The sequence below is a fragment of the Dunckerocampus dactyliophorus genome, chromosome 2, assembly GCF_027744805.1.
Source record: "Dunckerocampus dactyliophorus isolate RoL2022-P2 chromosome 2, RoL_Ddac_1.1, whole genome shotgun sequence".
In the NCBI taxonomy this organism is placed as follows: domain Eukaryota; kingdom Metazoa; phylum Chordata; class Actinopteri; order Syngnathiformes; family Syngnathidae; genus Dunckerocampus; species Dunckerocampus dactyliophorus.
Genome location: NC_072820.1, coordinates 20,811,244 through 20,955,422, shown reverse-complemented (window position 1 = coordinate 20,955,422; position 144,179 = coordinate 20,811,244). Strand labels below are relative to the sequence as shown.

Sequence of the window (144,179 nt, the reverse complement as noted above, 5' to 3'; positions counted from 1 at the left end):
TGTATAAAAGTGTTTTGTGTTAACATTTTTGAGCATATATTAACCTATAGTACATTGGATTTTAGTATCTTTCATGTACAAACTGTATTAAAGAACCCCCCCCCCCCACACACACACACACACATACATCCTTCAAAGTTTCTGTATGCAACACCCCTGATTTAGAGTTTGTATTGAAAAACACATTTTTTTATCTGACACCTGAAAAAAGCAAATATTTAATAGAAATCATCATGTTTGGTTGTTGTGATTTTAATTAAAAGCACACACAATGAGATGCTCAGGGTGACCTTGGCTTGGTAGTGTTTTCTCTGCTTTGTCTTTTGTCAAGGATTCATGGAAAAGAAGAAGAGGAGAGAGCCAAGCTTGCATTCACGCTGGAATCGTCCTGTCCATGTCTGACAGAACCTCCTTTAATCCTCTTGGCTTCTCTACGGCAGGAGAACTTCTGATGTTGTAAAACTACTGGATCAGACCTGTAGTGCCTTCCTGAGGCTTCACACGCTTCTCTGTGCACAAGCTGGCCCTACTAAAATGTAGTAGTACTAAACATAAAACTAAAACAATGAAAACCTGAACCTACATACTGATGTTAGATTAAACAAAATGTTAACTGAAGTGACTGAGCTCACAGCTGGTTCCAAATCTTGACCCAGTTCTGAGCAGTTCTGCAACCAAAGGGGGTCCAAAAAAATGTTGTAAGTGGGTTGGTGTCTAACTACATTGACCTCAAATTTGGTAATCAAAATTGTCTGTATATGTAAAAACTCCCATTAATAATAAGAATAATGATACATGAAAACGCAGAGGAGTCGCCCCCGTTGGCCATCAGACAGAAAGCAGTTATTTAAAGGTAAAGTATTTTTGAAAAACACCAAAACAATATTTCACATGAAAATCCATTCAGACAGGCTGTCAAGTGCTTGCCACAGCAACTGGTGACACTCTAACACAGGGGTAGGGAACCTATAGCTCGGGAGCCAGATGTGGCTCTTTTGATGCCTGCATCTGGCTCTCAAACATGTCTTAAAACGATAAAAATGTATTTTTGTTTTTTTGTTCGCTGACCTTTTAATGTACATTACAGAAATCACAGTGTTAAAAATAACACTCAAAATATAAAACTTTGTTATGCATTTTAGTCCATCCATCCATTTTCTACCACAATGCGGGTGGCCAGAGCCAGTGCCAGCTGTCCTTCCAATATTTTCCGGGTCAAACACCAAAATTCGATTATCACTGGATAATGCGGTAGCCTATTCGCGGTAGCCTATTCGCATGAACTTCCCTTCCTTAAATCAAATAGTCAGATCGCTAATTCTGGAAAAAGAAAAAGATACGGAGTACGGTGCAAAAGCACGCAGCACCAGAAGTCGCATTAATGGTAAGAAGTAATTTATTTATTATTGGATTGCTTCAGTGTAACAATGTTAATAAAAAGAATAACTTTAGAGGTCCTCCTTAAAAATGCCCACATTTACTTGTACTCAATGTTAAAAAATATTATATGGCTCTCAAGGAAATCCATTTTAAAATATGTGGCTTTTATGGCTCTCTTAGCCAAAAAGGTTCCCGACCCCTGCTCTAACACCTAACCGTCATACCATTTTAGCCAATAAAAGGCCTGAAGAAAGTCAAGTCCGGAAAAAACAACGTTGGATGGTGGACAAAACGAATCATACGTGTGCTTTATTCTTTTTTTTATGGCATATTTCACCTCGGCTGAAGTTTTTTGTGACCTAAAACACAATTTTTGGACAAAATGTGGAAAACTATGTTCAACGAAAACCCACACCGACCATCCATCAATCCAGCCATTCATCCATCTTCTATGGCGCTTATCCTCACTAGGGTCGCGGGTATGCTGGAGCCTATCCCAGCTGACTTCAGGCGAGAGGCGGGGTACACCCTGGACTGGTTGCCAGCCAATCGCAAATCACATATAGACAAACATTCACACTCACACATACCTATGGCCACACTGACTGGACACCCCTAAATATGAACAAAAATACATTTTATAGAGAATAATTATAATTGTACATGGAGAAAACAATGCAAAATAATTATATAGGAGGAATGCATGGAAATGATTGTTGATTCAGACTTCCCGTACATCCTGGTGAGATTGGATTCAATAGAGTTTCTCACCTTCTTCATCCAATTGCTGGCACTCTCAACTTTCCTTGGCCCCATGGCGAGTTATTTAGCAGTTACGCTAGACAAACAATGCATAAACAGACAGTCAGCAACACTGATAGCATGGCAATGGACACGGGACACAATGAATGGACAGACTACTAGATGGAGGAGAACTGAATCAGACAGCTTTATATTGGTCTTGGATCATCACATTGCAGAATTGTTACAGTTTGGACGAGCAATGCATGATGAAAATTCTGATTTGCAAACAGCAGCTAAATACTTTCCTTGAACAGGTCAACCTGACTGACAGCCTACTATATGTGGCGTGGGGAAACATACACGTGCAAGACTTTAACCATATATGGCAAGGCATATCTGTTCATTTTGAGAGCTGTACATTTACTCAGATTTCAGTCTGCAGAGAGCATTCTGTGTAAAACTTCCCTGGTACAGAGAAATTCATGATGTCAAACGCATAGGGTACTTTGATTTCACAAAACAATACAGTGCAGGGCCAAGACTACTTTTTAATGTGCAAAACTGTACGAAAATCGAGGCAAACATTTCCGGAACAATTTTCAACGAGAACTGAGTTATTAAAAATTGGGGTATACAAAAACCGAGGTTTGACCGTATACTGCAGGTTTTTAAAAAATAGCCTGTTAGCCCAGTCAGTTTGCATTGTCTGCAGAAAGTGACTGAGTGAGCTTCTATTATTCATACATGTATGAGAACACATTGATGCACACAGTAAGACAAGATGCTTCCTGCTTGTCCATTGATCAGAATTGATGGAGAACTTACTGGAAAACACACACACAGCATCATTTAAAGCATGTGATGACATTCGTCACACATTATCTAAATGTGGAAAAGATGCAGCTGATAAGCTAATATCTGCTTTTAAATCAAAACTAGGTTGCCTTAGCATCAAAAACCTGGTGTCTGAAGACACCCCGCCCCAAAAAAAAGCACCTTGATTGTGCCTATTTTTACCCATTAATGACTTCATCCAGGGGAACTAGCTTTTCATTCAACTTGAAAATAGCATTCCACCTCCTTCATTAACAATGTCGTCCAAAGGAACATTTTTCACCAGCATCCGATCCATCCGTTCTTGGGGAGCAGCAGCTTAATTAGGAGGAAAAAAATGGTAATTACTATCAGGCTGAGTAGGAATTTCCACTTTGCTATTCTGGACCCAGTAGAATAAAGAATTCCAGTTTTGCATTCAGAAGACATGATATAAAGTGTAATACAGTATCTGTGACTAGTGGTAGCAGCAGGTTAGCAGTGTAGAGAGTGGCCGACAGCAGCTCCTGTGTGAATGTTCACTGCATGTGTTCTCTGCTTGTTAATAAAGCGATTGAAGTGAATTGTGAGTCTCTCCTTAGTATTCTACAGTCGTCTCGAGTTGTAGCAATACAATAATGAGACAAGAGCCACCGCAGGAGCTGTCAATGCTAACGTGTGAGTCTATCTTATATTATTTTTGTCTAAAATAGCTTATTTTTAGATAGGCTCCAGCATACCCTGGCGACCTTAATGAGGATTAGGCAGCATAGAAAATGAATGAATAAATGCACAGGTGTAAAAGTTGAGCAAAATGTCAGTAAAAAGGAAAACTGCACTTTTTTGGAGTTTTGCCCATCATCCACAATCCTTAGGTAAGACATGAACATACTGTACATCTTTCTCTTTTCTGTGCAGCTCATTACTGGACGTAACGGGACACACCTATGCCATTATTAAAACACCTCCAAAAACCTCCAACAAGGTTTTATAGTTCTATATATTGTAAATGCTGGGACCATGTAGTAACAGGTACATTCATGATAACATGTAATAATGACCGTATTTTGCTGTATTTGGTCCTTTTAAGCATTACCAGAACTTCCTGGGCGCATTGATTTCACATAGCAACATAGAAACGATCGCCTACACCTAGCAGCAGCAGCAGTAGCAGCAGTAGCAGCAACTCCAATATGTAGCGCTACCTTTTGGTGGCCTGAGGCATTGAGAACGCAGCGCTAACACGCTGTGGGTGAGCGTGTGGTGTAGTCGCTAGCCGATTAGCCGTAGCATTGTTACAAAACTCATATTTTAGCAGTGCAAAGATCGATTTGGAGAGTCTGGGGGGAAATGCAATTTTTTCATCGGATATCGGGTGTATTTTCATTCGTATACATGTTTGTTAGGTAGATTACTTCTTCCTCCTTAATTTTGTATCAGATTTATACTGAGTGTTGGACCACAACGACTCAAATGAATGCTTTGAATGTTAAGTTCAACTTTAAGCCTTTCAAACTCATGAATCGGAGCTTCAGGACAAGATAAAAGATATATAGGTTATTAATTCACTTTAATATCTATCTCAGATTAAATTTAATTAAAATCTGAAATCTGTTTTTTTTTTTTACCCGGAATTACTACATGCCACATTTGTATTGTCCTATTTTCAATATGGATGCATTGATTGTAAATACAAAAACAAATAAAATATGGATAATTCAAGATTCAAGAGTTTTATTGTCATATGCACAGTAAGACAGGCAGTTATACAATGCAATTAAATTTTTATTCTGTTCATTCTCCCAAGAAAAGAAAGAAAACACAAGAAAATGAATAAGAGCAGAAGAAACATTAATACCAATAAAAGAAGAAACATTAATAACAATAAATTAAGTAACAACAGATGAGACATTAATACAAATAAATAAATAAATAGTATTATGAGTGTGTGCGTGTGTTGCGTGCGGCGTGTGTGAGTGCTTCGTTGAGAAGCCTGATGGCCTGTGGGTAAAAGCTGTTTGCCAGCCTTGTGGTCCTGGACTTCAAATTCCTGTAGCGTCTGCCTGACGGTAGGAGTGTGAATAATGAGTGTTGTGGATGTGTGCTGTCCTTGATGAGGTTGTGTGTTCTTCGTAGGACTCTAGATTTATAAATGTCTTGCAGTGAGGGGAGGGCTGCCCCAACAATGTTCTGTGAGGTCTTGATCACCCGCTGGAGTGCCTTCCTATCACGTGTTGTACAGTTACCGTACCAAACAGTGATGGAGGCGGTAAGGACACTTTCGATGGTGCATCTGTAGAAGCAACTAAGGATTTTGGTGGACATGCCAAATTTCCTCAGTCTTCTCAGGAAGTACAGTCTCCTTTGGGACTTCTTCAGAATTTGTTGGGTGTTGTGAGACCAGGTGAGGTCCTCGCTGATGTGTGTGCCAAGGAACTTGAAGGTTTTCACCCTCTCCACCTCAGTCTCATCAATAACCAGGGGTCTATGCGGCTCCTTTTCCCTTGTTCTTGGGTCGATGATCATCTCTTTAGTCTTATCTGTATTGGGATGGAGATTGTTATCTTGACACCAAGCTATGAGGTCCGCCACATATCTTCTGTATGATGTTTCAACACCACCAGTGATCAGTCCGATGACTGTAGTGTCATCCGCAAATTTAATGATGCTGGTGTTGTTCTGGGAGGCTACGCAATCTTGCATTGAAGTGAAGAGCGTGGAGAGGAGCGGACTCAGCACACAACCCTGTGGGGTCCCAGTGCTCACAATTCTTGACGACCGGTTCTGGCGATATGCAAACTGTAGAGGGTCCACAGTGGCCGGGATGCTCTTTTTGATGTGGATCATGACTATCCTTTCATTACAATAGGAGTGAGTGCTATAGGGCGATAGTCATTCAAGCAGGTCACGTTGCTCTTCTTGGGTACGGGCACTATGGTGGTGGACTTAAAGCAGGTCGGTACAGATGCTTGTGCAAGCGACAGGTTAAATAATTTAGATATCATTAACAAAATCTTGCTTAAAAAGCATTGATTTTCTCAAATATGGAGTGGATGGTGGATTTTATACATTGCTGTCGCTTTTTTAAGGTTTTTTTGAAGGCTTTATAGGCGGAATAAGTGTTTCCCATTACATGCATTCTTAGTTGCGTCTTTTAAGCTGTTTTTATATTATAAGAACGCACAGAAAAGAGAAAGACGTATGTGTTTATGTCTCACATAAGGATTGTGGATGTTGGACAAACCTTTTTTAAAAAAGTGCAGTTTTCCTTTAGGTTCAGTAGCACTCGGCTCAGCAACGAGCTAAAAGCCAGCGCTGTCTACTCGTTCAAGGCTCTGAAGGCGTCAGTGAGTGAGGTTTATATTTGCTCACAGCCACACCAGCTAGCACCTGTTACATACAGTATGTACATTCTATGTATTTTATCTACATTTTATGTACATTTTACTATCACATATTTCTAAGTTATTATCAACTTAAGATGAACGAGAAAATGGGGAAAAAATGTTTTTTGACCCAAAACCCACACATGTTCTGGGTCTGAATTTTGCTGAATCACGAACGTGTGGGCAGCCACTGTACTTGAATGTAACTTAAGCATATTTAAATTAAGCATATTTGGAATGAACCATGACCATGACCATTACACAGGCAGTGTCCCTCGTCCCTCTGAAAGCACTTCCAAAAAGCAAACATTGTAGTGTGTTGTTGAGTTACTACACAAAAGACAAATGTTTGTGGGACTGCTTTTTAGCTTCTTTACTGTCTGATTTTGGGAGGGGGCGGGGATTAGATATCCCATCACTGGGGTGAGATCCACACCCACTCAGCCAGACTACAAATATCCCCAAGGCTCAATGAAGATGCGTGGGGTTTATCTGGCCCGACACATCCGCAGCCTCCAAAGTGGACCCATCTGGTCTGAGATAAGCCGGCGATGCTTTTACTGTTTTATCTGCGATCAGATGCTGCCGCTAAGACGGTTTGTCCTTTCCAAAAGGCTCATCCCTCAGTGTGCATATTCCTTTTTGTGTCCACATAAGAACCTTAGAATAGATGTTTTACTTCTTCCAAAGATTCACAGGATGAGTCAGCCAACTACAAGCAACTGGCTTGTTTACGTGACAAGAGAAGAATCTTGACCACCTTGGTCAGATTATCCATCGCCGTGGTCTCAGTTTATGCATCCAACTTTACACGTCCACTAAATTCATCAATCCTCAGACCCACTCTACACTCTCAAACTGCTTTTCTGATATTAGTTTCTGGATGAAAACAAATTTCGTTAAACTCAACTGTACCAAATCCGACATCCTCACAATAGGTCCCAACTCCCTCTCCTCTCCAGCCAAAGACATCTCCTGCCAAAGACAAACCAACTGACTGTCCCTAGGACAAAGCGCCGAACCTGGGGGGACAGAGCCTTCTCTGTTGCCGCCCCCCTCCCCCATTGGAACTCACTTCCGCCACATATGCGTTACACTGCTGACCTTGCCACTTTCAAGACTAACTTAAAAACACACTTGTTCCGCACTGCTTTGAACAGATAATCTCTTTAAAACGTATACTGTACATTTAGTAATTACATCACATTGCAATCTCTTAATCTGGTCTTTTGTATGCACTTTTAGCTGTTTGTTCCGAACTGTGCTTTTTGGTTTTCACTTTCTACTGTTACTTTATTTTGTTTTTAGTTATTTAGTACACTCGTGTTTGTTTGCTTTTACCATGGAAAGCATCTTTGAGTTTTTGAAAAATGCTCTATAAATAAAATGTTCAACGAAAACCCACACCGACCATCCAGCCATCCAGCCATCCATCCATTTTCTATGCCGCTTATCCTCACTAGGATCGCGGGTATGCTGGAGCCTATCCCAGCTGACTTCGGGCGAGAGGCGGGGTACACCCTGGACTGGTCGCCAGCCAATCACAGGGCACATATAGACAAACAACCATTCACGCTCACATTCATACCTATGGACAATTTAGAGTCTCCAATTAACCTAACATGCATGTTTTTGGAATGTGGGAGGAAACCGGAGTACCTGGAGAAAACTCACGCATGCACGTGTTATTATTATTATTGTTATTATTATTATTATTATTGTTATTAATGAATTCTGCATAACAACAGGTGGCTACAAACATGTCACGTGACCAGTAAGCACGTCTTACTACTATGTTATGTCTGCTGGCTAGCTAACATTTTATTTTAGTTCTGAGCTATTTCTAAGTGTATAAACATGCCACAGCGGTCTGTGCGTTTATCTGTCTGTCTGTGTCCGTCGCTCATCAGCTTCGCCCTTTGCTCCCGTCAGCATTGGATGCTTTCCTCTGCGGGGTTACTTCCTGTCACAGCTGACACCCAACTCGCCTTCGCCATCTGAGGCAGTTTGTAGACATCCATCAGCGAGGAAGAGGAGGATGAAGGGTGGGGATGCTCAGATACCACAAGGTGTTTGCCGCTTCCTCGGCTGATGTGTTTCAGACGGTAGCAACAAAGCAAACCGCGTGAGAGCGCTGACCTCAATCTCAGCAGCAGTCCGGAACATTCCGCTTCCATTACAAACACAACGCAACATCAGCAGGCGGGACACAAAAAAAGACATCACAACAAGAAAATCATCTCATGTGTGGACTGCTGAGTTCGGCTTTATGAGGGGCTGCAGGTTTGCTACCTCCACCAGGGAAGGTATGTTTCATCTTTTTTCGTTTGATTGTTAGTTTGCAGAATTTTGTAAAAAGTATAAACAATTTCTACAAAACCTTGTAGAGGGGTGCTGCATAGACCATGCAAGAACATATACAATTTTGGTGCAGATACAATCAGTTTTACCTCAACCGAGCAGAAAAAACATGAGGCGGAATTACCTTGTAAACTTGCTGGCTTACTGCCACCTGCAGGCCTGGGGTGGAGCATGTCATGATTTTTCAATGAAACAAGTCAGTTGGACTCGTTTTGGTCAAGGTGAAGTCCACCCAGATTCTTTTTTCTACCAGCTCTGAATGCTGAGAGTCTCATGTAAGGTTTAGACATAAACCTAAATAAGGAGTAGAATTGCAAGCAATTGCAATGCCAGCGCTGGAGAGAACGGTCAGCCCTACAGCCAAAGTCTAGCGAGGTCCAAGTGATCTCTGAATGGAAACTGAGTTCCTCTTCCTCATAAGCCTGCTGTAAAGGCGGTCCCAATGATTAGGAAACATCCCATTAACTGTTTCGTGGTGTATTGGTCTGATCTGGTTTCAATACGTTTTTGGCAAAGTGGCTGGGCATCTCAGCCAGGAGACATTAAGGGTATGATCGCTCTGTTGTAGATAAACACATACTGTATAGTACTTGCAGTACCCATCTAGGACAGTGGAAAATATTAAAGTCCTAACATTCCCTATACAGTGGTACCTTGGTTTTTGTTATTAATTTGTTCAAAAAGGTCAGACAAATACCAAAATGTACAAAAGCCAAAGCAATAATGCAAATTAAACTATTACATTTCAGACACCCAAAAGAATTAACAAAAAATAAATTTTATAGAGAATAAAGTGAATCCTCAGTTAGCATATTTTTTTGTTTACGTGGAAAAATAACGCAAAAATGTTACCTGGGTTCACGTGCATTTCCCTGTTTGCGCACAATATGTTGTTGTCGTATTATTAATACACTGCATGAATGCAACAGTGTTCTTAATGTATTTCTTATGTTAGCATGAAAACCGGAACAGGGAGTCATTGTCCCCCAGCTCCATCACTCATCTATGGCATCGTCAGCGGTTCACTCTGTAATTCTTTGCTAACTATCACAGTTACGCCACAAGTCTCTGCTTTTCTTCCTGATCACAATGGAGCCGAAGAAAGTTGCAAGTGCCAGCATTTTGATAAAGGTGAAAAACGCTATTGAATTCTAGAAATAACTCATAGCAAAACACACAGGTGGTGTTCGTGTTGATGTTGCTGCCTCATAGCCTTTCATTCATGATTTATATGATTTCATAATTGTTTTCTGCATGTGTAACCCACCTGCTTCACACTGTCCGCTCCGGGGCTCAAAAACAGGACCAATGGGAGACGAGAGCGCTGTCCACACAGTCAAAAGCCCGGTCTATCGACTGCACGTTCAGCACAGCTCTTAAGGTAGAGGGAGTGAGGTTTTACCAACGTACACTTGCGCAGCCTCACAGGGTGTTTTGGGTTAACTTTACTTGTACGGATGGACCCCACATCCGCAAACTTTAACTTTGTGGGTGTCTACAACAGACACAGTAAAGGCCAAACGTTTGGATACACATTCTCATTCAATGCATTTTCTTTATTTTCATGACTAACATTGTAGATTCTCAAAACTTTGAATGAACATGTGGAATTATGTACTTAACAAAGGACTGTGAAATAACTCTAACTAAAATAACTAAATAACTCATCTAAAATAATAACTAACTAAAATAACTAAATGTCTTATATTTTAGACATATTTTATGTCTTTGAATTTTTTTTTTTTTTGACTTGGTGTTCTCTCAATGAGCTTCATGAGGTAGTCACCTGAAATGGTTTTCACTTCACAGGTGTGCCTTGTCAGCGTTACTTAGTGGAATTTCTTGCCTCATTAATGGGGTTGGGGCCACGGGGTTGTGTTGTGTGCGTCCAAACTTGTGGCCTGTACTGTACATTGGATTTACATGATTTCTTTCTACGGGAAAATTTTGATTTCGGTCTGAGTCTGACCTTCTGAAACGGACTAATGACGCAAACCAAGGTTCCACTGTAATTATAGTTTTACATGTGAAATCATCTGGAATGACTAATGAAATAGATGAATAAATATTTAACATCACTTTTCCCTTTATTGAAGACTTGTCGGTGGAGAGGGAGGAGAGTTCTTTCTTGAATTCAATGGTGTTTTTCACCTTCTTTATCAAATTGCTGGCACTTGCAACTTTCTTTGGCCCCATGGATGGTTATTTAGCAGTCACATGAACAATGAGTCACCAAAGCGTAGGGTGCTTTGTTTGGGCACTCGATTCCGTGGAATGAAACAGACTGGGATGTTATGCGCAATATGATATACGCGTAATATTAGATAACTGAAAGTGTACGAAAAATGTACGAAAAACGTTTCATTGGTGAAAATCTTTGCAAAAACCAAATCATACAAAAACTGGGGATCAAAAACAGAGGTTTATATTTCCATAAAAACAGCCAGGTCATGTAAAATAATTCAGCCCGATGTGCGGGCACTTTCTCAAGTTCATTTTCAGGAGCAACCATTTGGTGGATTATTTCTTTCTTATTGCACTCATTTGTTATCTAACCAACTGCCTCTGTGTGACTGTTAACTCATTAATACCAGAGCACACCAGAGAGATTAAAAAAAACATCTCACGCCGTGTTGTCGTGATTGTTCAAATGTAGGAATTAGATCTTCATTCATCACTTGGTGCCGTGCACTTGTGAGTCTACGACACCGCTGCTTACCTCAGCATCCCATTTCATTCAAAATCAATAGCGCTCTGTGAAGAAGATGCTGTGTGAAGAGCTGGGCTGCAATCTTTTCCCATTGGATACAGTGTGTGTGCGTGTGTGTGTGTGTGTGTGTGTGTGTGTGCGTGTGTGAGTGTGAATGTGAATGAAAACAAAAATGTTATCACAGCCAACCTGAAGCAATTATGCACACTGCCGGCATCCCCGCCAACTCACAATGATGTGATTGGTGGACACCTTTATCTTCATCATGATCCTTTACTTCCATGTGAGGAACATCCCTGATCTCCTTTAAATCCTCTTCTGCTTTGTTCAGCATTTAACAGTAGCATCATTGTCTTTGTCCATGTGTGTGGTGTTTAGTGATGCAGCTCACTAGAGCTCAATGATGAGTCTATGCTTTTAATGTTTTCTTGAATGCTTTTCCTCCTGGGAAAGTGTTTATACAACACGGAGGTCATCAAATCCTACTTACTGGCTCTTTTTTAAATGAAATCTAAGCGGAAAGGAAGCCTCTCCAAAGCCTTGACCCTCCTCTAATATGCTAATGTGACACACACAAAGACGTGCTTGTGGGGTCCATCCGTACACACCCTCCTTGAGTGACGTGAGTTTGAGGTTTAAGGATGACTGTGTTGGTATTTTCCAGGAAGTGTTAGAGAAGACTTAGCATCACTGGATTTAAATACCTCCTGGAGATGTGTTTATCAACTTTTCACTTCCTCTTTCTGTGATGCTTTGTTGGCGCCTCACCTAGCAACTCTAGCAACTCATATTGACTCACAATTGACTGGTTTTTGTTATTTAACATTTTCATAGTGAAATAAAATACAGTTGACACTCTTAGCCTGCGGTGTATTCAATATTATACAATATTAAGAATGACATTTGTTTTATTTTTAAGCCGTTTTTGTTGTAATTAACCTGAGGGCTCAGGCAAAAAAGGAAAATTTAAAAAATGAGAATGTTGTCATTCAGCTCCTTGTTAGAGAAGAGAAGTTGTGTAAAAAGTACTGAAGTAACAGTTTAGAAAAGTTCACCTGTAAAGGTTATATAGTCGTCCCTCGCCACATCACCGTTTTTCAAAAATATATTAATTTATAAATCATGCTGTCTTATTTTTGAATACAATTAGTCAAAAAATTATATATTTAAGCAAATTTTAGGGTTTCTTTGTGTGTAAATTAACAACAGGGTTTTTGGGTTAAAAGATCAATGATGAGTGAATACAAATAAGCATTCTCATGTCTCACCACAACATTTATATCACACTAATCAGCCACAGAATGTGTGTGATGTGTAGGTGGGTTGGGGGGGGAGCATCACCAATACAGATAATACACTGGAGGTCAGTGTTCATCTGGAAAATGGAGCTCCACTGGGAGGCTTTTTTCTCATCCCTTCTCCCACGTTTATCAGCTGCATGCAATGAATAGCCAACAGCCATTGCGTCCAAGAGGCCAATATGTGACCCACATTGTGCTTGCAATCACCTCCCACGAGACGCCATTTATTCTCTCTGAATGAACAACAAAGATGGAAGACAGTGTTCCAACAAAGGCGGATCGTCAGACTGATGGATACTGAACCACAACAACAGCAACAAAGTGTGGTCCAGCATTTTCCTGCAGCGGACGTTTAAAAAAACTACAGCCTTCACAAAGCTGTGGTTATTTTCAGACGTTTGAAGATTAGAGGGGAAGCAAATGGCCTCTGACACAAAAGTTAATTGCGTCTCATCCTATCATGAACAATGTTGTGAAGGAATATATTAGTTCTATACTGTTCATTATATATTTGTTACCAAGTATTTATGCCCATATTTCTACATGCTAACTCTTACATAACTACAGTCAAACCTCGGTTTTCATATGCCCCAGTTTTTGCATGATCAAAAATTAGCCTCAGTTTTCATACACTGTCTTGGTTTTGTACAATATTGCACGAAACAAAATCGTCAGTTTGCCCAAACAAAGCACGGCATTGCTGACTCACTATTTGTGAATTTTTTATTGAGTGTGACTGCTAAATAACCCACCATTGGGCGGAAAAAAGTTGCAAGTGCCAACAATTTGATAAAGAAGGTGACAAACAGTATTGAATTTGAACTTGTCAGGATCAACGCAAAGTCTTCATCAACATTAAGTTCCATCCATCCGTCACTTATAATTATTCCATATTGTTTTCTGCATGTACCACTATAATTATTCTCAATAAAATGTTTTTTTGTTCATATTTTTGGGAGTCTGTAACTAATTAATTGGATTTACATTATTTCCTATGAGAAAAATTGCCTCAGGTTTTGTACATTTTGGTTTTCGTCTCACCTTTTGGAGCGAATTCATAACAAAAATCGAGGTACCGCTGTATTTTATTATATCCTAAAATACAATTGGTCAGGTTTAAAATTTCTGCAATTGGACCGGTCGAGGATGTGCCCTTCCTCATGCCCAAAGTCAGCTGAGATAGGCTCCAGCATACACCCGCAACCCTTGTGATACCCTAGGATGGAGGTTTAACGTTTCACACACAATCTCACACAGCATAACGCTAGACTGTTCAGAGGTATTTATGAGCTAAAAACCCTTGATCGAACCAGGACAAACCAGAACAGGTTTTCAACAAAACCCAAGCAATATGGGAGCTCAAAGAAGACCCTACAAAACAACACACAAACACCTACATACTGTAACTGTTTTGGTCACTGTTTTCACCTTTTGGTACCCAGCCATTGTGGTACAAAGCACAGTGGTAGGGTACCTAAAGGTCCTCCTTTCTTTACTCTGTGGCTTTCCTCTTCGTTTTCAACAAAAATAGGCTTCTGTTTGTCAGGAAGAAGAACCCCATTCAGCGTACAGAAGTCAGAAAGTCAAGCTGTGACTGCAGCGTAACGCTGCCTTCCACTCTTGACGCACCTTGTGGGAGTGCGTGCGGTGGCGGTGCTTTAATTAATGAGCTGATAGCTATGGAGGCATTAAAGGGGAACAGATGAGTTCCCACAAATGATGAACGAGGGTGGGAATGTTATGGCCTTGTTATGGTTATGTTATGGCTGGCGAAACGTGACTCACTGGGACGTTTTTAGCTCTGTGCTAAAGAGCTTCTACTATTCTGGGAAAATGTTTTCACAAGATTTAATAGTGTGTCTTTGTGGATTTTAGTCAATTTGTGGCATCAGAGTTCATTGATGTTGGTCCTTTTTTGGCTGCTCCTCACCAAACTCTTCCAAGTATGCTTTGAGATCAGGGTGTTCAAAGTTGGAAGCATGTCAATGTATTGCTAAGATTATAAAATATCACAGGCTCTTTATTGTCACTTTTTAACAAGCAGCTCTTTCTCTAAATAAAAACGCTGTATATACTGTATACAATGGCTGACAAATTTTGTATTTATGCACAAATGGAGAAAATTGTCCTATTTCACAATGTCAAAGAATCCTTTAAAAAAATTATTGCGTCCAGACAGTGATCCGACAATTTCCGACAATTCCTGCAAATTTCATCCAAATCCATTCAGAACTTTTTAAGTTATTTTGAACAAAAACGGAAAAACATAACATCCGGCGGAGGTAAAAATGGTCAGAAATATGCACTCAACAAAAATACACTTTTGTTTTCGCTTTCATCTTTCATGAACTGAATTAACTCAGTGATGTAAAACGTTTTCTATGTACACAACAGACATATTCCTCTCAAATATTCTTCACAAATCTGTCTAAACTTCACAGGTGTAGCAAATCAAGATACAGTCAAACTTGTCTATAGCGGCCACTAGAGGGAGTCTGCAAAAGTGGCCGCTATAGACAGGTGGCCTCTATAGACAGGTTGGCGTCCAGTTTGAATGTTGACCAGTAGAGGAAAAAAAAGAAAAAAAAAGGGAAAAAATAATAATAATAATGCTGACCAATAGAGGGCACTGCGGACTGCGGATAAAAGTTGTACAGCACTACTAGGCTTGTTATTATCCATGACCCACAGAACAAAGCTGTGCTAGTAATGTCTTACGCTTGTTTTTAATATTTTACTTTTTACAGCTTCAGTTCATCAGGAAGTGACGGGAAGTGACGGTGGGCGTCCCGAGCAGGAGAGCTAGGCTCAGTGCTAGCTGTGAGTTTGGAGAGAGTTGGGAAGTGTGTTTATGTTGGCGTGGATGTAAAGTCCTGCAGTGTTCTCCGCTGTTAATAAAGCCATTAAAGTGCATCGGCGACGTGAGTCTCTCCTTCCCCACAACAAGCGGCATTACAGTATTGACCAGTGCACACCAGGAAATAAACGATGTCATTTCTTACAGGCATTGCCGGGACAGCTATGTAGTGGGGCTTGTTTAACCTTTGCCTTGTGGGCAAGCAGGAAGGAGAGACGATGCTGAGAGATGTGTGTGTGTTCTGAGCTGCTGTCTGGTGGCCGCGTTCAATAAATAAAGTTGGCAGAAGCAACAGGAGAAGTTTCCTTCTTTGCTTCGGAGCTGAATAACACTGACAAGTTAACAGACTAGTAGCGAACGGAAAAGAGGACGGCTTTGTTTGTGTCGAATACAGAAGATGAGGACTTTGATGGATTTGTGGATGAGGATTGATCAAAAATAACGTGAGTACATTCTAAAATACATTAATTAAGTACAACCAAACTCAGTTTTGCTCCCGCTGCCGCATGCATGCTAGCGTATGGCTTTTTTTATTGTAGCGTCGCTGGGAGCACGTCCTGTTCCCAGCCTACTTTGCGGTAATGTTTTGGTGCAAATGCTCTTAAAGTTACATGTTTGACCAGGAAATAGCAAGCTCAAAAGAAGACGGCTTTTTTGTGTGGAACAACTGACAGCTTGTGTTGATCTTGTGAATGATTGTGACTGAGCTAGGACTCAGTAATTAAAGTCTACACACGACGGCTTCATTGATTGAAAAACAAAACTTTTTCGTGCATGAAGCTTCTACTTGAGTTGGTAATTTGGCCGCTATATGCGGTCAGATATTGACCAAGGGAGACAAAATGGGTGGCCGCTGGCCGCGTTGGACAGGTGACTGCTATACACAGGGTCTATAACATGTAAATTTGCTTTTTCAGTTTTTTCTATAAAGGCTAAGGCTAAGACAGGTTTGACTGTACATGATTATTGCGGTGCGATTATCGCTCCCTCACCATATCTTGTTTTTTCAGAAATCAATTAATTAATAAATGATCGCTGTTTCGTGTTTGACTATGATTTATTATTAGTCAAAACATATTGAAATACAAGTGATATGTAGTATTCTGGTCACTAGGCTGCAGTAATAACAGAAAATATTGATACATTACCTTACATTACATTACCTTAACACTGAGTGAAGTCATGAAGTCAGTCATGGCATGTCCGACATGATAGAGTGAAAAAAAAATTGTCCTCCCATCCCGTGTGGTAGTGGTACGTTTTTGTCTTTTTAAGTTTAGTAGAAGAAATAAATTTGAGACTAACTAGTTAGCTCACTAGCTTATCAGCCTTATTAGCCTAGCTAGCGGCCATCTCGAGTCCCTACAGCATAAGAGTTGCAATGTGGTGTGAACTATTAATAATAGGAGTGTAAAGATGACTATAGTCAAAACTGTATTAAACTAAAAAAACATTGAATCCTATATTGCGGAAATTCATTAAACATGGCCTGGTCTGGAACCAATTAACAGCTATAAACGAGGGATGGCATTTACTATACAGCTCATGAACGATTGGAGGAAAAACAAACATGACGCATTTATATTTTTATTGAATATATATATATATATATATATATATATATATATATATATATATATATATATATATATATATATATATATATATATATATATGTAAATAAGACAGTAGTTGTAAACATTAAAGTTAGCAGTGCAGGTCAAGTAGATAGGGGGAGAGGGGGATCATGAGGGGAGTTTTAGGTTGTCCAGAACTGTCCAATTCAACAGTGTTTTCCCGTTTGTTAAAAGTTGTTTTAGAATCACATTTGAATTATTTTCTTGTCTGTACTTTCTTATTTTGGGGCATTAAAGTGTTGCTTTCATGGCCTCTGCTGAAGGACAAAAGTGAAAAAAAGCAAGAAGAACAAAAAATGTGGAAGGTGAGCACGCAATGTTTTCTCATTGCAAAGATCATTAGTGTGCAATTAGGTCAGAATACTTCTTGACTGTGTGAGCGTCAACTGTAGCTTGGAGAGAAACAGTCATCAGAGAATGCAACGTTACATTTTTAAAGATATCAAAGCAGTAATGTTTGCAGAAAAATGCTCTGAGCTCATTCCTGACTCTCCTATCTGCATTCCCGTCAAGTCCAAGTCACAACAGCTTGATCATTTATTCACTCGCACATTTTCCTCTCATCTAATTTCACCGAGCTGGCGCCTCGCTCTCATTTGGCGGGACACCTGGCTGAGTTTAAATTTTCATTTCTGCTCTCTGGCAGTATGTGTCGTGAGCGTAATTGTCCCTTTTCTTCAACAGGACGACTCCGCCTAGAGTGGTGTCGACATTGATGGCGTACAATTCCTGAGTCATCTGCCAGGCGGGATCTGCTCGCCCACCGTGTTGTCCTGAGACATTCACAGTATGAAACCTGCATGGCCTCCAGTGGGAGACATTTCGGAGGATATCTCCCACCTCAACCTATGTCACAGTAATCATAGGGATTATGTCACAGCAGCTCCAGGAACACGAGGCTTTGATAGAAAGCAGAGTGGGTGGGGGTCTGTGTACACAGCAGTTCAAACCCTTGTGACGGAGTCAGATGAGCAAGCTTTTCTAAAACAAAGTTCTGCAGAATAGTGATATTTATTTTCTATGTGCTTTTTTACTGTTTTTGTGTTTCGCCTGTGTTTTTTGTCAATTTTTTGCTGTATTTTGCTTGACTGCAAAACATGTCAAGGGGGTTGTCTAGGAAGTAAACAAGTCGAAGTTTAGAGCGCTAGCCATCGAGCTAAATGACATACATTACATCTGCACAGCCACACTGGCTGGCACCCGTTATACATATACTTGGAGTTTAATGTTTTATAGTTCATAGTTCATATTGTAAATCCTTTATTCATCTACATTCCTGGTCTTTTATTCAGTAAAAACCTGTAAAATTGAAATTCCCTTTTTTAGAGGTGGTCTATTATTATAACATTTTTAGCATGCAGTAATGCAAAACAACCTCCAGGTGTGCTCTTGAAAAACACTTTTACAACTATCCATCCATGCATCCATCCATCCATTTTCTATGCCGCTTCTCCTTACTAGGGTTGCGGGGCTTTGCTGGAGCCTATCCCAGCTAACTTTGAGCAAGAGGCAGGGTATACTCTGGACTGGTCGCCAGCCAATCGCGGGGCAGTTTTATAACTAAAACAAGACAAATAATTCAATGTGGACTGTTACATATATATATATATAGCTACTAAATTATAAATTAATTTGTATAGCTCGATCCCCTGCAAAATGTTTTAACCTAATGTGGCCCGCGAGTTAAAAAGATTGTTCACCCCTGATCTATACCAATTGCACTGCGCGGGATGCTACCAAATTTAGCTTGCTTTAATGAGTTCCTAATTGACGCCACATGAAACAGATGAGAAGACTTTAAAGCCTTCAAAGAAAAATCCAAATGTGGGTGATTTAAATCCTCCTGGAGGCTGAAGATGTAAATAGAAACATGTCTAAAGCCCACACACACACAGAGTGAGAGAGAGGAGTGTTTGAATGGAAGATGAAATGATGAGCGAGCATGCAGCCTTCTGCTGGGACCCTCAAAGAACAATAACACAAGAAGAAGAGGAGGAGGAGGAGGCCACGTCCCCTCTGGTCATGCTCACAGTTTCAATGGAAACAGAGCTCAATAGTGAATCCCACTGAAACACACCATGGTGAGCAACCCTGCCAGCGTCTCCCAGCGGGAAAGATGTAAACATCACCTATCGCTGTCAGGAAAGTGGATTGTACCGAAACGTGACGGGCTGATGATGATGTCCTGCAGACAGGAGAATCACTGTGCTGTGAGTCACAATTCCCACTCCCATTCTGAAAATCAAATCTACGCTTGAAGATGAGCTTCCCAGGAGACTTAGGCCATGTCCACACATACATGGAAAGTTTGAAAAATGCACATTTTTCTGTGCTTTTTGGCCTGGTTTTGTCAATAAAAACTGAGCTTTGTGTGAAGACATTCCACAACTTGGCTTGCGTCATTAGAAATGTGGGCTCTGTATAGACAAGCACTGATTTTAAAACATAATGTTAAGATTTGGTGTTCAGCCAGTGGTCAGACCCCAAAGCAGAGACGACAAAAAAGGTCAAGGAAAAAGGTTTAATGACAAAAAGCGCACTCAAAAGGAGAGGAAAAATAAAAAAATTGGAAAATAATGTATAAAACAAAAACCTGGGCGAAGCGTCACGGAAAAACTACAACAAAGGGAGCTGCTGTAAACGTTTAGGAGAACTTGCAAAAGTACTCATAAAATGCAACAGATAGTAATGGCTAAAGAGCAAGATATACACAGGGAAGCACAACATGAAGAGAACTTTGAGCAGGAATGTGAGCATAGACGTTGCAACAATCTGGCAGCATGTAAGTGTCCAAGCATGGCTTATAAAGGGCCTGACTGTAATTGCTCCGGGCCGCACGGTGGTCTAGTGGTTTTAAGATATGTTATATTCTAGTGGTTAGCATGTTGGCCAACACAGTAACAGTCTGGAGATTGGGAAGACCTGGGTTCGATTCTCCCTTGGGCATTTCTATGTGTTTGTGCGTGTGTGGGTTTTCTCCGGGTACTCCGGTTTCCTCCCACATTCCAAAAACATGCATGTTAGGTTAATTGGCGACTCTAAATTGTCCATAGGTATGAATGTGAGTGTGAATGGTTGTTTGTCTATATGTGCCCTGCCATTGGCTGGCGACCAGTCCAGGGTGTACCCCGCCTGTCGCCCGAAGTCAGCTGGGATAGGCTCCAGCATGCCACCGCGGCCCTAAAGGAGAAGGAGGAGAAGCGGTATAGAAAATGGATGGATGGATGCAATTGCTCCCAGGTAAGTGCAGGTGGCTCCGCCCCAGCAGGACCAGCAGTGCACTGCAACAAAGAGTGGAAAGGCGGCAGCAGAGCAGCTCCAGCAGCACTGCAAAAACAGCCATACTTGAAAGAAGCCCAAATGATCTTACAATGAGACAAATGTTCTTATTTCAAGCAGTAAATTTATTGCTGTATTTGTATGTCTTCTCGGTTGTTTTGTGTTAATTTTTTTCTTTGTAACTGTTGTAAAGCTGGAATTCGGTTGAGGTTGATGTTGTTTTCTTTCCTTTGTTAATTACATACATTTAAAAAAATGTTTGCGTTTATAGGTGGTAAACCAAGAGAACAGCTACGAGAATTCTCTGGAATCCCCATCATGCAGGTGTGCTTGTTCCTCCATGTTTTTAAATAGCTGGCCCAGATTTGTCCACAGACAAAATGTGCTGTTTTAATCAGATTTAGATTCCGACTACAGCAGCAGTTTTATTGATGGTCCAATTATGAGAGAATACTCACTTAGTCTATGAGGCCCACAGCTTCCTTGAGGCAAGTACCATCGTCCTTCTGTTCCTCTGCTAAACTCACAAAAGACACCCTTTGGCTCAAAATGCAGTGACAGCAGGACGAGACGGAGGCGATGGAGCGGCCATTTCGACAACTTGGGAGTTGTCATGTTCACCGGCCTGCACCGATCCACATGCTCTCATGGTACTGTTGTCTTAAACTAGTGCTGTGTCTCAATTACTTACACTCTGTGATTTGTGTTCCACAGGAACTTGTCGACACCAAACGTCAGAAGAAGTGGAACCTGTCACAAAGTAATCAGGCGAGACCGCAACACTGGCGGTGGACACGGTGAGCGAGGTCAACCAAGCATGTAAAGCCACAAGTGGCCAGCGGAGGAGGAGGATAAAGCAAGGAAGAAGGTTCTGTCACCTTGTTTGTTGCTGTTATTTTAAAAAACACAATAAGCGCTCACCCTTGACGCGTCATATTCAGGAGGCGGTGTGCAGCATGCATGAATCTTGGCACTTTATGCTAATACATTCTGTTATTTGTTTCTTTTTGCCCTTGGAGACAGCTGCACCCTCAACGTCCATACAACAATCAGGTTCTCTGCTTCCTGTTGTCTAAAATGTCTTATGTAAGATGTTCTCAGTGATTGTTTTTGTGGAGGAGCATGTTTGAATTCTACTTACATTTCATACTAGGCCATTCCTTTGAAACATCTTCTGCCAGGACAACCACAATAACATGTTGGCATTGGATGTTTATGCATGTAAGACTCATGGAAATGTGACTGGTAGTGCTGTAACCAAAAAACACAATTTGATCATCTGTTCTGCAGACGACGTCTTCCTCAAGTGAACAGTGCGGGCAAACACTGAGACAACGCTGAGACTGTTGATCAGCTTATTTCACGGTAATGTAAGTTCATTTAGCGAGAGGAAACCATGATACAAGCCATGACGATAAATTTGCATGTATTAAAATGAGAGGTGTTCATTCCTAAGGCTCAGGGTCATGTTAGCCTCCATGAATGGAGAAGCAGAAAAAGACTTGTGCTGTGTTTAAGTGCCTGTAGCATGACATGGCCTGAAGCGCTACAAGCAAGCCGCCATTGCTGCGAGGCATTCATTCCATTCCTGCAATTAGACATGAATGCCCATCTGAAGTGTAAGTACGGTACAACACGACCCAAAAAGACCACTTGTACGTGCGCTCAGTCCATTTAATGGACTCTCTATCACCAGCATTCAACTTCTTTCCTCATGGAAATTCAGTAGTCAGGGCAAAATTTTTGTTTTTTCCTCGAGACGTATTCTGTTTTCATCAAATGCCTTCAAGTAAATTCCCAAACTCCAACCTTCAATCAAACTTTTCAACTGTTTAAATGTATGAAACAAAACATTCTTTACCTTGAAATTCATCCTTTCCACTATTCTTATTCTATTACTACTGCCGTTCACTTACACACTGTAAAATCTGCCTATGCTTTCTACATATACAGTACATAAAATATAATAATTTCAATGAATGTCCATTCATACACACACACACACATAAACACTGTAAGCCCTATTATAATCATGTAATGTAAACATTTGTTTCTCCACTCACATACATACACAAATTGTCAACATCTGTCCAGTCGCATACACACTAAAATAATGCAAACATTCACATCCACACATAATGCAAATATTAGGGCTGTCAATCGATTAAAATATTTAATTGCATTTTGTCCATAGTTAACTCATAATTAATCACAATCATAGATAGAAATAAGTTTTTATCTATAATAAGTAGGGATGTAAATCTCTTTGGAGTAAACAATTTGATATGCATCTAGTTGCACTGGTTAAGATACAATTCAAAATAATATGTCAAACAGAACGATTTGATACAATTCGATACAGTGTATAAACGATACGATTCGATACAATTCGATACAGTGTATAAACAATACGATTTGATACGATAAGACACAAATCTTACATTCTAAAATAAGAAGACAATTCTATAAAAGTGGCATTTCATTCCATGGGAGGATTCTACCAAAGAGGCCTACGAACGAAAGAAACTGCGCTACACAGATCTCGCAGCAGATGCACAACAACAAGGGTGGAAGGCCAAGGTCTAGCTGAAGTATGATGCAGGGTTTTGTGGCTTCCTTTACCATCAGGCTCATGAAAGACCTTGGCATTCACGGACATGCTGTGCGACAGACAATAAGATCAGTCTCTGAAGTGGTCGAAAGAAGCAGCCAGCAGTGGCTAGGGATCAAGTGCAAGGACCCTTGCTGGGCTCAAAGCAGAGAGGGGCACACCTGGGACGCCAGGTGTTGCAGATGATCTGGAGGTGTCATGGGCCTATCAGTGGGCCTATCATCGAAACACCAATGAAGGAGAATGCCTACCTGACGACCCCAGTTTGAAACCCACCCCCCTTCCTTCCTGCCCTTACCCAAGGGCAAGGCGTGGGGGAAAGGGAGTAGGCTGAGCGACGACCCCGTTGGTGGGGCAGTTTTTGGTCCCAGGTCGGGATCTCACTGCCTAGTTCACTGCCCCCCAACTTTCTCTCTACCTTCCAGGCACTACTTTACTCATGATTGGGCATGGGACACAGGCTCAGTCTTGATCACCCTGTCGTTGGCCGCCTTTGATGAGGGTGTTTAGTGTTGAAAGGCCAAATCACCCACAGATTCAAAGGTACTGATGATGTGTCCCAAAATTTACATCCTTCCCATGGCTGATGTAAATTTCCCACACCACTCTCACCATCCACACCTCATGTGATTACCATCTATTGCCACAAAGTACAGTTTCCATCAAGTCCTGTGTATTTACGAACTCCATGAGAAAAAATGTTACCTTGATGGTCCTGATGGCTTCCAACGTTACTGGCATGACAAGGACAGCCCACCTGAGATGTTTTCCACACGGCACAGTGGAGGGGGTGGCATCATGATTTGGGTTGCTTTTTCCTTCAATGGAACAATGGAGCTTCAAGTTGTGCAGGGGCGTCAAACGGCAAATGGCTATGTGGAGATGTTACAGGGGGCATACCTCATGACTGAAGGCCTACATCTGTGTGGTAATGGCTGGCTTTTTCAGCAGGACAACGCTGCAGTTCATAATGCCCACTTGACAAAGGACTTCTTCCAGAGGAATAACATAACTCTTTTGGAACATACTGCATGTTCCCCTGATTGAAATCCAATTGAGAACATTTGGGGATGGATGGCAAGGGAAGTGTACAAAAATGGGCATCAGTTCTAGACAGTGGATGCCCTCTGTGAATCCATCTTCACCACCTGGAGCAACGTTTCCACTAGCCTCCTGGAAATACTGGCATCAAGCATGCCCAAACCAATTTTCGAGGTAATTACTGCCTCCTTTTTTGAAAATTGTATTTCTATTTTAGGAGGGTTTTGGTCTTAAACTCTTGACCAGATGATGAACAGCCTATTTGAGTTAATAGTTGTTTGCAAAAAATTGCTGACTCAATTTTTTTTTCTCATTCGCACTTCATCTTGCATTTTGAAGCTCTACTTAGGTTAAGATTCAACAGTGCAAAATGTAAATTCTTCAATTTTTCAGCTGTTCTTAAAATTTTGATCACGAGTGTACGCGTGTCTTTTTACATACAATCACATACTCTAACCACGTATGCACTGTATGTCAACTCATATACATACAATGTAAAAATTCAAACACACGCAATGTAAACATTTACATACACACATCAATTTAAACATCTGTCTGTCACGTACACACACATAACATATAAACTGTGCTTTCTGTGCTTTCACATGCACACATCATGTAGATGTTAATTCACATATAAACGTATGTCTGTCCTTTCACATACACATGTGATGTAAACATCTGTCTGTCCATTGACATACACACACAACATAAACATGTGTCTAGCCATTTACATACACATATAAACGTATGTCTGTTCTTTCACATAATATAAGTCAGCCAGTCCACTCCTATGCACGCATATTTATAACACGTTCATCCTTTCACATTAAGTAATTAGGTAACTGGCAGCTATCAAAACATAACCTCTTGTCTTTTGTGTTTTGTGCTTGGTGGAAGTGATTACTGAGATCCAGATCTTGGGGCACTCAAAGTCATTAAATGAATGTAATGAGTCTTCAGTTATGTTGTCGCGAGATCTTGTAAGATTAAAATGTGATGGGATTCTGGTTTGGAGAAAAGCCAGAACAGTGCAGCCAGAAGCCAATCCAGACTGTGAACTATGGCATCGCTACTATGAATGATAATACAGTAATATGGAAGTGGCAGTGTGCAAGGCATTATTTGAAGTGCACATTAAGTGGTTTAGGCACACCTGGCAATCCAACGACGTGCTAACACCGTGAACAAAGCAAAGCAGAGCGGGGGTGCTGGGCATGCCCATATAAGAAAGTCCGGGGTTGCGTTGGTGTCAGTAAAAACTCTGTGTTAAAAAAACACAGCATGCAGAGCCATCCAAAACTGCTTTCAGGGCTCACTTCCAAATGCGCAAACCTCATTATCTGACGCGTTGGCATTGTTTAACACGGGAACACAATAATGTAACAACATTTATAGGTCAGAAAAGAGGAAAGGCATAATAAGTCTCCTTTAAAATTCATGTTAAAATCTTGTCTCAGCTCGTTCTTGTGGACCCAATCTCCTGCATCGTCTCGTCATGTGAGTTGGGTTGGTCTCGCGATACCCCTAGCCTTCAGTGTCCATCATTACCTGGTAGTTGTGGAGAAACAAAGGGCATGTCCCGCAATGTGTTGCAGCCTCAAAGTGCTCCTACATAGAATAATCTTTGCTTCATGCCATCAAGTGTCTAATAGAGGACAGTGCACACTGTTGATTTGCATCTCACTGTGTGAGGAAACGTCATCATCATTCATGCAGCATCGAATGGTCTACGTGTGCGTGCATGTGTGTGTGTATTTTAATGATGCACTAGATTTTAGACTAGCATACAGAGACAGAGTGGGCGTTCCTGCATGGACACACATGTGCTGGAAAGAGCGCCTTCCCTGTCAGTGTTCACCATAAAGATAATCAATTCTCCTCTCATGGTGCCTGCTTAATGAGACCTAAATACACCTTTAAATATGTCACATGTTACATTCAAAGCAGTCACTATGATTGGAAAACAATGTGTTGCGCTCACCTCCTGCTCGGTTGGCGAGTTACCGAAAAAAGGACAACTGTTGTCTTAATAATTCCTATTCCTCACAACTATCTCATGACGTGTTCAGGCTTTTCAGGCGCAAACATTTGCTCGTATCCTTTGAAAGCAACTCATCATCTTAAATATTCATCTTGTTTTGTCTCCTCTGCGTCAAATCTGCAATCATACTGAAAGCTACCCCTGCATTTGGAGCTATGATAAAACTTGCTGAATTCTTTTGATGTTGAACTTTTCTTCCTGGGAGCACTTTTGGAGGATTTCCATTTAATTCCAAATAATTTCACCTCCATGAAGGCCTGTTTACAGCAATGAGATTTATAGATCTGCATCATCCAGAGATTCATTTTTAAGCGGGGCTACTGGCCTTGGCTGAGGGGTGTGCATGCAAGCATATGCACGGCCTTCTATTTTCATGTATGCCTGCTTACATGAGAGCGGCGCAAGGAGGTGCGTTGAATGTGGAATACGGATTTAAGGAGATGTTTTGCCTTCGGATCTGTGCCTGTTTGCAAGGCTTGAACCCTCAAACTAATCAGCATGTTGATTTGAGGGATTCCCGCAGCCAAGTAGAGGAAGAATGTGCCTCTGAATTGCATCTGTGGGCAGAATGAGAGATATTTAATGCATTCATTATGCATGTCTTGGAGGCAGATACCTGTTCTGTGTACCACCAATGTTGTTATCAGAGGTAGGGAGATTGTAAATGTTGACACATACGCCAGCATTGCATTTAAATGTACAGCATCACACGCATCTTACTTGCAGCTAGGATATTACTGCCTTCGACCAACAAATGTCCCACAGTGGAAACCGTCACAGAGGCTTAAAAGTGAGCTAACATCAGAAGCAATCATCATACACTATGATCATAAAATAATTATCAGTATCTGTTTTAAAACCAAGCGTATCCAATGTCGAAATGTAGGAGGTCCTCGATCCAGAACACATGAACGACATATAGGTAAAATACACTAATAAAAAGATTAAATAAAACAATAATAAAAAAGAGGATATCTCCACTTTCATTCCTGCACCTTGTCTTGCAGGGAGGGAGAGGCAGCTTTATTAGGAAGAGGAAGTCTCAATAATCATAATAACCACGACACTGCTTAATTATTGTGGTTCATTTCATAGGAGCAGATCACGTGACATGTTCAAAGATACCACCTTTAACAAAGACTGCAAGTGGGCAGTCAAAACTGGGAGGTATAAAAAACTAGCTAACTCTGGTCTGTCAAAAAGAACTGTCTAAAATGTATTAATGATAGACTAAATGAACCATCTTTATCCTTCATGATGGTGGCAACACACTGATGTGTTGAAAATCTTTTGCGGTGATTAGCTAGGCGGTTAGTAGTATAGCGGTAGTGGTAAATAGTTTGTTCGAGCTGAGCTAGCTAGCGGCTAGCTAGTGGCCGAACTAGCGGCCGGCTAACAGCTAGTTAGCTAGCGCGCCTGCTACTATTTACACCCATTCTCGTCTTCAGCCATGGCAAGCTATGGAGCAAGCGTGACAATCCTTTCACCAGCAGCCCAGGCTCTGGCGTTGTTTATGAGACACTGTGAAACAATTCCTTCTCTCACGATACCACAATCTATTAATCTAAGGATTTGTGGCTGGTTATTATTGATACAGGAAGCTTCCACCAGCTAATCGGAATTGTTCCTCCAACACACCGGCTACCCGGTCGGTTTATTGTTAACAACCCTAGTCAGTACATGTGTCCACTTGAGCAGGGTTATCAGGGTGTAGCATGTCAATCCATGACACCAGTGTGTTACTAATGCTTTTATTGCTGACAGTGTTCCCAGCTCCATTGACATCATTAACCAGCTCCTCCCTTGTCATTCTGCACTGGTTCCTCACCTTTTTCACAATCATGCTTACCCCAACAGGTGAAATCTTGCATGGAGATGGAGGGAGATTGACTGTTATCTGTATTTTTTCCCTTTGTCAGTCTTTGTACCTTTGTAGTGGTCTCTTTCTAGTTGTCATGATCCTGTTTTGTGCCCTGTGCTGCTGCTCACTTTTTTTCTGCTCTGCACATGGCCTTTTTTGGACTTCCTGGGCGGATCCACTTGTTGCAGCTTACTGCATACCTGCATGGCATTTCCAGTTAGGACTTTATAAGCTCTCACCTGACTGCACTGGACTGTCTTCCTCTTACGTTCATTTCTCTTGGAGATGAATAATGTATCTATCTATTTGTCTACTGTATCTGTCTTTGCCAAGCCACACTCCTTGTTCTTGTATTTTTGCCTGTTGCCTTTTTTTTCTGGTGCCTTGTACTTTTGTTTTTGTGTTTTGTGTCTGTGCCAAGTTTTTAGTTGAACTTTGTTTTTTTTTGCAGGGACGTTATGTTACTGTCTCTTTTTGTTTTTGCCTTCTGTTACCTACTTTCATCCATTGCTGCAGTGCACTTTTTGTTAATGTATTTTTACGTCCCTCATTCCAGTCACTCACTGTTCCTGGTGCGGCTGCCATGGACTTGCCTTTAGGGTCTAGGGCATGTGCCTCTACTGCGGCAACCAAGATCACCACCTCGCCAGTTGTCCAGTCAGGCCTGCGTGGCATCAGGGCACTAGCTCCAGTTCTCCTGCCCTTTGTGAAGGATCATCATCTGGGATCATCATCTGTCTCCAATCCTTCCTGTTCCTAAGTTGTTGTGACACCATCACCGTAGATGCTGGACCTCCTCTCTGTAGGCTGATTTGTTGTCGCTGATCAGGCCTATGATGGTGGTGTCGTCTACAAACTTGATGATGGTGTTGGTGAGGTGAACAGGAGAACAGTCATGAGTGAAGAGAGAGTAGAGGAGGGGGCTGAGGACACACCCCTGTGGATTACCGGTGTTCAGAATGAGGGTGTGGGAGATGTGGTCCTAAATCCTGACATCCTGGGGTCTGTTGCCGAGGAAGTCCAGGATCCAGGAGAGCAGTGAGCCACTGAGCCCGACGCTGCTCAACTTCGTCACCAATCCGTGGGGAAGAACAGTATTAAAGGCAGAGCTGAAATCCACAAACAATATTCTCACATAGTTGTTCCCTCCTTCCAGGTGTGTGAGGGCTGTGTGCAGAGGTGTGATGGTGGTGTCTTTTGTTGACTTGTTTGCTCTGTCGGCAGGGATGGCCGCCTTAATATATACGGCCAGGCAGGTCACAGTGTTCTTTTTGGGCACAAGAGCGATGGTGGCGGACTTCATGCAGGTGGCGACCGCAGACTGTTGTCGTGAGAGGTTGATGATGGTGGTGAAAACCGGAATGCTTGGTCATTGGTAAGGGTTCAAATGTTTATTTCAGTCTAATACAAATTAATTTCAAATTTTTATTCAATGTTATTTTTTAACAATCTGCTTATCTGTTCAAATAAACCTACCATATAAATGATGAACTGTCCACATCTTTGTAAGGGGGTAAACTTACACAAGGAGCAGGGACTCAAATACTTATTTTCCTCGTTGTCCATGCTTTTACATGGCACAGTGCACTGTTCATCATGTGCGAAGAAACACATTGTCTTCTTCTCTTCTCAATGGGGTCAACATGCAAAATGCATCACTTTTTTCTCTTTCAGTACAAACAGTTCTGATGGACTGTATTGTTGGGAGCCATTACGGGTCCCACATATTGATTTGTTCACACTCCAGAGAGCCATGTGAGCAGAGGTCATGTTATTAACCAAGCCACAAATGGCGCTAACACACCCTCCCAACCCAATACAATCCCCGCCAAACCTGTAAGACGCGAAGCAGACTGCAAAGCAATCGATATTGCCTGTTGATATCCTGCAAGTTAAAAGTTCATTGCATTTTTGAAGGTACAAAGAAGTGGCTTGTCTATATTGTGAAAGGCCACCTTCTTTGCAAACAAAGATGTCCGCAACACTTTGACACTAATGAACACGACCATGAACGTGACCTCTGACTTTTACTGGCCACTATGTGACATTGAACCTGCTCATTAATGGCTTCCATTAAAAACAAAAAGGCAACATGAGTGTTTGCGTCTGTGAGAAGATACATCAAACTAACGAGTAACACACGAGCATCTTCATCGCCTCTGCTTGTAAAGAGCCTCATCCCGCGCAAACAAACGATGACGCATCCACCGGCCATTTATAAGCAAAGGGTACGATTGATGATGGCACTTTCGTCTGTTTTGAATATATTTGTGGTTAATTGGAATGCAGACTTTAATATTGACTATGGTTAAGTGCGTTAATAACGGCCACTGATCTTTCGCCTTCAGGACTTTTTTGTACATTATTACATCTGCGGCGTGCCCGCTCCTCATTTCCTCCGAAATCAGTTCATATATTATTTCATTTATATAGCCTGGAAGTCCGCCGGTTTCTCTCAATACGAGTGCTTTCAAAAGGATCACAGCAATTCCAAATGAATAAGTAATGAACATTAACAACTGGCTGTGGAAAGTCAAAACATTTCCCCTTGCCTTTTTCCTCTACCTGGAAAAAAAGGAATAATTTCAAGGTCCACACACCTTGTTAATATGCTTCCATAATGCACGTGTATTTGGATGGCTGACTGCATGGTAATCAGTAGCATATCCAATTTACAGCCACACCAAATGGAATTAGCACTTTAAGTGTGTTGCATCAATATGGGTGTAAAATGCTGGAAATTGTTTCACTGTAATTCTGCAGTAAGCAGCCTTGATGAGATTCAAACTTTTGACAAATGGGTTTTTTGCATGCAGCAGAAAAACGCTAAATGGTCCAGAAAATGCTCATCTTCTTGTTCAGCATGTGCGTGATTCACATGCGGAATGATGAACCGTCAAGCTCATGCTGGAAATGATGACGCTGCAGCTGCACTGAATGCCTTTAAATCAGGAAACAATAACCATTTGTCACCTTTTTATTGCGTAATCGGCACATGCTAAATTAAATGAGATTGGGTTTTTTTTATAAATTAAATAAATTATCTGAGATGTTGAATTGTGTAAGTTGAAACATGCGATGTACTGCTTTGTAAATTGTTTTGCATATTCGAAAAAAAACAATCCATTACGATTACCATAGAATGAAAACAAGCATTTAAGAATTGTTATTAGTTGTTCGTATTAATTATTCGTTAAAACTGACAAAATGTAAAGTTTACTTAGTTCGTTATTACAGTTTTTATTGTATACGTATTGCGTTACAGTGTCCATCCATCCATTTTGTCTGTCGCTTATCCTCACTATGCCGGAGCCTATCCCAGCGGACTTCGGTACACTCTGGAATGGTCGCCAACAAAATCGCAGGCATTACAATGTATTGAATTTAAAGAAACAATGAGTTGAGAGTGTAGCTGCAATGATGCAAAAGAGACGTTGCACTAAACTCAACAAGCTTTAGGGGGCAGCACTCAGAGGAAACCTGCCCACGTAACCCTCGCACCGGAAGTAAATAATCTGGCTTCCCGCGCTGCTACGTTCTTTCAAAAAAAGGCACTTATGCGATTATTTAACGGCATGGACGAGCTTTATTTGGACAACATCGACGAATTTGTCAATGACCACGATACGATCGTAAGGACGGTTTTATTGGCTTTGGTGTCACGTTTAGAGTGAGCTTTTTAACCAACATCTGAGGCACGTTTGCGTCGCCGTGTTTATCTGCCGACACACATTTTAAAACCTGCCTTTTTATAGCATATGCCCACACAGTTCCATTCTTACATGAAAAAATGTTGTTTTTTTACTTAAAAGTGGTTCCATGTGGTATTTTGATGAATTCGTCTTTTGTTGTATGTTTTAAATGGCATTGAAATACTAAGAAAACGATCTTCCACGTCAACCATGCATCAGTTACTGCCCAGCAACCGCTGTTTTGTTCTGAATAAAACTGTTGTTGGACCCGGATACTTTCGTTTAGTGGGACCGAACGTTACCAACATAAAGCCTTTCCCCATTTCTGCCATGCGACTTGGTTATTGTACAGCCATATTGCAAGATTACATACTGTACATGTTTTTCTAATGAACAGGTGACATACAAATGGCTGAGTCTTACTCTTGGAGTCCATGTCAACACAGCAAAACAGTGAGTTACTTTTCTTTGCCCTATTTGTATTAGAATTAGTCCACATGATCATATAATTGCTGATCAAGTTAAAACCTGACTTTTCATTTCATTATGATTGTTTTCTTAATTTTTTTTAGCACAAAAATGCAGCAACACCTGCTCAATTTTGAGTCATTAATCAAATATCTTCTTTACAGAATGCTCTTTCACTACTTGGACCACAAGAGGAAGGAAAGCTCCGCTCAGCTCCACGCTACATACTTGGTGTCAGGAAAGTGTGTGGACAACGGTCACACGGTGAGCAACAGCTCAAAATCGACTAATGTTTAATTTGTACGGTTAAAGTATTGTTTCCCTATTAGAGTCACAAGGTGTCTTTGGTGCGTGAGGACCAGCTGGAAGGTGCATTCATTAATTCCCTTATTTTTGTGATCTGGCTTCAGTACAGTAAATTCTTAAATTGGGTGTTTCATGTTGCAGATTTTAAGTCCAAGATGAGTTTGATCGTTAGCGTTCACGTGTACAGTGTCCAGAAAGCTTTGCTGAAAGACAGCGGCCCGCTCTACGCCGTCGACTACGATGCCGTCAAAGACAATCTGCTCAACTGCAGCAAGTAAGTTGAAATCATCTCAAGGAGTCATGTAGAATTGCACAATGTTGGCATTTTTCAAAGGGGATTTTAGTCAGACCTCGGTTTTTGAACCCCCCGGTTTTTCTATGATTTGTTTTTAAAAGAAAGTTTTTGCCAAGATTTTGCCCCGGTTCTCATACACTGTCAAGGTTATCGTACAATATGGCACTTTTAAAACTTTTACCCCTTGGTATGTTGAATCTTGTGGTATTAATACAGATGTGGGCAACCTACTCTTACATTATACTACTACATTGCTTGTTTATCCTCCCTCTCTGCTCCTTGTTATCTTCACAAGACCCTTCAATAAAGGTACACATTATTTAAAATGTTTATTTATCCATTTAATCTCTCATTCATAATTATTTGACATTCTTTTCTGCATTATAATAATAATACTAATAATAATAAGATACATCTTATTATTATTATTATTATTATTATTATTATTACTAATAATAAGATACATCTTATTATTATTATTATTATTATTATTATTATTATCATCTATTTTTGGTTAATATTCTGTTTACCTTGAACGGATTAATTGAATTTACCTTGCTTCCTGTGAGAAAATTGTATGTTTTTGTTTTTGTCGGACCTTTTGGAACAAATTAATAACAAAAACCGAGGTACCACTGAATATGGGAATTCATGGCACTAACATTGCAGGTTAGTCTTGAATGGTCACCGTTGGCCCTCTGCTTGCAGGTACAGTGCAATCCGATGTTCCGGCGCTGTGCCCATGTCCTCACTGGAGCTGCATCAGGCGCGGGCGACACAGGGAGAACCTCCACCACAGCCAGAGAGCAAAAAGCCTTCCACCAACGGTGAGGCTAAAGTGACTTCCAAAATGCCTGCCAAACCAACCAAAGGCATCATGGGAATGTTCGCTAGCAAAGGAACTGCGGCTAAGAGCCAAGATGGCAGCGAAGAGGTGAAGTTGGAGCCTCAGGAGGAAGTGGCTGAGGTTTGTGTCCGTATTTCTAATAGTGCAGCCATTGCATTGAATGAACACTTTTGTCTTTTTTAGGTTGACTTGCCTAAAAACAAAGTGTCTGCAAAGTCCAATCCCATGGTGAACTTCTTTGGGAATCAAAGCACAAGTCAGTCACGACCATCTCAAATAAATGTAGTTTTCTCACAAAATACCATGATGCAATATTTTATATTCGCTCTTTCAGAGAAACAAGACACAAAGGTGGAGAAGGAGGAGGATGAAGAAGCTCCATTGTCATCTTTAGTTGAGCAGCAAAGCTCAAGTTTGCAGCGTGAAAAGAAGCAAGATACTGTCACAGTGGAACCTCCAAAGCACGCCAAGAAAGACTCAAGGTTTGTGTTCATGTACATGAAGGAATGTATTACCTCTGACCACTCAACATTTGACATATACAATTTTTTGACACTTCTTCAGGTATACAAGCTGATGAGATTACCGTAAGTTTGCTTCACAAGGGTGTTATATGGTGTGATTGTTGTCTTTCTTTACTCTTCCAGAAGCAAAACGAAGCGACTGGAGAGTTCTGATAGTCAGGAGGAGAAGATGGATAAGAAGAAGAGACGAAGGATCAAGATGTCTGCGCCTGACAGCAGCGACGAAGACAGTAATTATTTTTTACTCATCACTTCTAATTTGACTCAGGTCCCAACAATTCTAGACATCACCTGCCTGACTTGTGTCATCAACATTCTTGTCGTTGTTGGGCCATGCTCTTCTACACCACTCCTGTAGGTGGTGATAGGTGCACAAAGTGAGCTAGCTTTTTTTCCACCACAGTGCTACCTGCTGGATGTGGTGCGTCACTACTCGGTGTCTCCAATGCAAGCGGACTGTAACAGCAAAAAAAAAATGTAAAAATAACCTTTACCCAGATCTGCACCAGAATGTAATATTTTGGCTAGAGATGTTTGCTATTGGACCCCGTCTTTCGCCTGAAGTCAGCTGGGATAGGCTCCAGCATACCTGCGACCCTAGTGAGGATAAGCGGCATAGAAGATGGATGATGGATAGATGTTTGCTATTGGCTGTTTTACCGACATCCCGATATTGTCCAGCACTTAATTTGATACCGATATAAGCAGCTGCTCTTCCCTCAAACTAATGTCATATAATGAACACATTGGGCTTCGTTTACTGTTTTACAAATAAAAACTTTGTGCAAAATAAGACAAATACTGCAATATGCAATACAAGGTATAGAAAAAGTGACATATTTATTTTAAGCAAAATAGTCATTAAAAAAAAAACATGACCAAAAGTCAACCATTATAACATGACGTCCGACAGTCAACAGCAACAATACAATTTGCAAAGCTGCATATTTTTTTGTAGCACAAGCATCTGTATAAGAACAAAGTAAAGTGCAATGTATTAAACTCTGGACTAATACAGGGCGGCATGGCTTGGTGGTCTCCCAACCTGAAGGGTGTAGGTTCGATCCTCCGTCCTCACATAATCATGTCCAAGTATCCTTGGGCAACATACTGAACCCCCAGTTGCTCCTGATGCTGCGTCATCAGATGTGCTAACAGTGTCAAAGCGCTTTGAGTGCCTCGGAGGTAGAAACGCGCCATACAGGTGAAAGACCGTTTGCCAAATTATTAAACTGGTTATCGGTTACTTCTTACTCTGGTATTAGCTGGGTGACTTTTTTTTCAGTACCACAGATCGCTTATTATTTTGCTGCACAGCAGACCTGCTGAGCTAGCACAACCATTACATGATCCGATGTCCCATTTTTATGACAATTTTAATTATTAGCAATAATATAATATTGGTAATATTATCAATATCAATATTATTGGTCATACCTAAGCTTGGCCTATGCCCCTCTAGGACTTTTTTTTTTCTCCAAAGTGTGTTTTTTTGTTTTTTGTTTTTTTGCATGATCCTGCGATTAAATCTTTCCGTCTGTCTTGGCACATGCAGTCATTCCAGATTCTCCACAGCCGACAGAAGCTAGAGAAGCATCACCAACTCCCACCAAGGAGCTCCAACCTATTCCACATGTAAATATGACAACTTTGATGCCATAATACTTTGTATTTCTGATGAACCGAGTGAGTGAGTCATCTTATGTATGCATCATTACAGCCGGGAGACTCTCAGACGAAGATACGCAAGCGGAGACGTGTCCTCAAATCTAGAACCTTTGTGGATGACGAAGGCTGCATCGGTAAATTCAAATCTTAACTTTCTAATGTTCAATTTTCACTAGGGATGCATCGATCCATATTTTTTCACTTGGGATCTAATCCGGATACATTAACTTAGATATTTTCCGATACCAGAGCTCTGTTTCTTTTTACTGTAATACGCAACCCCGCTAAAATAATATCAGCAAATGTAGCTGTCTCCACACATGCAGTGCTGCACGCACACACACACACACACACACACACACACAAGTACTCAGCCTGACGAATTCACGGCTTCACAGACATTTGGACAACACAGAATTTTTAACAACGTACATAATCGTCACTACATTATCATTATTGTTTTGATATGAGGCACTAATAAACTCCTTTCTACAGGTAAGTATGATATTGTAGCGACCTGGAAGTTTTGTGTAGTGTTAAGAGTTTGTGACGTCTGACTGTTTTGTGTAGTTTTGAACACTTCAGGTGGAGCGCGTGTGTGTGGTGAGAGTGAGGAGGATTGCTGCAGTGCATGTGCAGAGACAGCTATGTTTGCTGATACTCTTTAGGCTACGCTTGCTCATATTCTTCTAGCTGCGTTTTCTGACAACATTAAAGCACCGATGTGGCTCATGGATCGGAAATCTCCACAGGTGTCGTTGGCCATTTCCAATACGTGAATTACACTGGTATTGGAACCCGATACCGATACTGGATGGAATCGGCCCCGTCCTTAATTTTCAATGCATGTAGTTGTCTTTCGTCATTGTGTTCACGATTGCCGGAAATTTTTCAAGTTGACGTCTCCACAGTGACGGAGAAAGGCTACGAAAGCGAGTCATACTCTGAAAATGAAGATGCCACCCCTGCTGCCTCCAAACAAGCAACTACAAACCCAGTCCGAGCAAAAGCGCCGGCGAGCAGCAAAGACAGCGAGAAGAAAAATCCGAAGAAAATGTCTGCTAATGGCAGCAAAGGAACTAAACAGGCATCCATTATGGGATTTTTCCAGAAGAAATGACTGACACCTTGCTAAACACACTCTCTCTCACACACACACACACACACACACACCCCACACCTTCCGGTGCCTCCAAAGCAGCTGCTCAATAAACACTGATAGAAAATGCTTTTTAATTTGCAGTATCTTCTTTTAGCAATAACAACAGTGACTGGATTGTATTTACACAACATAATTGACTTCTTTTAATGTTCATTGTCATTAAAATTACAACCTGAAGGCAGATTGATGCCATTTATGGTCAAAGTTGTCTCTCTGACATGTATGCAACCTTTTTGAGCCCAAGATCTCTGGTCTACAGCCCCCCACTCTGGATATGCATGCCTACAAAAAATATATCTACAATACAATATATTTATATATATATATTGTGTATATGTTTTTAAATTATATATTTATTTTGTAGAAAGGTTTTTAAGTAAACTAAAAAGTGATGTTGACATTTCAGCTTTTTCTCATTGGTCCTTGTGCTCTATTTTTACAATTTTTGCAGTTTTTAAAATTTTGTTTCTGCAGTGATGCAATGACAAATGAGCCCTCGTCCGCAGATGGCCCCTGGGCCACACTTTGACCACCCCTACTTTTGTAGATCTTAATTGGGCTTGTGGCGTCGGCTCTATGAGCAAACTGCAACTCTGGCTTGTTGGCTCAGTGTCATGGGACCACACGGTGGCCGAGTGGTTGGCATGTTGGCCACACAATTCAATTCAAGATTTTTATTGTCATAAGCACAGTAAAACAGGTAATTATGCTATGCAATCAAATTCTTGTTCTCTTCATTCTCCCAAAAAAGAAACAAAACACAAGAAAATGAATAACATAAGAAACATCAATACCAATAAATTAAACAAGAATAGAAGAGACACGAATACAAATGAATAAATAACTAAATAAACACAGTCAGCAGATTGGAATCGAATCACTACAAAAGTCAGCTGGGATAGGCCTACCCCTGTGACCCTCCTGAAGATAAGCAGCATAAAAAATAGATGGATGCATGGGCTCAGTGTCGTGGGCGAGCGATGGTGGAAGAGGGGCTGTGTTACAACAGTCAGTCGTAACAAGCCATGTTTTTTGGAGGTGCACATTTAAATCACAATGTGGGGGGAACTATGGCATATGGCAGGGGTCTGTGCTCTGTGAGTGCTTTTTTATTTTTTTTTTAAATATTCTCACGATTGACCAACAAAGTCCAAAAGATTGACAAGTGGCTCACGATCGATGGGTTGGTCACCCCCGATGTAAAGTATGAAACTGTAACCGTGAAATAGCTGCGAGGATTACGAATGTGCAACCATCTTAGTAAAAATGTACATTTTGACAGTTCTTGTTTTGTGTTGTTTCTTTAGACCAGCTGGTGCCAGGCCTATAGAAGCACTGGCTCTTTATTTCCTGCTTTGTATGCACCAATCAGACAAATATTGTAGATGGTGATTTTGCTCATGATAACCACCAAAGGTCTTTGGGGTGCATTGGCTCGACCCTGTGAGCTCACACCTCAGCGCCACACCCTCTTGGCGAGCACACAAGTGGGCCGGTAGAACTGGTCTTTCTCATAAGCCAGACAACACTGACTGACGAGGGAGATGATCTCCTCAGCTGGGCGTGGTTAAAGAAATAATGTGTGTGGAGGCTCATGGACTTTTTTTTTTTTGTGGTTTGTCCCAGCTGGAGCTGCCATTGCAGACACTCACAAAAGACAGCTGAGTCACACCCTGTGGAAAGATCCTCTTTGCAGTGTAACAATAGCTCTAGTGTTCCTGATATTCCAATTCTCTGCCACTCTGTGGATCTTGCTTCATCCCATGCAAAAAAAAACATTTTTAGAAGAACAATAAAGACTCATTTCACAAATACAACAGCCTAGAAAAATGATTTTATTGTGTCAAACATTGTGTTTTACACAAACAGGCGAGATTAGAAATGTTATTATGCTAACTGGAATAAAATGAACTTGTGATGAGATTTCTCGTTTGGAGAAAACCTGTGTCATGAAAACAGGTCAGCCAGAAGCCAATCAGACTGTGAACTATGGCCTCGCTACTATGAATGATAATACAGTAATATGGAAGTGGCAGTGTGCAAGACATTATTGGAACTGCACATTAAGTGCTTTAGGCACACCTTGCAATCCAACCTACCTTGGTGTTCATAGCGTCAGCAAATGACATGTGGCTTATTTTTCCATCAGAGTTGAACAGCATTTGATCATTTTTACTTAAGATCAATCTACGAAGATGTTCAGACTTGTCTACACCCTTATCATCGAGCGGTTCCATTGACGCTCATTGTATTTGGCTCAGCGCCAACTTTCAAGTACTGGCAATCACCGGTTCCGTTTCTAACACATTTCATACGTAGAACAGATCAGTGTTGACAATTTAGTGACATGGACGTAGTGACATTAAGAGTGCGCATTTAAGTGTTTCTTGCGTCATGCATTTATTCAGTAATTAAATACAAGCGATCAACAAAAACGAAGTGTCCGCCGAGCAGGGGAGCGGGAGTGAGCTCCACCTACGTAACGCTATGCAATGCACATCTGAAAGTTCTAAATAAAAAAAAAAAAAAAATTCACAATGCAACCTAGCCCTTGACCAACATAGTCAAGAAGGCAGAGCGTGGGCACTCTCGGCTTCCGGGCAAAACATGCATAGGTGTCCAAAGTGTGGGGCAAGGGCAACAAAAACGCAGCAAAAGTGGAAAAATAGAGCAAAAAGGCATAATGTAACTAGAAAAAGATGAAATTGTGATAATAACTAATAAAAACACAGATTTGTATTTAAATATATGTATAATGTTGTTTTTATTATAAATTGTTTATTTTTAAAGAGTATATAAATATCAAAGGACAGCTGGACAGCCCTGACGTAAATAGACAAAGACAAATAGACGAGAAAAAGTAAACAATAAACAGTTTTATTTGGTCTAAAAAAATGTTGGCAACATTTTGGAGCGTCAATTTGTGGGACAATAAACATTTCAAAACGCACCTGCATTTTTTTGTCACTGGGGTTAAATAAAAAAGCTTCTTTGTCCAGTCATATTTTTTCATTGTTAACATTGTCATGTTAAAATCTTGTTTCGTCTTGCTCTTTTGGACCCAATCTCGTGCATCATCTCGTCTCGTGAGTTGGGACGCACACACGTTAGTGACTTGGAACATCTTTGTAGTAACTGTATCATATCTTAACTTGCATCATATGGAGGGCTGTTTATAATATTTTAGCTAATTGAAAATGTTGGAAGCAGCTCTCAGTATAACAGACATCATATCTACATCACTGGCCGCACAGTGGTCTAGTGGTTAGCACGTTGGCCAACACAGTAACAGCTTGGAGATCGGGAAGACCTGGGTTCGATTCTCCTCCTGAGCATTTCTGTGTGGAGTTTGCATGTTCTCCCTGTGTGCGCGTGGGTTTTCTCCGGGTACTAAATTGCCATAGGTGTGAATGGTTGTTTGTCTATATGTGCCCTGCGATTGGCTGCCGACCAGTCCAGGGTGTACCCCGCCTGTCGCCCGAAGTCAGCTGGGATAGGCTCCAGCATGCCCCCGCGACCCTAATGAGGAAGAAGCGGTATAGAAAATGGATGGATGGATATCTACATCACTGCAAACTACAACCACAATATTAAACAGTGTTATCATTATTAATTTACAGGGTGTCCCTAAACTCTGGACATAAAATATCCATACATAATGCACATACATTAAGCTAAAAAGTTTAATTTAATTAATAATTGATAAAAATACAAGAATTACGTATTTATTATTATATTGTGAATTTATCAAATAAACATAAAAAATAACATTTTAATGAATTATATATATATATATATATATATATATATATATATATATATATATATATATATAGTAATTTAACAATATATATTAAAAATAAATAAAAAAAATAAGAAATTAAATAAAAATAAGAAAATATTTATTTATATTTACTACATTATTTATGTTGTACACAACTCACAAAAAGACAATCAGCTTTTGGGTAATGTTCACGCTACAGTGATAGTCTCCCATGAAAGTAGGGCATTTAAGTAGAAACATGCAACAGTGATTTCCCTAATCTGAGAACAATTTCATGAAAGAAAAGCCAACAACAGTGGTGGGTTACCGCAACAAAAAATGTCACTGTCTCAATAACCTGTCATGTGTGCTAGAGCATCAATTGCAGTTTGACAATGACGTCTCATGCTGTTCAGAAGTTACTGGTAACTTATTGTCTAATGAGGCATGGCATCCCACGCTTCCTGAAGTGCGGTCCTCCTCCAGGTACGCATCCCGCCGAGCCCACTCCGCTGTGATTGGTCACACTCCCAAGCGCTCCCGAGGACTTCCGGACAGCTGCCGAGCCCCTTTTGTCTGATTGCTTACACAAAATAAACACAGTTAGGACACTGATAAATTGTTACTTACAGCTTGCTCTTCTGACTCTTCAACACGACCAAGTAACGTTGGAAAGCCATTTGACTTCAGCAACATTTTGGTGAATAGTCCAGCTTCGTATTGGCCCATGTTCATAAAACAGTCCTGTGTGAAATGCCGTTGACAGATGAGCATGGGAGTCAGCAACTCCAACCACTTCCGCCTGATGCTTTCCTCCTTAGGCACACCTGAACAAACATTTCCTGGGAGCCATTACTCGACGTGCTAACACCATGAACACAGCGAAGCAGAGCGGGGGTGCTGGGCATGCCTATATAAGGGAGTCCGGGTTGATTGGACGTCAATGGAACTCGAAGTTTAAAAAAACTGTAAAACACGATGCAAAACTGCTTTCAGGTCTCACTTCCAAATGCCCAAACCTCATTATCTGACGCATTGGCATCGTTTAACACGATTCTGTTACAATATTGTAACAGAATTTATAGGTCAGAAAAGGGGGAAAAGCATACTAGGTCCCTTTTAGCATCTCCAATATCACTGCCGGCCATCATTTCTGCTCAAAATGAATCAACTTTCATCAGAGAACACTGAGGCCCACTGGTCCCTCGTCCAGCGCAAATGCTCGCTGACCCATGCGAGACAATGACACCTGTGCAGTGGGCAGTGCCCTTGAAGATCGTCTAGCACGCAGACCATGCAGATGGAAACCGTTTCCAATGTTCTGATGTAACACTTGTTTGCTTCCTTTAAATGTGGCTGAACTTGAGTGGCTACAACATTAAGTGCATGTGCAATGGGAAGTATGTTGGTTAGCTACTTGATAGGGCCAAAATATCAGAAACATATTTTAGTATAGTTGTACACCACTGCAAACGACTCTACAACCATAACAATAATAAACACATCATCTATATTCTCTAATTATTTAGTCCCTCCTATTGTACAAGAGTACCTAATGCTGTGGCTATCATGAACATTATTCTTGTATGTATCTGTTGTCTATTATTGGGATGTAATGTGAGTTCATTTTAAAGAACGTTGCATGATTTATGTGATTTATGAGGACCACAACAACACAAGCGTCGAATGACGTCACCGCGCTCCACATCCACAAGGTTGGGCGGGGCTAGGTGGCGGCCAGGCGGCTCATCCCCCGGTGTCATGGCGTCCTAACAGCATCGGACTGAATGAGAGCAAAAACAAGCCTTTTTGTCTCCGAGGCCCGACACGCTATCGTCCTTCCCACAAGCCCACGTCGCGACCGAGGGGCTCGGCCTCGCTTTTCGTCACCCACGGCCGCCCTCCGGGAGCCCGAATACACTTGACTTTCAGCGTTAAATCTCCCGACGTGAACGGTGGAAGATGGCCGACCCGGCGGAGTGCACCATCAAAGTGATGTGCCGTTTCAGGCCGCTCAACAGCTCCGAGGTGACCAGAGGAGACAGATACATTCCCAAGTTCCAAGGGGAAGACACTGTTGTCATCTCGGTGAGTGAGATGTCATCCATAACGCTTTGTTGCCGACTTGATTGAGGCCCCTGGGGCTCTGTCGGCAGTACGCCATTTTTGATTGTCTTGTGGCTACGGTAGTTAGCGCCTTTAGCTTGTTAGCTGACGTTAGCAAGGCTTGACCCTCTCAAGCTGGCCGACAGGAAGAGGCTAATGGCGCCTCATGAGCTGCCTGTGGGATTTAATGAGTATAATTCGCTATCATAGCCGACGGCTGCTCTTAATAGCCCGGTTTAGAGTTCCTGCTGGACGGCTGTGTCACCAAATGTCAGCCATCGCCAGTAGCCGGGCCACGGCTGTCATTCAGCAAAGCCGAAACACTGGCACCGCATACATGTTAGCAGGGTTAGCATGCTACAGACGTTAAACACATTTATTGACAATTAAATCGTAAGTGATTGTTCATATGTTGAAGTGCAGATGCCAATCTGTTTACATGGGTGAGCGTTGGTTTGATTGTGGCTAACAGACACTGGGCTACCTGCTAGTTTAGCCAGCCTTGGCTAGCTGCCCTGTTTTGTTTTTTAATCAAATATTAAATTAGCTACACGGCTCGCCACATAACCATCATTTTCTTTTGACTTAAATCATATATCAACATTGGATTGTTTGTGTACCAAGTGTAGCCTGGGAAAAATCACTGGTGGTGATGGTAAAATGATGAAAATATTAACTGTGACGTCTCTGCAATTGTCTTTTACAAAAGTCCCCTGTCACAGTCAAACATATGTTTACCACTACAATACAGAATTTATAGCCTCAAAGATGCATTTTAGGTTACAGTCCAAAAGAATGGCGCTGTCTTTGACGTGATATTTGGCTTTATATGATGATTATTTACAGTAGTTGTTCATGACAATACAAATATGACAGTTAATGAGGTGTCATACCAAAATTTGGCGGTACTTGATGCTTTGTGATCATCAGTTCTTGTATTATTATTGCCACACTAAATTTCAGCCAGGGTTCTCACCCCTGCACCGATATACAGTATGTGGAAAGACTGATTGTTCCATCCATTTTCAGTAGGCTTTGTCCCCACTAGGATTACGGGTGGGCTGGAGCCTATCCCATCTGACTTTCTGTGAGAGCTGGAGTACACCCGACACACATTCCCACTCACATTCACGACAATGGATAATTTTGAGTCTCAAATTAGCATAACATGCATGTTTTTGGGACGTGGGAGGAAGCCGGAGTACCCGGAGAGACCCCACGCAAACACGAGGGCAACATAACATGCAAACTCCATACAAATGTTCCAACAGAGATTGAAACCTGGATTTTTGGACTGTGAGGCACTGCTGGCAGATGGAAGTACCTAACCTTCTGAGTGGTTCTATAAAATGGTGGTTAAACATTAGGCCTTGAATGCTCTTTGTGGACTTTGGTGCTTTGTAAAATGCACACCTTTTGAAAACGCAGCTTCATAACTAGGGGTGTAACGGTTCACATGGATGTATTGAACCGTTTCGGTTTTGCATGTTCGGTTCGGTCCACTTGCGTACCGTTTCGGTTATATTTATGCTATTTTTCTCATTAGATTTATTACTAGAGTGATCTAAGCGCTTCACGCGGAACTGAAGTCCTGGGCGAATTTCCGCAGTGTCAGGTACTACTGACTGAGGGGGAAGAACACTAGTAGCTTGCAGAATGACAAATAGCATCATGGCAAATGCAAGTGAGAAGCCTGAACTGGAAGACCCTCCCATCTCACTACGATCTCCTGTTTGGGAACACTTTGGCTTCCCTGTTAAAATTATGGATGGACAAAGGTTAGATAAATCCAAAGTTGTGTGTCGACATTGTTCCACGGATATCGGGTATGCTGCAGGAAACATGTCTAACATGTTCGCGCACTTAAAACGGCATCATCCGGCAGTGAGTGTTACATCTACAAGAAAGAAAATCAGCTTAGTACAAGCACCGATAACTTCAGCATATAAACAACCTCTAGCAAGCAACACTGACCGGGCCAAAGCAGTAACACATGGTGTTGGAGTTTTTATAGCCACGAGATTACATCCATATTCAGTTGTTGAGTGCGCTGGCGTTAAGTACAGTCATGGAAAAAATGATTAGACCACGTTCATTTTAATGCCTGTTACAACTAAAGGTACCTTTTGGTTTGGACAAATATAACAATGACAACAAAAATAGCTCATAAGAATGAAATTGTTTGGCAGTACAATGCTATAGCTATTCATGTAAGAACTTAAGTGATTTTGGATATTATCAAGAAAACCATTGATGTTGCTAGATATCGGCTTTTAAATTAAACTCTTATGAGCTATATTTGGTATCATCATTATATTTGTCCAAACAAATGTACCAGGCATTAAAATGGATAAATAATCTGAAGAACAAGGGTGGTCTAATCATTTTTTCCATGACTGTATATGATTAAAGTTCTTGAACCTCGCTAGGTAATACCATCACGGCCTCACTTTAGCCAGAAAGTTATACCAGCACTTTATGAAAAAGCTAAAAGTGACGTCTTCAACGAGCTATCACATGTGTCAGCTATTGCACTTACAACAGATGGTTGGGCTTCACGCGCAACAGAGAGCTATTTAACTGTAACCGTCCATTACATTTGGCAGTTTGTTTTATTATTATTTTTGTATTAAAAAAAAAAAGAGTTAGCATTTTTTAAAAGCATTTTAGGTCATTTTTTTCTGCTTTTTTTTCTGCTTTTTTTTTTTTTTTTTACAAAAATTAACCGAACCGAGCACTTAAAGAAACTGGACCTAACTGAAATTACACTTAGTGTACTGTTACACACCTATTCATAACACGCAATCGTCATGGTGCTTCATGCTTTGAATGTGTCGATTAAAAAAAAACAAATGTTTCCTGGCCTCTGTAAAGCAATGTAATTGTACGTCGAATAAATCACTATATTGATGAACAGAGGCCAAAATGTGGGGGGAAATGTGCGTTTTTAAAAAACAAAACAAAACCGTGTTCGTGTGGACATAAAAAAAAAACAGTATTTAAAAAAAACAAAACAGGTGAATCACAGAAACCGCTCATAGTGTCTGATGCTAAGCAGTAAATACTTTGACTTAGGGGGTATACTGTGAAAGTGGCTCAACAAACCCGGGCTTTGTGCTTAAGATGCAGATCAACAAAACCTAGGTTCCCTAGCTTACCACATACTCAGCTTTGTAGTCCAATAACCATCAGCATTGTAGTCCAATAACAGCAACTTACCCCCCACTTGGTCTCGTAAGTCCAGTTCTGGTCAGAATTCCGTGATGAAGAACGTAGTTCCACTTGTTGCTGGGGACAATTAAGTAAAGACTTTGGCTTCTCAAAACAATATGCGTATGTGCCGAGCGTTTTGTGAGGTTTGTGTTTTTGAGAAGGCATTTTTATGATGCAGATGTTTTAATCTTTTAGAAGCCAAACTCTTTACTTAATTGTCCGTAGCAACTAAGCGGAACTATGTTCTTCATCACAGAAATCTGACCAGAACTGGACTTAGGAGGACGTAGCTGTTATTGGACGACAATGCTGATGGATATGTCATACAACTTCATGTCAAAAAAATCCAAATTATCCCTTTAAGTCAACACTGGTTATTATACAATCTATACCCTGCTAGTCTTTTCATTTATCAGTGCTGAACATTGCACTACTTTGACATATTAACACTTACCCATTTGAAATATCAATAAATATGATCAACAACTGCCTCTTTAAAATCTTTGAAATATGTCGATATTCAGGGTTTCCTGCATGCGACTTCCTCCGCTTCTGCGTCTGCAATTTTTTTTTTTATTATGACAATTTTTTTGACTTATTAACTTATTTATTTAACGTTTTTCAGCAAACAGCAGAACATTAACCGAGAACATTGCATAACTGTTAACTGTTTTAATGATAAAGTTGTTGAGAGCACTTAAACGGACAGGCTAAAAAAGTTACTAAATCGTTTCGGATTGTGTCGTTCTAAATGAACCAATATCGTCCTTGAATTGTATTGGCAGCCACGAATCATGATATGAATCGAATCGTTATTAAAAGGAATCGTTACACCAGGCAGGCTGAGTACTCATGCAAGGACTGCTGTGACATATACTGTACGTCTGCAAACATTGGCCGAGTTAATATTTCATATTGCATTTTATTCCTGATGCACGGCTCAAAAAGTGAGCAAATGAAGCCTATTCTCTCGGCTGAAAAAATATATCTCTCATACAGAACATAATCAGAGAATGCTAGCAAATCTGTGCGATCTCAAAGTAGCCACTCACCGTCGTAGTGCTGCCTGAACTGTTTTTGCTCCCATGTCCACTGGTTTTTCAATAAATGGTGACACCATATCCAAATGAATTACACAGTGAAACAGCGGCGCTTTCATAGCCGATTTTAAGCTGAAAGTCTGGATATAACCTGGTTGACGTTATTGATAATATATAATATAAAACCAATTCATCCATTCCAGAAAGCCAAAAACGTAAACACAGAACATGCAGAAAAACAATTGAAATTTTATATAAATGATGAATGAAAGGAATAAATGAACACTTTTCATTGAAGACATTATTGTTGCCAAAGACACGATGTGGCAGTGAGATTAACACGGACACCACCTTCCTGTTTTGCTATGAGTTATTTATTGAAATCAATAGTAGGAGTGTGACGATATATCGCAATATTTTATCTTCCGATCGATTATCGATATGCGTTAGTTCCTTTTGCACGATTCCTTGGTGGTCCGCTAGGAGCGCGCCTTGCGGGAGTGGTGGGAAAGTCGGCGGAAGTCGGCAGGCAAAGATGACACACAACGGGGGAGAACATGGCAGACACGAGCAAAAAAACAGAAGTTGAAAGATGCACCGGTAGCCTACAAGTCAAAGGTGTGGATACATTTCGGGTTTTACAGTACTGATGATGGAACAAAGCTGGAGAAGGACTTTGCTATATGCAAGAACTGTTTCACAAAAGTTAAGTACACTGGAAACACAACAAATATGCACAGCCACTTGCAGTGCCATCACCCTGAGCTAGTAAGCCAAAAAGCCGTAGCTGTTAGCCTGACTCCTGGGCCTGGCCAGACCAGCATGGGGGCTCTACTTCAAGCAAAACTCCCTTTCAACTCCCTCAGGTCAAAGTCGATCACTCACGGCATATTTGTGTATATTTGTAAGGATCTGCGGCCATACAGCTATTCTAAATCAACCATAGTAATTGCTCAAAGGGAGATAAAGCAATATGAAGATGTCCCTTCTCTTCCACTCACTAAGGATCCGCTGCTGTGGTGGAAAAGTCAAGCGCATGTGTGTACCCTCTTCTTTCCAAGCTGGTACAAATGCATTTGTGTATTCCTGGGACAAGTGTAGCAGCTGAAAGGGTTTGTTTTTCAACTGCTGGGGACATCAATGTCCAAAGAAGTGTGCTGATCCCTGAACATGCTGACCAGTTGCTCTTTCTCAAGAAAAACATGCATGTGCCTGTGTAATATGGACATGTGTCTGTCCAGTCAGTTTTGCAAAAAGTTTATTGTAGTGTTAGTGTTCAAGTTCTCAATAAAAAAAAAACCCTGCACTTTTTGAAGCATTTCATTTCTAACTGTTAATATTGCTATATAATTTAAGCTTATTTATCAGATTTCGTTGGTGGCTCTCTCAAAATGTGCAGGTAGATGCCTTGCAGTAATTTTGCACTTTACAGCAGTGTTACACAGAAATGTTGTCACTATTAATAAAATAAGCTATGGGTTTGTTACTGAAATGTTGCACTACAATAGTGTCTGTTAGAAAGACACTCATTTGTTTACAGGAATGTTGCAATAAGTGGCTGTTAAGAAGACACATTTGTTTACAGAAATGCTGTACTAAAATATTCTCGCTGTTAAGACAGATTGTGTTGAAGTGATAGTGCCAAATAAACACTTAATTTTTTCATTTTAAATTTTTTCATTTTAAAATATCTGTTTTCCTCTTTAATAGTAGTATCATAGATTGATTTTCTGACCAATGTATCGATAATCACTGTATCTCCACATCGTGAGATAATCGTTATCGTGAGCCTTGTATCGCGATTGTTCCCATCCCTATTTCTCAATAATTGTCAGGTAAATAGATGCCTTTTTTTCCATCTGAGGAAAATAAAACAACCTTAAGTTCGTTGCTAATCCAAAACAGCAGCACGTGCCGAGGTATGACAACAGTCTATCATATTTATTCAAAAGTGGAATCTGAGCGCATGTTGTACATTAGTTTGCTGCGCGGTATTAAAGGTGGTCTTGTGGCGTGTTTGGTACCTGGTCTGTAAATATTTCTCATAGCTGCAGTGTAGAAAATGTGAAACTGTGTCAAACCTCCACCATGGCGTCCTGTACTGAAGAGTGGTCGTGCTGTCTGTGTGGGAGTCGTAGTGAGGGTGAGGTTCACAGACACACCACACAGTTGCTGGCAAAGACGCCCCACAGTGGAGCAGCTGAACATTAATAGTGCTCCATACTGAAGTGTTTTAGTTGTCAAAGGCCGTTTGAAATTGTGCCGTTTCTTCGCTGTGATTTCTCTCTATGAAAAGAGAGGAAAATATGAAAAAGAGGAAAATATCTGGGTGCGTCCAGGTGAAGCTGTATTGCTTGCATCTAAACTGCTGATATATCACCATGTGTTTTGCTTGGCAACAAAGTCCACTGAGATTTCTCCCATTGTGCAACGTGACTCATGTTTGAACAGTATCATCATAAGGCCATCAGGAAGTGGCGAGCAGGTCCTTTCAAACAGCCCTGCTCACTCTAATGATATTTTCATTTTGGCGTGTAATCCCATTAGACACAAGTGTAGGTAAGGCCAGTTGCAGCAATGACAATGAGGATTTGACAAACCCACCGACTCACTATTGTTTGCTGCCGATGTCTGCTGTGGCTGATAGTGGTGCCGCGTGTCACCTGTGGGCAGGTTTTACATGCAGGAAGAGAATGACAGGCCAATCAGCGATTGACATGAGAATGCCTGTTTACTGGAGATTATGAGCTGTGGTGCATATCAAAGGTGATGTAGCTCCAGTGGTCTGAAAATTAGTCCAGTACTATGCAAAAGAATTGGGTCACGGCTAGCTTTAATGACCTTTTCACCACGGGCTCATTGATAGTAAAACAGCAAATACAAAAAATTATTTGCATAAAACCTTGCACTTACAGTACAGGTTCAGTGAAGAAAGCATATAATTTTGGTGAGAATCTGGATAGACATACATGATTTTGATTTTCACTGAATGAGGAGGCCTGCGTTCCACTGAGTGCCATTCTAGTTTTGTACATTTATAGCATTGCAAAAACAACACATCATGGTTACCAAAGACTTTTGCATAGTCAGTAATGTATGTTATTAATCCATATTTTATTCATGTGCTCAAAATCCTGCACTCAGCAACTATGGTTAGAAGATGCCTGCTAACATGACAGATTCTTTTGCTATGAACGTAATTCTGATCATCTATATGCTATACGTCATCAGATCTTTTGTACGGTTTAAACATTTGACGTGGGCTTGCGTGTCAGAACATGTACATATGTGTGATTGTAATGATGGGTTTCAGTAAACAATAAGCTGCGTGTGGCTCTTGTTGATGTTCCTGTCAAGCAATATGCTGACTCTATATGTTTACAGAGTTGACAATGTTACCAAAGTGTTTACGTTTATGGATTATTCAGAGGCTAACTGCTAATTGAGCCACCCCATTTTCAGTGCTTATAGAAGAATGTTGACATTGACGTCATATTGAAAATGTTGATCGTGGACATGCAGTACAATGGTGCCTTCTTGGCATGGAGTCACACTCAGCTTGGTGAAGACAACATGAGTCCACATGGAGTCCAAACACCCAAAGACAACCTATCTGAGTTGAACCTTGGAAAACCTTGCTTTCACTCGTCACTTGGCCCTGCATGCATTTGCAGCCGTAGAGTATATTTCTAGAATAATTATAGTGTGCTTTGAAACCCAGGCATATGGAATATCAATGTCAGCAACAGTCCAAAGATCTTTTTTTTTTTTTATTTTACCAGAGAGATGTTTGCTTTAAAGGGTCCCTGACATGATTAATCAACTTTGCTTAGTTATGTTATTTTTTTGTAATTATGTTCTACATCGTTCGATTTTGAACGGTAAATTCGCAAAAACATTTATAGTTGATGGCGCGAGCAATGACAAACTTGCTCTCGTAGCTCAGCCTAATTTCCGGAAGTGACATTGGGGTAACACCTCATCTAAAGCAGAGTAAACAAACTCTTCTCGAGGTAGAACATCTACTTGGTTCAGTATATTTTTCATAAAAATAGTAGTCATGCCAAAATGCTGTGTTGCTTCTGGATGTTGACAGTGTTTGAGTGATACTTTAAGTTTTTGTTTTCAAAGATGAAGGTTTAAGACAACTAGGGTTGCAGTTGTCGAATATTTTAGTAATCAAGTATTCTACTGAAAATGTTTTAGATTGAGTAATCAGAAAAAACACATTTTCCGCGAGATTCCGTATTTTAACAGTAAATTCCTTTTTTATTTGCCCATTCCGCGATTCCGTTAATGCGGAAATCATAGGACCCTATTCGTCCTCTGCGTTGGTGACGTAAGCACGTTGGTGATGAAAGCGATTCCTCAAAGCAGAAAAAAAATACTTGATTATTTTTTGTAATTGAGGTACTCAAATTATTTGAGGAATCATTGCACCCCTAAAGACAACAATGGACAAAGCAAGTGCAGGGAACGAGAGACAGATGGATGCCCACCTCGAGTTCTTTCCTTTGCAATGATCATTTCACTGACCACTGCTTCAGAGGAACACCTTTACAAGAAGCATTTGACTTGAAAGTATGGTATAAACGCATTTTGAAAAAGAATGCTATTCTGTCGGTACACGGGAAAAAAAACAAGACAAAGAAAAACGACCAGTAACTCAAAGTTGGCACGAGAGGAAGTCATGTCTGGTTTACATAAAGGCTTCTAAACACCATTCCACGATAGCGACAAGGCTGCAACGCATTATACATGCTATATAAACAGACAGCGATAGCTTAACTGGCGGGGGCGGTGCGGCGGCAAACATTCATCCTCGACATGCGGCCACATGTACTATAACACAGGCTACAAAAACCCCATTATGCTCAAGAAGCCAATTTAAAACAATAATTGAAGGATAAGCAACTCCAGAGTAATTTACACTGCAGGCGGCCAGTCTTCATCTCCATGTCTTAAGTCTGTAAGTTCTCTATTTCATCTCCAAATGTTTCTTCCTCCTCAAATTATTGACATCTCTCATTGTAAACATCCTCTGCCTCGATGACGTCACTTCCGTAAATTAGGATGAGCTGCGAGAGCTCGGTCATCATGGCTGGCGCCCTGAACTATAAATGTAATTTTTGCCAATTTCCCGTTCGCTTTCAAAAATGTTTGTAATTATGCACTACATCATTATTATATAACTTATTTAAGCAAAGTTGATGAAGTGTCAGAGACTCTTTTTAAAACTTGAACGAGTAACCTTCAGGAGATTGATGTAGACTGATGTTCTTTGTCACCTGCAACACAATACAATTGAATAGGAATCGTCATTAGTGCATCACAGGAAAAGTGAAATAAGCACGTTGTCACTGAATTTATTTTTGTCTCTGCAAAAGACTATCTCTAAGGTTGACCGAATATTCCAAAACATTTCATTTGTAATGGTCCTCACTCTGAATTTCTCTTGCAGAGCAAACCGTACATGTTTGACCGAGTTTTTCAGTCCAGCACAACACAGGAACAAGTCTACAATGCCTGCGCCCAAAAGATTGTAAAAGGTGAACATCTTTCTTACCTATCACACTACAATTGGAGTCCACATGAGTGAATACTGTATTTTAATGTCTATGCGTTGTCTTGTAGATGTTCTGGAAGGATACAATGGAACAATTTTTGCCTATGGCCAGACGTCCTCTGGAAAGACACACACCATGGAGGTGAGGATGAAAATGTGTAAATATAAAGGCCCTCTTTCACCGTGTTACAAGTTCAAATGTTGGCCATTTTTAGGGGAATCTCCATGACACAGACTCAATGGGAATCATCCCCAGGATAGTTCAGGACATCTTCAACTACATTTATTCCATGGATGAAAACCTGGAATTTCATATCAAAGTAAGTGGAGTCAAGCTATGGATGTTCACTGCAAAATGCAACCCTTAATTTAAAGCTAAAAAACTGGTTCTGGTGTCAAACAAGTGGCTTCTCATCTTTTTAATTACCAAGTTTGTCCTGTGACGGCACTCTAGTCATAAGAAATTGAAATTGATAAAACATAGTTCTATTTTTGTGGGGGGTTTTTGTATTAGCATCACTCAGAAAGTTTTGTCTTACTATGTGATTAACACATGGCTATAGTAATACTCTTGTTAAACCTTGAAACATATGTCCACATTTTGATGATCCCCTCCTCTTTTTTCTGTTTACAGGTTTCCTATTTCGAAATTTACTTAGACAAGATCCGGGACCTTTTGGATGGTAAGCGGCTTCACGTGGAAGAATGTACCAGACAATGTTCCAGACAATTGTACTCCAGCTTAATTATTATTTTCATGCACTTGAAAAGCGTCGTAATTGGCTCATTCTCTATTTTAAAATTATTAAATAAGCAATACAGGTAGTCCTGGGGTTATGTACGAGTTCTGTTCCTCGACTGTGATGTAAGGGTAGTTTTGTTGTAAGTTGAATCTTGTACCTAAATTATATTTTACCACCTAAATGAACAGCAAAGTTACTCACACTCTACACACAACACATGAAGGACATATAAAATGTAATAGTAAAACACAAAATACATGAAACTGTATTAAAACGCGAACAATTCTTGACTTTTATCCTTGTGTACGGCCCTATAAAATCAATTTTATTTTCTCTCAAATTCCATTTTGTTTTTTTTTCCCCAAATTCCAAAATACATTTTTTAAACTCCACTTTTTTTTTTTTTTTTTTTTACCTTTTACATATATTTTACCAGCACAGAGAGTGTACTTTTGTAACAGTAAATAAAATGTCCATTAATTCAATGCAAAATTTCTTCCATTTATTGATGCAATACATCACTGGCCATTTTTGCCCAGTAATTCAGAAATGGATTTACTGTAGCTTGCTAATGGCATAGCAGCCTCTGCACACATTACTACAAAATCCTCAACAAACTGTAATGCCTGTGCTTGTGGTTAAGACTTGGTCACCGAAGCAATTCCAATTGCGTTATTAATGTAAGATATTTTTTATGACACCCTTTTTTGTTTACACAATTACAGTATGTGGGGAACAGCGCTCTTATTTTGAAGGCAGGAAGCGTGTTGTGTGTGTTGAGAATGTCTGACGATTAAGACGAGCTGGGCGCAAGAGTAAATGTGCCTGTCATCCTTATTTCCCTCAGAACTTGCACAACGTCAGCAAGCATCGTAAGATGCACCACTGTGTAAACACAATCATGCAGCCTGAGTCGTACATACACAGCCACACCAGCATGCTCTGCTAAACTAAGCTAACCCGGCTGGCTTCCATTCACGCTCCATAAGAGGGGAGTTTCTAAGTGTTTTCGCCAACTTTTTACGGTGTTTCAGGTCGCATGTTTAGTTTGGGTGGACGGATTAGTGTTTGATTAGTGTTTCTGAAGAGATTCTCCCACGATTGAATGGTCTCCCGGGGAAATACTTCTCCACACAAACGTTCCTTCTCCTCACGATGACAGCATTTAATTCACATATAGTCGTGCTCAAAATTATTCATACCCTTGCTAATTCTTGTGATTTTTTTTTCATTTAGTGATGAAATGTATGCATTTTTTCAAATTTGTGAATCAGTTATAGGTGAATAACAATTTGAAATCATGACAACAATACAAAATTCAAGGAAATCTCCATTTCAGGAGTATTTTATTGATGCATTCCCAAAAAATGCCATGTTCAAAATTATTCATATCCTCGTCCATTGTCTTCCTTTAATAGTCAATAGCATAGCCTTTGCTCTTTATCACTGCTTCGAGACGGTTCTTGTATGTGTCCGCAAGCTTCCTGCATGTCTCTTGTGGGATGTTGGCCCATTCTTCCTTGGCAAAAGCCTCAAGCTGGGTCAGGTTGGTCGGTTTCCGAGCCATCACTCTGGTCTTCAAGTGATGCCACAAGTTTTCAATTGGATTTAGGTCAGGACTTTGACTTGGCCATTCCAGGATGTTGACAATATTGTCCTTGAACCATTTCTTCACTACCTTGTGTTTAGGGTCATTGTCTTGCTGGTACATCCAGTTGTGGCCAAGCTGAAGTTTCTCAGCAGATTGCTTCACATTTTTGTCAATGATCCTAAAGTATTCCTCCTTTTTCATGATTCCTTGGACCTTGACAAGATTTCCTTTGCCACTGGAGGAAAAACATCCCCACGGCATTATGTTTCCACCACCATACTGACAGTGGGCACAGTGTTCTTTGACCTCTAGTCTTCTCCTTTCTTCCTCCAGACATATTGAGCATCCATATGGCCAAATAACTCCAACTTTGTCTCATCAGACCACAGAATAGTTGACCAAAAGCTGGGATCTTGCTTCAGATGACGTCTAGAAAAGGCCAGGCGAGCTTCCAGATGTTTCTTCTTGAGCAGTGGCGTCTTCCGAGGTCTACGTCCATGGAGACCTCCTCTGTGCAGGTGTCACTCGATGGTGGACCGTGACACCTTTATCCCTCCCTGGTCTAGTGTTTTAATTAGGTTGGTTGTGGTCTGTGGGTTCTTGTTGACCTCTTGGCAGATTTTCCTGGCAAGTTTAGGCGACACCTTACACTTCCTGCCACGCCCATTGAGGTTTTTAACAGTGTTGAACCTCTTGTGCTTGTTGATGATGCTCTGAACGGTTGCCACAGGGACATCATACTGCTTGGAAATGGCCTTGTAACCCTTTCCTTCACTGTGAGCACATACAAGACGCTGACGTAGGTCCTCGCTGAGCTCATTCTTCATGATGATCATGATGACCAGAAATTGAGAATGACCTGAACACTTTTCCCCTATTTATACTCTTCTGGAAAGAAGTCTTATTTAGTTTTTAGATCAGTGTTTAACATTTGGTCAACAATATTAAGGGTTTTTTGTTCCATTGTGACACCTTGAAGTAACTACTGGAGAAACATTACCACATTTGGCACATTTTATTTGAAATTTTGTCAGGGGTATGAATAATTTTGAACATGGCACTTTTTGGGAATCCATCAATAAAATACCCATGAATTAAAGATTTTCTTGAATTTTGTATTGTTGTCATTCTTTCAATTGTTGTTCACATACAACTCACACGCCAACTTGAAAAAATGCATTCATTTCATCATTAAATGAAAAAAATCACAAGGATTAGCAAGGGTATGAATAATTTTGGGCACGACTTGTATGTTAATTTTCGCAAGCTTCCGTGTTTAACTCTAGATTTAGTTTTTATTGGCCAATTTCGCAATTCCGTCCACGATTCTGTTAACGCAGAAATTATAGGGCCCCTACCTGTGGTTGTCTTGCACTCTGGGTGGTGTTGCAAGGAGTGAGAGACGGGCCTATTGGAGGAGGTCTCAATAATGACACCACTACACTACTTATGCTGTTATCACTTTCCATTTCATAGGACCAGATCCTTTCACATGTTCAAAGATACCATCTACAGTATATTCTTCATGATGGTTGCGACGTTTCAGCAGCTTGGACTATGCATGCAGCCAATGTTGATTTCTCCACGGAGAATCTTACAATGTCTAATTTCACTTTCAAGTTTATGCTCTGCCACCAGACGAGTCTGCCTCACTGTCTTGGAAAGTCATAATGGAGTTGAAACTTAAAAGTTAAATTAAAAGAAGAAATTTAACTTAAAAAAACAAAAGTGACGTTGTCCTTGATATCAGTGTTGTGACGGACTATGTATTGCTGTCTCACTGTACAGGTACCCATCCGCTTATGTATGACTCCCCTGCTTGCACGTAACTAGTTATTTTTCTGTTTGTAGAATATTAATAATTAATGGCATGACAGTACGTACGAAACCACGAAACGGTGACACACAGAATGCCATAAACTGAGGACCACCTGTTGTATAGTGATTTAATTCAGCAAAAAAGCCAAGAGATAGTGGTCAAGTGTACGTCTTTGACACATGTTCTTGTTGTCTTTCTTACCAGTGTCAAAGACCAATCTTTCAGTGCATGAAGACAAAAACAGAGTACCATATGTTAAGGTGAGACTGAACCATCAGCCACATATCAGCCACAACTGGCTGAACCCGTTAAAAATATGCCACTAATAGTGTCTGCTGTCTCCTTGTGACAACAGGGCTGCACTGAGCGCTTTGTGTGCAGCCCGGAGGAGGTCATGGACACCATCGATGAAGGCAAATCCAACAGACATGTAGCAGTCACAAGTAAGATATCAGTCCACTAGTCTCTGTGAAGCACTTGCTGCTGTGTGAAGGTGTTGAGATGGATGCCTCCTTTCCTCAGACATGAATGAGCACAGCTCCAGGAGTCACAGTATCTTCTTAATCAACGTCAAGCAGGAGAACACTCAAACAGAGCAAAAGCTCAGTGGCAAGCTCTACCTGGTGGATCTGGCTGGAAGTGAAAAGGTACACAGCAAATGACATTCAATGACTTCTTGAGCGTGTTGCGCTAATGCATGTCTATGATGCTCAGGTCAGTAAAACGGGAGCCGAGGGAGCTGTGCTGGACGAAGCAAAGAACATCAATAAGTCTCTGTCGTCCCTCGGGAATGTCATCTCGGCCCTGGCTGAAGGAACGGTCAGTACCTCAACTTCCTCCCTCACAATAAGTGTTTGTGATAAACTCCCAAAAACTGATAGTCTTGTCCCTCCAGGTGTGTGTCTGAACCAACACCATTCATACATCCAGTGGTCCATTGGCTTGTAAAGATAACGCTTCCCCCAGCAATGTTTTTTGGCGCTGTGGCCACAATTTCACACTTTTCACTTTGATAAATGTTTATTTTGTTTAGTATACACCCTGGGCAATCAGCCTCTGGTGTTACAGTGGTCCACTAAAACAAACGACCATCTGTATGCTTATCTTGGTCATGAATAAGCGTAGTGGTGTTAGTGTGTGGACATAAATTATTTTTTGCAGCCAGATCATTTAACATGTAAACCCTTGGGTTTGGTCTGAAAAAAAAGCTAATTAAAATCTGATCCTTTACTTTTTTCTGCCTCAGCATGGTTGTGTTGTAGTCTTGTTGTCCTTCACCTCAGCTTGGCCCTCCAGCTGTCCTGCTGCTGAAGCAAATATGAGCTAATTATTTGGGCGGGAGCATCAGCGAAGTTGGCAGAATAAGATCCGCTCACCTCTGACACTTAATTATCATTAAAAAGGAGGAGCGTGGAAAACATATAGCTAAGAGGGGCCTTGCTTGTCACTACAAGTTCTGAGGTTGAACGTGTGATTTATACGCACAACATTGAAGAGTTTAAGTGAAGACGAGTGTAAGATCAGAGCATCATTGACACACGTGCATCTGTTTGTATTGGCAAGGCCTATATCCCGTACCGAGACAGCAAGATGACCCGTATCCTGCAGGACTCGCTGGGTGGTAACTGTCGAACCACTATTGTCATCTGCTGCTCACCTTCCTCCTACAATGAGGCTGAAACCAAATCCACTCTCATGTTTGGACAAAGGTTGGCAGAAAATAATTTTTTTGAATGAATGCTCTGCCAATTAGTTGTATCTCACATTGCACATGTGTTGTGTATTGAATCTTGTGTAATTCTTCTATCCATACAGAGCAAAGACCATCAAGAACACTGTCACGGTAAACATTGAGTTGACAGCAGAACAGTGGAAGCAGAAATATGAGCGGGAGAAAGAGAAGAACAAGACCCTCAGGAACACAATCACCTGGCTGGAAAATGAGCTCAACCGCTGGAGAAATGGTGAGGTTCTTCCGGACTTCTGAATAGGGTTGGATATTGTTAACATGTTATAATTATTATTATATATATTGCCAAATCGGTACTTGAAATGTGAATCGGTGAATCGGTACTTGAACTTGTCAAAAATAATTTGTACATAATTTTTAAACCGATTTTTATGACATACAGGTAATTGAAATACAGTAGACGCCCCTACAACGTAAATAATCCGTTCCGAGAACCTTTGTCATAGGGTTTTTATGTTATAGAAGGCGTAAAATACATGTAAATAGCCTAATCCGTTCCAAGATCTTCCCAAACTCACACCTTTAACACTTCAAAATATTCAAAGTCCACCAAATATGGTGGGAAAATATAAGACAATGTTAACATAAAGATAGTACAGTAACATTCCAATATAAAATAAGGTAATAAGATTACTGTAAATGAGTAAAACTGAAAAACAAAAACAATCTTACTGTTCACGAGATGTCTTGATCAAGAGCACACGCACTACAAGATAATGCTGTGTGCAAAATTTGAATTTGTAAGTTAATTGTTAAGTTAGTTTAAGGGCGACTACGAAGATGAAGGAGGTTGAAGGGCAAAGCCTGTCTCTCACACAAACGTGCTGTATAAGTCAGCCAAGAGATGAGAAAATACATGTAAATAGCCTAATCCGTTCCAAGATCTTCCCAAACTCACACCTTTAACACTTCAAAATATTCAAAGTCCACCAAATATGGTGGGAAAATATAAGACAATGTTAACATAAAGATAGTACAGTAACATTCCAATATAAAATAAGGTAATAAGATTACTGTAAATGAGTAAAACTGAAAAACAAAAACAATCTTACTGTTCACGAGATGTCTTGATCAAGAGCACACGCACTACAAGATAATGCTGTGTGCAAAATTTGAATTTGTAAGTTAATTGTTAAGTTAGTTTAAGGGCGACTACGAAGATGAAGGAGGTTGAAGGGCAAAGCCTGTCTCTCACACAAACGTGCTGTATAAGTCAGCCAAGAGATGAGCGTAGGCGGTGCCCCGATATTTAACCAATGAGATGAGAGTGGAGGCGGTGCCCCGAAAATCAGCCAATGAGATGAGAGTGGAGGCGGTGCCCCGAAAATCAGCCAATGAGAGCGTGAAGCGTCAGCAGGCGTCACCAAGTGTTAGTCTGAACTTGCACCAACTTGAGGCATAAATAAAGTTGATTGAAAAAAGAAAAAAAAACTTGCACCGGCTTGACGCTTTACGTTATATGGAATTTCTTCCGTAATACGATGCAAATACTTTACATAAATTCTTTACGTTCAGTGGAATTTACGTAAAAGGTTTGTTATGCGAGGTACTACTGTACTTCAATAATATAAATAAGTGATAACTAAGCAATAAATTCACCAATATGAAATAAAATCCACAACAAATTGACATAATTATCGCAGCAATACAGAATACAGGGAAAGCAGAAAAAACGAGTTTTGCAATCTTTATGTTCAGAATTCTGCTGTTCATGATGCACCTTTTGATTGATCGCTATGGCGTAATGTGTGTGTTGGGTTGCAACTGAGCATTACTGTTGCTGTGTTAAAGTGAAATTGCCGTTTTTGGGGGAATTTTGCTCATCATCCCGAATCCTTACGTAAGATATGAACGCGTCTTTCTCTTTTCTCTAAAAAAACAGATAAAGGGACAGCTCATTACTGCACGTAATGGGGGACACCTAATTCACAGACAAAGACCGCTATTAAAACACCTCCAAAAACCCCCAACAAGGTTTTATGGTTTCATATACATGCTGTAACCATGTAGTAACGGGTACATTCATGATAACATATAATACTTACAGTATTTTGCCGTAATTTGGCCCTTTTCAGCATTACCGTAACCTTGCTGGGCACATGGATTTCACATAGCAACATAGAAACAAACACTACACCTAGCATTAACTTTTCCAAATTCAAATATAAAAACACAGCAGCAGTAGCAGCAGCTCCAATATGTAGTGTTACGTTTTGGTAGTCGCCTGAGGCACTGAGTGTGTGGTGAAGCTAGTAGCTGACCGGTGTGGTGTGGCAGGGTGTCAATATGCCAGTAACATAGTTCAGTCAGCACAACAATGTTGATAATAATAACAATGTCGCTGTACAATGTTCCCTCTAATTTTTTTAATTCCTTGGACCTCTGTGAGCGCACCTGTCCAAAACCTGAGAACTGAGAACTTCCATTCTGTCATATTTTGTGTATTACTGGTTTCAAACAGACGGCAAGGAGGATTCCACTATGTAGCTGTAGCTTTCTTTATTCTATACCACCGACAAAATAAGCCATGGTCTCATACAATTTATCATCTGAATCTTGTAGAAAACCCCTAATTTATCATTTTATTTTTGTTTACCATATTATATTGTTAATTAGGTAAACCTTAATTTCCTTATTTGACTTTCTCTTTCTGTTTTAAAGCAGCCTGTTGTGCACTATTTTATCCTGAACATTTACTTGAAATTGATGCTTGTTTGTCTTGTGTTTACTTTTATCAAAATTTTTAAAAAAATGTAACTCTCAATCGAGCTTTCAGTCCCTTCAGCAACACAAACTCGGTGTAACACTTCCTGTATGTGGTATGTCGAGCCATCAAAATAAAAGACAGGCAGTAAAACATGCACAGTTACGCCACACATTCAGTCCACACTTTTTACTCAGTACTCACTTTTTACTCTTTTTATATCTTTAGAACGTACAGAAAAGAGATGTGTTCATGTCTCACAAGGATTGTGGATGATGGGCAAAATAAAAAAAAAAAAGTGCAGTTTTCCTTTAAGGTCGGCACGAAAGTTTTTAAAAAGGGTGTCAGACTCTGTGTGTCTGTCAGGACGGTACATTACATACAAGACGTTGCTTGCACAATATCACCTTCAAGCTGTTGTTGCAGATGGCTGAGTCTGCATGAGGCACCGATTGCTACTTTTTTCGGTCTGGTTGAGTTTACGTTTGCACTGGTGCCATTAAGATACCAATTTTTGCTATCTACATCCTTTCTACTGAATGGCTGTGATGACATTCCTGAATGTACTCAGTCATGTGTATATTTACAACTTCCCAGGTGAGAGTGTGCCGGTGGAGGAGCAGTTTGACAAGGAGAAGGCCAATGCAGAGGTGCTGGCGCTGGACAACATCATCAACGACAAGCCCGCGTCCACGCCCAACGTGCCTGGCATCCGCCTCACCGACGTGGAGAAAGACAAGTGTGAGGCCGAGTTGTCCAAACTCTACAAGCAGCTGGATGATAAGGTGAGGAAGAATGAAAAGAGCAACCTTTGGCTGTCATGCCCCTGCAGAGGAACATCTAAAATTAAGATAACTGCCGAAGTTCCTTTTTTTGTTTATAGGGAGCTTTTTTTGCCGTCTGTTTTGGATGAAAGACTTGTTTTGGAATATTAATTTCTCAGCTGTCTTTCACCTCCCACCCTGGCTCGGTACGAGACACGCTGTGAATGCTAATGCTGTTGCACGTCTCCTGTGTGTAGGATGAAGAGATCAACCAGCAGAGCCAGCTGGCCGAGAAGCTGAAGCAGCAGATGCTGGATCAGGAGGAGGTGAGTCCTGGACCCTTCATCCAGGGGAAAGAAAAAAAAATGTCTGAGCTGGAAGACATACTGTGTAGTATTTTACACTTCTTTTCGAATTAGTGAAAGGGTATCGCCAATAAAAATGTAAATTATTATCTAGGGCTGCAACAACGAATTGATAAAATCGATAGTGTTTGCAAGGAATTTTATTATTGATTCGTTGTGTCACGCGATTTATGCTAGCTGACTAAAATAAAGTAAAAAAAAGTCACCTGCAGAGTGAGTTGAACAGAGCGAAGTGGAGTCAGAGTGGAGGCGGTATTTTCGAAGGAAAAGTAAATTCAACAAATGAAACATGACAGACACGGAGAAAACAGTTTGACTGAAGTCTTCAAAAGTGTGGGACTTCGTTTCAAGTAGGGTCTTGGTTGTGGTCCTTGCCTGTGATCATTGATGAAAACATGAAGGGATCTGCTGAGAAACTCCAGCTCGGCCACACCTGGAAGTACCAGCAATACAATGATCCAAAACATACCGCCAAGAGAGTGAAGATATGGTTCAAGGACAATGATGTCAACGTCCTAGAATGGCCAAGTCAGAGTCCTGACCTGAATCCAATCGAGAACTTGTGGTGAGACTTGAAGGCCAGAGCTATGACTAGGAAACTGAACAACCTGACCCAGCTTGAGGCTTTCACTAAGGAAGAAAGGTCCAAAATCCCGCAGGAGACATCCAGGAAGCTTGTGGCCGTGTACAAAAATGAAAAATTGCTATAATTTGCATTTTGCACATTTGAATCTTAATGAGGAGTAAGTAGCAAATGTAAGTAAGTAAGTAAGTAGAGTAAGTAGAGCTATAACATGCAAAAATGAGACAACAAGCATTTTGAAAGAAATGTATTGAAAACAACAATTAACAAACTGAAATAGGCCGTTTATCACCTGATCAAAAGTTTAAGACCACAGGCTATAAAAGCCTAAATCTGCTCAAAATTTTCATTTTCTGTCAGGCATTCACACTGTCATGCCCTCCTGATGGCTAAAGCTGAGAAGCTTTATCTTTTTTAACGTGGTTGGATTGTCGAGCTGCATAAGCAAGGCCTCTCGCAGCGTGCCATTGCTGCTGAGGTTGGGCGCAGTAAATCAGTCATTCAACATTTTTTGAAAGATCCTGATCATTATGGAACAAAAAAGTCAAGTCGCAGACCCAAAAAAATGACACCTGTGCTGAGCCGGAGGATCCGATTGGCTGTCCATCAAGACACAGGGCAGTCTTTGACCCACATTAAGGCCCTTACTGGTGCCGACTGCAGCGCACTAACCATCAGACGGCATCTGCAGGAAACGGGTTTAAAAAAGAAAAAACTAATTCAAAGACCTCGTCTCCTTCAATGCCACAAAACTGCACGTTTAGACTTTTCCAGGGAGCATCAAACATGGGACATTGAAAGGTGGAAAAAAGTTGTATTCTCTGATGAGAAAAAATGTAACCTTGACGGTCCAGATGGCTTCCAACGTTACTGGCATGACAAGGAGATCCCACCTGAGATGTTTTCTACCCAGCATAGTCGAGGGGGGTCCGTCATGATCTGGGGCGCTTTTTCATTCAGTGGAACACTGGAGCTTCAGGTGGTGCAGGGTCGTCAAATGGATGCAGATGTTGCAGCGGGCATCCCTCATGACTGAGGGCCCTCGTCTGTGTGGTAGCAGCTGGATTTTTCAACAGGACAACGCTGCAGTTCACAATGCTTGCTTGACCAAGGACTTCTTCAGGGAGAAACCCATAGAGAACATCCCATAAAAATGGCCATCAGTTCCAAACAGTTGATGCCCTTCGTGAAGCCATCTTCACCACTTGGAGCAATGTTCCCACTAGCCTCCTGAAAACACTCGTATCAAGCATGCCCAAAGCAATTTTTGAAGTGATTAACAAGAACTGTGGAGCTACTCATTACTGAGTCCTACTGAGCACATTTTTTGTTGTGGTTTGGAGAGTTTTTTGTTATTTTTGAGCAATGGTCCTAGGTTGTTTATCAGCTGATCAAAATTTTATTTGTTTGTTGTTTTCATTAAATTACTTTTTCAAAATGCTTTTTGTCTCACTCCCCCTTCTTGCTTTTGCATATTGTAGCTCTACTTAAAACCTCATTAAGATCCAAATGTGCAAATGCAAATTCTAGCAATTTTTCAACTGGTCTTAAGATTTTGATCAGGAGTGTGTGTGTGTGTGTGTGTGTGTGTGCGCGCGTGCGTGCGTGTGTGTGTGTGTGCATTTATACAGTACGTATATATACAGACCCTTTCCAAAAAAATTAGAATGTCATGTAAAAGTTGTTTAATTTCCACAATTCCATTTAAAAAGTTAAACTTTCATGGATTATAGATTCAGGGCCCACAATTTAAATGATTTCAAGTGTTTATTTGTTTATTTTTACGTAATTTGGGCCTCCAGCTCATAAAACCCACGAAAACAGGAATTTAAAAAATGAGAATACTGTGAAGAAATCACCATTTACTTCTCAGTTTTTGCAGGAAAAAAAAAAAGAAAAAATAGAATCACATCAAATCAATCAAAATATGGTACTTTTAAAACAATATGTCAATCTTCAGTACTTGGTTGAGAATTCCTTTGCCTTAATCACTGCCTCGATGCCACGTGGCATTGAAGCAATCAGCCTGTGGCATTGCCTGGGAGTTATGGAAGCCCAGATTTCCTTGATGCTTGCTGTCAGCTCTTCTTTGTTGTTGGGTCTGGTGCCCCTCATTTTCCTCTTGAGAATACCCCACAGATTCTCGATGGGGTTTAGGTCTGGTGAGTTGGCAGGCCAGTCAAGCACTGTGATGGCATGGGCATCAAACCAGGTTTTGGTGCTTCTGGCGGTATGGGCAGGGGCCAGGTCCTGCTGGTAGATGAAATCTGCATCTCCATACAGATCCTCAGCAGAAGGAATCATGAAGTCCTCTAAAACATTCTGGTAGACTGTTGCGGTGACCTTGGATTTAAGAAAGCAGAGTTTACCAACACCTGCACTGGACATTGCACCCCAAATCATGACGGACTGTGGATATTTCACACTGGACCTCAGGCATCTTGGGTTCTGTTCCTCACCCGTCTTCCTCCAAACCCTTGGACCTTGATTCCCAAATGAAAGGCACACTTTACTTTCATCGGAAAAGAGGACCTTGGACCACTGGCCAACAGTCCAGTCCTTCTTCTCCTTGGCCCAGTGGAGACGCTTCCTATGTTGGCTCAGGTTCAGAAGTGACTTGACCCGAGGAACCCGACAGTTGTAGCCCATCTCCCGGATGCGTCTGAATGTGGTGGTTTTTGAAGCTGTGACTCCCGCCTCATTCCACTCTTTCTGGATCTCTGCCAGATTCTTGAATCTTCCCTGTTTGATAATCCGCTGAAGCCCACGGTCATCTCTTTTGCTGGTGCATTTTCTCCTGCCACATTTTGCCCTTCCTCGAGACTTTCCATTGATATGCTTGGACACAGCACTGTGAACAACCAGCCTCCTTAGCTATGAACTTTTGTGGCTTACCCATCCTATGGAGGGTATCAATCATGGTCTTCTGGCCAGTTGTCATGTCTGCAGTCTTCCCCATATTGAACCCAACTGAGACAATTGAACCAAACTGAAGCAATTTCATGACACCTGGGGAAGCCTGTGCAAGTGATTTGACTTTAGTAGATGATTAGTGTGTGACACTCAGTTTAAAACATTCATGCCCTGCAAAATTTGGGCTGATTTCTTCACAGTATTCTAATTTTTTGAATTCCTGTTTTCGTGGGTTTAATGAGCTGGAAGCCCAAATTATGTAAAAATAAACAAATAAATACTTGAAATCGTTTAAATTGTGGGCCCTGAAGCTATAATCTATGTCTGTATATCTATATATATCTTTATACATATATATCATATATCTTATTAAATACTTTTGTCTTTACATAGTTGAATGTGCTGGCAACAAAATCACACAGAAGTTATCAAAGGAAATCAAATTTATTAACCCACGGAGGTCTGGGTTTGGAGTCACGCTCAAAATTGAAGTGAAAAACACACCACCTGTTGTCTATTCCATTTGCTCAACAGATCGTGAAAACGATTGTCAATCTGTGTTGCTTCCTAAGTGGACAGTTTGAATAATGGCGCAGCACTTTTGACTGAGTGTGAATTGAGTGCGCCCCCCCCCTTTTTTTTTGGAGTGTTAAAATCTTCCATTTCTGAATAAAGAGGCGGAAATTAAAAAAAAAAAGAAAGACTGATTAATGTGTTAGTTGCAGCCCCAATATTATGTCCTGTTGTTAGTCTTAGTCTCAGTAATATTGATGAGGAACATTGTTCACACATGGAACATATGCAGACTTATTTCCCGGCACATTCTGACATTTAAATATATTTTACCCATTTGTTTGTGATTTGTATATGTATGTAAAACACTGCATATTAATGAACATTTGGAACAGATCTTATTTACAGTTGTATTTGTCAGATTAAACTCAGATTATAGCACAACTGCTAAATTCCGTCTGTTGTCCGGGGTATTGTATAATGTGTCTGTGGCCATGTTCTCCGACTTGCCGTCTGCATATTGTAGTTGGTCCCAGTTGGAAACCATATAATCCATTCAGTGTTTTTAACTAACGACTTCTTTGGGAAGCTCCTGGCCTCCTCGCGCCGTGATCACGAAAACCTCCAGGCCGAGCTGAACCGTCTGCAGGCGGAGAACGAGGCCTCCAAGGAGGAGGTGAAGGAGGTGCTGCAGGCCCTGGAGGAGCTGGCCGTCAACTATGACCAGAAGAGTCAGGAGGTGGAGGACAAGACCAAGGAGTTTGAAGTCATCAGCGAGGAGCTGAGCCAAAAGTCGGTGAGGGCAACGACGGTCAACAGTGCATCTTATGTCCTTGACTTTGCTCATAGGAGTCAGACAATTAGAGGAATACAGCATCCTATGTAATCCTGGTGCTTAAGTAGTCTTCTTCTCTGCAGTCCATCCTGTCATCTTTGGACTCTGAGCTGCAGAAACTGAAGGAGATGTCCAACCACCAGAAGAAGAGGGTCACTGAGATGATGTCATCACTGCTCAAAGATTTAGCTGAAATTGGCATTGCTGTAGGCAGCAATGATATCAAGGTAAAGGTTGCATTGGAGAGCGGCTGAGGCAAAGTCAGACATCCATTAAAGCACTGATCAACACACTTTCCTCCTCCTCACCCGGCACTGTCTTCTTCCCTCCTCTGTCAGCAACACGAGGGCGGCAGTGGTCTGATCGACGAGGAGTTCACAGTGGCACGCCTGTACATCAGCAAGATGAAGTCGGAGGTGAAGACAATGGTCAAACGCTGCAAGCAGCTAGAGAGCACACAGTCGGAGAGCAACAAGAAGATCGACGAGAACGAGAAGGAGCTGGCCGCCTGCCAGCTCCGTATCTCGCAGGTCTGTACCACTTGAAACAGTCAACCCATCTGCGACAGAGAACCTGCAACTCATGATGAAAATGTCTTACGTTTACAGCACGAGGCTAAAATCAAGTCCCTAACAGAGTACCTGCAGAACATTGAGCAGAAGAAGAGGCAGCTGGAGGAGAATGTGGACTCTCTAAATGAGGAGTTGGTCAAACTCAGCGCTCAGGGTACGTCACTGCTTAAACTACAGGGAATTGCGCTGCATTCGAGACTACTAGGAGGTTGGAAAATGTCATTCCTGGAGCTGATTTAAAGTGTTAATGTCGAACAAAGACAAAAAAAAATGTCAGACTCAACAGCACCTTTTTGGTTGCAGTCAAGTGGTGCACTCCATTTTGCCTAAATTGCTTAAAAATGGGATTGAGCACATAAGTTTTATGCGTCTGTGTAGGCTCTCAGTCGTACAGGAGTTGTCCATCGAGGGAAAGGCTTATTGAGACGTCATCTGTACTTCTGTGAAGAAGGTGTCGGATGTTTTGCTCCTCATCCGAAGAGCTTCGTCAGCGAACTAATAAGTGCTGGTAGCTTAGCAATTATTAGTTCTTATTGTTATGTTTCGCTCCTCATCTGAAGAGCTTCGTCAGCGAACTAATAAGTGCTGGTAGCCTAGCACTTTTTAGTTCGTTGACGAAGCTCTTCGGATGAGGAGCGAAACGTCCGACACCTTCTTCACAGAAGTACAGATGACGTCTCAAGAAGCCTTCCCACATAAGTTTTATGTATTTATTGCTAAACCATGACAAGTTACATTTGTGTTTTCCAGAGAAAGTCCATGCTATGGAGAAGGAGAATGAGATCCAGACTGCCAATGAAGTTAAGGTCTGTAGTTCAGGTTTTGTGAAGCATCTCCATCAGGTTTTGTGAAGCATCTCCAGCTCCATTCTCTCAAATTTCTCAAAAGATAACATGAGCGTGTCTGTGTGTGTGGCACCACAGGAAGCCGTGGAGAAGCAGATCCACTCTCACCGTGAGGCACACCAGAAGCAGATCAGCAGCCTGAGAGATGAGCTGGACAACAAGGAGAAGCTCATCACCGAGCTGCAGGAGTAAGACTGACAGGCGGCATCACTCCAACCTCTGTACTAGCACATTTACTCATGCTTCATTTCCTGTTCCAGCTTGAACCAGAAGATCATGCTGGAGCAGGAGAGGCTGAGAGTCGAGCACGAGAAGCTCAAATCCACTGATCAGGAGAAGAGTCGCAAGCTGCACGAGCTCACGTTTGTACCGATGTTCACAAACTGAACCACCTGTCAATCATTTCCTCTCCTACAACATAACTGTAACATGCTCTCTCCCATCAGGGTAATGCAGGACAGGCGGGAGCAGGCCAGGCAGGACCTGAAAGGTCTGGAGGAGACAGTGGTGAGTTGTTCACATTCCCAATGATACAGCTCCAACTTTTTGTTAGGCTGGTATACAGCAGCGTACCTCATGTTTTTCTAATTATTTACTTGTCTCACTATAATTAAGGCCAAGGAGTTGCAGACCCTGCATAACCTGAGGAAGCTTTTCGTCCAGGACTTGGCTACTCGAGTGAAAAAGGTGAACCATTATGTTCAATATGCCTTTGTCTAGACAGGGAGAGTCCTAAGTTGCAGTGTGAATAATTCATTTAGCCAAAAGGCAGAAACACAATTCAGCGGCTCTCTCCTGAGATTGTGTGTGTGTGTGCGTCCGTGCGCGTGTCAATGCTTATGCATTTGCTTTGTGCTCTGCAGAGCGCTGAGATGGACTCTGACGACACTGGGGGCAGCGCGGCACAAAAGCAGAAAATTTCCTTTCTTGAGAACAATCTTGAACAGCTCACCAAGGTTCACAAACAGGTAGGAGTTTTAAAAGCGGGACGTCTGCACTCTGTCACAATTTTAACTAAATGTTTTATCTACACCACGGCAGCTGGTGCGTGATAATGCAGATCTTCGGTGTGAGCTTCCTAAACTGGAAAAGCGCCTTCGTGCTACGGCTGAGCGGGTCAAGGCCCTGGAGTCTGCACTGAAGGAAGCCAAGGAGAACGCCGCCCGCGACCGCAAGCGTTACCAGCAGGAGGTGGACCGCATCAAGGAGGCCGTCAGGGCCAAGAACATGGCCAGGAGGGGACACTCAGCCCAGATTGGTGAGTGTTTGACGTGACACTAGCATGTTTGTAACCACTGAATCTTGTTATGCATGTGAAACTCAAGTGGTCACAACAATCTTGTCATCTTCTCCCTCCTCAGCTAAGCCCATCCGGCCAGGGCAACAGCCGGTGGCGTCCCCCACTCACCCCAACATCAACCGTAGTGGAGGAGGCTTTTACCAGAACAGCCAGACTGTGTCCATCAGGGGTGGCGGTGGCAGCACCAAAACAGACAAGAAGTATGTGAAAGCTTTACTACTTTTTTTTTTTTTTGCTTGGTTTTTGTTAGGTTTACAGCTTTGGAGTGTTAGGTGGAAACGCACGCATGCAGCATAGCCAACTCTCATGCGATTGTTGCTATAAAGGTTATATTTATGGTGCACAAATGCATATACACAGCATGTGTGTGTATGTCTCTGAGGTGTGTGGGAAGTTGGGCAGATGAACAGTTGCGATTGACAAGCTTTCACAGTAGAAAGCAATAGAATGTCCAAAATAATACAACAAGTCACAATAAAGACATGTCATTTAATGAATGCAATCGCTCCTCCACACGTGATACAGAGAGCACTTCATAAATGGTAAGCGTGACCATGTAGAGACAAAACTGAAATTTTGTCATATAAATAAGTTAAGTTTGTTTAGTAAAAGGACTATGTATTGACCTAATCTGAACGAAACATCTCATTAAACTACTTGTGCTGTGGTATGGAGCTATATAGAAAATGAGCGTGACTCGAATACACTGTGTACAGTGAATAATGTGAAAATGTTTACCCCCTTCCTGATTTTTTTTTTTTCCATGTTTGTCACACTTATGTTTCAGATCATTAAACAAATTTAAATATTAGTCACAATATTTGTCACAACTGATCACAAAATGCAGTTTTTAAATTAAACTTATTATTAAGGGAGAAAAAAAACCTACATGGCCCTGTGTGAAAAAGTGATTGCTCCTCTGTTAAAACATAACTGTGGTTCATCACACCTGAGTTCAATTTCTCCAGCCACACCCAGGCCTGATTGCTGCCCCAATCAGAAAAGCCTATTCAGGAAATCACTTAAATAGGACCTGCCTGACAATGTGAAGTAGACCATCCATCCATTTTTTTAAGCCGCTTCTCCTCATTAAGGTTGCGGGGGTATACTGGAGCCTATCCCAGCTGACTTCAGGTGACAGGCGGGGTACACCCTGGACTGGTAGCCAGCCAATCGCAGGGCACATACAGTATAGACAACCATTCACACTCACATTCATACCTATGGACAATTTAAGAGTCCTAACCTAACCTAATTAACCTTTTTGGAATGTGGAAACTGGAGTACCCGTAGAAAACTCACAGGGAGAACATGCAAACTCCACACAGAAATGCCCAACGGAGATTTGAACCCATGTCTTCCCGATCTCCTGACTGTGGCTGTGTTGCCAACATGCTAACCACTAGACCACCGTGCGGCCCTGAAGTAGACCAACAGATTCTCAAAAGCTAGACATCATGCAGCGATCCAAAGAAATTCAGGAACAAATGAGAAAGAAAGTAATTGAGATCTATCAGCCTGGAGAAGGTTATAAAGCAATTTCTAAAGCTTGTGGACTCCAGAGCACCACAGTGAGAGTCATTATCTACAAATGGCGAAAACATTGAATGGTGGTGGAACTTCCCAGGAGTGGCTGGCCAACCAACCCCAAGAATGCAGCGACGGCTCATGCAAGAGGTCACAAAAGACCCCACAACAAGATTGGAGAATGTCCTGCCATCTGTTTGTGACCTCAAGCCAAAACAAACTTGGGTTCTGCAGCAGGAAAGTGATCCAAAATACACCACCAAGTCCACCTCTGAATGACTATTTTTTCTCTCCTTTAATAAAAAAGTTTCATTTAAAAACTGCATTTAGTGTTCAGTTGTGTTGTCATTGACTAATATTTAAATTAGTTTGATCTGAAACATTTAGGATTGACAAACACGCAAAAAAATATGAAATCAGGAAGGGAAACACTTTCCACATCACTGTATATTGGTAGGGGAAGCATTGTCTCCTATAATAAATACTGTATAATAACACAATATTGGTGCCAATCAGTCCTATGTCCTGTTATTTGCTTATGTTACCTGTTACTATCTTGATGGACGTGTAATGTATTTTGATTCCTGTGTGTGCAGCTGAAGAACGAGCAGGAAAGGAGGACATCACAGAAGAAGCCAATAACAACCAACCACCCTCCCCTATCTTCAGAGAACCCCGCATCCCACCCGTCAAACCTGTCATTCCATTACAGCAGACAGGCTCCTCGTCGCTGCTTTAGAGCTGCCAAGGAGTCTCTGAATTATAAATATATATTCTTGGCTGTACAGCTCCAACCATTCACTCCCTGCTTCCCTCAGCCCCCCCGAGCCCACCCACCCAGCACCCTCCTCATCATGACTCCTCACTTCCCCCGTAATAACACAAAAAGACAACAGTGAATTTACAGATGCTAATAATCGTATCCACTCAACCAACCAAACAGTCTTGAGCGCAGCCTTGGTGAGCGAAACTGCACGCGACTTGAATGTGTAGCTTTCGGGTTTTTTTAAACTTTTTTTTTTTTTTTTTTGCACATGTCTGTCATCATCGTGCGAGTAGTTTTGCACTGCCCAGAGCTGAATGTAACGGTAGCAAGACCTGAAAATAACAAAAAAAAAGACCAAAAAAAAACCTCGCCCTGTCACGAGACATAGCTCCACCCTTTTAGGCTAACCTTTGTACATTTAAACATTAGCGCCACTTTTCTCATGCTAGATTTGACAGGCTTCTTTAAGGAGGACAGAATATATATATACATTACAGAAAAAATGAAGTGGAAATGGCTAGATGGCATCAAACACTACTGTTGTGTCCAGTCTTTGTTGTACAGATGTAAAATCGGCACTGCACGCACACACCTGGTTGCACAGCTGGATGGTGGGGGGGGGGGCTAAGGAGGGTGGGGCTTGGAAAAAAAACAAAGCCAAGATGTGCAACAGTGTACTGTAGATGTATTTAAGTCAATACCTGTGGAGGCCAATTGTTTTTATCGTTAAGTTAAATCTGTACTTGTTAGAAGGATGCAGAAAGAGAATGTAGGGAGGAAGAGAATGATCCAGTCAACACTTTTTAAAAAGCCTGCTATGCTATGGAACTCCCATGTGCTGTTTTTACCTCTTACTGGTGGATGGATGCTATTTATATCTGCACATACAGTAGTAAATTTGGGGCGTACGTTTATGACATGCCGCACTCGTCCTGTCCCAGGTGGGTCGCAAAAGTTTTTGATCCAACTTTCAACTTCAAGGGCCCCCCGACCCCCTCCAAATAATAGAGGTGGCAAATGTGTTTTTCACTGGGTTTGATGTACTGTATCGCTTTCCGTACTCTAGATTGCAGGGAGGGGCTGGGGGGAGGGGGTCTTGTCGATGATTCGGACCCTTCGCTGCTGATCAGCCAGTCAGGAAAGCAGGGTCGGGAATTGCACAACAATCTATTGTCGTCTGAGGAAGGATTTATATTTAACAAGTGAGAGGTGTATGATTATTAATTACGTAATGTGCTGTGTTTGCATTATTTTGCCTCACCCCCCCACACGTTTTTTTTAATACCACATTTTTTGTTTTTTTGTGAAGCCCCAGTGCATTGACTCAGATCATATTTGTGATTGTAACCCCAGCATGAGGAGGCTAAAACAATGTACAAGTGCAATATAAACTGTAAAATACACTGTATATCAGGTCATGTTTGACCACACACACATTCTTCTCATATTTATGCACAGATAAAACATGAACTGGTTATTTAAGGATAAAACTCAAGATTGTCAGACTTGACAGTGCAGTGCAAAATATGAACCAATATGTCAACAATCATCTAGATTGACGAAAGTAGGGGTTGGACATTTGGGTTAACAGCACTTGTTCACAAAATAAAAGCACTCCATATGTTTTTGCCTAAAAAGTGAAACTGTTGTATTGCTGAGCTGTGGGCTGTGCTAGCGGCCCCCATGTCTGAGACAGGACAGTGTCTGGATGTCAATTTGGGTGGTTTATTCCATGTAACCTTAATAATAGTCTAAAATAGTAAAGTCTTTTTAGCATGGACCTCAAAATGTTTATCCTTTCTTTGACCTCCCACCAAAACTGGATATGAAATGGAAACATAGTTCAAAATAAAAGAATCTGTGGCTCCCATTGAACATTACATTCGTTCTAAATTAAAGAAAAATAAGGTGTTGCCACGTTTTTTATTACTGTGTAATAGTTGGTCAAGTTTTAAAGGGCAGGTGTTTTTTTTTGTTTTTTTGGGGATCCATGGATGGACAAAGGTACTGGATCATTCCTGGCTAACCGGGGCACAAATGGGCTCTGACATGGACGGAGACGGGATTGTTAATGAGATCATGGTTTTGGATTGACTGCATGATGTAAATGTATGTGTGATTAAATAATTATGAATAAACATTCATCTCTGTTTCTTTGGTAATTTAAAATGTGTTGTGGCGTTTATAACATGAGATATACGATGAGAAGCAAATGTTAGTAACCAAGTGGTTGTAAAAAGTTAAGTCACATAATTGCATAACTTGTATTTTTGTAGATAAAAATTTGTTGACAATAGCTTATTTCTGCGACGTGCAATGTTGTAGCAAAGTTTTTAAGGCTTTCTGCTTGCTTAGAAAACACCTGCGGCGCTCGGAGAAATATTGTGGACGTCTCACTCCAAAAATAATTTAACACATTTAATGTCGTTCCTAACGACCCGCGAGGATTGACTGCTCTGTGACAAGTTTCTCATCAGAAAAATGTATGTCGAATTCAAACTTGAGTTGAGCTCAACAGTCACACGAGTTGGGCGTGAAACTGTGACGTAGACGAGCTCCTCACGAAAAAGGCTTCAGTGTTGTCCACGTTACCTCATAAGCTATCTTCGCTCGGAAGGTAAGTTTCCGAAGTTGTCCGGACAGGAGCGAAACCTACTCGTGATCACACCGAGCAGGAAGCTGCTCTTTTGACTCAAACCTTCCACACGCTCCGTCCTCGGCAAACTTTACTGGATTTTTAAACGCTCTCCCAGGAACGCCAGTGCGTGTTTCCCTCCATCGCCAGACCGTCTGACACTAGCGGGGAAACGCGGCTTGAGGTGAGCGACTTTGATAGCTAAAGACTTTGGACGCGATGGGACGTTTAGCCTCAATGCTAAATAACCTAGCTAGCTAGTCACGGTACGTCGTATTTTAACACAAGTACATTTTAATGTTATTTGTTAAATGTCTGGATGTGATTTACAAAGCCCACATCTGTACAGACATTATGAAATACATAGTTATACAGTTATCCTTTTGGCGGAAAAGAAACCTTAGTTCTTCAGGAAGTGTTGTCCATCCAGTTTAGGAATAGCGATACACTGGCTGTCATTTTAACGTTGTAACTCTTTACTGATGCCTTCAGACTAACTTGTTTTCTATTTAAGTGACCGTAAAACCCGACAAGACAGGGAACTAAAACTTTGGTATCATAAAGAACAAGTTTGGGACTTGACCCAACAAAGCTATTCATTGAAAGGCATACACACTTGTCGGCCACGTCATTAGGTACACCTGCACTATTTGTTTAATCAAGGAAACTTATGATATCACGTTGTGGTGTAGTATCTTTCGAACATGCTTAGCAACGTTACATTGAAGTACATTGCATGTCTAATTTTTGATATGCAGAATTTTCTTGTTGCATTAGTGTTATTGTGTTTGTGTCGTTTTGTTTTGGATCATTTGTGTTTGGACGTTGCTGCGCATTTGTCCCAGTCGGCCACCGTCGATAATGCCTTATTAATTAGTAAAATTAATAAGAATCAGGATAACGAGGTTCAGTGTTCTTCTTCTTCCTTGTACTTCACCGTTTCCCACAGGACTGCAGTCTATTTGTAGAGATGGATTGTGCGTGGGGGTCATGGTAATGGTTTATTTTTTGAACATGCATACACGTTACAATGGAATACATTACATAGTACAATTCACAGTTCCACATGTACAAAAGGAGTAGGAAGAAGCAACGGTCATTTAATCCTACCCCGGTCCGTTTCGCACCACTTGCAATACGTTTATTCACTTCCCGTGTTTCATATGTGATCTCTTTAGTACATAGAAAAGTGATAAGGTAATGTAACAATGTCGTAATATAATTGTCAAGGTTTTTCCACAATCATAATAAATAGTAATGATGTATAATAATAAATAAATAATAATCAATATAAAAAAGAACACATTCAAGACTCTTCTTCCTTGTACTTTGCAAACATCAACTGATTGTATTGTTTCTTGAAATCGCTCATTTTGGCACTTTGTTTGAGTTCTTTACCCAATCCGTTCCATAATTTACACATACTGAAATGCTGTGGGTTTTTAGCGTTGTTCTCGCATATAAAGTATTTTAAGTTTAGTTTTCCCCTGAGATCATATTTCTCCTCTCTTGCTGAAAATTATTGTATGACATTTTTGGGTAGCAAGTTATTGTTTGCTTTATGCATAATTTTAGCTGTTTGAAAATGTACTAAATCAGTGAATTTTAATATTTGTGATTTTAGAAATAAAAGATTTGCATGTTCTTTATACGTGGCATTATGGATTACCCATAACTGATCTTTTTTGCAGTACATTTAGCAAGTGAAGATTGCTTTTGTAGTTATTACCCCATGTCTCCACACAATAAGGTAGATATGGTAATACCAGAAAGCAGCATAGAGTATGGAGGGATTTTTGGTCAAGGACAAATTTTGCTTTATTCAATATTTCTCGCCACCTTATGTTGTATATTTTTAATGTGAGATTTCCAGCTCATTTTTTCATCTATTATGATCCCCAAAAATGTATTTTTGTTCACCCTTTCAATGTCCACACCATCAATTTCTATTTGCGCATGCATATCCTTTCTCCTATTACCAAAGAGCATTATTTTAGTTTTACTTCGGTTCATTGATAATCTATTTTTTATCAAACCATCTTTATATTATAGTCATTTCATCTGTGACTTTTTAAATGAGCTCTTGTGTGCTTTCTCCAGAACCAAAGCCAGGAGTATCGTCTGCGAATAGTACTAACTTTAAGACTTTCGTCACGTTACAAATGTCATTAATAGTGAATAATTAAATTAATACAAGCTTAACAGTTTTGGTCCCCTGATTGACCCCTGGGGTACTCGGCAAGTAATATTTAAACTTGCAGATGTGCAGTCTTCTAGCTTCACATATTGCTTCCTGGTAGCTAAGTAGCGTTTGACCCAGTTCAAAACGACCCCTCTGATTGTATAGTTTTGTGATTAGGATGTTGTGATGAATTGTATCAAAGCTTTCGTCAGATCCATAAATACTGCAGCTGCGCACTTTCTGTGGTCTATAGAGGTTGATGATGTCATTGTCTAATTTTTGTAATTGGCCAAGTGAATGTAATTTATATGGCCGCTTTAACAGACAAAAAGTGAGCAAAAAAGATGAAAAGCAAAGCAAATGTTTAGAAATACATGTCAGCTTTCTTCTTTCTTCTGTCATGTTACAGTCTCCAAAAGTGTGCAAAAAGGCCAGAAAAAGTTGCTCCCTTTGTCGAGAATGGCTTTTTTGAAAAACTAAATCATCTATAGGGGTCTGAATAGTCGCTAAATATAACGACAGAAGTTAAGTTGGCAACGCTGATCCACCCGGTGTGTGTGTGTGAAGTGTGTTAAAAGGAAAACCACTTTTTTTTGGAATTTTGTCCCCATGTTTGACATGAACACACATGTAATCACTTCCCTTTGTGTATTTTCTAAAGATATAAAAACAGACAGCTCATTAATTTACGTAATGGGACACACCTATGCCGCCTATAAAGACCGCTATTGAAACACCTCCAAAAACCTCCAACAAAATGTTATGGTTTTATATACATGCTGTGACCATGTAGTAACATGCACATTCATGATTACATATAATACAGTATTTTGCCGTATTTTGGTCATTTTAAGTATTACCGGAACTTTCTTCTTGGGTGCATTGACTTCACATAGCAACATAGAAACAAACGCCTACACCTAGTATTATCTTCTCCAAAGTCAAAAACAAAAACAGCAGCAGTGGCCGCAGCCTCAGTATGTATCGTTACCCTTCGGTACGTGCGCTGTCGTGCTATGAGCAAGTGTGTGGTGAAGCTAGTCGCTAGATGGTTAGTATCTAGCGTGTGATGTGGCGAGGCGTCACTATGCCAGTAAAGTAGTTCTTCAGTGTAACAATGTTAATAACAATAACAATATTGCTATAGCTTGGTTAATATGCAGGATTATGTAAATCAAGTGTGGTTGGTGGTTTTTGGAATTTTTTTCAGAAGGCTTTATAGGTGGAATAGGTGGATCCCATTACGTGTAGTAATGAACTGTCTCTTTTTATCTGTTTTTATATCTTTAGAACACACAGAAAAGAGAAAGACGTGTTTTCATGTCACTGGTTGCAACCTAGAACCCTTGTTTGTTTGCACTGTTTCCAAGATGGCGGCCCACATTGGTTAACATCCTCAGATTAATGTCCAATTAGTTTTCCAAATAATTCCAATATAGGTATATTTGTATTATTATTTATATGCTTTGGGCCTACGGATTTCTCCTTCTTAGTGTTGTTAAACAGGGAAATGTAGGCGGTGTCAAAGTATTTAAGTTAATATTCACATAGCTTTTGATTTCTCGTTTGGAGAAAAGCTGTCTCACGAGAACAGGCCAGCCAGAAGCCAGTCAAACTGTGAATTATGGCACTACTACTGTGAATGATAATGAACATAATATGGAAGTGGAAAAGTGTAAGGCATTATCGGAAGCGAACATTAAGTGCTTTACACACTTTAAACCAAGCATTCAAGAGTTAAAACAGGATTGCCGACTCGGCATCCACTTCCGTATTACACCCTGCGTGGGTTCGGCCGCCATTATGTTGAGAAGAATCCATAAACATTGCATCGTATTGAAAACATTTCTTCGGCACACCGCTCAGCCATTAATTGCTGTCATAGACGGTCCAAAAGACCAGATTTGTTGTTTTTCAAGTTCCCCAAAAACAAAGACAGGTATGTGTCATAAAAATGTTATAGATTTATAACACTGGTTGTAAATAAACATGACAGGACAAGACTGAAAGTGTATATTGTATGGGACCCCCAAACAATATAGCTTAAAGGTATTTGTTTCTCTGGGTGATTAGTTGAATTAATGACTTAAGTCATAAATCAGTGATGAGGATGATTTAGATTATAGTCTATCGGCTGTATTAGCAGTGCTATTACTGAAATAAATGTTGCATTGTGTAAATACTTCCACTTAAATATCCATATAATATAATTACTTTTAAATCAACTTTCTGTTGTTCCTTATGGACATGAAAGAATAACCAGATTGTTTTTTAAATCAATTTACTGGAATGGTAATTGATGGATTAGTGGAATGGTAATGAATGATGCCATGTGTGGTCCTACCCACACTTGCAGGTATATTGTTATTGTTTAATTATACACATATTGAATAGTATATAACAAATATTGTTTTAATTTATTGTTATTTATTTTCTTAATTAAAGTTATTATCATTTATTATTATTTTTTATGTTGATTATTAAGCATTGGAAACACTGTAAGGATCCATCCTTATAGTGTTACCAAGTCAAAGAAGCAAAACGTTTCTTTAATAATACTGCTGCTCAGGCTTTTATTGAAATCAGTTGGACTCCATTTCTGCTCTATTAACCTGTCTCAAGGATATTAAACAGTGGATGTCTCTTAACTTCCTTAAGCTTAATGAGAAAAAAACAGAAATTCTTATTTTTGGCAATCCAGCTCTTTTAGATGGTGTGAGCAGTGAATTGGGCCCATTATCATCATACTGCCAACCACATGTAAAAAACCTTGGCATGCTTTTAGATGGCTTTGTAAACAAGTGAGTGCTGTGGTCCAGTCTTGTTTCTTCCACCTGAGACAGTTAGCTAAGATAAAACCTTACCTTCCCGTTGACGTATTTGAGCATGCTGTTCATTTGTTTATTACTTGCCGCTTGGACTACTGTAATTGCTTGTATTGTGGTCTGGACCAGCCCTCTATACATGGTCTCCAGCTGGACCAAAACGCAGCTGCCCGCCTGTTAACTGGCACCAAGAGACGGGAACATATAACCCCATTCCTGGCCTCCTTACACTACCTGTTACTTACAGGATCCAGTTCCAAATTCTTCTCTTGGTTTTTAAATCGCTGAATAGTCTGGCGCCTTCATACTTAGATACCTGACGATACCTGTTGATGTTCCTGCTAGAACAATGAGGTCCAGCTCACAGTTGCTTTTAACAGCTCCAAGATCTAATCTTAAATCTTGGGGCGATAGGGCCTTCTCTGTCGCAGGTCCGAGACAAACACTGAAGAATTTTACATCTTTTTTGAAATCTTACTTTTATGGACTGGCTTTTAACACAGGTTAACCTGGGAATTGTTTTGACTGTTTTATTATTGTCATTATTTTTTGTGTATTGTTTTTACTGGATGTTACTGTATGTTTTGTGTAGTTTGTGTTTTATTGGCTGCTGTACAGCACTTTGGGCAGTTAACTGTTGTGCTATATAAATCAATTTGACCTTGACCTTGATCTTCATTGACATCTACATGTATTTACTAGTTACTAGATTTATTAGATCAAAACACTTAAATGTTTGGACTTGTCTGCACTCTCAATCACCCTTACCATTAACTCAATCATTCAATTCCAAACATTTTTCAAAAGACAACCCTTTCGGTACCAGCCATTTTAGACGTTTTTTACTGATTTTTCAAGGCGCACAGAATATTATGTTCTATGGCTCTTTAAATATGGAACATACCAAAAGAAAGATTAGACTCTTGTCTTTCATCAGAAAAGTTTATTTCTACCTTTTTCTGTTCTTTAGTAATCAGTAGTAGAACATAGGTAAGTTTTAGGAAAATCAGTTCCCAACAAGAAATGGGAGAAAAACAGCTTTTTGTGAAAAGATACATTTCAAGCATAATTTTCACTTTGACACAAATTTTTTGCTTTTATGACCGCTGAAATATCTCAACTATACAACAACATAAACAATACAAAAAGTGTTGCTTTACATCAAAATAATAATTTATTTACAAATATAACACCATTAGCTAAACAATTTGCACGTGTGTGCATGCATGCACGCCCGTGTGTGCATTTGCATGCGTTAAAATTTCCCTACAATGCATAACCTTCCACTTCCGCCTTGTTGTCGAGTGTTTTTACATGCAAAAGATCCATGCCGAGGTCTTATGAAATGCACTTCTGTCACCTTGTGGGCGTTTTTATGGCTTGAAACTTGTAAAAGTGACATCTGGTACTGTGCAGTTGCGTCATCACCTCTTTTTGCCTCTCACGCAAAAAAACAAAAGACGTATAAATAAGTTTTTGGGATCAGGCGTTCGGGTTTATGAAACCGTATAAATATGTATTTGGTATTGAATGAGTTAACCATTAATAATGGATGGCAGCACCCACTATATGCACCATGGCAGCCATAGCAAGTGGCTTCCTCCGCTCTATACGCTGGATCTCCTGACCTCTGGAGCAGCACAGGGGCTGTCCGGAGTGTGTGTCCAACATGAACGCCACTTTATAACACACCTCATGTCAGATCTTGTGGGTTGAACTCCAATTTGCAGACACCATAGTGTGAGTTAAGAGAGTTTATTGACGCTTGGAGGTTGAGGATAGGGGAAGGGGAAAACCTTGGAGGACTGGACGACGACAGCAGGGCAGCAAACACAGCAGCAGACCAAAGATGTATGCCACTGCAAAAGTGAACAAAGAAACAGATGGTCAAAAACAGGAGATTCTATTCTTGAACATTGAAGTGATCCAGTGTTACCACTCAAAGGTAGTTAACAATCTGGTGAAGTCTCCTCCTCTCGGTGGGCTACCAAGGGATGCCATTAAGGATGATGCATTGATGATTCCACTGCATGAGGGATGATGCAGCGTGATTCCACGCCATCAAGAATGATGCATACAACAGGGTGCTGCCATAAAGGAATTCAAGTTAGGGAAGAGGAGGAGGGAAAGGGGGTGGATCCTGACACATCATACATATAGGAGATCCGTCTTGACAGTTTAGCGGCATATTTTAGCAAATAGGGGTGCGCAAAAAAAGTGAAAGGTGGGAAGTATTTCTTGCATCATGCATGATTTGGTAATTAAATACAAGCTTTCCACAAAGGATCTCCACCTCTGATTTTGAAGCAGACACACTGACAGCACCTGCCTTCCTGGTGAAACATGCATGGGTGTCCAAAGTGTGGCCCAGAGGCCATCTGCGGAACGTGGCTCATTGCAGAAATAAAATAAGATAATAACAGACAGTATGAATTACCTTAGAGAAAATACATGTCACAATCGCCAATTCTGCCACTTACTGAGTGAAAGTACTGTATTATTATTGTTGTTATTATTATATATTATCTTAAAGGTGGGGCTGCACGGTGGTCTCGTGGTTAGCATGTTGGCCAACACAGTACCAGTCTGGAGATCGGGAAGACCTGGGTTCTGTGTGGAGTTTGCATGTTCTCCCCGTGCGTGCGTGGGTTTTCTCCGGGTACTCCGGTTTCCTCCCACATTCCAAAAACATGCATGTTAGGTTAATTGGCAACTCTAAATTGTCCATAGGTATGAATGTGAGTGTGAATGGTTGTTTGTTTATATGTGCACTGCGATTGGCTGGCGGCCAGTCCAGGGTGTACCCCGCCTGTTCCCCGAAGTCAGCTGGGATAGGCTCCAGCATGACCCCGCGAACCTAAAGAGGAGAAGCGGCATAGAAAATGGATGGATGGTTTATTTGGTCTGAAAAAATGTAAACAGTGATATCGTTTGGCGCCAGTATGTGTGGTGGTGGTTTGGGTGGCGCTATATGACACACAAAAAAACCACACACACACACACACACACACCAAGGGAATCAATAGAAGAAAGTTTATTTGTATTTCTAAACATATTTATTTAGCTTTCCATGTTTTTTGGTTCCACATACAGTAGGTTTCATAAAAATGACATGTATGATGTGTTTTAAGAAACAGAGTTACTATGCCATCTACTGTATGGAGGTGTAATAATAACGTATTAATGAGCAAGGGTGAACAGGTAGCACCAAATCTTTTTGTGGCAGTGCAAATTAAGTCTTGGTGGACTGCCACAATTAAAATAATGTATCTCTTTAGCACACTTTTGTTTTGAAAGTTGAATATGTATAAAAGGGGTCTTTTAAGTTCCACAGTGTTTATTGTGTCACTATTGCCCAAGGTGCACTACAGCCGCATCTTTACTGTGTGTATGGCTGCGTGATTTCAGCAGGAAACTATGTAAGCGATTCAGTAATCTTAGTTTGCAGTGACTTGTCCGCATGTTGAGTGGGAGGAGCTCTGTCACATTATTAGCATTAGCATCTTTCCCTCTGCCACTCTAATCTCACGTTGAGACCACGCAGCCCTTGAAGAGGATTTACTTGTCGTCACAATATGTCTCCTTATTCGCTTCCTCTTATTGGGTTAGGCCTGTATTAGGCTTAGGAAGACAGTGGTTCTTTGTGTCGACTATGTGTTGTTGTTGTGTAAGACACAGGAAGAAGCCTTCTGGTGACTTAACACAGCCACGTCATGCAATGGAAGCTCTAAGGTTGAACACAATCCATTGGATGCTGGTTGAACATACATGTATTTAAAGGAAAACTGCACTTTAAAAAAATTTTGCCCATCATTCACAATCCTTATGTGAAACATGAGCACACATGCCTTTCCCTTTTCTGTGTGTTCTAAAGGGAGAAAAACAGTCAGCTTGAGGGAGCTACAGTAACAATGCATGTCATGGGACACACCTATTTCGGCTATAAAGCCCTCTAAAATAACTTAAGTGAAAGACCGTTATACCATTTTGATCATTTTAAACATTGGCAGAACTTCTTTCCTGGGCACATTGATTTCACATCTAGTGCTACTTCCGTCAACAACAGCAGTGTGCCAAGCACGTGTCTGTTTTCTACGAGTAATCATGGCAGAATTTGTGAGAGCTGCCGCCGACTACTTTTGGGCAAATGAAGATCCAGAACCTTATCTTATTGAGCCTGAATATATGGAGGATGAGCTCCAGGTTTTGGAAGCTCAGCCAGCAAAAACTTCAAAGGTAGCAGATGGGGGTCAAGTCATTACACCAGAGTGACTTGGTGGAGCTTGTTAAGCCATGTTGACAGAAATGGAGTGTGGCATACCATATTACCATTGATGGAAAGGCTTTGCGTGTATGGTGAGGAGGACATTGCTCCAAGATATTGCATCACAACGGACGAAGAATTGTTAGCGCTGACAAATCCTGCAGTGATAGAAACTTTTTTCCACATACCCAAAATGGACCAGACGGACAACTGTCTATCGAGTAAGTTAGCGTGATACATGAGTACATAGCACATGATATCCCAACACTGTTCATCTAGCCATGTATAAACAAAGCATGAAACGTGGACTAGTACTTTAAAGATCATTTGATTGTCTATTCATAATTTTTCATATGCTTATTATTGTTTCCTTGTCAGTACAGTTGGAGTTTCACATTCTTTTGAACTATGCTCGGTAGTGGCATGAGGCACTGCACAACTACGCCAGAAAAATAGTTCTTTGTGTTAGCTGCTACCATATCTTATCATATCTATCTGTTTATATACAAGTTAGTGTCTATATACAGTGTTTGCGTTTTTGGAGTTTTTTTTTATTTTTAGGGTTTTATAGTCGAAATAGGTGTCTCCCGTTATGTGCATTGTTAGCTTCCACATGCTAGCTGTTTATTTTATTTTTTTTACCTGTTTTTCTCTTTAGAACATGTAGAAACGAGAAAGATGTGTGGTCATGTTTCACACAAGGATTGTGGATGATGGGCAAAATTTAAAAAGTGCAGTTTTCTTTTACATTTTTTTTTTTCCCAAAGGCTGTGTTTCGCACAGGACTGCAATCTATTTGTGGCGGAAGTCGGTTGGCGGGGTGTAATTATGTTATCGTATAATTTGCATATTTGGCTACAAATTAACTTTCTTCTGTTGCTTCTTTTTTATGGCACAAACAATCCAGAGCGACCTTTGACTACTTTGAGAGGGGGGAGGTGCCCACAGCTGCACCCACTACTCGTTGAGAAGAGTTCTGTTTTGTCAGATTCTCTGTTAGAAAGCCCACAAATTTTACATGTTTATCTTTGTTTCATTGATAATGTTTTTCGTCAAACATTAAGATTCGGCAGTCCTTGAACGCACCATAGCTACAGGATGTGCTATGAGAATCAAACGTTTAAGCCACAGCTTAATAAATCCACCAAATAGAAGACACACTGCCATTTTCTTTAACTTGAACACACACATTTAATACCTTTTGCCACGCCAAACCAGTCCAGTCTCAGGAGATATCTCACCCTTTTAAGAAAATATTTGTCACTAGTTGCTTTAAATAAATAAATAAGTAAATAAAAAGAGGTGTGTTAACTAGTTACAGAGAAAGTCCCATTATAATGTGTTTATTTGTTTATGTTGTTTCTTTTGTAATTTGCTGCAATGGAGGTGAGGATTATTAACTTACAGGAGCAGCTAGCTCCACAGTGTGGAAGGACATACTTTAGCACACTAGCTTGCCACCTCTGTCTGGACGTTACATTACATTGACACCGCATTGCAGTTTGTCACAGCTTGTAGCTCTCATATTTGCGGGGCATGGCTAGGTTTACATGGACGCCGCATTGCAGTTTGTCGCAGATTGTGGTTCTCCAATTTGCAGGACATGGCTCGGTTGCGCCATCAACAGGCATAATCACTAGGGATATTGGGCTCGATATACTGTATCGCTAGGGCCTGATATTGGCTTAAAATGTGATATTGGTATCAGGGTTTTTTCCCGATAATGAAAACCTATTTAAAATAAATAAATAAATAAATAAATAAATGCGGTATAGATAAACATTTTAATGTTCACATGGCCAGGATGACACCACAGTTTGTTCACATACAGTGCTAGCCCACCTCCTTTACGCTTTCCACAGGCTCTTGTGTTCCTGTGCACTCTGACTGCCCTGAAGTCGTCTAGCTCCCCACGTTAGCATCTGGGACCCCTAGCTGTTAGCCATTCAGTGAAGCACAAATAAGCTGCACTCCCTGAAGGTCTTGAGGTTCTTGCCAGCTCGTCGATCTTGCTTGGTAGTGAATTCACGTTTCCCATGATAACAGAAGGTACCAGAGGCTTGATTCTCCACCTCCTTGCTAGCCACTTGAATTTCATCTTAGCCCTGCCTCTGCCGCCTCGGCCGTCTGCGCAGGGAATCACACCGATGTGGGACGTTGCTCTCATGGCACGTAAAAATGTGCTTGAATAAACAAACAGAGCTGCTTGAAAGGCAGTGTTAATTCCATGACAGGAGATATGTTACACACATTGGTAATTGAGAGTTGGACAATATTGGAAAATATATACTTTTATTAATCTCCAAGAGAAATTCACATTTCCAGCAGCTCTGCAAAAATGTCATAATGAACTTAATCACAGAATAAAACAACCAAGGCAAGACATGAGATATATGAAAATAGAATAAGAATAAGTGAATAAATACGGAACAGATCACGTCACATTTGTAGTGAAATAATACATAATAATACATAATAATACATAGTAATAATAATACATAAGGTAATAAGTCCAGTGCTGTTACACATATCGGTATCGGTTGATAGCGATATTGGAATTTGAGAGTTGTATCGGTTATCGACAAAAAAGCCAATATCGACATCCCTAATTATTGCAATTATCATAGGCAACATTTATATCATGCTTCTCGCATATCATTCATATCGCACATTCCTAGAAATAATCTGTTCTGCAGTCAAACTGTGACCACCATAAAACCTGTATTAACTGTACAGGTAATGTTTTAAGTCACATTTTAGCATTCTTAACTGTCACATAAGTGTAGAAAGAAGTTGACCTTTATTAATATGGCGTAAAAAGAATAAAAGTAGTATTCAGTCTTCGTCTCTCGTTTCTGCATTTTAACACTTTGGCTACATTATACTGAGCAGCCAGGCCATAAACTTTTATATTAAGCAGGAACTTTTTTATTAGTTTTCATAGTAATCATCACAGTTTTCTATTCTTATTGGACCAATTTGATACATTGTTGCTCTCTGTTTGTGTCCCATTAGCTTCATGGTGAAGGCCATGCCAACTAACATCCTCCCGTAGTGTTACCTAACTAGCTGGTGGACAGCAAGAGGCGTCATGGCCGAGCTGCCCATCGCCCCGGGCCAGGTGTACATCGAGGTGGAGTACGACTATGAGTACAAGTCCAAGGATCGCATGATCGCCATTCACCAGGGTGAATGCTACATGCTAGTGCAGAAGACTAATGAAGACTGGTGGAAGGTGCGCAGGGAGGAGGGGACTAAAGCCTTTTACGTGCCCGCTCAGTATGTCAGGGAGGTCCGCAAGGCCCTCATGCCTCCTCCCAAACAGCTCCCACATCACCCCGTTTGTACTGGCAACACCCTCCCTCAGAACACTGCCCAAGTCAAACCTGCCAACTTGGATCTGGATCTGCAAAACTCCTCCACAGAGAACCTGAACAGGCCAGAGTTTAACCCTGCACGCTCGCCTTCTACTCATTCCGCCTCATCTCAGCATGTGAGCCCGCCCATCCAGCGGCATGACAGTAACCACCACCAGCACGCCCCCAGCACTCCCACAGGGCCTGAACGATCTGTAGCAGAAATTCTGGCCCAGGCTTGCGGCCCTCCGGCTGGACAGAGGGGCAGCACTCTGCCCCGGACCCGTGCCAGATCTCCAGACCTGGTCCGAGCCCCACTGGATGTGGACAGTCCTCACTGTGACTCGGCGGGGGAGGAACGCCGTACCAACGACTCGGAGTCTGGAGACGAACTCAGTAGCAGTTCTACTGAACATCTGCAGGTAAACCTTTTTAATATCACAGCCTTTATACATTTTAAAGCTTGCCGTTTAGACATCATGTGGTTTGACGTCCAATCTTCCAAATGACCTCCATGAAATGACCACAATGCTTGTATCAGGGCACAAAACATGTTTCCTGGTTGATGTCAACCCCAGTCTTCTAATTTTGGTGTCCCACAGATGTAAGGTCATCTAAACATCAACATACACATTTTTATTACAGCTTGAATTTTATCAGAGAGGCACTCCACTCTGGCCACAATAGACTTCCTTCCCTACCCAGAAATGGAGTATACCATGGAAACAGCAGTTAAAGGCCAAAGTAGACAAACATGTTTTGCTGCAGCCTGGTGGTTAATGTCACTTTTCCACAGGTAAAAATATTAACATTCACACAACGTGTCTGATTTTGAACACACAATTTAGTCTGAGTCTTTCTCAACATGCCTGCCCTCCTTGTGCACCCCCACAGTAGGCTGTTTTGGAATACATCAGTATTCGCGTTGAATTGTTTTGTCAAGCTTGTTATGGATTCTTTTTTCTTTTGGGACCGGGATGCACTGACGTCTCCTTTCAGGAAGTGTGCTATCTTTACAGCATTTCATTGGGGAAAAGAAAAAGCCTGTGTCAGGATGTCTGCTCATTGCTGACATTATGACACAGCCCTGTAGGCTTCTAGTTCTCACGGGATCTCAACCTGCAACACACACACAGCGACACAGAGGCATGCATACAAAAAAAATGACACACAAAGCTTCTGGCGGCATGGCAGCTGGCACACTCCTTTGCCCTCTCTGCTTGTTTTTCTTCATAAAAATTCACCTGCTCCTCTCTCGGCTCTGGTCCAGCGGTCCAAGTCAATTTTTACTGATGCAACTCAGTGGTTTTTACCTCCCGTAACCCCTCAAAATATAGCTCATGTAGTAAGGGCAAAAAGGAAAAAGGAAGAAAAGAGCCCTGATGTGTCTTAACACTTGCAGAATATAGTTTTGCTAATAACTTGCTTCACTTATATCATTAGTGCATATTGTCCTTCCTGTGTCTAGCTTTTGCAAGGTGTGGCACAAAAGGTCTGCTCTGTGGCTAGTAGTGACGGGCTTGTTTGATTTTTGAGCCAAAATAGCAAAAATATGAGGACAAATAGCGATACTGTGCTGCTGTCACATGCTCTAAATATGGAAGAAATAAAGGTTGTCGTTAAATCTCACGCATGCTCGAACTATGGATAGTTGTGCATGGGTGTTGCTGTCATGGAAATAAGCTTCTGTAGTCACGACAGTGCATGGTATGCTGCTTACTGCTATGCACCACAGGGGATGCATAGCTAAACAAAAAGAGGCTCGTCTCGTCTCAATTTTGCCAGAAAACATCCTGATGATCCCAAAGACCTTTGGGAAAATACTTTGTGGTCTGACGAGACAAAAGTTTAACTTTTTGGAAGGTGTATGTCCCATTATGTCTGGCGTAAACGTAACGCAGCATTTGAGGAAAAAAAAACCATCATACCAACAGTAAAATATGGTGGTGGTAGTGTGATGGTCTGGGGCTGTTTTGCTGCTACAGCACCTGGAAGACTTGTTGTGATAAATGGAACCATGAACTCTGCTGTCTACCAAAACATCCTGAAGGAGAATGGCCGGTCATCTGTTCGTGACCTCAAGCTGAAACAAGCTTGGATTCTGCAGCAGGACGATGATCCAAAACACACCAGCAAGACCACCTCTGAATGGCTGAAGAAAAACAAAATGAAAACTTTGGAGTGGCCTAGTCAAAGTCCTGACCTGAATCCTATTGAGATGCTGTGGCATGACCTTAAAAAGGCAGTTCATGCTGGAAAACCCTCCAATGTGGCTGAATTACAACAATTCTGCAAAGATGAGTGTGCCAAAATTCCTCCACAGCGCTGTAAGAGACTCATTGCAAGTTATCTCAAACGCTTGATTGCAGTTATGGTGCCAAGGGCGGCCTAACTGGTTATTAGGTTTAGGGGCAATCACTTTTTCACACAGGGCCATGTAGATTTTGATTTTTTTTCTCCCTTAATAATAAAAAGTTTCATTTAAAAATTCAATTTTGTGTTCAGTTCATCTAAATTTGTTTGATTTTGATTTTGTTTGACGAGTGACGTTAGCAGCATGAGCAACGCTAGTCAATCAATCCAAGACTGTAGCTTGTTGCTGTCGTGGGAATCTTTTCATTGTGGTAACCTCTACAAAGGTCCAACACACTCTCTTCCTTGATGCTGGAATACTTCTGATTTCTGTTTTTCTCCGTAATGGTAATTGTCTAGCTTATTTTCAAACGTACAAGTTTGTTGATCCCGAGAAGAGACCAGTCAAACGCACTTTTCTGTATTTTCAATTTTTTAGTGATGAAATTGACTGGAAGATGTCACAAAGTACAGTGCTGGACCTCTGCCCATCAAGGAAGACACAATAAAGTCTCGAACTAGGAACTGCCTACATTGTTACATTGTGGCGGTACCCTTTCCTGAGTGGATCAGTAGAGTATGGCTATGTGTCTGCATCTAACTGGCTCCAGTTTGTGTCAATCAAGGGTGTGGGTGTGTGCTTTCTACGTGTGCAAGCTGAAGCAGGCTTGATAAAGTTGCCAGGCAACCTGTCTGTGAAAAATTCAAGTAACTAAATTTGTTTGATTTTCTCACCACTGTACTTGTGTCAGGTGATCATAATTGCTATGCTGTGTTGATTTAATCGACGCAATTATGCTTGTTATGATTTTATTGAAAAAAAAACAGATTCTTGTTTTGTTGCTTTTCAGTTTGCATCTGCTTGACTGATGTAAAAAAAAAAAACTACATAAAGGGTTTACATGTCACCGAGCTGCTGTTGCACACCGAGCATTGGCTTGTAAAATAAAAAGATTATTGTAGTTCTTATGTGAATATGCACCATTTCAGGCAGTGTTTGTATAACCAACAAGGCATCCCTTTTTTAAACGAGGTCGGCAAAGCTCAGAATAATAGATAGTCTGTGTAGTGATTATGGTGGATCATCCTGTGTAAACCGTTACTGTGCGCTGGTTCTTTGATTTGACACAAAGTGTGTGTGTGCGCGTGGGTGTGTGGGGGGCTGCAGGCACAGTTCTTCACTTTACAGAGCTTTTCTTCTCTAATCCCTACGAGAGCTTCAAGTAGATGTGTGTGTGTGTGTGTGTGTGTGTGTGTGTGTGTGTGTGTGTGTGTGTGTGTGCATGTTATTATGTCAGTGCAAAGCGGCATAATGACATGATACGAGGGACAGGTCAACAGTTTTGCTGCAGCATTGCTGCGCTCTCTCTCTGTTTATGTAAGAGTAGTGCAAGTGAATAAAGCTAGTGTGTGTTGGTTTTTAGACGAGTCAGTCAGACCGAGTTACTGTGGCTCACTGCATCGTCCAGACAAGACACAGCAGACATCATGTACCCCGATGACAGCCACACGGTAGGGCAGTTTCTTGGTTTCATGCTTATGTCCTTTTTTGGCAGCTTTGACAACTACAGTCAAAGTAAAAAAGCAGGCCTCTTGCAGACACCGCACAATGACGAGTGACGTTAGCAGCATGAGCAACGCTAGTCAATCAATCCAAGACTGTAGCTTGTTGCTGTCGTGGGAATCTTTTCATTGTGGTAACCTCTACAAAGGTCCAACACACTCTCTTCCTTGATGCTGGAATACTTCTGATTTCTGTTTTTCTCCGTAATGGTAATTGTCTAGCTTATTTTCAAACGTACAAGTTTGTTGATCCCGAGAAGAGACCAGTCAAACGCACTTTTCTGTATTTTCAATTTTTTAGTGATGAAATTGACTGGAAGATGTCACAAAGTACAGTGCTGGACCTCTGCCCATCAAGGAAGACACAATAAAGTCTCGAACTAGGAACTGCCTACATTGTTACATTGTGGCGGTACCCTTTCCTGAGTGGATCAGTAGAGTATGGCTATGTGTCTGCATCTAACTGGCTCCAGTTTGTGTCAATCAAGGGTGTGGGTGTGTGCTTTCTACGTGTGCAAGCTGAAGCAGGCTTGATAAAGTTGCCAGGCAACCTGTCTGTGAAAAATTCAAGTAACTAAATTTGTTTGATTTTCTCACCACTGTACTTGTGTCAGGTGATCATAATTGCTATGCTGTGTTGATTTAATCGACGCAATTATGCTTGTTATGATTTTATTGAAAAAAAAACAGATTCTTGTTTTGTTGCTTTTCAGTTTGCATCTGCTTGACTGATGTAAAAAAAAAAAACTACATAAAGGGTTTACATGTCACCGAGCTGCTGTTGCACACCGAGCATTGGCTTGTAAAATAAAAAGATTATTGTAGTTCTTATGTGAATATGCACCATTTCAGGCAGTGTTTGTATAACCAACAAGGCATCCCTTTTTTAAACGAGGTCGGCAAAGCTCAGAATAATAGATAGTCTGTGTAGTGATTATGGTGGATCATCCTGTGTAAACCGTTACTGTGCGCTGGTTCTTTGATTTGACACAAAGTGTGTGTGTGCGCGTGGGTGTGTGGGGGGCTGCAGGCACAGTTCTTCACTTTACAGAGCTTTTCTTCTCTAATCCCTACGAGAGCTTCAAGTAGATGTGTGTGTGTGTGTGTGTGTGTGTGTGTGTGTGTGTGTGTGTGTGTGTGTGTGCATGTTATTATGTCAGTGCAAAGCGGCATAATGACATGATACGAGGGACAGGTCAACAGTTTTGCTGCAGCATTGCTGCGCTCTCTCTCTGTTTATGTAAGAGTAGTGCAAGTGAATAAAGCTAGTGTGTGTTGGTTTTTAGACGAGTCAGTCAGACCGAGTTACTGTGGCTCACTGCATCGTCCAGACAAGACACAGCAGACATCATGTACCCCGATGACAGCCACACGGTAGGGCAGTTTCTTGGTTTCATGCTTATGTCCTTTTTTGGCAGCTTTGACAACTACAGTCAAAGTAAAAAAGCAGGCCTCTTGCAGACACCGCACAATGACGAGTGACGTTAGCAGCATGAGCAACGCTAGTCAATCAATCCAAGACTGTAGCTTGTTGCTGTCGTGGGAATCTTTTCATTGTGGTAACCTCTACAAAGGTCCAACACACTCTCTTCCTTGATGCTGGAATACTTCTGATTTCTGTTTTTCTCCGTAATGGTAATTGTCTAGCTTATTTTGAAACGTACAAGTTTGTTGATCCCGAGAAGAGACCAGTCAAACGCACTTTTCTGTATTTTCAATTTTTTAGTGATGAAATTGACTGGAAGATGTCACAAAGTACAGTGCTGGACCTCTGCCCATCAAGGAAGACACAATAAAGTCTCTAACTAGGAACTGCCTACATTGTTACATTGTGGCGGTACCCTTTCCTGAGTGGATCAGTAGAGTATGGCTATGTGTCTGCATCTAACTGGCTCCAGTTTGTGTCAATCAAGGGTGTGGGTGTGTGCTTTCTACGTGTGCAAGCTGAAGCAGGCTTGATAAAGTTGCCAGGCAACCTGTCTGTGAAAAATTCAAGTAACAGTACATCCATTGTTTAATTCTACAGTACTTCTGTTGTCAAATTCTAGTCAACTCTGAATTTGGAACATGCTGAACAAAGTTATATTGCAATACATCACATATGTACACTTATACAGTTTATCATGTCTGAAAACAAGTAGGAAGAAGCAGAGCTTATTTAATCCTACCCCTTCTCTATGTCTCAGCAATTATGTTTGTTCACTTCCTCTGTTTAACATGTACCAGGTTACCAATTTTCTAATAGTGAAAGAAAAAGTATGTGTAATAGTAAGTGAATAGAGTTTGTAGAAAGTTTATTCCATAATAAAGAATGAATACAGGTGCATCCAAATAAATTAGAATGTCATGCACAATGTGTTTGATTTCAGAAGTCAAAGACAAAGAAACCAATTCAGTGCATTTTTTTTTATTCGCGCTTGAGTTTACAATATTGAACTTTTTCACACATTTTGAAATGTTCTGAGACACTGAATCTGAGGTTTTTATTAGCTATAAACTAAAACTTATTAGTAAATGAAGTAAATTCTTGATGGAGTGAATCTAATATAAGCACTCAGCTACTGACAAAGCAGCTTTCAAAAATATTCTAATTCATTGAGATGCACCTGTAGGTAGATAAATAAATAAAGGAGTAAAGCTAACAGAAGCATAATGTTCTGTTTCTTGAAATATACAATAGTCCCCCGCTTTTGCAGGAGTCCCGTGTCAGGCCCACCAGCGCGATTGGCGAACATCCACAAGTAATTGAGACTCAGATGATACACGACTCAAACCTTCGTGCCATTGTTCACTTGCAACATAATCCAAGTTTAAGATCTAAATCTAAATATCTAAATATGCCTCACACACTTATTAAAGGCATTTTAAAGTTTAAAATGTATAGGTGCTCCCCACTAATTAGCTTCGGAGAAAGTTACGTCTATTTTTAACTTTTGCTTTTGTAGCAGGCAACTTTGGTGCATTCAAGGACAATAAAACAAAGTGCAACATCTCAACTTTGGTAAACAATTATTAATAGTGAAGCATAAAGACACAAACGTAAAATTGCGGGATGGCACATGTATGTATGCTCTGCATTTTTATCACATATTTACGAAATAATATCAACCTTGGGTGAATGAGATGTGTTTTCTGCTGGAGAAAAAAATATTTTGGGCTGGGGAAAAAAACTTTTTTTTTTTTACCAAAAATCTGCGACTTTTGCGCCGAATGGGGAATATGCAGGGATCCTCTGTATAACTTCTTAGCATATCTACATGGGTTGGTTTTAGCCTGTTTACAAGATGATAAAAAAAATATCCTCGGTGCAAAAAGTTTAGAGTTTCCACTGTAATCCTCTTGCAGAATCTCATTAGTCATGCTAGAATACTTTGGAGAGATATTCCTAATCCCAGTCAGACAACCAGCCTTACGTAAACCCACACATTTTAGTGTTCGTTATGTATTCATCATCAGTTATCCAAAGCACTGATTGTTTGCATTGAAGCCATATTGTCAGTAGGCAGAATGAAGAGACTCAGTAATGTTGAAAGTGATGATGCAGGGTTTCTGCTACATGTACAGCAATTGATCGTGCCGTACCGCCACCAAAATAAAGGCCGCCACACCTTTAAAAAGTGGTTTGTTTGTTTTTTTAGAACTTGAAAAAAATGTTAAGTATTGTATTGTATAAATGGATGTATATACTAAATATATAATATGTAGCTTATTTACCCACATATTGACCACAATTAGTTTGAAAAAAAATTTAAATGTCATAAAAATGTTTCACTACGCTTAATTTTGGTAATCATGCACTGATATCGTCTGTCTGCCGTGTTGGCACAGTACATGACCGGAAGGGACGCACTTTGTTCCTTACAGTGAGAATGAAAAATAGTACGTAAAATGTTTCAGTCACTTGTCGACAGCTTGTCACAGGCTAAGCCTATGTATTGGCAGTGTGTGTGATCGCTCACATTTCAATCACATTCGACTTTCTGCAATCTTTGTTTACACATTTTGCCTGGTTCTCACTGCCTCTGTGGTGGCAGCTAGCTAGCTTGTTTTTGTCCCATGGGCGAGCTACAAGTGGCTACCACGTTCTTTGGGTACATGCTAACTTACTTTTTAAAGTGTCACTTCACAATCTAGCTCTCTTGTTATCATTGTAATACTTATGGCTTGTCTACAAAACACTAGATGTGTGTCTAAGTTGATCAACATTAAGTTTTAAGATAGTGACATATCACAGGGGTCTCCAACAGGTAGCTCGTATGCTAGCAGTAGCTCACCAGCTGATGTTGAGTAGTTCACAGAATATTTGCTTCACCTCTTAGTATTTTTATAAGTGTTCAATTCAGACATGATGCCTGTATTTAATGACAAATGAGCACGCTGAGTGAAGATGTGCTTTGTTTTTGAAGTGCAATTTAAATGTTGGCAATCGCATTAAACACACATAGCTCATCTCTCCTTTCTTTTTGTCATTCCATTCCATTCCATTTTCTTCCGCTTATCTGAGTCCGTGTCGCGGGGGCAGCAGTCTCAGTAGGGAAGTCCAGACTTCCCTGTCCCCTGCCACCTTTTCCATCTCCACCGGGACGACCCCAAGGCGTTCCCAGGCCAGCTGTGAGACATAATCCCTCCAGCGAGTCTTGGGTCTGCCCCAGGGCCTTCTCCTGGCTGGGCATGCCCAGAACACATCAGCAAGGAGGCGTCCGGGAGGCATCCGGACTAGATGCCCAAACCACCTCAACTGGCTCCTCTCAATGTGAAGGAGCAGAGGCTCTACTCTGAGCTTCTCCCAGGTGACCAAGCTCCTCACCCTCCTTTCTTAGGGTGAGCCCAGCCACCCTACGTAGGAAACTCATTTCAGCCGCATTAATGCAGACGCTGTGCTTATCTGCCTGTCGACCTCACGCTCCAGCCTTCCCTCACCCCTGAACAAGACTCCGAGATACTTGAACTCCTCCTCCACCTCACTTCCAACTCGGAAGGTGCAGTCTACCCTTTTTGGTCTGAAAACTAGGACCTCGGATTTGTAGGTGCCGAGTCTCATCCCAGAAGCTTCACACTCAGCTGCAAACGCTGAAGGGCACAGCCTGATGAGGCCATCGGAACTACATTGTCTGTGAATAGCAGAGAAGAGATCCTAAGGTCCCCAAACTGGACCCTCTCAAGGCCTTGGCTGCGGCTAGAAATTCTGTCCATGAAAGTGATGAACAGAATCAGTGACAAAGGTAGTCTTGGCGGAGGCAAACGTTCACCTGAAACAGGCTCGACTTACTGCTGGCAATGCGAACCAGGCTCCTGCTTCGGTTGTACAAGGAACGAATGGCACGTAGTAGTCTGCCATCAATCCCGTACTCCCGGAGCACCCCCCACAGGATACCACGAGGGACACTGTGGAATGCCTTTTCCAGGTCCACAAAGCACATGTACACCGGTTGGGCAAACTCCCATGTACTCTCCAGCACCCTTGCAAAGGTGTAGAGCTGGTCCAGTGTTCCGCGCCCGGGACCAAAATCACATTGCCCCTCCTGCAGCCAAAGTTCAACTAACGGTTGTACCCTTCTCTCCAGCACCCTGTCATAAACTTTCCCAGGGAGGCAAAGGAGTGTAAAGAGGGGGACCACCACCCCGGTCTGCCAGTCCAGAGTTACTGTTCCTGACTTCCATGCAATGTTGAAGAGACGTGTCAGCTAATATAGTCCCTCTACATCCAACAGCCATCATTTTGTTAAAGTATCTTTTAATAGTGCTGGAATTTGGAGACACGTACACTATTATAACCCTGGACTCTGAATTTTATCATGTAAATATTTCAATTGTTATTTTGTTATTTGTGTTATTTTGAACTAAAAAATAATATTATTGAACAATTCATTTCCCATGTATTCATATAACTCTAAAAGAGGCATCAAATTAAATTCAGGTTTGTGTCAAACAGTACAACATTTTGTACTTTTATACTAATAGTCACATAGTACTGTTTGACTAAGTAGGTTAGATGACAAAGGAGGCTTGACGTTTTAGACTCTCAGTTTAAGTCCTCTCTGCAACATTGCCATTACGTTAACAGTTTTGCAATGTTCACTGCTCATGTTCTGCTGGTTGTTGAAAAAAGTTAAATGAATAAGTTAATAAATTGATAAGGTGTAATTTGTCATTACTAAAAATCAAAATTTGCTGATGCCGCAGCGGCATGACACAGCGGCAACAGTCCGCCCTCCCATGCAGCCCACCACCAGTTAAAAAAAAAATCCTAGGGGAAACCCTGTGATGGCAGGTCAAAGTGTTGACTATGCTTCATTACGTAAGTGGCGGCTACATAACGTTTGTTTGGGCAGCTGTGCTGCTAAGCTGTGTGATTTGCTTCTAGGGCAGAGCATGACTGGCAGCAGGTATAGGCTTTTTATGTCCTCCAAATATGCACTTGGCCTTCAAAAGTGAGGACCAACATTGTAAACAACTGCAAAGCAAAACGTGACATTTTCGTTCATGTTTTTGTTGAACAACTCCAACGTGGTAACAAAGTACACTGCTTCCTGCACGGCTTCATCATCTCTCCTCATTTCATACTAGAATAATCCCAAATATTGATGTGTGCGCAGCGATGTGCACAGTCAGCTGGCATTAGTGAATGTCAGTATTGGCTGTCAAGCACTGGAGTGGAGAGATTTCACCAATATACTTGTACTCTATGCAGTATACGTTCTGTATGCAGAGCTCCCTCTGGCTCCCTCCCTCTTCATCCATGGCAGCAGTTGGCCAATGAACTGCTCTTGTGAGTGTTAAGTTGCTGTGTGATTAAGCCTGTCACGATAATCGATAAATCGAGTAACGAACGATAAAAGAAAAAACGAAGTCGATAATTTTGCCGGCCTCGATTAAATTGACATGTACATGCTTGCGTGTTTGTTTTCCTCGTCTCTGTTTACCGCACAGGCTGGAACAAGAGGGTTCATTCTGCATCTGTCTGTGCGCATTGGTGATCCGGTAGAATGAACGAAGAGAGTGAACCCTCCTTTCATCCATTCAGCCTCTTTGTCCCAGTATGTAGCGGCGGGCTACTACTGAGTGCTAGCTATCAGCAAGTTACCCTCTTGACCAAGCATACGCTAACATGATTGAAGGCACAAAAGCGTGAGACATACGCAGTTAGCCTCTAACTTAATTTCTCAAATAATGCCATCAACTGTCTGTCATTTAGTGCTTCGCTTTATAAATGTTGCAAGGTGGTTGCTCTACCTTCTCCTTGCACAGATGCAACTGCAGGCGCAAAGTATAAGACTGGTTTGTCTAAACCAGGGGTCGGCAACCCGTGGCACCGGAGCCGCATGCGGCTCGACAGCCTCCACGTTGCGGCTCCCTTTGCTGAGCTTGGTGATTTTCTTTTTAACACCGAAGAAGGGAAAGTGCATTTTTGAAAAGAATTTGAAATATCCGACTCATCGCAAGTCCGTGAATGCATCTAGACTGCGTTCTCACTCATGATTGGATGAGCAAGAGAAGGGGACGTAGGCTAGTGTATGCGGTGAGTCTCACCGGAGAGAAAAAAGTTGACCAAGTTTGGAGTTGAGTCTGAAGCAAGAATTTACAAGAGCATAGCAATATGTTTTATAACGAGAAGCGCGCTGTAGCTATGTGACACACTAATCGACGAGGTGGTGAGGTGGATAGTGTGCTGCGGGAGCTGACCGTGTCACCCTGCCTGTGACTGCTATGAGGTGGGGCAGAACAATATGTTTCACTTTTACATCTCCAAATACCAGTCCCTACATTTGTCGCCAGTCGCTTTTTGGAAAATAAATCATCAAGAGGGTTTAGAAAGTGGCCAGGTTTAGCGAGAAAATGGCCAAGTTGGCAACACTCGGCTGCACATGAGATCGTAAGGAGGGGAAAGCCGTTCACAGATGGAGAATATGTGGAAAAAAATCGTTCATAAAAATATCAGCATCTATTCTTGAAATTAGAAAACAAACAAGAAATGATTCAGAAAATGAATGGCTCCCTCTGCAGAGACAGTCAAGGACAGGCTCAATAGAATGGTTATTGATGGCAATTCAGCACAGGCATAAACGCTGTTGAGCAAACAACACATGCAAAAATGTGAACTCTGATGAGCTTTTTCATGTTAAAGGTGGCTACACTTTGTTTTCTTTTTAAACAAATACGGGAGCAACTGAAAAAGGCGTTTGATGATGATTTCAGAGTAGGCCTACACACACTTGCTGCACTTTTATTTGTTGAATTTTGTTGCTGTAACAGGTAACATTTAAAAAAGATTACAACTTTGACAAGTTTGTACGCTGTGTTATGTTTTGCGGCTCCAGACTATTGTTTTTTTTTTTGTTTTTTTTTTACTGGAAGAGGAGGCAAAATGGCTCTTTTGTTGCTAAAGGTTGCCGACCCCTGGTCTAAACAGTTTGTATGTTTGCATTTCTAATAGTTGACATTAATGCATCCTGTTATTCACCAAATGTGGGCATTTGAAGTTCCTAAAACCTAAAAAGCTGTTCCATAAAACAACTTTAAGCTGTCTTTTAAGTTGGCTGTCAAAAATAGCGCGTTAATGGTGGTAACTAATTTATTTCATTCATTATGTAAAATTGTTAACGTAATTAAAGCATGTGCGCTATGTCAAGCCACCCCTCTCTGTTATGGTGGCACACGGAGGCACAGTAGTGTCCCCACAGAGTCTAACGCTCAGCAGTGCCATTCCAACACCATATACTGTATGTATGTCCAAATCACAAACACGTCTCTAGTCCTCCTCGGAACCACACTTCCTCATTGTCACGAGACCACAGCGAGATCCATTCATGGACACTCTGAAAATCACAACAATGTTTTCATTATGAACGTATGTGTGGTCTAAATAAACAGAAAGACAAAGAAAAACAGTATGTGGATATTCTTATCACTCACTAATGTAACTCAATGCGGAAGTACAATTTGCTGCATTTAAGTATGCTCGGAAATCCCAGAAAATCTGTCTACACTCAAAACAGTGAATTCAACTTAAAAAATTACGTGGTGTCTTTGAATGCAATACGACGGTTAATGTATGACTCAAATGCTGGGCTACTAGAGTTAGGTAAATAGTTGTTCTTACACGTGTACATCTTTTAGCTTGATTTAAATTTTCAGTTCATTTAGTTACAGTTAACTACAAATATAAAAAATTGTGATCTGTCATTTTTTTTCATAAAATACAGTAAAAAAAAAAGCATATTTCACGCATAGTTTCAAATGGTGATTACTCATGATTAATTAATTTGAAATCTCTGATTCATTTGATTACATTTTTTAATCATTTGACAGCCCTACTTATTTATCTTTTTTGCTGTGGTGTAGTCTTCATTTTTGACGCCTTTAAAAGGTCTTAGTGTTTCAATTTGTATTTGAAAAATGTGCAAACACCTTGTTTAATAGTCTAAACCAGTGGTTCCCAAACATTTTACAGTCACATATGTTAAGATCAGAGTTGTGGAAGCCCACAAAGGTGAGGCAGATGCGGCAGAACAGGAGTCTTTCATTTCTCCAACAGCAGGCAAAAAAAGGGCAACGGAAGGCGAAGCACACTGCTTGAAAAAATAGGGTAGATGCCTGAAATAGTACACACCAAAATAGGACCAAAAAATACTTGGGTGTACTTACAACAAAGGTGGCGGAGGAAAAGACGCCAGGAGACGTATCGAATAAGTAGCTAGAAAAACAAACATGCGCTGGAAATAGGTGGTTGAGCAAATAGATCTAACGTACCAAGCATGAGGCCTGCAACGAAACGAACCCACAACGAAGCGAAAAAAAGGTAGGCCAAAAAGTTAATTGGCAACAGGTGCGTCTCCTGGCTCCGCCTCCTCATCACCAATCCCGAGAAGATCTGAAAAATAGAAACAAGGCTGGAGTAAACCAAATAAATGCCATAAAGCCCTACAAATGGCAATAAGAAAAACTAAAACCTAGGACATAACAGCATACCCCTTCAGACATTTGACTTGAAGCTACTGTATGTACCCCCAACTCCTGCACAATTTAAAAAAAAAAAAAAAAAAAAAAAATCTTATTTAACTTTATATTAAACATAATTAATTGGTTAATTTTATAATAATTCCGGGTCAAAAATGTTCATACGACGGACACAGAGCAATGAACAACCTCATGCTCTGTCTCCTATCTGCTCTTTTCTCCCTGCCCTGTGAGGCATTCAGGCGCACTTGTCATTGTGAGTTTTAGGAGCTATTTGTTTTTCATTTTTGACATATTTTTGTACATTTTGAATGTTTTCTATGGACCAGAACCATTGTCACTACCAAATCATTTACTGTATCACAATAAAGCACATTTTGGTACACATATATACATTTTATTTGGAAAAAATCCTTTATTTATATCTTTGTATTTATTTATTTGTACATTTTGGGCAATTTCAACATTTTCCAAAAGTTCTTTTGGAAGCTTTTTAAAAAAAAAAAAAAAAAAAAAATATTCATTCCATGGAAAGTGTTCAACTTTGACCAGTTCCAAAATGTAGCAATATTATCTGAGTTGTTCCAAGTGAAGACACATAGTGTTTCAAACAAAGGACATTCAAATTGTCAGATCTCCTACATTTAATATTGCATTCTCTTGCTGTGCGGTCAAAGCCAGTTTGGCTTCCTGTTTGTTCTGCACCACGCTGATCATTCCATTCCAGATCATCTGAGTAGATTTTTCTCCTGTTATGTTCTTCCCATTCCTCTTGATGACTCACACTGTGTTTGAAACCACCACATGTTGCTCCTCATTAGCTGCATCATGTTCCGCCGCGGTGCCTGGACGGAAGGTATGACTGGGCTGGCCCTCTTTTGGGCTCGTTGGACTGGTTTCATCCCAGCAGGTTTGTGTTGCTGTTGAGTAAATGATGCACACAGTCCGTACCAGAAAGACCGGTTTAGCTCCTATAAATGAAGGTGCTGGAATTCCCAATAGGAAAAAGCTTTTTTAAAGACAGCTGAATATTCCAGGCTTTCAAGACTTTCTATCATTTGGAGTTGGTGGTCCTTAACAAGGCTTCGGTTACAGCATGACGTAACTTAATCAACTGATGGTGAAAAGATTGTTGAGAAAATAGATGAGATGTTTTTTTTATGTTGCCGCTTGCAACTTCCTAATCTTGACGGACAGCTTTCACAGAAAACACACTTATCAGTTGGATCTTTCCACGTTGTTGTTGTTGTTGTTGCTGTTGAAGGTTATCTATAAGAAGGATTATGCTTGATTCTGTGTTTCCTTCGTTAAGTAGCACCCTGCAGCACTCAGACAAACCCAGGCACTCACTGCTGTATGGGCAAATTGTCTTTTTCACATCAGGTCGGAACATGTTTGAAGGGAAGTGGTGTCTTTTTTTTTCCTTTTTTTTCAAGCCCGCATCATTGACTTGTGACTTGTGACTGTCAGGACTGCACAAGAGAAGCAGCAGCAGCAGTGTTGTTTCATTGTGCCGTCACATTGACCTTGTGTGCTTTGCTCTAAATGTCTGCCAGCACTTCCCAGCTCAAGATTCATCACCACAGTGGAAGTTGCGAGATTAAAAGTGTCAGGAGGTGTTCAATACAAAAAAATCAGCCTTTACAAAGATAATAATGCTCAGTTGTGATTGATACTGTTAATTTGTTTATTATTGTGTTTGTAGTTTAGTTTAATATTGAAAGCTGTGGTAACCTGATTTATGTACATGATTGGGATCATATTAAACTGTACAGTATTATGTCTAGTATAGCACAAAGTGTCGGTAGATAATGTGTACATGGATAGATGAGATGACTCTCTCTTCGTCGTTTAGTTCTTGACCCTCCTCCTACACTCCTCCAAAAAAAAAAAAGGTGAATTGTTCAGGCCTGCAGCAGTTTAAGAAAAATAAACAGTTGCAGCTAAACATCATTCTCACCTTTTTGGCAACATTCTTCAAGCTGTGCAGAGGCGGGTCAGCCCCAAGTATTCACTAACATTAAAGCACATTCCATGACCATGAACAACAAACATCCCCTATAGTAGCGGTGTCCAAAGTCCAGCCCCGGGGGCATTTGTGGCCCATAGCTGAAGGATGATTAAGGCCATACTGAAAAGAAAAGAAAAGTTATGAGAAAAAGTTGACATGTTTTGAACAACAAAAAAAAAAAACTACAGTTATAAATGCCTTTGGCTATTAGAAATTGATCATTTTTTAAAATTTTAAAATAGAAAGCTTTTTAAAATATCATTTATGGTACTATCATTATGTAAGACATTGTCAAATTTTTGTATATAAAGGGCTGTCAAAGTTAATGCGCTAATAATAAAGGCACTTTTTTGACAGCCTTATTTTGGGGGGAATCCCAACTCTCTCATCCTGACATGCACATACATTGACAGGTTTTTGCAGTGCGGGGGTTGGACCACCAATATAAATTAAATCTTCAAGATTAACCACTCTTAATGTACAGTACAACATAAGCATCAAACTTACATACTTGTTCATATACTGTAACTCACACAGATCAATGAGGAACTTCTTGCTCTGTCTTCTTCCTTCTTTCTGCTCTGAAGACGCTCGCATCTTCTTCCGTTCTGGAACTCATACGTAAACAAGATGGCTGCAGCGCTCCGTCACGGAAAAAAATTGGCATTTCCATGAGCATCTTCATCACATACACCTGAATGCACAGGCGACAGTGCACAGGGATACGGCGGGAGACAAATATATCTCTGAGCATTCTGTGAGGTTTGATTTTTTTTGGGGGGGGGGCATTTTTGTGATGCAAATGTATTACTCTTTTAAACGCATATTGTTATGAGAAGCCAAACTCTTTACTGAAATGACCCCAGCAACTAAGCAGAATGACGTTCCTCGTCACAGATCTCCGACCAGAACTGGACTCACAGGATCAATTGGGGGGTAAACCACTGTTGCTCTAGTACACTGCTGATGGGGATGTCATACAACTTAATGTCAAAAAATCCAAACTATCCCTTTAACTTAGATTTAACAAAGAAGGTGTGAAACACTATTGAATTAAAGAAGAAACTCAACGCAAAGTACTAGGTTGGCGTCCCATCCCCTCCCCCTTCTCTGCTCATCAACGTCTTTGGCAAAAAAAGGTAAAATTCATGTTAATTTTCATTAACTATTTAATTGGTCATTTGTAATGATTTCACATTGTTTTCCATCCATCAATTTTCAATGTCGCTTATCCTAATTAGGATCGAGGGGGTATGCCGGAGCCTATCTCAGCTGACTTCGGCTGAAAAGCGGGGTATTTTACATTGTTTTCTGCCTGTAAAACTATAATTATTGTCTAAAATATTTCGAATATTTTTGTGTGTAACAGATTTATTGGATTTACATGATTGTACGTTTGTTTTGTTTCTCGTCTGACCTTTTGGAACAAAGCAATAATGAAAACCCAGGCGCCACTGTATCAGTTATTGCTGAGACATGGAGAATGGTAACGGTTTAATTTTATTTTGAACATGCATACAGGTTACATCGGAATACATCACATTACTTTCGGCTTTTCCCTTCAGGGGTCGCCACAGCGAATCAATTGCCTCCATCTAACCCTGTCTTCTGCATCCTCTTCTCTCACACCAACTACCTTCATGTCCTCTTTCACTACATCCATAAACCTTGAAAAGTTAAATCAATTAATCTCACAATAAATTAAAATAACGTCAATAATTTTGCTGGCATCGATATATTGACATGTGCATGCGTGTTTGTTTTCCTTCTCTCTCTCTACCAAACGGGCTGGATGACAAGAGAGTTCACTCTGGGCTTCTGTCATAACACCTGGCTGTGTTGGTTCGATAGCGGAATGAATAGAGTGAGTGAACCCTCCTGTCAGTCATTCAGTCTCTTTGTCCCAGTGGGGAGAGGTGGGGCGCTAGCAAATGTGCACTCATTAGATGTGCGTCTCGTGTGCTACACAATCAAATACTTTCTTTGTGCCTACTGTGTATAAAACACTATCTGATGTAAATTTCATCTCGTTTGAGTACCGTCATTTTGTGACATGAAAAAGTTTGTGACAAAGACACCAAAATAAATAATACAAAACCGTGGAACTTACGTTTCAGCTGCCGTGATTCCCGAAGTATAACACCTCATTGTGCACCAAATGCATTTTGCTGCATCCAAAACATATACTTTGACCAAACTTCGACAAAATGTTGCACCTCATTAAACGTAAACAGCGTATTACACACACAATGTTGCTAAGTCAATCAAGGAAGTGTATATGCAAATGAGCTGACATCTGCATTGACACACAATTTCAACTTCAGAGTATTTACGGTTTATTTCTCCATTTTTTTTTGTCAATATCCAGAAGACAACGAAAGTGACACCGATTCAAAAGCAGAAATATTGTGATTGATTGTGATTTTTATGTAAGTGCAATTTTTGCTAAAAGAAACTGAGTTTTTCTGTCTTTTTTGTTTAGTTATGTTGTTTAATTTATTTTATTTAAAAACTTTGGACATTCCAGTTACAATGTTAAGTACTCATAACAAGTGACAGTTGCTTTTATAGCAGTGGACTCACATTATTATGCCATTACATTATCATTACATTAATGAAAAAAACTCGTCTCAAAATAATGTTGACGATAATATTGTTTATCGGCAATAATTTGTGGAACGATTATCGTCCAGCAAAATTTGTTATAGTGACAGGCCAACTTATACTGTTTGTTGAAATGGTTCATTTTAGTGCATTGTTTGTGTTCTTGTTGAGAAGAATTATATTATGTTTTTGGGTAACAGGTTATTTTTTGCTTTATGCATAATTTTAGCTGTTTTAGGTTTACCAGAGCAGGGTTTCTATGTTCTCTATAACCGGCATTATGGATTATCCAAACTGATCTTTTCTGTTCGTGAGTGAAGTGTACTTCTGTAGTTATTTCCCCACATCTCCACACAATGATTTCGACATGGTAAAACCAGAAAGCAATAGAGTATGGAGTGATTTTTGTTCCAGAACAAATTTTGCTTTATACATTGAACATACATTGAAGTATTGAAGTATTGCCACTATATGCTGTATAATTAATGTGGGATTTCCCACTCATTTTGTCGTCGATTATAACGCCGAGTAATTTATTTTCGTTCACGCTGTCAATGACTATGCCGTCTATTTGTATTTGCTCACAAATGTCCTTTCTGCTATTACCAAATAGCATTATTTTAGTTTTAGTTAGGTTCAGCTATAACCTCTCTTAATCAAAGCATATTTTAAGGAAAGTCATTTCATCTGTGACTTTTCTTATTAGCTCTTGCGGGCCTTCTTCAGAACAAAATGAAGGGGTCGGATTAAATAAACTCTGCTTCTTCCGCCTCCTTTTTTGACATGTTGAATTGTGCAAGTTTGAAGTACTGCAATGTGACATTGTTAAGCACATTATGAAATAAACTAGCCATTACCAATTTTTTTCAGCCCTCTGATTGGCTGAGGTATAGCGCCACCTGTTGCTTTGGCTAGCTTTGTCTTGTAGTTCAACACAACCTCTTGTGTTGTAATGGGAAAAGCTGGATTGCTAAACGGGTCACTATAAAGCATAGTTTCCTTCTTACGTAAACTGTTTAGCTCATTTACAGTAATGCCGTAATTTGGGGCTCTTGCGATGATTTCTGTTGCCAAAGAGAAGGCCACTTGTGTGTCATGCATGACTCACATGTACCCAGTGCCCACTCATAGGAGGTCCAGTGTTTCATGATCCATGACTTGATCTTGTCGGGATATATGACACTACGCCAACTACAACTACTTTGCCAATGGAACATTCCACGTCTTTGCTGGGAATAATCACAGTCCTGTGCTGATTCCATTGTCATGATGATTCTCTTGATACCACATTGACTCTATAAAATTAATTCCTCTGCCTACACCTTTTGTAATGGCTCCTTCTTGGCCCAGGCATCAGATCTGTATTTTTTTTATGTAATTCTATGACAAAATGACTTCTGTGAAAAAGGTTCATTTTGGTTTTGAGGTCACATTGTAGTCCTTTCTAAAGACTCTGCTTTGCGCTTCAGTTTTGTGGCCTGGAGGCAGCCGTGAATGAATAAAGTGCACTTTGTAGATGGCTGCTCCCCTTAGAGAGGCTTTTATCTTCACTCATGTGTCAGTCACAGCAGCGCAGCTCAGTCTGTCGTAATTTTGCCACCTTTATGGCCATTTAAATTTATCTCCTTCAGTAGCCGTCCCAGCACATTTGACCTCAAAGGTCCCGTGTTTGCTCTCCACCCACCATCATGCTGGGCAGAGTGTAGCCCTATTCGTTAGGCCCAGCTGTGCTGGAGGTTTAAGAGGGATGCTGTCCCGATGTGAAGAAACAAATTTTGTTTCAAGGTCAGGACTCTGTTGGGCAACATTAGGTGGAGCAGATGGATGGAAAGTGTTTCTATGGGGGCTATCCACATGGAAACGTTTTCAAGTCAAAACGGCAAAGTATTTCATCATTTCAGCCTCTCATCCACATAGAAACAACGTTCTGAGTGCCCTGAAACGGTATTGTTTGAAAATGGCTTTCAGAGTGGGAGGATCTGTAAACGCTGGCTCGTCGTTTCCTCGAGTGTCTCGTCGAGTGTCCTGACTCATCACAGTCGACATTCTCCTGGTATTTTCTTGTCTTATACTTCCACAATGACTTGCAGAAGTAATTCCACTTTGTTGTAAGTCTAGACGAGCCTCGGCAAGCGGAAGACGACAGACTTATGCGCATGGGTTTTTCTTCATCTACAGTATGGTGTGTCATGTGGTTCCGTATTCGTGTCTGTTTACAGCGCCACACGTAGGTGTGACTTGTGTATTACATCGTTTTCACCTCAGTCATGTGTTCCGTCTGGATGCAACTATTTACCCATGTATAAAAGAAAGGCAAGCACACATCATCAAATTAATGGCACTAAATGAATATAGAAGATCGGTACAAGCCGTGAGTTTGTTGTAGAGAAGAGATAAGGAAGATGATAATATTGTGGTTTGATGTGTTTGGGGGGCCGCACGGTTGTTAGCATGTTGGCCAACACAGTAACAGCCTGGAGATCGGGAAGACCTGGGTTCGATTCTCCCTTGGGCATTTCTGTGTGGAGTTTGCATGTTCTCCCCGTGTGCGCTCCGGCTTCCTCCCACATTCCAAAAACATGCATGTTAGGTTAATTGTTGACTCTAAATTGTCCATAGGTATGAATGTGAGTGTGAGTGGTTGTTTGTCTATATGTGCACTGCCATTGGCTGGCGACCAGTCCAGGGTGTACCCAGTTAGCTGGGATAGGCTCCAGCATGCCCCGCAACCCTAATGAGGAGAAGCGGTTTGAAAATGGATGGATGGATGTGTTTGGGGACAGGCAATGTGTGTGTTAGGTAATCGTGGAAAATGAGTCTTGAATGAGCATGGCAATGATGTCTTCACTGCCATTGTGGAAAGTTCTGGATGGGGGTAACGTAATGATGTAATGGCCGAATTTGCACAATTGGCCATGATGCATTTGGAAAAAGTGCGTAAAAAACATGAATAGCAAAACAAAAATATGTTTGGAGCTATGAATGAACTTTTTTCTTTCGCTTTATCTAGAGGAGTCTGGTTACTCGGTAAATATAGCGACAAAGTCACTAAGTGTGCATCACTGATCCTTCCCGCTTTGTCGCCGCCTTTTTCTTCTCTGGCATACTACATGTAGGTGCGTTTTATAATGTGTTTATGAGTGAGGGCGAAGAGGTAGCACTAAATTTATTTGTAGCGGGCCGCCACAAAAATGAATTTACTGGAAACACTGCATTCACATTAAATTTGATATGTAGTTATTTACAAAAATATTGAAAATAATATTATGAGTGTCATTTAAAAAAAATAAATTATAATTGCTTTTGCCGGGTTGGCCACAGACCGTAATCGGGCCTTTACCAGGGACTCCTGTTGTAAGTAATGACACCCCACCATTGTTGTTTTTGTTGTGACGCACACACACAAGCCTACACGGATCTAAATCTCTAAATTCAGTCCTCATTACAGGTAGTCCTCGGTTTACGGTGTTCCGTGTTGGTCCGTAAACACAAGACTTCCTCGAAGCCGTCCTCCACACACACACACACAGACACACACACACACACACACACACACACACACACACACACACACACGTGACATTCATGGCTTCACAGAGTGTCAGAAATTACAAAATTCTTTGAACAATACATATAACTGCCAGGTCGCTACAGTATCCTTGAGCATGTTCAGTGATCTGCTCCTATGAAAGCGACCGTAATAACTAAGCAGCACAGTGGATTTTAGCTATTTAGTTACTAGTTATTACTGTATTTTATGCCCTTTATGTGTTGTGTGTATAGTGTAACTGACTTCAGCGTTAATTTATGTATGACTTCCTATTTACACGAAAATTCGACTTACTTGTCATAGGAATGGAACTCGTTCGTAACCCAAGGACCACCTGTAGAACACCTGTATTTTCAGTTTGAGCCTTTGCATGTTCAACTGGATCCAAAATAAAACCAAAAAACAAATTATTAAACAAAAATTAACTGTGCCATGAGTCGGTTGTGAATCAGGTTGTGTTCTTTTATGTACTGCTGAATGGGAAATGGAGTGAATGTGCTTTGTGTGTCACAGAGGGATTAATGCACACACGCACACACAAATGTGGCCATCTGTCTCACCACCTCTGAACCTGTAGCGCGGTGTGTTGTGGTACTTCATGGAGTGATTTACTACATATGTATGATTCCTTTTCCCCTCTCATTCAACATTCAGTATGTTTCCATCCAATAAATTGGTCAGATTACTGAAATAATTTGGCTTCTTCATTTTTCATACCTCAGTGTGACGTCCCTGTTTATATGCTGTTTGATATTTATATCTCTACTGCGATTATTGACCATATGCTGTGTGCCTCCCAAAACACCAGTTGGTGCTTATGCTCTTTTCAGCGCGGGTAAATGTTTTTTTCCTGTTTTTCCGTCACATATAAAAAAAGCATCTCGGATCAGTGTTGCCAGGTCCGCTTATTAGAAGCAACTTTGGACTTGCTTTTTTGTAATGGTTTTTGCCAATTTTGAAGTTCACTTTGTTTTGGGGTTGTTTTTGTGAAGTCGCTTGCGAATTCCTAAGTTCCCAGTTGTTTCTGGCTTGTTTTTAGAGAGCTACTGTCTTGTTTCTTGCAAGACCTGGCAACACCGTCACCATGTCTCGGCTGCAACTATGCATTAGAAGGGCTTCTACAAGCTACATTGTGCTATCAGCTATGTCTCCATTGAAGTGATTACGCAAAAAAAATTACAAGCTAGACACAACTGTTGCCCTCTATTCAATATAGCATGAGCATCTTGACCTGGGTGGCTAGCAATTTGCACAGAAACAATACAGGTCGCCACAGTGAGATGGCTTCCTGCATTCATATGTACTACACTTTGTATTAAAGAGCCACTAATGGTAGACACCAAGGATGTCCCGATCCACATTTTTAACCGATCCAATCCGGTACCGATCTTTTTTTTGGTGGTTTTTTTTGGTGTTTTTTTTTTTACTTGTATAATTATAAGCTTTTGTTACAAACACGAATGTGTGGAATTTAATATGGTTACGAAAATAGCTCTTCAAAGCAATAAAAATAATGCAATCAAAGTATTACGAATTAACTGTTCTATTACACAGCATGACTAACAATATTGTTTGGCTTTTGATGTAATTCCGCGTTATTAATGTAAGATATTTTAATGACACCCTTATTTTGTTCACACTATTAGACAAATATGACAAAGAGCGCGCTTATTTTGAAGGCCGGAATGTGTTGTGTCTGTTGAGAATGGCACTTGACGGTTGATATGCGTTGGGCGCAAGAATAAACGTGCCTCTCGTCTTTTTTCACTCAGAACCTGTACGTAGATCCGCAACCGGATTGGCCCGATCTCGTGGCGGAAGCCGATATTATCGATCTTCACAATCCTGAAGATTGGATCGGGACAACCCAATAGACACATATTAGTTTGAACAGCTACAAGCAAGAACCACCGAACATTGACAGATGGTAGCTAGAAGCACTACTGGCAATGTATATGCAGTAAACAATTTATACACAATCATTGTTGATCAATCAATGGCAGAACACAACGAGTTCCTTTTAGTGAAAGGACTGTATGGATACGAATTTGAATAAAATCACAACAGTGATTTTGTAGTTGTCTTGTGATGTTTGCCTCTGTGACTGGCTTTGAATGTCAACTTGTGTGCGTTGTGTGTGTGCTGTTATATAGAAGTATAACAAAAGGGTGATGGTTATAGACTACATAAGTATATGTTTGCTGTATTCCATAGCGTTCAGTCAGGAACCATACCCAGACCTTTGTCTGCAGCTCTGAGGCATCACTGCTACGCTAGCCTAAAAAGTGTAAAAGCCTTTTGAATCTCAAGGTTGGTACAGTTGGTACAGTATACAGTTTACTGTATCTGCACAAAGTCAGAGCAGCCAGAGAGGCTGGTGCTCGCTTCTAAGGCCCATCACATTGCGACAGGTAATATATTGTGGACATGTTATTGTACGCTTGTCCTTAATGGACCCTCACAATACCCAACGCTCACAGTCAACTGCATCAATGTAAAATTAGCGTCATTAGCTGTTAGCAGTTGGGTAGATGAAATTAAGAAGATTAGTCATTCTGCCTTGTGTTCCCTGCAGCTACTTCACCACAGTGCTAGTGTGCGTGTAACGCTCAGTGAGTCAACTCAGCATTACTCAAGCATTTTTAGACTCGATTTCAGCACGTGTCGCATAGAGAACACCAACAATATGGCCTCAAGTCACACTGAATCATATCTGTTCACTTGTGCGTATTTTTGTCACTCTCAAATGTCAGCCTAACCAAAATCAGGTTCCGAAATTTTAATAGTTACTCTGAGGCCTCACGTCTCGGCCTGCGGGGAACAAACCTGGTTCCCTGTGTTGAAGAAGGAACAGCATAGGCTGACGCTATAAACTCACAGAGGCGGTTGCACACTCTGCCGTCTAAACTCACACAAATACAAAAGCTAGCCATGTGAAAATGCTGTGATGGGTATGGAAAGGACCCCAACATGGCGAGCTAAACTGAACTTGATTGGTTGAAGCGTGACTTCAGATCAACACCATGTCATAACAACTGACAGAAGAGGGCTTGTAGCCAAAAACAGTTAGTGGGTAGTCTCGAACACTCCCATTGGCTTTAAAGCATTCCAAACGTGCAGTAGAATGAAATCCTGAAGGGAACAGGAAGCAAGAGGGTTTTCTGACGTGTCTGTACTTGTTCAACCACGCAGCCAAACCACTCGCGTGTCTTCAAGCATTCAAAGTGTGAATGTTTTGTGTTTGCATGGCCCACCGCACTGTGGTATGCAGTGAAGCAGGTTTATGTGTGTCAAAGACAAAACGGAGAAGAAATGGGCTAAAAATGTGGAATCCCGATATGAAAGACCGGACACACTTTTTGTGACTCTTCACTCTGCTGTGCAGTAAAATAAAAAATAAAAATAAAAAAAAAATATCCAATGGCACAGTACCTCGTTCGAGTAGTTAGCTGGTTTACTATATGTTGCATATTTTTTTGATAATGTTCGTAGTAGGGATGTAAATCTCTTGGTGTTAGACGATTCGATTCAAATCTAGACATACGATTAAAAAAATATATATATATAATATATATATACAGTATTTAAAAAACAATGATTCGATTCACTGTACAAACAATACGATTCCATTACATTCTATGGTTAATGTCTTCCCTCCATCTATTTTCTATGCCGCTTATCCTCATTAGGATCACAGGGATATGCTGGAGTCTATCCCAGCTGACCATATACTTGTACAAGTAGACACACTCACATGGACAATTTAGAGTTGCCGACATGCAAACTCCATGCAGAGATGCCCAAGTGGTGACCACTCGGCCACCGTGCGACCCAATACAGTTGGATGATACCAGTCCCCATGCACCATGAGCCAGTGCTGCGACTAGCAGAGTTAGCCAGCTGGCAGATATTAATCTTACATTATAAAATAAAGATGGCAATTATATGAAAGTGGCATTACATACCCAAGCATGCGCTGATACTGTATGCGCCTGTCATCTTTTTTCACTCAGAACCTGTACTTCGTCAGTGCGCATTGTAAAATGGTCCTTACATTAAAGCAGTAAAACACAACAAAACACACATATGAGTCGCGCACACACACACACACACACACACACACACACACACACACAGCTGCACTACCTCAACTAGGCGAACCGCGCTAGCTTCCGTTCACGCTCTGTAACAGAGGAGTTTCCAAAATTTTTTGCAGCCGTTTCAACATGTTTAGTAGTGTTTGTGCGGTCCATATTATAAGGAACCAGCGGTTAGAGCGGCACTTACCGTGCGAGCTCCCTACACCGTGACGCAGCAGTCCAGGCACAGTGAGAGGGAACTACCACAGTAGCTACAGAGCCCAATATCCACCGTCCAATGTGAAACTAAAACTTCAACACGGTACACAGCGGCCATGTCTGCATGGTGGTGTTGCTTTTCTTGTTCTTGCAGGTGGCGCGAGTCGAGTGGCAACCAGCTTTGAGGCACAACTTACCATGTTGGAGTGTGGCTCAGAGTTACAAACGTGGTACGATAACTGGATCGGCCCGATCTCGGGGCAGAAGCAGATATTATCCGATCTTCACAAATACAGCGGATCGGCAGCCGCTCCCGATCCTGAAGATGGGATTGGGACATCCCTAGTGCAAAGCCCCTTAAATAATTACACATCTCTTTCCAGGACAGAAATCAAAATGTCAAAACATTTCAGACTGAGCATAGTGCTGTCAGCACTACATTTCAAAGTAATCAAGTTACCATGCTCGCCTCTGTTGGTCTGGCTGGTTAAGTTTTGCACCCTTCCTGAAATTAATCCAAAGATGTTCCAAACTTTGGCGTTCAAACGCTGGCTAGCTAGACGGCACGCTGGTGCTAGACGGCACGCTGGTCCTAGCCAGCTAACGCGTTTCACCGGCAGCACAGGCTCTCGCGTTTTGTATAAGACACTGTCAACTGATTGCTTCTTTTGTGATACCCGGTGCATGTCTCCACAATCGATTAATCTAAAGATTTATGGCTGATTATTATCGACAGGAGTCTTTTACTGGCACATCGGAATTGTTCGCTACTCAAACGACATCCGGTTGCATCGGTTTATCGTTCACATTCCCAGTTAGTAGGTGACATACATTGGACCACTTGATGGTCGGAAAGTCCCTTCATTAATGTACACACATACTCAAACATACACAGGCATAAATGTCAGATTATGAATTGGTTGAGATAGTTCCACGTCTTATTTTGTCAGAGGTTGACAAAAAAGAAAGCTACATTGTGAAATACTTCTTGCTTACCTTTTGAACCCACTCATATACAAAATACTACAGAATGGAAGTTGGACTACTACGACAGGTGTGATGCTACAAGTGTGCACGTCTGATGGCGCTCACAGAGGTCCAAGGAATGCTCAGACACTTAAAAAATTAGAAAAAATTAGCGGGAACATTGGCCAAGAAATAGTGTTGTTTGATCGTGGTCTGTATATGGTAGTTTTACTGGCCTTAATCCCGTGTCTTATTTTTCAACTGCACATGTACTAGTCGGTGCAGCCAGTCAAGAAACAAATTACTGGCTCTTGCAGTTCAGGAAATGCACAAATTAGTCACAGCACCACATAAGAAGACCAGCTCTCATTTAGCACACAATATAAATGAAGACTAACTGCTTTTAATGCAAAATATATTTCCTTGTTTAATGTACACTGAACAACGAACCATTTGTGCACTGTCTCCTTCCTTCTGCACTGTACTCCCTGCACTGTGCAGGCGCTGTTCACATGAGGCATTCAAGCACACTGTGTAACTCTGAGAGTTAGGCAGGAGTGTAGTAGTAATTATTATTCACATACCCCCTACGGCAATTATTGTACCCCGTACTCCACTTTGGGAACCTAGGATATAGAGGATCTTTGACAAGCATTTTTTGCAATAGATCTTTAAACACAGCACAAGTGCTTCTGTCATATGGAGGATCATTGACGAGTGTAAACATATTGCTTGTGTTTTAATGTTTGACTGACTTGATTTATGAATATACAGTATTAGCCATTAGTCAAAATGAGGCCGGCACTGACATGATATACAAAATAAGAATAATAGTGAAGGTAGAAGTCCTGCCCTCCTGTTATTCCTTAACTTTCTGAAAATGTGGGCACCTGAACAATTTTAGTTGAATTGTCCTCCACTAGAGTCGCATGGTAGTGCTTTGCTCAAGTGCACATTCGTAGCTTTCAGAAAGTGAAATGCTGTCTTTTTAGCAACCATCACCGATATTGCATACTCTTTGTCTGCAGGGACAGACTGAGCTATTGCCATCCCAAAGTAACTCTCCACTGGGATGTAATTATTAGTCAGACAAAATAAATAAGTGTTCAGATCCCACAAAAGCTCACCCTAAATATAGACTGTCACCTTAAAGCATCTCCAGCAATTCCTTTTCCAATATTAGCCCTGATGCCTGAAGGTCTGCAGACTTCCTGCCACGCTGTCTATCACAGTTGTCAGTCTGGTTGTGATTTATCTGCAGGTGAGCACCGGACCACCTGATTGTTATTCCACTGCAGACCCGCAGGCGCGACAGATAAGCCTGTGCTGCTCTATTTGGGACTGCCAGTAACTCTGCGCATCTGTTCTTCTCCTCTACACATTAACTTCCGCTCTGGCCTGAAATAAGAAATTAAGAGCATGCTAAGCTGCACACTGAGCAGGCTGCTGATTGGCTCGCTTCTGTGTGGCATACTCTCGAGCCGGTTCAGTTGGCACTATGTCATGCGGGATTTTGGCTTCACTAGTCGGCATTTATTGCCACAAAGGGAATGCAGGGTTGTTGTGAATTTAATGGTGGCTACTTCAACCGGTGGTGTCCTAAGTGCAGCACGAGGGCCATTTTCAGCCCGCAGCTCGTTTTTTGTTGGCCCTTGGCATATTGTCGCAAGTCGCAAGCTCTTTCTTTGGCAGGAGCCAGTCACGAGCTATCAGTGCACTCAGAACGTACTTGTCAACCCATTGGAAGTAAGTGGAGGTCAGTATATATACCAATATACAAACATACGTCTGACTAACGGTGTCATCTTTCAAAGAACACTTTACTAACAGCACTAAATTCATCACATAGCAACTTAATACTCAAAAGGTCTGTACAAACATGTCCCAACACGAGTTTAAAAAAGAAAGTGTTCCTATAAGGCAAAAAATTTGGTGGGTGCCACTTATACACCGGAATTTACGCTATATTATTAGATATTTTGCTAATTTGTTTTGTCACCTATAACACAAAGCTAAGATGTCAGTGTTTTTTCAAATATTGGTTCACAGCTTCTTCCAGTGGAGTACCCCCTGTGGAATATATTCTATAGCCAAGAACCCCCTAACCATAGAAAAGCATTTTTGGTGACGTAAAGATGTAAAACACAGCGCTGAAGCATCACTATCCGATTTATTAACGATTATCAGTGCTCATCTGTAGGGGTGTCATGAGATATGGTACGTACGATACGGGAGATTGGATCTACGAGAACGAGACAAGATAAGATTTTCACAAAAATATATGACAATGGATTGCAATTTACTAATTTAATTTACTACGTTACGTTCTTCTGAATTCAGTGTGTATGCTACCGGCCCCGCCTCCACCCACCGAGTCAAGAAACTGTATGACTGACAAAAGGGCTCACTCCATTCATGCCGTTCTATGGAACAAACATGCCAAGGTGCTGAAACCAGTACACAGAGTGAATTCTCTTCCTGCCTGTTTGGAGGCAGGAGACTAGGAAAACAGACATATATTATTATTGAAGCTGGCAAAATTATTGAATTCATTTTCAATTATTTTCAATTCAATTCAATTCATTTTCACTAATTAATTTATCATCCCAGACCGAGTGCCCACGACAACAAGAAATCTTGTCACGTTTTAATTTTGCGAGATCTTGTTGCACGAGATCTTGTGAAACCCCTACTCATCTGTAGTTGCTTGTTTTAAAATATTTGGAAATATAAGTACACAATTAGTAACATTAAAGCTGCTATTTCCAGTGGTTTAGAGGGTGCTCGCGTTGGAACGAGCTGCAAGCATTATATGCCGCCCTCTTCCTGGTCTGATAATGTAAGCTACAGCTGATAATGTAAGCTTGTTAAATCTCAAGTACCACCTAGAGTGCCTTCACGTACCCCAAGTACCCTTATTTGAGAACCAAGCATATACCATATTTAATCCACAAAGTCTATCAAAGTGGCCACCTGCATCCCACAATTTGTCTGTATGCGGCCCTCGCTGGAAAAAGTTTGGACACCCCTGGCTTAAACTGTTATGTCTTAAGGTACATTTACGCATCAAAAGCCCAGTTAAATTGTTTGGTGATGGCCAGTCTGCACATATTCTGCTCCGCATCAACCTCGGTTGACACCAGAGCTCTACCTGGGCAGAAGCTATTGCGCCACAGTGACAAGTGCTGCTCAGGCAAGTGTAGTCTTAACTTGTATTGAGATTCTCTGGAAATGATCTCTTCTGACTGTCTGTCATAGTAAGGATGTGAAGGCATTCCTCAGGGCCGCTGGTGCAAAGGAACCAGATGTTTGTGCTGTAAAGACCGTGTTAATAAAAATACCTTCCACATCACCACTGCACAGACCATAAATACACATGTAAAGTGTCCTCTTAGCAACCTTTCCTTCTGGCTTCTTGCGCTTTCAATAAGCGCTACTTTGTCAGGGCCAGAGGTCACCGTCTTAATGTCCCACTGCAATTTTGTGCTTTTGCAGCTCAGTGTTGATGAGGTGGTCATCCAGTTGGCGGCAGATGTCCACCAGCAGCTGCGTGCTAATATACTGATCCTATAATGGTGTTCAGAGTCTTGCCATGCATTTTTAATGAGCCAGTGTAGCCTTTAGTTACATAAGAGGTTATTTAGCCATGGCTTTACTGCTGCAGTTGGTGAAACTCTGCGGTTTAATGCCAGTTCAAGGGAAACCCTCCTTGTTTTAAGAATGTGCTTTTGGGGGGGTTTCCCACTTTGTATTTAAAAACAACCTCGAGAGGAGGATGTGGTTATGTGGTTGAAATGAGATAGCAGGCGTCCGCTGTCTTAACGGTTGATTGACTGGCAGGACTTCCCCCTTTGATTCGTCCACTCACTAGATCACATGTATTGAGATGAGAGTAGCCTCTAAAATGCTGCACTGCAGTCAATTGCCGGACAATGGCAGTGATCCGATTGAGGAGGAGTATTTTTAGTGTGGTCTCCATACACGAAGATGACTTTGCAGCTTACCCTCCACCAGAGGTAAATTGTCCTCTTTGAAATAATTCTGCATTACTTTGATCTTCCTGTCTTGCAGCTTTCCTTCCCTTTGTCGTCACACTGTATTGAACTACTGACTTTTCCTGTACTTCTCCCTGTCCACTATTTCAAGTCTCCCACCGCCAGCTGTTTGCAGGCCTTCTGCATATTTCAGCACAATTGATCCTGGTGCAATAAAAAAGCCGCGGGACGCCGCCATTATTAATGACTCCCCACCCCCAAGACGCCACAGGGAGGCCTTTGTAATGCCAGCATGAAACAATCATGACAAGTAGCCCATCGACTTGGTTCCGTGAGGAGATGCAGGGTCATTAGTGGCAAAATGCTCGCTCAACTACAACTGTCAGGAAGGTTGGGCTCCCTGTTGCAGCCTTTTCAATTGTAAGCAATATTGCCATATACCATTTTGAGACGTAAATTACATTTAAAAAGCATACAAATATTTGTTTCATATTCATATTATAGCACATGTTATGCAAATGTCATCTGCTATTTCAAATTTTATTTTAGTGTGTTGTCATGTGGCCTCTCAGCTGCAAGGACACCGCTGGACAATTTGTCCGGATTGCCAGTTTCACTTCTTTATTTCTACATTCTTGCCTTTGACTTTCTTCCTCTATGCTCCTCTCATCACCACATGCAACACATGTAGTGCCTGGTTTCTGTCATGACCGTTCGCTCATTTGGTGTGCACTCAAAACCCGGACAGAGTGGAGTAGATGTCTATGGTTAATTTATCTACGGGCAATTCTAAATATTGTGTTGCCCAAACTGAGCTAACGTTCTGTTGTACAAGGTTATGTTGCGTTATCGTGACATTTTGAAGCATTTGAGACAGCCCAACTAGTTTGTTGCTCTATAAATCAAAACGGGAAGTAAACAGGAAGAGAGCAAAGTTTGCCATTTTGACCTAAAAAGGTTAAGTTTGTTGTAACCACGTCCACAGTGTATACAGCCACAACATATCGCTTTTGATGCACTACACTGCTGATGGGGATGTCATACACCTTCATATCAAGAAATCTGATCTATCCCTTTAAGTGAATGGAGTGAGGTTCCCCAGGCTGGTGAAGTTAACACATCAATTTTGGTAATTGTCCGTTTTTTGTTTTCATCGCATCACCTCGAATCACTGTACAGTCAAACCTCACTTTTTGTGCGCCCAAGTTTTCATAAGATTTGTTTTTTGTTGAAAAATGTTTCCATAAATTTTGTCTTGGTTTTTGTATACTGTACACAGCACGAAATAAGCTAATCCGTTTTATTGTGATTGCTTCATTACCTGCCATGGGGCCAAAAATATATATGTATTTTTAAATTGCTGCAGCAGTTTGATAAAAAAATGTGGGAAACATTGAATTTGATCTGGCCAGGATGTACGGAAAGTCTGCATCAACAATAAGTTCCATGCATTTGCCATTTGTAATTATTTCACATTGTTTTCTGCATGTAAAACTATAATTATTCTCTATATATGTACTTTTTAATATTTTTGGGTGTCTGGAAAGGATGAATTGGATTTACATTATGTCCTATGAGAAAATCTGGATTTCATCTGCTTTTCATCTGACCTTTTGAAACAAATTAATAATGACTGTATTTTGTTCTACTTGGTTTGTACATTTGAATGTGAGAAAGACATTGAGCTCAGAGCTTCAGCTTCTGTTTAAACAAATTAAGACTTTTAACTGTGATAAAGTTTGCATGTTTTTACATCACGGTTCATGACTTTGTGCTGTATCTCTCTGTAGTGAGCAACAGGGGGTGTCCAAAGTGTGGCCCGTGGCTTGTTTGTGTTTTTTTTTTTGTTTGTTTTGTTCAGCCCTGGCACCATGTAGAAATCAAATTCAACAAAAAACAACAGCAAAAATGTGGGAAAGTAGAGCATAAAGGCTTAATGCAATGAGGAAAAAGTTAAAATGTAATCATCTTTAGTAGCCTTTTTTGTTAGTTTTTTACTTAAAATAAAAATGGCCTCTTCATCCTTTCATATTTCATTATGTGGCTCTCAGTGGATTGGACATCCCTGTTTTAAATGTCCTTTAATCCACTCTGCTCACGTGATATTCTTTCTCCTCTTCCTTCATCAGACGGTTTCTTCGTCAGGCCGCGGACGCCCCGAGTCACCTGTGTACAGCAACCTGCAGGAGCTGAAGATTACCCAGTCCACTGTCCCCCCGCTGCCCTCCAGCTCCCCCCTCCAGGTGCTGGGTGACTGGGAAACGTACAGGGACCAGAATGGCAGACATTTCTACTTTAACCGCTCCACCCAGGAGAGGACTTGGAAGCCCCCCCGGGCCAGGGACGCCAACTTGGGGAGCTCCCGAGGAGAGAACACCAGCCCTGGGGAGAGCTCTGAGGTTGGATTGGGGGATTCCACATACACACTCACTACACACCCTCTGTCCTTATGTGACACAATCCATGGTAGAGGGTGATTATACATAATTATTGTTGAACCACGAAAAGTGTTTTTTAACATTCTAAGCATCATAAGTTAGCAGAGGCGTCGCTGAGGATTCATCTCATGTTGTGAGTCTTCAGTCTGACTCACGTTTAGTTTAGAACCAGAAACAATCGTTCAAAAAAAAAAGAAAGCAGGGTGGTATTACAAGTATTGCGTGTTTTATTTCTACTTTCACCTCAAACACACCACTAGTCTGAATCATCAGCAAGTCTCTCAGCTGACTGTGCCACAGTACCCCATACAGGCCAAATCTGGCATTTCACCTGATTTTTCTGAATTATTGGGTTATATCGGACTGCCTGCTGCATGTGTTTTTATTTTGTGTTTGGGGATTTCTGGTGTGTAGTTGCTTGTGGACTTTGTTTGTCTGCTGGTGAAAGGTGACTTCCTCTTTCTCTTTTCTCTGGCCCCCCCCTCCCACCCACACACACACTTGCTAGAGCACTCCTCTGTCACTATCGCCATCTTTCTTTCCCTACCTGTCGCTCTCAATCGGCCGCCTGGAGCCTCTGTCATCAGAGGACACCTGCTTCAGCGCCTACTCTAGCCTGTCAGACAGTCAGTATGGCTCGCCGCCCCGTGGTTGGTCGGAGGAGATGGATGAGCACGGCCACACGCTGTACGTCAGCGACTATACTAACGAGAAGGTACCTGCTGCATGACGCTTTTCTGTGTTGGTGGCTGGGCTTGCAATGAGGGAGATGCATTTGGCATCAGTTACCTTATGGCAGGGTGTCCAAAGTAAATTAGCATACTATCTAATAATATATCTCATTAATGGTGAATACATTTTTAGAACACACCAAGGGCCAAATAAAAAGTATCTGCCGGACCACAGATTAGACACCCCTGTTGTACATGAACGTTGCCATCTTCATTACCAGTTTACTTGTGTGGTCATTGAGGTTGCTTTGGTAACAGAAATAACTAGAAACGTAGACTTCTTGTGACAATACGGTAGATTCCCACTATTTGCGTGGGTTACATTCCGAGACCTCCTGCAAATTGCAAAAAAACATGAGTTTTGAGCCGTCCATAAAAATTACTGTTTTAGACACACCGCTTGCTCCATCCGAAATCACTCATAGACTTACAGTCGGTTCAGTCTTCTTTATTACATAAAAAAAAAACACAAAAGAAAGCGACAGAAGAAAGTTGAAGTTAATTTGTATTTCTAAACATATTTACTTATTTGTTTTGCTTTCCATGTGTTTTTACTCTTTTTGTTAATGCGTCATGGCCAATTATACAAATGTGATGATTACGTCATCAGATATATGATAATGCCCAGCAGATACTTGTCTCTAATTCTTTGTACTGTGTCCCACCAGTGGTTAAAGCATGTTGATGAGCAGGGTCGGCCGTATTACTACAGTGCAGACGGCTCCAGGTCTGAGTGGGAGCTGCCAAAGGTAAGACTCACTCATGTAATTCATTCTACTGTTCTCATTCAAAAGCATGAATCAACACCTGCATCAACCATTTCAGCTAATTTCCAGTTCGTTCTCTCCCTACAGTACAACCATTCCCCGCCACAGATAGCCGGGGATGCCCCAAAGACTCGTAGTCTGGACAGGAGACAGGTGGAGCCCATCATCTTGACCAAGTGGAGACACAGCACCTACGTCCAAGAGCCCAACGAGAAGGTGCGTCACCTCGGTCAATACAGTGACAAGATAGCAGCTCCGTGTTGTTAAATAATCCCGTCATCATTACTAAACATCTATGAAGCTTTCTAGTAGTTTAATCATGAGTCGGATGTGTTGTGTTGGAGTTATGGGCGTGGCGAGTTACACAGTTCAGGGAACGTGTTTATTAATAAAGACAGAGAATTCAGTTGTAGACTGGTTGCTTTGCAGCGCCTCTTCAAAGTCAGGCGATTCCGGACAGGCTCTGCCCGCCTTCACCCATACAAGCAGCAAGTCAATAGCATGTGAATGCATGGAGTCCATTCATTTGTTGTTGTGCCTTTTTTTCCACCAAATCTGAGCAAACAATCACCTTGTATGATGATAATCACACGACAGAATCATTGAGTTTGTGCCTACATCTCTCTCTTCTGACTTCTTCATTGGAATCATTCCATTAAAGCATTCTGTCGTAAACAACGTGGATATATGCTGCATTTGAAGAAGTAGGACATATCCCACTTGGAGAGTGCAGCGTCCCAGGCGACTAAGTCAAATGTGAATGAAAAAGAACAACATGACTGACAACTGTGGTCAAATTACAGTCTTTTTTTCTCATTTTACTAATTAACATTTACATTCAGAGATGATAAAGACATAGATTTATATAACAGTGTCCATGCTTAAAATGCTTCTGCTAATATGCATACAGATGTATACACAGTCCAATGAAAAGCATGTATCTCCAAATTTTCTGTACTCTGGAAAACCAAAAATTACCTGCTGAAATGAATTAACCCAACTATTTAATCTACATAATAATACATAAAAGGAAGGTAAGTACATATAATTATACTGCACAATTCCATTGTACTTTTCCTAGTCAGAGTTCTGAGTCTCCTGTGGTGCACCAATACAAGATGATCATGAGTAAAGGATTCACGATAACTGCTTATTAAATAAAGTTAGAAATAGCATCATGAGCATCCAGTGACTGTTAGAAAAAGATACTTGTTACATGTTGACAGCTTCACAAGCTTAACCACCATCACTAACTACCACCCCACCCTCTCCTTTCATTGGTTGTCATTAACCCATGTGACCGCTTGTGTTTTCGTCTCCTTGCTAGGACGCACCTCAGAGCCCCAAGTCCCCCTCACCTGACTCAGACTCCAGCCCTTCTTCTCCTAAGCCCCCTAACTCTGTCAGTACCCTGTACTCTCAGTATGAGGTTGCAGAAATACATCTTTGGGATGTGGAAACATCTTTCGGATGTGGAAACCTTGTTTGTTGGCTCCTTTCAATCACACACTGAACCTTTTCTTAGCCAGGAACTTTCACTGATTTGTTGGGCGTTTGTACTGGGATGTACCGAGATGACAAATGAAAGGAAAAACCAAGCCACTGTGCTAAATTGAGCCACTGTAAGCTGTCAGATCAGCTTCAAGATTCCAGATATCTGCTCTTCTTTTTTAATCAGGTTGTGGCCAGCATTTAGTGACTGTGAGCTGTTGCACAACCTGCTGCAGCTTTCATGCAGCATTAGCATCTGAATCAGGATCCACTCAACAGTTGGCTGCATCCAGTGTTTTAACCACTTACTCCTGTTTTTCCCTTCAATTTGTCTGACACTCGGTGTGTCGAATTTGTGCTGTGTTTAACGTGCCAGCACCCTCTTTTTATGTGTTTGCCACCTTAGGGAATGGGGATGAAAGTGCAAAGCTTTTATCTCAGGCTTGTGGTGGTGTGCTTGTTTGGGAGATGGAGGTGCTGCTGGTGTTTAAGTGCAGGCTTTAGTGCAGTCATCCTGCTGTGATGATCAATGCTTGTTGCTGTGATGCATGTCTAACCTGCTCGCTGCTGGGGTTTTTTTTCTCTACTAAAGTTTTTTTTCCTCCTCTCTGCAGCCCTCTGAGAAATGCGGTGTGCTGAACGTGACAAAGATTACAGAGAACGGCAAGAAAGTTCGGTGGGTGGAAGGTTTTCTTTAGCACAGACGGTGAGATCAAGCATCTGGAATAATTGGCGTTTGGGTTATCTGTTGCAGGAAAAACTGGACTTCCTCCTGGACTGTCCTGCAAGGATCCACCTTGCTCTTTGCCAAAGGTCAGGGAGGTGGAACCAGCTGGGTGCGTCACACAAACCTTGACTGTTTTACTGCCGTTGTCCTGTTAGCTGTCTCCATTTAATTGCAACCCACCTGGAGAAACATTTGATTTATACTCCTCCTCCTGCCACTGCTACTGCAAAGCTACTTTATGAACACAACACAGGTCCCAGCTTTATTATGTCATGTTCTAACGTATGTAACAGTACGTGAGTTGTCAACATGGGACAAACAATTGTATCACTTTCTTCAAAGGTCATAATAATTATTCAGTTATACAAATATCAAAATAACGATTTTTTTTAATTCTGTAATTGTTTTTATTTAATCATGATGTCATTTATGTATAATCATTATTATATCTCTAAAGCGCTTTTAATAGACATTTTCAACCGAAATAAATACAATTCGTATTACAGTAAAACCCCGTTGTCGCCACCCCTCGTTCTGGCTGACTCACGTTGACATAAGCAGTTGTCAACATAACCGAAACCAAAACTATCCATTGCGTGCACATTTACTGGTGGCTTTAGACACTCTTATATAACATTCTTGTTAATATTCTCATTCCTCCAGGTCTTTGTATTCTCAGGGCATTGAATTGAGTGCAACTGGACAGTTTCAGTTTTGCCTCTCATCCGAGCAGGCGTCATCATCATCACCCCTCAATGACAAGCAGCAATCCCATGCGAAAATGTTTCAACTAAAATTTTGACCTGGGTGAGAGGTGAAGAAAATCAAGCTTGTCCAGTTGCGCTGATTCAACTCCTCGGATAAACAAAATGTATAATTCAAAATATGCAAATGTAACTTTTTTCTGCTTGCATCAGTAGGTAAGTTTAATAATAATAGGAGGTCCATTTCTTCTGTAGACCATCCCTCTGCCTGGGTCAATAGATCTAACTGGGCATGAATAGATCGAACTGTGAATGAAACTGTACCTGCGAGTCTTCATTAAATGTGGAATTCCCAACATAATACAGTGTGAGCTGTAGCAGTGAGATGATCGTCTCTTTATAGCGCACTCTTCTCCAGCAGACATAAAAGCGATCTAGGTGTGTGTCGGACGGGCGGCACCTTAAGTTCACACTCTATGTTCTCCCCTTCTGCTCAAGCTTGGCTAAGTCATAAACATGACACACACCTCATGGTGGCATAACAAGTAAATAGCACAGACACAAGGTGCGTTCATGGACATCAGGTCATTAAACAATTTTTTTTTTTTTGCCAAGACCGGTGACCTAAGTGGATCGTGACCTACCAGTTTAGAAAACACTGCTTTGAAAGTAGAGGCATGCCTAGACATGAACGGTTTCACTCTTCTGTGTTTTTTTTAGTACTAAAACAAGCAGGACTTGATGAGTTGGTCAACTCACAGTCAACATAAACAGGTTCCACTGTACATTCCAAAGATAGCAATACATTTATAATACACACAGACACAACTATGCAGTCGAGCATTAAAAGTAGCTCTGCAGAAGTGGGTTCTTAACTGTTTTTTGAAAGTTAGGTAGACGTTATGACATTTTTCCCCCTCATAGATTGAATGCCATTCTCAGGACAGTCAACTGTTTCACACAAGCTTCTACGCATACATTATCATTACAGTTGGGCAATACATTGTGCTTATCTACCAGTATATATTTCCAATTTACTCCTACCGAGACAACCTGTGCTGATCGGTGTTGTCACACATCAATCAATGGAGATCCTACTAGGGTGTCTCATGTCTGATGGTTCACCATATTTCTATTGTGTGCAGTTTGGTGGTGGTCAGTCCAAACCAGAGTTCACCGTCGACCTGAAAGGCGGCTCTGTGGACTGGGCCTCCAAGGACAAGTCCAGCAAGAAACACGTTATAGAGGTTTTAAAAACTTTATTCTCCCTATAAGCTTCACCATTGCGGCAACGTCATATCTCTTAGGGATTTAGTAGTAATTTACTAATATGGACTCTCATTTGCAGCTGAAGACCCGGCAGGGCACGGAGCTGCTGATCCAGTCTGAAAATGACGGCACCGTCAAAGAGTGGTACCGAGCGCTGCGGGACACCATCAGCAGCCCTGTGAGGAACCCCACCCCGCCCTCTATGGTTACATATACACCTACAAGCTCCATCATTGCGACAGAATTAATTCAAACACCATCTTTTTAACACACTGTTTTCAGTGAGATCAGCTCTGTTCCCTAAAAGCAAGTCAGACTTCACATGCAATGAATAGGAAACGGTGCTCGCTCAGCAGTATTGTTGCATTAACCTTTACTTTTGCATGACCACATCTGTAGAGAAGGAAAAGCCAAAGAGGCGTATAACTTCTTAAAGGTAACTATTGTTCTGCATGTGTGTTTTCAGGCGTGTGAGTCTGATGAAGCCATAGAAGAAGACATGCCCGAGTCACCTGGCACAGAGAAGCAGGACAAAGAGAAGGAGAACAGAGACGCCAAGAAAACCAGAGGTATACTGTACATGCCCCTCCAAAGGTTTGGGAACACCTGCAATTAGTCCGTGTTTTTGTAAACTGGGCAGGCTTTATTGGAATTCAGGCTCATAGCAGAGCTGTATTTTTGTTTTAAAGTAAAGACTATATACACCAGTATACATTTTCTTATTGATTAAAAAAAAAAAAAAGAAAGTTCTTAAGAGACATACAGCTGCCAAAGAGGGCAGGCTACCCGTCAAGATGGCATTCTGTCAAAAATGCAAACTTTTGTATTAGTTCTGTTCTTTATTTGTGAATATTACAGCAGTTGTCCTCTGAATTTATTGCTGAATATTTGTAGCCTGTTGTTTATTAGAGGGTTAATTTATGAAAATATGCGTTTTTATCCTGGAAAACATCTGAACTTGACATATGCATCATACATGCATGTTTCACATGCATCCTACTTCAAAGAAAATGCATGAAAGTGGTGTCGGCATTGGTGCAATTTGAAATTCATGAATTTGAAAGTTATTTCGAGCTTTTTACACTTATACCAGTGCATCGCCATTCATTTTGCCTTTTCAGTTTGTTCTCGTCAGAAGTCGGACACAAAAATAAAATGGCTTAGACAAGACAGCTTTCTCTGGAAACACGCCAGTCGATAGTAGTTTTGAGAAATGAAAGGTATTCAATGTGTGAAATAGCCAAAAAACTTAAGTGTCCATGCTGTTCACTACAGTCTTAAATGCAGAGAGGGTCCACTGAGGACAGGAGACGATGTGGTAGGCCAAAACAACGTCTACTACAGAAGAAAAATACATTTAGGTGAGCAGTCTGCGCAAGTGAGCAGTCTGCGCAACTGTTATTGGACTTGCCCACAGATCACAGCTGAGTTAAACAACGCTATCTTCCTCAACAGTAAGGAGATGTCTTTGTGTAGCAGGGCTAATGAGCCATGTGGCGTCAAGGAAAGCACTTCTCAAAGAAAAAACAATAAGCAAAGGCTTGCTTGGGCTGGGAAACACAGAGACTGGTCTTTGGAGCAGTGGCAGAAGGTTCAGAAGGTTCATTGGTCTGACGAGTCAAAGTTCGAGGTGTGTGGCAGTAAGAGGAGTACCTGCGTGAGACGACGAAAGGGAGAAAAGATGCTACCACAGTGCATCAAACCAACTGTGAAACATGGTGGTGGAAATGTCATGATTTTTTTCTGGTTGCTTTGGTGCAGCAAGGTTGGCAGCTTGCGCAGAGTAGAGCAGGGGTAGGGAACCTATGGCTCGGGAGACAGAAGTGGCTCTTTTACTTAACATGATAAAATCAACTTATTTAATTTTTTTCAGACATTTTAAACTAAAATATTACAGAAATCACAGTGTAAAAAATAATGTTCAAAATGTAAAACTTGTTAATGCATTTTAATTAATTCAATGCGGGTGGCCAGAGCCAATGGCAGCTCTCCGCCCAATATTTTCTGGGTCAGACACCAAAACTCGATTACTGACTAATGCAATAGCCTACCTGGTTCAATGAGAGGTCAAGAAGTAAACTTCCCTCCTTTGATCAAATAGTCAGCTAATTCTGCAAAGCAAACTCTTTTGACGAAGAAGATGGTGAAAAGAAAGAAAGATGAGCAGTCCGGTGGAAAACCATGCAGCACCAGAAGTCGCATTAATGGTAAGAAGTATTTTACTTATTATTGGTTAGCTTCAATATAACAGTTGCACTTACATTTAATTGCACTTAAAATATGCAACATTCATGGCTCTCTTAACCAAAAAGGTTCCTGGTCTCTGGAGTAGAGGGTATCCTCGATTGCGTTTATTGAATTACAATTAAAAAAAATATGTTTTCTGAACAAGAGAAACATTGGGTATTGTTTATTGCTCAATAAATTCGAATTATTCATTTGTTCAAATTTATTGCGCAATAAACAATACCCAATGCCCTTTTCTCATTCCACAAAGTCTGCCCATTCTATGTATAATGGGCAGACTTTGTGGAATGAGAAAAGGGCACAAGTTCCAGCACCACGAACCAAAGCCATTTCTGATTCTGCTGGGTATTATATTTTGGTAGGTGGCGTCCCTCTTTAACATATGACTTCCTCCTAAAATGCATAACGGTGTAAAACATATGTCAGTTTGAATGCTGATGTGCACTCTTCAATTTGATACCAAATTGTTATAGTGCCACAAAGCAAATCAAATGTGGACAAATTCAGTTCTGCTCATGTGTGTTCCCAAACCTTTGGATGTAGGTATAGAGCATATACCAGGTAGCATCTATGTAGGATCTATGTAATCCTGCAAAGTAAGCAAACGACACATGGTGAAGGTCATTAACCTGACAAAGGAAGCTTGACTTGTGAAAGCACACCGAAAATAAAACAGCTTCTGTATGATCTATTGGGTGGGTCAAAAGTAAGTAGGCATAAAACACTGGTAATAACAACCATATTCCTTTTACAAATGTATTGAAACAAATTATATATGTTCTTTATGACATGGGAAAATGAAAGTAAATCTTCATATTTCAAACTAAGCACCGATGACGTCAACCAGTTTCCATCGTCTTTTGGGATATCATTGACACCTCCTGAATTCGGGAATTAAGAAATAAGACAATAAGAAATCCCCATTACAGTGTAACCTTTGCTGGCTACATTAATTTGTTCCAGAAGGTTCAACTCTTAACCGAAACATCCATCCATCCATCCATCCATCCATTTTCTATACCGCTTCATCGTCATTAGGGTCGCGGGGGCATGCTGGAGCCTATCCCAGCTGACTTCGGGCGACATGCGGGGTACACCCTGGACTGGTCGCCAGCCAATCGCAGGGCACATATAGACAAACAACCATTCACACTCACATTCATACCTATGGACAATTTAGAGTCGTGTTATTTTTGATCAACCTCATCCACAAATCCATCAAAGTCCTCATCTTCTGTATTCGACACAAACAAAGCCGTCTTCTTTTCCGTTCGCGACTAGTCTGTTAACTTGTCAGTGTTATTCAGCTCCGAAGCAAAGAAGGAAACTTCTCCTGTTTCTTCTGCCAACTTTATTTCTTGAACGCGGCCACCAGACAGCAGCTCAGAACACACACACATCTCTCAGCATCGTCTCTCCTTCCTGCTTGCCCACAAGGCAAAGGTTAAACAAGCCCCACTACATAGCTGTCCAGCCAATGCCTGTAAGAAATGACACAGTTTATTTCCTGGTGTGCACTGGTCAACACTGTAATGCCGCTTGTTGTGGGGAAGGAGAGACTCACGTCGCCGATGCACTTTAATGGCTTTATTAACAGCGGAGAACACTGCAGGACTTTACATCCACGCCAACATAAACACACTTCCCAACTCTCTCCAAACTCACAGCTAGCACTGAGCCTAGCTCTCCTGCTCGGGACGCCCACCGTCACTTCCCGTCACTTCTCGTCACTTCCTGATGAACTAAAGCTGTAATGACACTCTGCCGTATAAAAAGTAAAATATAAAAAACAAGCGTAAGACATTATTAGCACAGCTTTGTTCTGTGGGTCGTGGATATATTCTATCAGTTATTATTAAGCCTCTAGCTTCCTTTTTAGTAAGTAAAAACCTTGGCTATGATTGCACTACATTGTCATGTAGACCTACAAAGTACACTTGGAAGAACAAGAGGTGAATAAATGTATTGCAACTGATGTGAAACTGATGAGGAGTAGGATTAAATAAGCTTTGCTTCTTCCTACTCCTTTTTGGACATGCAAAATTGTGAATTGTACTATGTGATGTGCTACTGTTTGACTCATGCATATTCAGGATTAAAACCATGAACCATGAACCATGATAATAACAAGCCTAGTAGTGCTGTACAACTTTTATCCGCAGTCCGCAGTGCCCTCGACTGGTCAACATTATTATTATTATTATTATTATTTATTATTATTTTATATATATATATATATATATATTCATTCATTCATTCATTCATTCATTCATTCATTCTCCGGGCACTCCAGTTTCCTCTCACATTCCAAAAACATGCATGTTAGGTTAGTTGGCGACTCTAAATTGTCTATAGGTATGAATGTGAGTGTGAAAGGTTGTTTGTCTATATCTGCCCTGTGGTTGGCTGCCGACTAGTCCAGGGTGTACCCCTCCTGTCGCCCGAAGACAGCTGGGATAGGCTCCAGCATACCCCTGCGACCCTAATGAGAAGTGGCATAGAAAATGAGAAAATGGATGGATGGGTTCATGATCATATCGATTAGGCAGTTATTCTGCGATTCTACACATTGAATCTTTCATTGCAGACACTTAAAATTTTGCCTTGTTTGTAATTGCAAATTCTTAAATTCTCGCTCTATTTGTGCCACAGTACGCTCTTGTGTCTCATTCATCAAGGTGTGTAATAATATAAAATTTTTGCTCTCGAGAATGTTTTCTGGGCCGGAAGGTGGGGTAAGCCTCTCCGACCTCCAGACTGGCCCTATTTCTGATTTTGTATCCCTATTTCAAGGGTCAGTATCATTTCGCTTTACGTTAAGACATTGTTGCTAGGCAACTGCATTGAACTTCAGCAGTTAGCCAGTTAGTTTGACTTGCTAGCAACTATCAGCATTTGTAACTAGTTTATTTCAAGGAATCTGTACCATCTGTACCTATCCAAATTAAAGTTTAGGGACTCAGCAGGCAGTTGTGATCTTGTGTCAGGAAAGCACCAAAATAGTTCAAATTTCTAGTATCGTCAGCAGAGCTCTTGCCATGTACGTTTTCTCCAGTCGTCAACAAGGGGAAAACCACACACACACACACAAACAATTAGACTCACGGAGTATATTAATAACGCTAACCCGAAAATGTACGCAAACCAAGGCAACAGTTTGATGTACATTTTTGACATTTACCGAAAAAGTTGCTCAACAATCTCAAGCTCAACAATCACTTGATATCGGTATCAGAAATGTAGTTCTGGACAGTGCTGGTATATTGGATATTGGTAAGAAAACCAATATCGAACATCGCTATTCAAAATTTTATGAAATTACATGTTGTTGTTGTTGTTGTTGTTATTGTGTGCACAGTCATCAAGGCAATGAGCACTTCTCTCTGTCTGCATGTTCTGTGCAGCCATGAAGACGTCTGCCAGCATAGACGGCACCGACAACAAGAAGACCAAACACAAGCTGAAGAAGTTTCTGACTCGCAGACCCACCCTGCAGGCCGTCAGAGACAAAGGCTACATTAAAGGTACCTGAGAACATGAAGCATGTGTGCTTTTTTTACAGTCCAACCAAATTAGTTTTGCTATGTACAGACATGTACCTCATGATATTTGCAGCCACCGCCAAACCCGAACAATACTAAACTGAGTGAAAGCTCCTGCATGTTCCACTCCAGTCCTGTAGGTGGCGTAACTACCACACACACAAACTTTTCATCACAAAATCATCTGTTGGATCTCCCCACTTGAACCCAATGCAAGCAGACTGTAGCAGCCAAAGGTGAAAATAAATTCCTCTTTCTACACTTTTATCTGGATCTGCACCAAAAACGTAATTACCTCAAGCCCCCTTGCTACAAAGTTTTGTGGAAGTGAGTTTACAAGAATTTTTTTGCTATCAAGCAATTTTCTCCTGCTTTAATTTAATATTCTTGCTGTGGGCTCGTTTGCCCAGAGGACTGAAAAGTAAAAGTTATATGGTTACGTAATCTATTAGCAAGAGTTGGAAAAATGTAGCCGTCTTATATATATTTATTTTCCTAATATTTTACCCCGTGTGAGCTAAAAAAAATAATAATAAAATCTGTCACATGCACTTGAATCCTTTATGCTCTCATGTCTCAGCTTTACTTAAACAACACATCCACAAACACATAAATAAGTGAGAACTATTTCAAGTGTTGGAGCCAGAACTCCTTTAACATGAGTAACTATTTGTAAGTGAATAAATAAGTTAGTGACGTATAGGAAACATTTTGGAGTGGTTGTCATGTGACTAGCCCATGTTAGCTAAGCTAAGGTAGGTCATTTTTTTGCCATTAAAGCACATGTTAAAACCACTTAACAATTGTAATGCTTCAATTGGGTGTCAATTATTACAATTCAATTCTTCTTTCTATATTTTCTCAATTAATTCATAGAAAACAAGCTAGGAAAATATCGCTATCCGGCTTTTAAATTTAAAATTCATATGGAACGCCTGACGTGACGTATTTGTTACAATAGCAAAAATGCTAAAAAGACACACAAATGTCACTATTACAATAATTTTAAATGAATATATGTTCTTTGGTATGGTATGGTACAGTTTTATTGAACAAGTTACATTACGGAACATCATGTTTACATTTACACAATTCAACATGTCTGAAAAGGAGTAAGAAGAACCTACCCCTTCTCCATGTTTATTACTGGTGAATTGTAAATTGATAGTGCAATGGAACCTCTTTTTTAGCTTTTAATCTGTTCACATCAAACGGCAGTTCAGAGTACCCAGCCTTCTTGGAGTCCATCAGAGGGGTGCTGGAGAGCATTCCAACTGGTGACTCCGTCGTTTTGTTGGGAGACTTCAACGCCCATGTGGGTAATGACAGTGTGACCGGGAGGGGCGTGATTGGGAAGAACAGCCTCCCCGATCTGAACCCGTGCGGTGTGTTGTTGTTGGACTTCTGTGCGAACCACAGTTTGTCCATCATAAACACCATGTTCGAACATAAGGATGTCCACAAGTGCACCTGACACCAGGACACCTTAGGCCGCAGGTCTATGATCGACTTTGTAGTCGTATACTCAGACCTGCGTCCACGTTTTCTGGACACGCGGGTGAAGAGAGGGGCTGAGCTGTCAACTGATCACCACCTGGTGATGAGTTGGATTAGATGGCGGGGGAGGATGCCGGACAGACCCGGGAGACCCAAACGTGTAGTGCGGGTGTGCTGGAAACGTTTGGCAGTCTCCTGTTCGTCGAGTCTTCAGCTCTCACATCTGACAGAGCTTCGCCTGCATCCCCCCCATCAGTTAACTTGAAATGACTTCTTAGGGGTAAAAAGTGTTTATGAAAACACAACAAAGAAGTGCTGAAAAGAAGTGCTGCGCTCTGTGTTTCCAAACGTGTGTTTGTGTGCGCAGATCAAGTGTTTGGCTGTAGCCTGTCCAGTCTCTGCCAGAGGGAGAACAGCACTGTTCCCACTTTTGTCAAGATGTGCATCGACCATGTGGAGAACAACGGTGGGTTTTGAGATGCCGTGTGGTGCATCTCTCTGATGTTTTAAATTTTTTTGTCTTCCCATCCTTCCCTACAGGCCTGTGTGTGGACGGCCTGTACAGAGTCAGCGGAAACCTGGCGCTGATACAGAAGCTGCGCTTTGCAGTCAGTGACGGTGGGCCTGCTGAGCTTTTTCTTCTGTTATTGCAGAGGTGGTGCCAATCTCTGACTCTTCTTCTTCCTCTGCTGTGCAGATCAAAATGTGAGCCTGGCAGACGGCAAGTGGGAGGACATCCACGTGATCACCGGAGCTTTAAAGATGTTCTTCAGGGAGCTTCCTGAGCCGCTCTTCACCTACAACCTCTTCCACGACTTTGTCAGCTCCATCAGTGGGTATTTTTACCTCCTCAAACGCTAAATTATACTCACGCAGCACGTGTGGCTCCAAAGATTCCCTCCTGAAAAATGTTTAGAAGTATCACGCAGGGGAGGATTAAATAAGCTTTGCTTCTTCCTACTCCTTTTTGGACATGCAAAACTGTGAATTGTGCTATGTGATGTGCTCCAGTGTAACTTGTATGCATGTTCAGGATGAATTAAAGCATTACCGTTACCATGTGGAAATGTGTTCTTAACCTTTGTCAGTTAAATTACTGTTTGCAATCTGTTGCATGAAAGTGAGCTTATTAGCTTAACATGGAAATAAGGCAGAGGAAATGCAATCATGAACGCACTTTATGCAATTATTGCACACAGTGCAGCATTACAGTGTTTTTTTTTTCCTCTGGCCTGCAGAGTTTCCAGACTACAAGCAGAGGGTCCATGCCATCAAAGAACTGGTCCAACAGCTCCCTGAGCCGAACCACGACACTATGCAAGCTCTCTTCAAACACCTCAGAAAGTAAGGACACTTGAGTTACATTATAGCGATCTAATTTATCTTATTTATGATGTATTGTGTAAAACTAAGACATGAACAACATCACATCAAAAGCACAAAATGAATGCCAACCCACAATCCACCAGTTCCAAGTTTTTCAGAGAGATTATTACATCATTGTTTGACGTGTGTGGTAAAAGGCAGTGTGCTAGCATGAATTAACTTGAGCCAAATGTGCACATTAGCACTCAATAAGTCATCAAAACTTACCTTTATATCAGTTAGTATCAGCATTTGAGACCAAATATGAGGTGAAAGAAAAATGCTAAATATACAGCAGCAGTGGAGAGAAAGTTAGTACACGCACAATGGACATGTGTCAAGTGAGACGGATGTAACAGAGGGAATCCGGCCACTTTCCAAAATAAAACATTATGGAAATTATTTTTTCTTTCTGTGCGGCACCTTTCTGGCAAAACACCTCATGGAAATATTCTTGGGGTCCAAAAGTGTCTTTGTAGGTATGTCCAATAATATCGACCAATAATGTCATAGAAGTGATATATGGGAACATATCGTCTGCTTTTCTGCCGATATTTATATCGCCACCCGAGTGAGACCTGACCAAAGTGCGCCATGCTCCACAGAGCAACAAAGCTTGCTAGTTTATGTCCATGGTCTGGAATTATTTCCAAGTTTTGTTTTCAAATTGTAAATATGCAATTTGCAAATATTTAAAAGCTCTTGTTAAGTGAGGCGGGGAGTAAGGCGTCTTCCTGTCAGACTTCTAATCTAATGTCACACCTCGGGAGTCACATGCAGCAAAATAAGAATAAGCAAAAAGAAAGGCTACCCATCTGTCTTCAGTTTATAATTTTGCTGATTGTATTAGTCCAGAGTTTCCTAATTTGCACTTTACCTTGTTCTTATATGAATGTTTGTGCCACATAGAAATGTGCAGCTTTCCAAATTGTTGCTGTTGATACTAGGAGGGCGTGTTATTAGTAGGGTTTAAGTATGGTTGTCAAGTGATTAAAAAGTTTAATCACTGTTTTCAAATTAATTAATCATCACTATTTTAATCACTATTTGCAGCTATGTCTGAAATATTCCCATGTTTACTGTATTATTGAAAGAAAGATAAATGACAGAGCAGGATTGTATACATTTGTATGTACTGTATTAAGAGCTGAAAATTAACTGAAAATTGAAAGCAAGCTAAAAGATAGCACATATATGTGAAATTGTATTAGTGAATAGTAGCAGGACATTTGAATCACACGTAAACTGCGTTATTATCAGCAATGAGGGGTTGTGTTCACATTTTGTGCTTATTTTGTGGGATTGCTGAGCCGACTTAAATGCAGCAAATTGTACTTCCGCATTAAGAGTTACAAAGTCAGTGATAAGAATATCAACTTATTGTTGTTTTTTGTCTTTCTGTTGATTTAGACCACATATACTGTACATGTATATACTATATTGTGTAATATGAGTGTAAAGGTGACTTAGGGGTATTATTTCATGTTTAGAGGGCTCTAATGATAAAAACTGTGTTTAGAAGGTCATAAACAGGTTTTCTATGCTCTAATTACGAAAGTATTCCATTTATAAATAAGGGATCGTACTTGGCGGAAATTCACTTATCATGGTTGGGGTCTGGAACCATTTAACCGCGATAAACGAGGGAATGCTGTATATTTGTCTTATTTTGCACCAACGGTGTTTATTTGCGAAGTGCAGTCAGTGGCATCATACTTAAAGAAGCATAATGTGTTCATTACATGACGTGTTTAATCCCGACACGACGCTACAGCCGCTTAGAGCAGTCTTCCCTCAAATTCGATACGATTTGACTGATCATGACAAGGACTTTTTGAGATGTTGACAATTTTTCTGATTTGAGCCTCACCTAGAGATGGGGCGATCCGATCCAGTATCAGGTTCTGATATCATCATAATTCACATATCGGAAATTGCCAATAATCAGAATTAAGAATAATCAGAATAATCTGTTTGAGAGTCAAACTGTGGCTCAGTCCCTTTTCTTCCAGTCTAATGTGGTTCTGCTCTCTACCTTCAGGGTGATTGACCATGGTGAGGAGAACCGCATGACCAACCAGAGCATCGCCATCGTGTTTGGACCTACACTGCTGCGGCCCGAGATGGAGACATGGAACATGGCAGTTCACATGGTCTACCAGAACCAGATAGTGGAGCTAATACTCTTAGAGTACGAGAACATATTTGGCAGGTAGACAGCCGTGTGGGGAAATGACCTCTGTTTCTCCTCATCTGAACCCACCGGTGGTCACCGGTGGTGACCGACGCCTCACTGCTTTGGAACATCTCAAGAACCAAAACCCAGCATGGACCAAAAGCACTGTTTTTGTGCCCTTTTAGCACAGAAAGTCTTCCTGTCCCAACACTGGAGTCTTAAAAGAACCAAAAACCATCTGGAAGAACCACTGCTCAAGATCTTCTGCTTGGCTTTAAACTTGAACAATAAGGGACAGACTGTTTATTTAACTGCCATCATGATTCCATTGTCTCTTCATCAGATCTTTGAAACTTGAGTCTTATTGTGGGATGCCTGCAACACTCCTCCATTTCACCAAAAAGGCTTTGAAGGCATCAGCTTGATATCAAAATGTTCTTCTCCGAGTTATTTGTACTGTTTTTGTGCGTGTGAAGAGGGTGAGTGGCTTTAAAGTCATACTGTACAGAGAATAAATAAGAGTACATAACACTAAAAAGAAGAATTATAGGACCTGAATCTTTTTTAAGGATCACTGAGCTCAGCCGTCAACGTTTTAGCTGTCAGGTGAACGGACAATTGCGTCATCGTTATTAATTGTGCAACACAAAGCTCTGCTGGCTTCATCAAACTGCAATAAAAAATCTCTAATGACTCATTTTAATCACAAACAAATGATTTTAGTGTTTTATTTAATTGGTGCTTTCTTACTGACATGACCTGTTGACTAGGGGTGGCTTATTCTACAAATGTTGGTATCGATCCAATACCAAATCAATACAGGGTAAGTATCGCCGATACTGATACTTTTTACACTTTTCAAAAACGTTTCGTGATTTTTGCCTTTAATTTGTTAATTGTGATTGAGAACAGAATAAAACAAAGGACAAAGATTTGAGCCAAACAAAAAAAAAGATGAGTTTATTCTCTCATTTGTGAACAGTGCAGTATTTAATACAGAAATATAAACAATACCAATGGAACCAATAAAAAATAGTACCAAGAGAAAAATAAAAAGATTCCCTTTAATCACAATTACAATTGTTTGAGCAAAATTGGACCCATTCACACATTTGACCTGAGGCCATGTATCCTACTCCTGCGCACTAAAAAAAAACATAAACCTTTTTTTCTCAAGTTAACTTGAAATATTGAATATAATTAATTGGTTAATTAATTTTATAGGAATTCCGGGTCAAAAATGTCTATTTTACAAGGTAACATTTTGATAAAGTTTCACATTAGCACTTATAAATAATCATCCTACATATCTTTTATTCTAGTCTGATGCTGGCATCCTTCTGGGATTTTGTCCCCTGACGATGGCTATGGTTTAAGTCTGCATATTAATTTAATACCAAATTAGACAGTTTAACAATAACAGTAAAGCAGTATCCGAAATACAAAAATACATACAAGCAACGATAAAGCCTAATTTTCGGGGGAATCCCCACTCAAAGTGAGAGGTTTTCACCTCTGCGCCGTGTGGGGATTGGAACACCAATATCAACGAAATCGAAATCAACGAAAGATTAAACACTCTTAATACACAAAATCATAATTATCAAACATACTTATTTGCTCTTATGATGCACACATAGCAGTGAACAAATTCACGCTCCTTTCTGCTCTGTTCTCCTCGTGCCGTGAGGTGTTCAGGCGCACTCGTAATTGTAAGTGTCTGGCGCTAATTGTTTTTCATGTTTATTCGCGTAACCCCATCGCAATTGGCGTACCCCTGTAGACCATTGTCAATCAATCTCCTTTGTGCCATTTCCTGTTGTGGGCGATGGTCGCTAGCAAAGTAGCTAAGGCACATGTGTCAATGGAGGGCCGAGACACTGCAGGTTTTCTCACCAACAGGTTTCTGCAGCAGGTGATTTAATTGGAGCTCCTTCCCTCATATTGAAGGAGGTGTTGATCATTAAAATCACCTGCTTTAGTGAGCGGCTGGAAAGAAAATCTGCAGTGTCACGGCCCTCCGTGGTACAAGTTTGGTACTGAGCTAAGGTGTGAGCAGCTTGCTAACCGCCAATAAAGAATAGAAGAAGAAGAAGCTAACCGGCTAAATGAATCTTCAGCTCAAGGAGTAGGACGAGGCAGAGGACAAAACGACGGCAGGAACAATCTGTTTTAACACGGATACAAAAACGCTATAGCCAACAGCGCCAGGATGAGGCACGGTTAGAGGAGTTAATACACGCTAGTCTCTTAATTTCTTGTGAACAACCTTCAATAAAATTCAACCGAAATTTGAACTTTGAGAGACTTTAAACAATGGAGAAATGTGAGAAAATGTTAATGCTTTACAGCCTTAAAACATACAGTATATATACTATACATATAATAATTATAAACAAAGCTACTTCGTGGATTTCACTTATTGCTCTGCACTTACTTCACTGACTATTTTGGGAACCTATCCCTCGCGATAAACGAGAGAACACTGTATTTCAAGTTTTTTGGCTATTTTTACATCAGTACCAGCGGTGGGTAGCCTTTCATTACTATTTATGTACCACCAGCAGTCTACCACAGCATAAATGTGTACTGTACCAAAGTCACCAGTGTTTTCCTCTTAGTGCCGTCATTTTGCTAATTGTTAGCCACGCTACCTAACCTGCCTAAGTGGGCGTGAAGCAGCCGGACAGGTGAAGTCTAAATGGGCTTCAATTTTGGGAATAAACCCCTTAATCCCCTCCAATACACCGAGATACAGTAAGTATAAATCCCCATACACACCAACAGCACCTTAATGCGCATTTGTTTGTATGGCACTGTTACTGTTAACTTTGTAGTGATGGGCGATTCAATACTCCGATACCAAAGTTCCAGTTAATGGTGTCAATACAGTATGGAGGAGGTGTGTGTTCGAGAGAACCAGTTGGAATCATTATCTAACATCAGCTTTCAAATGTTGATTTCACTATTGGCAATATCAAGCTCTGCTCACCTGAGGTTGTACAATTCAGAATTCAGCCAAGCTTTTGCGCAAAAACGCCCCTTTGAACTTTCATCTGATCGTTAAAAAAGTGACTTTGAACATTGCCGGAACAGTTAAAGGGTTTATCATCAACACAGTTCTACCCTAGATATTTTAGTTTATAATACAGTGCTACCTCAGTTTTTGTTATTAATTTGTTTCAAAAGTTCACATGAAAATTGAAAGGTCTGAAAACTGAGGCAATTTTTCCCATAGGAAATAATGTATATCCAATTAATCTGTTCCAGACACACAAATATATGAACAAAAATACATTTTATAGAGAATAATTACAGTTTTACATGCAGAAAACAATGCAAAAATAATTACATGAGGAATGGATGGAACTTATTGTTGATGCAGACGTCCCGTAGAGCCTGGCGAGATGGAATTTATTAGTGTTTCACACCTTCTTTAACAAATTGCTGGTACAAATTGCTTTCCTTGGCACCAATGGTGGGTTATTAAGCAGTCACACTTATTAAAAACATGCACAAACAGGGTGCTTTGTTTGGGAACTCGATTTTCGCAGAACGATACAGTACAAGACAAACTGACTAGTTTGTTACATAAAATATTGTAAAAAAACTGAGAAAGTGTACAAAAAACGGGCGAAAATTGTGATAAAAATTTTTGATGAAAACCGAATCAATCAATCAACTGAAACTGGGCGTATGAAAACTATTATGCTTATTATATACCAGTGACTGGTGGTGCATTGGGTGCCTGCACCTTCAGTGGGGGCTTAATCGACTTAATCCACATCACCGAAATGTAACAAGTATCAGACAACTCTAAACCTGTACACTACAACATCATCTGGATCTGAATCAACATTTATCTAATTGCAGTTGGTCGACCTCTCCTTAGAATGTCTACCTTTCCTGGAAAAGTCTGCCTTGAAAATGGGTTTTGAAGAATGTCCGACACCAAGTCAATTTCTCCTCCTCCTCCATCAGCCATTGTGAGCGTTACTGTGTGCAAATCGCTACAGACAATTCAGCTTGTCTAATTTGCCTTTGTTTTGCTCTGATCAACCAATCGGAGGATGGAAAAATGCTGACGTCATTTTGGACTTGCTAGCTGGCCCTCTGAGGTGAATCTGACATCTGATTGGTTAAAGTAACAACCTCCATTGCTAACAGTGTTTAGGTGGTATGGGCCAGCACTCCTCATTCTGAAGGCCCTTGCCAGATTACACTAACATGGCAACACATCTGATTGGACAAAAAGAAAAAACATACGCATACAGTACATGTACTGGAAGCAGTACAGCCAAGAGACGTGCTACTAAATGAAGACTGTTGGGAATACAGTAATACAATTTCATGGAACACTAGAGTTGAAGTTGTAAATGTAGGTCAGTGCTTCTGAGAGTGTTTAGGCCAGCAGAGAAGGCTTTGACGGCCCTGATCGTTATATACGTTATATATTAGTTTTATTATATGCCACCAAATCATTAACATTCCAGTTCATTGTCCAACTTGTGTGATTGTCAGCCATATGCTAACCCAACACGCCAATTAGCCGTGTTATTTAAGCATATGATTAGCATAAACCACTATTCTCCAGTGACTTTAAAAGTTTAACATAGGTCGCTTGACTTTAAAACTAATAATTTGCATCTTTATTGTCTTCAAGGCGTTTTGTTATATGATCTTATATGAACTTTGCCCGGTATGTGTGTGTGTGTGTGTGTATGTGTGTGTTTTTATAAGCAAACCAAAGAGTTGATTTAAAAGTCACTCTGCATTTGTTTCATCACAATTAACATACTGAGCTGCAGAGTGGCAACATTACTGTCAGCTCTCATTTCACTCTTTAAAAATCAACAGATGTTTTTTTTTGTCTTTGCAGGGTCAGGTCGCTGTCATTGCTGCAGCAAATAAATGGCGATATTAGCAGCTAATTAGTCTTGGAGGGACATAAATGAGTGCGACGCCCGCCACTATTTAGCGCCATGGAGGAGAAACGAGAACGTGGCGGAAGGTTGAGAAGGGTAAAAGAAAGCGCGAGTTCAAATCTTATCTCTCCCCTCTTCACATCATCGTATTGCTAAATGATGTTTGCACTCAAATAGCTCATTAACCCTTTGAACCTGCAGCCGTTGAAGCGCTACGCGGCTGATTCATTAGCGTCACTAGCGCCTCGGCTAATTCCCCTCAAACATTATGGGGGCCTCGTTACTGCGGACTAATTCGCTGCCCGTAATATCCAATAACCAAGCAGGCTGGAGCGTTACGAGCAACAGATGACTGCTGACATTTAGCCCGCCAGACGCTCCAAAGGGCCGCCGTTTTTTTCCATTTAAAGAAACAAAACAAAAAAAAGATGGTGGAATGATGGCTTGACCTTTCCGTGTGAAAACACTGATGGGAAAAGGTGTTTAACTTCCATCATTTTTTTCTCATCTTAAGATGGACTGGTTGGCTTCATGGTGACCTTTAGTGGCGGCTCAAGCAGCGGGGAAGAAAAACATTTGGGGTTTTTTGTGTAAATTACTTCAAATACTGTACAGCACGCAAAACGTCCTGAGTCAGCATTAAGAATACGCCATTTCAACACAATGTCAGGAACAGAAGTCGCTAAACCAGCAATTCTGCTAAATGGTTTTTAGGACGCACGTAAGACCAGAAGCCACAATCAGCGTTTAACCTGATGTCTTCCTGATGTCTTCCTGCTAGAAAATGCTGACTGAATTTACTGGTGCGCAGTGTTTGGTAAATTAATACAAAAAAAATTAATAAATAAGTTAATGTCACGGCATCTGCGTCCACCACGCACCCGTAATTCAGAACATGTACCTTCACTGGGACTGGGTGACTGGAATCCAGGATGGTTTATCATTTTCTTAGCTTTTATGGTGGCAAAAAAAATTGTGGGTGCCTCAAAACGGGGAGGTGTACACCCCCCACACCCCCCCCTAAATCCACGCCTGCTGAAGTGATTGTGTTAGGTTGTTACTGGGTTGAATGTATCTTCCTTATTAGCGTTAGCGTTATGACTTGCTTCAGTGTTGATGTATTGTGTGGTGTACAAGTTTAAGAGTAGATACAGTACACTGACGGTGGTCGCACGTTCCATTCTATTCCATTCCATTCCATTTTCCTCCGCTTATCCGGGTCTGGGTCGCGGGGGCAGCAATCTCAGTAGGGAAGCCCAGACTTCCCGGTCCCCGACCACCTCCTCCAGCTCCACCGGGAGGACACCAAGGCGTTCCCAGGCCAGCTGTGAGACATAATCCCTCCAGCGTGTCCTAGGTCTTCCCCGAGCCTTCTCCCGGCTGGGCATGCCCGAAACACCTCACCAGGGAGGCGTCCGGGAGGCATCCGGACTAGATGCCAGAGCCACCTCAGCTGGCTCCTCTCGATGTGAAGGAG

General features: G+C 41.0%; 3 protein-coding genes across 12 annotated transcripts; all 3 read left to right on the top strand.

Moving 5' to 3' along the window:
* The first annotated feature begins 31,531 nt into the window (after positions 1-31,531).
* On the top strand, positions 31,532-37,061 carry pold3 (polymerase (DNA-directed), delta 3, accessory subunit). 2 transcript variants are annotated; one of them, XM_054767345.1, is made up of 12 exons: positions 31,532-31,657; positions 32,115-32,170; positions 32,350-32,449; positions 32,515-32,554; positions 32,633-32,765; positions 33,495-33,720; positions 33,817-33,889; positions 33,968-34,115; positions 34,281-34,387; positions 35,713-35,792; positions 35,878-35,959; positions 36,737-37,061. In XM_054767345.1, the coding sequence occupies exons 1-12, from the start codon at positions 31,583-31,585 to the stop codon at positions 36,943-36,945; spliced, it is 1,329 nt and encodes a 442-aa protein (XP_054623320.1). In that variant the 5' UTR covers positions 31,532-31,582; the 3' UTR covers positions 36,946-37,061. The 2 variants fall into 2 exon arrangements, with proteins under 2 accessions (XP_054623320.1, XP_054623318.1); XM_054767343.1 differs by having other exon boundaries at positions 33,495-33,753.
* Positions 37,062-42,475: 5,414 nt separating this feature from the next.
* Positions 42,476-74,434, top strand: LOC129177357 (kinesin-1 heavy chain). Its single transcript, XM_054768413.1, has 26 exons — positions 42,476-42,838; positions 52,571-52,658; positions 52,744-52,817; positions 52,891-52,995; positions 53,310-53,358; positions 57,033-57,088; positions 57,184-57,271; positions 57,351-57,475; positions 57,543-57,647; positions 58,392-58,537; positions 58,644-58,797; positions 61,885-62,067; positions 62,304-62,372; positions 67,010-67,216; positions 67,339-67,482; positions 67,594-67,785; positions 67,864-67,981; positions 68,578-68,633; positions 68,751-68,860; positions 68,933-69,034; positions 69,119-69,179; positions 69,288-69,359; positions 69,536-69,640; positions 69,714-69,930; positions 70,034-70,172; positions 72,096-74,434. The coding sequence occupies exons 1-26, from the start codon at positions 42,713-42,715 to the stop codon at positions 72,097-72,099; spliced, it is 2,895 nt and encodes a 964-aa protein (XP_054624388.1). The 5' UTR covers positions 42,476-42,712; the 3' UTR covers positions 72,100-74,434.
* A 409-nt stretch (positions 74,435-74,843) lies between these two features.
* On the top strand, positions 74,844-138,575 carry LOC129177358 (rho GTPase-activating protein 12-like). 9 transcript variants are annotated; one of them, XM_054768414.1, is made up of 18 exons: positions 74,844-75,084; positions 87,187-87,949; positions 120,953-121,222; positions 121,770-121,976; positions 122,661-122,741; positions 122,847-122,975; positions 124,087-124,161; positions 124,865-124,926; positions 125,005-125,086; positions 126,827-126,928; positions 127,030-127,155; positions 127,417-127,519; positions 132,602-132,721; positions 134,604-134,702; positions 134,777-134,854; positions 134,934-135,068; positions 135,475-135,580; positions 137,643-138,575. In XM_054768414.1, the coding sequence occupies exons 2-18, from the start codon at positions 87,263-87,265 to the stop codon at positions 137,815-137,817; spliced, it is 2,637 nt and encodes an 878-aa protein (XP_054624389.1). In that variant the 5' UTR covers positions 74,844-75,084; positions 87,187-87,262; the 3' UTR covers positions 137,818-138,575. The 9 variants fall into 9 exon arrangements, with proteins under 9 accessions (XP_054624389.1, XP_054624393.1, XP_054624390.1 ...); XM_054768415.1 differs by having other exon boundaries at positions 74,846-75,084; positions 127,030-127,128; positions 137,643-138,569; XM_054768418.1 differs by lacking the exon at positions 121,770-121,976 and having other exon boundaries at positions 137,643-138,573.
* The last annotated feature ends 5,604 nt before the right edge of the window (positions 138,576-144,179 follow it).

What these genes read in the sequence shown, in the direction of transcription:
- pold3 (XM_054767343.1), top strand. Translation starts at nt 31,583, where the DNA reads ATGCGATTATTTAACGGCATGGACGAGCTTTATTTGGACAACATCGAC. An exon ending in CATGTCAACACAGCAAAACA is followed by an intron (nt 32,171 to 32,349) that starts GTGAGTTACTTT and finishes TCTTCTTTACAG; the next exon opens with AATGCTCTTTCACTACTTGG. An exon ending in GTGTGGACAACGGTCACACG is followed by an intron (nt 32,450 to 32,514) that starts GTGAGCAACAGC and finishes TTTCCCTATTAG; the next exon opens with AGTCACAAGGTGTCTTTGGT.
- LOC129177357 (XM_054768413.1), top strand. Translation starts at nt 42,713, where the DNA reads ATGGCCGACCCGGCGGAGTGCACCATCAAAGTGATGTGCCGTTTCAGG. An exon ending in GATCCGGGACCTTTTGGATG is followed by an intron (nt 53,359 to 57,032) that starts GTAAGCGGCTTC and finishes CTTTCTTACCAG; the next exon opens with TGTCAAAGACCAATCTTTCA. An exon ending in GGGACACTCAGCCCAGATTG is followed by an intron (nt 69,931 to 70,033) that starts GTGAGTGTTTGA and finishes CTCCCTCCTCAG; the next exon opens with CTAAGCCCATCCGGCCAGGG.
- LOC129177358 (XM_054768414.1), top strand. Translation starts at nt 87,263, where the DNA reads ATGGCCGAGCTGCCCATCGCCCCGGGCCAGGTGTACATCGAGGTGGAG. An exon ending in TCCAAGAGCCCAACGAGAAG is followed by an intron (nt 122,976 to 124,086) that starts GTGCGTCACCTC and finishes TCTCCTTGCTAG; the next exon opens with GACGCACCTCAGAGCCCCAA. An exon ending in CTCTTCAAACACCTCAGAAA is followed by an intron (nt 135,581 to 137,642) that starts GTAAGGACACTT and finishes CTCTACCTTCAG; the next exon opens with GGTGATTGACCATGGTGAGG.